This window comes from Danio aesculapii, chromosome 11, assembly GCF_903798145.1.
Source record: "Danio aesculapii chromosome 11, fDanAes4.1, whole genome shotgun sequence".
In the NCBI taxonomy this organism is placed as follows: Eukaryota; Metazoa; Chordata; class Actinopteri; order Cypriniformes; family Danionidae; genus Danio; species Danio aesculapii.
In genome coordinates, this window is record NC_079445.1 from 21436944 (window position 1) to 21541179 (window position 104236).

At 35.8% G+C, this 104236-nt stretch overlaps 2 protein-coding genes across 2 annotated transcripts; one reads left to right on the plus strand and one right to left on the minus strand.

Annotated features, from left to right (window-relative positions):
* The first annotated feature begins 21878 nt into the window (after nucleotides 1–21878).
* Nucleotides 21879–23713, plus strand: il10 (interleukin 10). Its single transcript, XM_056467713.1, has 5 exons — nucleotides 21879–22086; nucleotides 22235–22291; nucleotides 22519–22677; nucleotides 23114–23176; nucleotides 23272–23713. The coding sequence occupies exons 1-5, from the start codon at nucleotides 21919–21921 to the stop codon at nucleotides 23365–23367; spliced, it is 543 nt and encodes a 180-aa protein (XP_056323688.1). The 5' UTR covers nucleotides 21879–21918; the 3' UTR covers nucleotides 23368–23713.
* A 9858-nt stretch (nucleotides 23714–33571) lies between these two features.
* On the minus strand, nucleotides 33572–80468 carry mapkapk2a (MAPK activated protein kinase 2a). Its single transcript, XM_056468157.1, has 10 exons — nucleotides 79802–80468; nucleotides 47818–47957; nucleotides 38794–38858; nucleotides 37727–37806; nucleotides 37517–37643; nucleotides 37350–37425; nucleotides 37086–37210; nucleotides 36866–36951; nucleotides 36683–36763; nucleotides 33572–35440 (listed from the first exon to the last, which is right to left on the minus strand). Exons 1-10 carry the CDS (start codon nucleotides 80024–80026, stop codon nucleotides 35294–35296), a joined length of 1152 nt encoding a protein of 383 aa, XP_056324132.1. The 5' UTR covers nucleotides 80027–80468; the 3' UTR covers nucleotides 33572–35293.
* Nucleotides 80469–104236: the final 23768 nt, after the last annotated feature.

Sequence of the window (104236 nt, forward strand, 5' to 3'; positions counted from 1 at the left end):
CCGGAAGTTGTGCCCGCTGACCCTGTAAGAGCAGCAGAAACCGTGGTAAGGAGAACTGGGAGAAGTACAGCAGGTCAGCACTCTAACTTGCACCACCTTCCACGAGCTGTAGGTATAGGGACTGTGTCCAGTATAGTGAGTAACTCGTTTGGTACATTCTTCCGCCCTTGGAGTTAGACTCTTAGGTCAATTGTATGTTTGGTTCACCGTCGGGGCGACGTTGCAGAAATTGGGGGTGGAATGTGATGTAGTGCAGCTGATATTGATATTGGAGTCAGTCCAAATGTGATGGTGCTGCGCAGCTGATTGACATTGACTTCATTCGTGCTGCGCAGCTGATTGACATTGACATCACTCAATCGGCATGTAGCACCGCCTTTTTAAAGCCTGATTGGTTGTCCCTTGGGATGCGTCACGTCCGACTCTGACGCACTTTGTTTGGGTGTCCGTCTTCGCAGCTACAGGTAGAGGCATTGTGTTCGTTCTGATAATTTTTCATTTGCTTGAATGGGCCAACGTTAAGTTACTTTTGGCATTGTTATAGTGCATTGTGGCTGTGGCATTTTTCTGGGCTGGAGTGGCTGGACGACTGTTCATTGTTGCAGGTATGTGATAGTTTTTAATTGGCTGAGTAATGGGATTTGGCAGTATTTAACCTGCGTTTTTCATGCAGTAGAGATACTAAGTCCTGCACCTCGCTGTATTTGTATACCTGACCAACAAGTGCTCAAAGCATCCGCTTTGTGCACCCATTGGTAAGTGAGGCACTTATGATTAGTGTTATCATTTTAAAGGACCATATTAATGAGTTTTGTTTGTGCCTCTCTTTAGGATTCTCCCTTGTTCTCTCTTGATCCCTTTTCTCTTAATGTCTAAATCACTTTATTAGCCCTTGTTCCTCGCTATTGCCGTGGTTATTGGAGGTCGTCTGGGCGTGTGCTACTGCTGTTATTCCACGCTGCTAATACTAACGCCGGTGTCATTGGCTATCGTACAGACGCCACCAACACAGCTGTTTAAAGGGGACTGCCCATTTTGACCCGTGTGCTGCTTTGTGCTCCCCTTCATTTATTTGTTTGTTTAGGATGTATTGATTTGCGTTAACATTTTTGGTGCTCTGCTTTTTGTTTAGTGAAATTGTTTTTCGTTTAGTTATGCAGAGCATTTATTTGGTTTTTGTTATTTAGATTTCTTTTTTTATTATTATTATTATTATTATTATTATTATTATTTTGAGAGTCAATTGTTTTGATTCAGAGTGTGTGTGTGTATATGAGATGTTGTAATCACAGCTGTAGCTGTCTCAACCAGATCATAGAGTAGGTTTGTTAACCTGATTGACTCCTTTATTGATGTTAGTTATTTTCTGTTTATTTACTTTAATTTTGATTTATTTCAGGAATTGAGGTTTCTCCTCGGTGGATGACTGGTCCTTCCAACTGGTGGTGGTGCTTCTTTCCCGTGTGCTGTGAGACACTGAGTGCTTGATAGTGTAATTCGAGTGCACTGTGGTGTGCGTGTGCTGGGGTAAAGTCAGTCTGCTTGTATCCAGTCAGTGGGAACCTCAATCCTGTGTGTTTTTGATTTTTGTTTATTTATTTTCCTTTTATGAAGGGGGAGTTTTTGATGTGCTTTTTAACAAATGAGTACAACCTTACATTTTCATTAAAATAAATATTTTTGTACTTTTTGTAATTACTCACGCCTCTGTGCCTTTTTGAGGGGAAACGAACCTGTGTGTCTTTTTCTAATAGAGTTATTTCCCTGGGTCACTCCCAGGGTGGCGTAGTCGGTTATTTTGATTCAAAGAGTTCTAACTCGTATCCATACCCTCGTCACATGAAGATCAGTCTTGCCAGGCCAATATGCCAATATCTCCGTACCTTCTGCCACGGCCACCAGAACTTCTGGAACCGATTCCCTGCGTGGGCAGAGTACGCACAAAACTCCCTTCGTCAATCTTCCACAGAATTCACTCCATTCCAGTGAGTACTCAGCTACCAACCACCTCTGTTCACCTGGTCTGATTAACCTTCAGAAGTTCCATCTGTCTATCTGTCCATGTCCGTTGTTTCCAGGAGAGTGAGAGGGTCTGAAGCTCACCAAAACCTCTAGCGTTCAGTAAGGCATCACACCATCCAAGCGAATGTCTGAAGAGACCCAACTCAGACAGAAAGTATAGCTATGGCTACTATAATTTCATCTGCAAACAGCCTTTTAAATCAGGACTGCTCCTAATTGCAACCCAGGTTCATTCTGATTACGTAGCCCTATATACATTTCTGGAGAGAGCAAAATATGTCCCAGGAGCTTTGTTTTTGTTTGTTTGTTTCTTTTGCAGTTTTAACCTACCAGAGGCTGCTGTGTACGTTTTTTCAGATCTCAAATTTCTCTCACGAGTGCCATTCGCACCTGCTGTTGTTTTCGCGTAAATCCACCAGAGGTTGTTGACAACTGACTGATCAACTGATTGACCAACCGACCAATCCCCCCACCCCCTTTCCCTAAACCCAACCAATAGTGTTTTAAAGAGCACCGATTGGCCCGCCTATCCCCTTCCCTAAACCAAACTGCAGTGTTTTAAAAGGCAATGCAGAAAAAGAAATAACCCAGATTTGTACCACTTTTTCAGAAAAGCTGTTCATGCGGAAGTGGTCAGCTAGTAAACTAGAACAGGAACGACATCATACCACCCCATAGCATTTGTTTTAAAGATGAAATGCAGCCATACTTAGCTCTGGCTACATAACTCGCGATCTCCAGAAATGTATATAGGGCTACATTTTCAGAATGAGGCTACATTGCCTAATTGTCTTTGCAAGAGGTTCTACTGCAAGTAAAAATAACACAGGACAACGGATACCCTTGCCATGTATCTTGCCAGGGCCGGTGTCCTGCAGATTTTAGCTCCAACTTGGTTCAACACACCTGCAAGGAGGTTTCTAGAAAGCCTAATAGGAGTGTTATGTTTGATGTTAGTTTTTTTTTTTGTGTATCTATTTTTCTCACCCTCCTCTCCACTTGTTACTCAACCCTTAGGTTTCTTATTGGTTTAGCATCTGTCCATTATCATTCTGACGGTGTCGGTTCCACCAATCTGTGGACAAGCTGCAAGCATTTAAAGCCCTGACAGACCAGTCTGTGGTGTGTGCTCTGCCTCGGCGCACCTTTTGTGCTCTACGCAATCTATGTGTTTTGGCCTGCTTAGGCTGTTTAGTGATTTAGTATCTCAGTTTACTGTAATTCGAGTTTACTTGTTAAACTTTGTTGGCTTTAAGTAAAATGCTTTAACGGTTGTTGTGTGATTCTAAACTGAGCCTATGATGTTTTTGTTAAGTTTGTTTTAGTTTAGACTGACTTTGTTAGATTAGTTTGAGTGTTTTGCCCCTATGTAATTTTGAGTTTTGTAGTTTATTTGGTTTAGTTTGGGTGTCGTGTACACTGAAGATGTCGGTTTTTATTTTTATTGTTTACTTTTGTCGCCTAGTTTAGATTTTAGATTTAAGCATGTTTTGTCATGTCAATTTCTTTGGTTTTGGCTTACACTCATTGTTTTCGTTTAAAGAGAGTAATTGTAAATGTTTATTTCTTTTTTCCATTTATTATTGTTACATATTGTTTAAACCATTGAGTAAAAGAAGCTTAAATAGAGAATTGATTCCTGCCTCATCCTTGATCTGTCGCACACATTGCATCTGTCTCACTTAAATGTTACAGCATCTCACTTAAACATCTTAAACACGTAACAAGTGCTTGATTAGCAAGGTCAGGTCTGTCTAAATTGGGGTTAAAACTAAACTTTGCATGACACTGGCTCTACTGGAGCACCCCTGCTCTACAAGACTTTTGAAATTCAATATTTTGTAATTACTTTTCCTGTGACTCCTTTTAAAGCAACCAAATGCATTTAAAATATCAATCTCCCAGGCTGAGTATTTAAAAAGAATTTCGAAAAGGTACCCCATTCAATCCTGTTGAAGGCTTTTTCTGCATCCTATGACAGGACTGCATGGTCCTTGGCAGGTTGTTTCTTAAGAGTCTACATATGTTATGGGGGGCTTGTATTCCAATCAAAATCATTTTGGTTATTGATAATGAAACAGGGTATGTTTCTTATAGGGACTAATTTAATGCCACATTAAACGACACCTGGTTTATAACCTGATGTTGATATACTGTAAATCTAGCAAACTATTGGAAGATTAAATAACTCCTTGACATAATAAGAGAAGGGAAAAAGCAAGATAACACAAAGATAAATAAATCACCTTGTAGGATAGGAGACATTGTAACATGATGGAAAAAACACATTCATGCGCTGCATTTATATATTTCAACGCTTTCCATTGAGACTGAAATATGAATAATTCCATTCTGATAACGGAACAAGAAACGTGAGACACATAGCTAACTTGCTTTGAATATCATGAATCACTTTCGTAACAGTTTTTTAAAAAAAATAACAATTACTGAAACCAGCTCAGCAGGAAATTTCTTGCTGAGCTATTGACACATATTACACCAAGCAAGCAACACTAGGCAGAACACTACTAATTGACCTGTATTTTATTTATAGTACTCACTCACAGAGAAAGTAACTCAATAGCCAAAATGTAAAAAAGAAAAAAAAAATGCAATATGGTTTTAAATTTCTACAGTTTCGCAAGGTCAAAACTAAAAGTACAGTACAAGAGGTCACTCTTTATCAACTGGCAAAGAACATACGCAATACACTTAATATACTTCCCCTTAAACTTCCCAAGTATAATGAACAAAATTGCCTGCTAAGCACCTGAAGAAACTAAAGATGACCTTTTAAACCCACAGTAGTAACCATTCTCTATGATATTTGTAAATGTGACTTAAACCATGTTTCTAGACATTATAGTGTGACATTAATCCAAATTCCCAAATTATATCATTTAGTACCACAGGGGTAGTATCACAAAAACATGGTTAAAAGAAACTTGCGGTTTTAAATAGAAACCAAACCTGCAGATAAGTCAGCAGTTGAGCCATCCATTGATTTAAATGTTATAATTTAACACATTTAAATGATGCACAAAAGTAATGAGTTTGACAGACAACGCCTGTTATAGCAGAGCAGTTGTTTGAAACCAATTGCAGTGCCAGAATTTTTTATGGTACCATTTACTAAACGTAAAATAATTGCCTCTATTTTGACGGTTTCAAGCTTTCACAACCAATTTGAATGTTATCACTCAATTAAATGGCCGTAATCAGTGGTTATTAGCTGATAAATATCAGCCAGTAGGGGCCTTCTGCACCTACTGGGAAGCTCATAGGGCTGTTATCATCCAATTTAATACAATTTTCTATTAATTGCCCCAACCCTAAACCCAACCATAACAGTAATGTAAAAACAGATCTGAAGTAGTGTCTATTAATATGGACCACAGCCATATCACCCTGCAGCCCAAGCCCAAGGTCACTCACTGAAGCTAAGCAGGGCTGAGCCTGGTGAGTACCTGGATGGGAGACCACATGAGAAAACTAGGTTGCTGTTGAAAGTGGTGTTAGAGAGGCCAGCGGGGGTGCTCAACCTGTGGTCTGTGGGAGTTCTAATGCCCCAGTATAGTAAAGGGGACACTATACTGTAAGTGGACGCCATCTTTCGAATGAGACATTAAACCGAGGTCCTGACTCTCTGTGGTCATTAAGAAAAAAATCCCATGGCACTTCTTGTAAAGACTAGGGGTGTAACCCCGGTGTCCTGGCCAAAGTGCCTCAATCAGCCCTTACGATCATGGCCTCCCAATTATCCCCATCCATCGAATTGGCTCTATCACCGTCTCTCCACTCCACCAATAGCTGGTGTGTGGTGAGCGCACTGGCGTCGTTGTCCTGTGGCTGCCGTCGCATCATCCAAGTAGATGCTGCACACTGGTGGTGATGTGGAGAGACCCCCCCCCCCCCTCATGATTGTAAAGCGCTTTGGGTGTATGGCCCCCATACACAATAAATGTGCTATATAAATACACATTACATTATTATAGCTGATTAACCACGAGAATTACTTATATTATTTATTAAATTTCCCATTTATTGTATTTTATTAACGTCTGCCCCTACCCCAACCCTAAATCCGACCATCACAGTAATGTAAAAACAGATCTGGATCTGAATTCTTCACTATTATAATAGAGGATTAACCATGTGGATGGATGAGCCTACCAGTAGGCACAAAAGGCCCATACTGGCCCATATCTATCAGCTGATAACCACTGATAATGCCCATTCAATCAAGTGATAACATTCGAAGCGGGTGGCTTTCAGCAGCCAATAACTGAACTCTCAAAACACTGAGAGAAATATTGATTGAACCACGTTCATCCTTATGCATGACCCATATCCTCACGTTTCTGACAGGCACCCATCTAAAAAGCTTTATGATTAAAGTTATAATAAAATAATACAGGTGAACACTGGAGTTTAATTTGAGAGATATAAAAGCTAAAATTTGCTTCACAGCTCTAAATCTAGTCTTTTGAAACCCACAATAGCAACCACTTTTATGCTGTTTGCAAATGAGACTAATGTCCTCTCTCTAGACATCATAGCATGACATTATTCCAGAATTCCGAATGATGTTCGATTATACCACATCCTTAAAATGTAATCTCATGCTCCCACGCACACACACAAGTTAGTAAAATGAAACCTGCGGTCATAAACAAAAAGCAAGCCAGCAGTTGAGTCAGCAGTTGAGCGATTTTTATATATTCATTTGAACATATTTACATAATGCACAAAAGTACAGAGTCTCACAATTGTGTTAAGTTTGATACATGTTCAATATATCTTATAGCAGCAGCTTTTCAAAAGCCACATTTTTTATTAAACTTTAGTCTGTGACCAATCACTGCGCCACAATTGTTTATTGTACAAAAATGGGATTAAACTAAATTAACGTAATATGCAAAATTATTGAGAATGTGGTTTAAATGACTTGATTTTTATGGTTTAAGGCTTTTGGCAGCCAATGGTTGACCACCTTTGAAGCATATTTCTCTCCATTACCACTACCATCTTTCATATATATTGGTAAGACTTTATTTTAATGCTCCCTATTGCAATTTTTTTTTTTTACAAAATGTGTTAAAGGGACCATCAAAATAAAGTGATACCTATATATATTATAAACAGTTAGGTCCATAAATATTGGGACATCAACACAATTCTAACATTTTGGCTCTATACACCAGCACAATGGATTTGAAATTAAATGAAGATGTGCTTTAACTGCAGACTGTCAGCTTTAATTTGAGGGCATTTACATCCAAATCAGGTGAACGCTGTAGGAATTCAACAGTTTGCATATGTGCTTCCCACTTGTTAAGGGTCCAAAAGTAATTGGACAAAATAATTACCATACATCAAACTTTCACCTTTTAATACTTTAATCCTCTACCGCACGCAAAAAAAAATATTGACTGTTTTTCTTTTCTTAAAATGGCTAAACTTTAAGTGCTTTAAAAACTAATTTGGAAAAATTTATTTTTTTAAGGTACTTTATGAAATGTTGCCATATGGCAACAACCTCCAACAGTGGATCTAGCTTAGAAATTTGACATTTAAAACTTTCCTTAGAATTAATAATTTAGTTGTTTGAAATGATTTAATTGGTGTTGCAGTATTATAAGCTTTAACACACAGCATATAAATGACACCTTATACATACTTTCAACAACTCATATTACCACAGTTTTCATTCATTCCATTTTTTTTTTTTTTTGCTGAATATTATTAAAAACAAACCTAATATTGTATTATCATCTATACAACATACAGCAGGTATAAATATTTCCTCCAGTAAATATACTAACAAATAAATAACAAGTCTAATATATCCAGATGCATCAGAATAATGTAGCTACTAGCTAACAATATTTATATATTATACTGTATACTATACTACACCTGTCTTATCTGCCTCTGAGCTAACTTACCTGAACTGTCTCTATCAATCGTCCAGTCTGCATCATTCCCATCTCATTCTCACTTTCATCTGCAGGAGGAGCCAGTTCTGTCCTTTTCTTCTTTCACTTCCCATAGAACATGGTGGTCCTCACTAGTACACTGTTCCCTGTATTCATATCTATTCAAAAGTAATACTGCCATTGAAACTAGATTTTATCTATAATGCAAATGCCATTAACACATGACTAATCAACAGTATATTACTAGCATCACTGTTGTTATGGTTAAACGTTAAAACTTAAAAGTTCATAGCTGATCTTGCTAAGCTAACCCATTGCAATATTGCATGTTCCACTATTGCACAGTGTTGCCATTTGGTAACACATACATTTGATCGATTTACAAAAAACTAATTTGATTAAAAAAATTGAGTTGTGAAAATGTCATCATAACTTACTGGAGATTATGTTTCAGGTTTTTTTGTGGAACTGAAATATTTTGATCCTTTGATTTTATTGAAATTTACATTTGCATTCAGCAACTACTCATGATGAACGCCAGTCTGTCAGAAATCGCACTACAGAAAAACACAGCATGTCATGTGACTTAACCAAAGCACATCATTGGCTACATTAGAGCTTCTCTTTCCAACAAAAAATAAAATAATGTTGGTCTTAAAGAAACAGTGGCAGGGAAATGAACATAAGTATCATGTTGCCACATGGTTACACCGTGCAGTAGAGGGTTAAATCTTTTTCAGTCAATTAAAGTCTGGAATGCAAAGACATCACTAGGGTTTCATCCCTGGTGGTGCTCTGCCAGGCCTCAACAGCCACTGTCTTCAGTTCCTGCTTGTTCTCGGGAAATTTTTTTCTTCAGTTTTGTCTTTAGCAATTGAAATGCAAGCTCAATCGGATTCACGTCAGGTCATTGACTTGCCGTTGTATAACATTCCACTTCTTTCCGTTCAAAAACTCTTTGGTTGCTTTTGCAGTATGCTTTGGGTCATTCATTTCAGTTCATTCTATGGTGTTGGTGTACAGAGCCACTAATGTTATTCATTAATTTTCTTGTCGGCTTAGTCCCTTTATTAATCTGGGGTCGCCACAGCGGAATGAACCGCCAACTCATCCAGCATTTTTGTTTTATGCAGCGGATGCCCTTCCAGCTGCAACCCATCACTGGGAAACACATACACACTCATTCACACACACATACAGTACGGACAATTTAACCTACCCAATTAACCTGTACCACATGTCTTTGGACTGTAGGGGAAACCGGAGCACCCGGAGGAAACCCATGCGAACGCAGGGAGAACATGCAAACTCCACACAGAAACGGCAACTGACCCAGCCGAGGCTCGAACCAGCGACTTTCTTGCTGTGAGGCGACAGCACTACCTACTGCACCACTGCGTTGCCTCCACAAATGTTAGAATTCTGTCAAATAATTTTGGGCCCAACTGAAAACAATATATATATATATATATATATATATATATATATATATATATATATATATATATATATATATATATATATATATATATATGCCCATTATGATTTATGCTCATTCCTGTCGGTGTAGTCAATCTGGAAACCCAAATATGCGAATATACCCAGCTCATTTGTTAGTAGTGAAAAATATGTACTGTATCTTTAAGAAACACAATCACAGTAAAGATGATTTCAATAATACATTTTCTTATGCTTTAAAAAAAAGAAAATTCGAACAGCATCTGAAAGATCATTTGAAGTTGAATTTTAAGTAGTCTTATATAGCTCTGAGAGTGTTCCAGACCTGAGGTTCCAGGATAGAAATTGTGGGAAATGAATAGAAATACAATATTTCTTATTTTACTGCTTTTGGTTTATTTAAAAATATCCGTGTTGAGTTCCCAGTACTGGGTTCTAGCTGGAAGAGCATCCACTGTGTAAAACATATGCTGGAATAGTTGACGGTTCATTTCACTGTGGTGACCTTTGAAATAGGGACTAAACCGAAGGAAAATGAAATATCCATGTTGTGCCTTTACACATATGTGTTTGTTTGTTTTTTAAATCCACCTAACACCAAACAGTAATGTTGCTAGTCCTTTTTTTTTTTCGTTTGCACTTTGCAACATTTTGTATTTTGCAGATCAAATCAACCGAGCATACAAAGATTTAAGATTTCATGATGTTGGTCATTGAAAACAAGACATGCACACAGTGTTCCATGCAGCGACAGGAAGGGAGGAGCTTCTATGTAGCAAAACATCCATAGGTACGCTTGCAGCAGATGCATACCGTTTTGTTTTGAAACACAGTCACAGTCATGTGGGTACCGGCACCCACAAAGGCACGAGCCACAAAAGCTTCATCCTATATGCTGGTCGATGTGCCTCATAACAAGCGCTCTCATGTGCGTCATTGCAGAACGCCTATGAGAACAGCGGCTTTGACACCTTAACTAAACACAGTTACACTAATGAAAAAAAATGCTGAAACTGAAACTGCTGCATGATGAGGTGCATCTTACTGTTTGAGAAAAGTATTTCCTCTAAAGACAGGATGTTGCTTTCTGGGTTCGGACAGGAGGTGACCCCAGCAGATAAATGCTAAATTCAATGTGCAATCATTTAGACAATCGTAGATTACACTTAGTCTAAAGAAGATATTTGGACGGTTTCCAGATTTCAGCAGTTAATAACTGACCTCAAATCATCAAAAACATGATGATTGGACTACATTAATTCGCATTGAGTGTATATTTGATGTCTGGGTCATATATAAGTCATGAATTTGTTATAGATGGCTGATGGCATGAAAACTAAATCACACCACCTCACATTTTCTGATCTGTTATGATGATGATACACAACTTTATATCTCCTTTCAACCTGATAATTTGTACGAAATTAACAGATTGTAAAGCTGATATTAAAAATTGGACTAATAAGATTAATAACTTCTTATTACTAAATTCAAATAAAACAGGTCTTACTTATTGGACCCAAAAACCTCACACATAAAAAACTAGAACACTGTCTAACCCTTGATGGATTCTTAGTTCAGTCCTCATCTTCAGTCAAAAATTTGGGGATGATTTTTGATAGCACCCTGTCGTTTGAAGGCCAGATTCCAAGCATCTGTAAAACTGCATTTTTTCATCTAAAAAGCTGCCAAACTTCAACATATGCTATCAATGTCTGATGCGGAAAAGCTTATTCATGCTTTCATGACCTCTCGGTTAGACTATTGTAATACGTTACTAGTTGGTTGCCCTGTTGGCCTGATTAACGAACTTCAGCTAGTTCAAAATGTAGCTGCTTCAGTGCTTTCTAGATCAAAGCATTGGCTCCCTATTAAATATAGTATAAATTAAAACATTTTATTGACTACCTACAAAGCCCTGTACGGCTTAGCTCCCCAGTATTTGAGGGAGCTCCTGGTGTATTACAGCTCCTCATGTCCACTATGCTCAATTAATTCTGGACAATTGATTATTCCCAGAATATCAAAATCAACTGTAGGTGGAAGATGTGTCTCATATCTGGTACCTAAATTCTGAAACAGCCTTCCTAGCACAGTTCGGGAAGCAGACAGACTCTGTCAGTTTAAAACTAGATTAAAGACACATCTCATTGCATTAGCATACACATAAAACGCAAATGCTGATGAAATCCAAATCCTCTAAAAGATTGTTAGTCTGCATTATTTAGGGCAACCGGAGATAGGAACACTTCCCAAAAGACATTATAATTTGAACGCCATCTGCGCTTATGTTAGTTTGTTTTTATTATTCCCGAGGTTTACATAATCCTGGACCAGGCCGTATCCTGAGCAGCTGCTGTGGAGAGCATGAGACTCCATGAGATTCCTGTAAGACCCCAGTGACAGACAAGTCTTTGCATTGATCCTGAAAGGCCAGCCTCTACACCAGCCAGTGACCTCTCCTCCTGCAGCTTCTCCACGATGGACATCCAGCATTCTCTAGCCTCCAGCACCTAGACTGCAGCTTTGCACAAGAAGTTTGGCTGGAGAAATGGTCATGCCCAACTGAGCCTGGTTTCTCTCAAGATTTTTTTCCTTCACTTTCATTAATTGGTGAAGTTTGTTCCTTGCCGCTGTCGTCACTGGCTTGCATGGTTCGACACTTGTGAAGCTGCGCATCGATGGATTTGCTCCTCAGAGTTTGGACTTTCAGCAGTGAATATTAAAACACACTGAACTGAACTAAACTTCAACTCTATAATCTTCTTTGTTAAGCTGCTTTGTACAGCAGATGAACTGAATAAAGATGAATTTAACTGAATTAAAAAACAGAGAGAACATGAGTCCATCTTAAAAGTTTTATGAACAAATGAAAAATAGATAAATATTGGATTTGCATATGAGAGATAGGTGAAAGCCCACTGTAAATTGTGCTCTTCTTGCTGGTGTCATCAATCTGGCAACCCGTGCATGCAAATATTTTGAATTTAGACAGTATTGTAAATTTAAATTGACAGCTGTCGATCCATTACAAATCTTTAACTTCAATGTTGATGACGGTTATAAATACTATAGAGCATTCATACAAATTTTAACCATGGTCGAAGGCAGACTTTTGTAGCGACTATCACCAGAAACCACAATGATTAAACTGATTGCTCCCCAAATGAATTGCTTTTCTGTTACTCACCCTCAGGCCGAGATGTGTGTTTCATTTTATTTCTTCAGCAGAAGATGCATGACTTTCAGATGAAATCGTGGTCCTGCTGATTCATTTAATGCATGGCAATGATTACCATCCCTGTGAGTCAAAACAATACACTGAAGTAAAAGTCTCATGAAGCAAAGTGATCAGTTATTCTTTTATGTTATAATCTTTAAGGACAAGAAGCTAGAACTAAACATTGCATACTTGGACAGTCGCCAATGAGAGAACAAATATCCAATTGTTCACCATTGTTCATGGCAATAATGTATGGTAGATATCAAAAATAAAACTTGAGTTTTTCAGAAACAGTGCACTCAAAATTGCTCAAAATTCAATGCTTGTATACAATATTTTCATCAATAGAAGTAACATGAAAATCTTTGTTGCTTGTATGATCATGGCCAAGTTGAGTGCCTTATGAGCTCTCTATCATTTTTAAACATGTCCAAAAATTTCAGGAGCTGTCGGCTTGATTTTGTGAGGTGTGTGTGGTTGACAATCTATCTAAAGTTGATTAATCAGGAGGATAAACTCAATGAAGCAATTTATGATTGGTCATCTTCATTCATTCATTCATTTTCAGCTTAGTTCCTGATTTATCAGGGGTCACCACAGAGGAATGAACCGCCAACTACTTTTGCATATGTTTAATGCAGCGGATGCTTTTCCAGCTGCAACCCAGTACTGGGAAACACCCAAACACACTCTCATTCACTACGGCCAATTTAGTTCATCCATTTCACTTATAGCGCACGTCTTTTGACTATGGGGGAAACTGGACCACCTGGAGGAAACACCAACTCGCCCAGCTGGGATTCGTCCATGCAACCTTCTTGCCGGGAGGTGACATGGCTACATAGTTCCAATATATGGTGACATTGATCAACCGTTCAGCCATAGGTCATGTTGACATGGTCATTAAATGAGTTAATTGTAGAGTTACCTAGGTTTTATAGATGAAACCAGAGAGAGAGAGAGAGAGAGAGAGTGATTGCTTCAGAATTCATCAGGTCATAAAATTCCGTTCACTGCATCTGACAGATTTTAACATAAACTCACTCGTGCATTTCCATGCATTGTTCTGACCAAAAGAATTCACACCAAGCATGCCTGCCTTTACCTATTTGGACTCATTATCCTGCATGAAAATTGCTGCCTAGGAAGAAACTGCATGTTGCAGAAGGAGCGTCTCATGAACATTAGCATTCACACTGCCATGTATGTGTATATGAGGCCAAACTCCTGATGCAGAAAACACTGCCAAGCTATGACACTTCACATCCACCCAGTGGCGGTCCTAGACCAGAGCAGGGCCCACTTGTATTTTTAGGGGCACACTTTAACACACTTCACAAACTACTTAAACAATTATTTAAAGTCATTTGTTTTTCACTCTGCAGTCTTCATAAACATGCTAATTAAATAAGTTAAACTCAAAATAACCTTTTATATTAACTTATTTGACAAGTAACTTTGTATTGTAGTAGGATAGCACATTTTTACCATTCAAGTACATCAAGGCACATTTCTGCACCTGTAAACTTTAACAGATGCAGTTGAAGTATTTGTTTTACCCTCCCGTAATTTAAAATAATCAATTAAAATAATCAATTAAAAGCTTCACAGTATTTCCTATAAAACAAAAATAATTCTTCTGGAGTCATAATATGTCTTATTTCTTATAGATTGTCTTGAATAAAAGCAGTTTTAATATATTATAAAAACTATTTTAAGATCAGTATTATTAGCCTCCTTAAGAAATGTTACTGTGTATTTTTGATTGTCAACAAACCAGTTATAAAATAACTTGACAAATTATTCCAACTTTCCTAGTTAGCATGACCTAATTAAGTCTTTAAATTACACTTTAATCTGAATACAACTATCTTGCAAAATAACTAGACAAATATTATGCACTCACTGTCACCATGGGAAAGACACAAAAAGAAGTTATTAGAAATGAGTTGAACAGTTATGTTTAAAAATGTGTTGTAAAAAAATCATGTGTTTGAAGACTTATGCTATATAAGTCACTACTGAAAACAAAAATGAATGAAGGCAAAACTAAACAAGTTAAATATTACTTTTACATGAGCATGACTGAAAACTACATTTGATCAGTGTGTTACATCTGTTCTCCGTTTATTTCCGACTGTTTGTATATTCAAAACTGCATTTCCTATTGTAAAACTATTTACTCACTTTCTGATTAATAATAGCCTATGCATAGCCGAGGACTTCCTATATTAAAAGTTTTAAAATCGTTATTGGAAATCGCTATAGTCTAATATAATCAACAGTAAACATTTTGATAGTTGTCCATTTGGGGCCTAACTTCTGACAAATTCTGACTGATGTGCGGAACACCGTCATTAGCTACGTTTCCATCCACCTATTTTTATGCGCATTTTGCAAATGTGCATAAAGAAACAGTTGATGAAAACCCCAAGATGAGCATACATTTTGAAAATGCGCATAAAAAACATATGCGCATAACTGAGTAGGATAAACTTTTTATTCCATAAGAAAAGATGCACATAAACTACGATGGAAACACTTTTATCGAACAAATTACAGTATGCCCATTAAAAAGCCATGTGATTTTGTTATAAAAGATCATGTGATGGGGGCAACGCAGTGGCACAGTAGGTGGTGCTGTCGCCTCACAGCAAGAAGGTCGCTGGTTCGAGCCTCGGCTGGGTCAGTTGGTGTTTCTGTGTGGAGTTTGCATGTTCTCCCTGCGTTCCCGTGGGTTTCCTCCGGATGCTCCGGTTTCCCCCACAGTCCAAAGGCGTGTGGTACAGGTGAATTAGGAAGGCTAAATTGCCCGTAGTGTATGAGTGTGTATGGATGTTTTCCAGAGGTGGATTGCGGCTGGAAGGGCATCCGCTACGTAAAACATATGCTGGATAAGTTGGCGGTTCATTCCACTGTGGCGACCCCGGATTAATAAAGGGACTAAGCCGAAAAGAAAATCAATGAATGAATGAATTAAGATCATGTGATGATAAAAATTGTGTTTGAATGAACAAACCAGCAGGCTAAGCACAATGTAAAACATCTAAAATGTTGTTTTGGTCATTCTAAAATGCCTTAATTGTTTCAGAATTAGTGTTATTATTATTAATTACCTCTAGAATCAAGAGCATCTGTGCTCCGCGTCTCCTTCAAACACCACCACACGTTCACTGCGTGTCAGGATTGCCTTCTGAGGCGCAAGTCATTTATTAAATAAAGAAAAGATTCACGCAGCTTCTCTTACCACAGTAAACTCCGTTTTTACTGTTGATATTTGGTGCCAGTTAATCAGGAAGTGACTATTTTTAATCGTGTTTTATGCGATAATCCAGTTTTGCACATAAAGTTAATTCAGAATTTTGGATGGAAACATAGCTACTGGGAAAAGTCAAGGGAAAGCAGAGAGAGTGAGTGCCCGCGAGAGAGGCCTCAGCCATATCTCCACAGTTTGCCACCAATAGCTGATCTCGCTTCTTCGTGGTGTTTTAGTTGTCACACAAAAATACCTGTCCAAATTTAGAGGGATCAGAGGGGGGCCAAGCTTGTTGACATTGGGGCACCACCGCCCCTAGAACCGCCACTGCATCCACCACCACTTGTCACTGACTTCTTTACTTCACTAAAGTCAACTTTGGATCATTTCTCAGTTCACAGGAAGTGAAGTTCATTTATTAACTAATTTCGAGAGGATCACATGCTTATGATTGACTTACCTTAGTCATCTTCATCTAAAAGAATCCACCCCTTCTCTTCCTCTTTTCCTTGACAGGGCGGCACGGTGGCCCACTGGTTAGCACTGTTGCCTCACAGCAAAAATATCTCTGGCTCAGATCTTTACCCAGCCAGTTGACATTTCTGTGTGGAGTCCATGTTCTCCCCGTGCTCACGCGGGTATGCCCCGGGTTCTCCAGTTTCCTCCCACAATTCAAAGACCTATGTGACATAGGTAAATTGAATGAACCAAATCGGCACCATAGATGAGCTTTTTAATCAACAGCACATCCTCTTGCAAATCTTAATCCCCCATTTGCCTTAACAGTGGGGGAGATCTCGAGATCTATCTGACCTCAAACTCCCCTCTCACCCTGCAAATGGGAGGGAGCCCCGGGCTCGAGGATCTTATGAGCTCAGGGCTCTCTCCTGGGACAGCATGCCAAACATGCTTTATTATCAATCATCAGCTAAGTGTGAACTCTTGAAATGCTCTTTTTTTAAACATCACTCCTGATGAACGTTTGGTCACTGCATTTTAGAATAGCCTTCCAGACTTGATCCACACAGCTTGACTGAGACCAACTAAACACTGGAGAAGTAGCACTGCAACTAATAGCATTGCACCATGCCACATCTTTAAAACTGTGTATTTTTTATGGATACACATGCAGTGCTCAGCTGCTTTTGATCTTGTTTTAAGGTTGAACAGCTAAAGGAATGCTTAGGTCTATTTAACGGAATATAGTCTGATTATTATGCTGCCAATGCTGTTCTGGCTGGATTTTAGACTGTCCTGTTTCATCATGATGCACGATGGCTTGTTACTAATGGAGTATGGAATCAGTTCATAAGCATGGTCTTTATGACAGGATATCACAAGACCCCTTTGACTAAAAATAACGATATTAACGCAATTACCAGACTTTACACAACTTACCACTATTAAAAAGCCATGATCTTTTTAATGAGTCGATATGTGGGGAAGTTTTATTTCAGCTGAATTGGCTCCCAGATAGCAATGACCACAGAAACTTGCTTGACAGAAACTAGCAGAAATCAGGCATGCAATTTGGGACTTTAGAATAGAAATAGAAACGCTAAATTTAACTTATGCAAAGCTTTCACTACTGTGAAATATAAACTGAAAGCAAGGGGTTCAATAATACAACGCTATTTCTGTTTAGTCCATTGTAAATACTGAGAATAACAGCAGTCAATTGAGCAAATGGGACTCAGAACTAGATAATATACTGGAATAAACTTGAAATTGATTGTTTAAAATGAACAGCAAATACCTGGAGACATTCATTAGACTCACAGTATTGTTTGATGTTTAAGAGTTTGAATGTATGCAAATCCAGACAAAAAAAGGACAAAAAACACCTCAATTAATTGTAAATGTTCTCACTACAGGCATTTCGTAATCACAAGTGTGTTTTTAGCTTTCCCATCAAAGCTGATTACCTCTACCCTCAATTCATCACCATTTACCTTATAGGATGACGTGTACTCATGACAAGTAAATGCAGTTGCGCTCGTGTGAAATCGAGAATGAATGCAGTCAGATCTCAGCCAGACACCTTGATCGCGGCTTCGACTTCCCGTTTCTCTTGACTTTGATGTACAAAAGAAAAAGACATTCTTATAAATAATAATAAATAAATATTTGGGGAATCATTTCAACACATTTACCTTGAAACATGAAACATAACCGAAACGTCAGCTGTGACTGTAATCAATCTACTATAGATGAGTCATTCAGCTGTGAATAAAGAGAAGTCCACACAATAAATCCAACATGTTAGACTTGTTTTTTCTCTGAAGAATAATGTTTTATATAATGTAACATTTTGAACTGTCACTCAAACAGTTTGGTTGCCAAAATCTAAAGCACCAAGAAACCAACATGAAAAATAAGTCAATGAACAAAGGATGTTATGGATTTTGACTGATATGAAGGCAAGTAAATTATAAAAGTTCAAAAAGAATCCAATTCCAAACAAATAAGCATATAAATATCTAATACCCTGTCATAGAGCTTTTGGGACACTCAAGACATACATGTATAGGAATGTATTACATATGGCCTACTCTAAACAGTTCTCCATAAGAGAAAAACCACAAAAAACACAGCTGATTTGAAGCAATGGTCAAATTGCTTTTGGTTTCATGTTCTCCATGGATGAAATGTCCTCCGTTACGCTCAACTAACTTTCAGTAATCTTTACCTATCAGTAAGACTTGACAGACCTCAAACATGCCGAAGAGAAAACCACCTTTTTTTTTCTTTTTCTTTTTTGCATCATGGGTTGGGCTTAACATTGATTCATACTCATGCATAGTATGAGGTAGAGACAGAAAAGTTTGCATACATGGCATTATAGTTAAGTCATGGAACAGGTTAACTCACTCATTCTTTCATTACTCAGTTAATGACAGCTAATGAAATTCCGCAATGCTCACTTGTTTCTTATAATAACCAGCTCTGAGGTATATTTAACAAAGGAATTCTGTTGAAAGAGATATTTCCGTCATTATAATTACTGCAATTCTTACATAATATCTATATTTATCACACAAAAAAGCTGCGGCCTTCAGTAGGTTTTGTAGACTGTAATTCATAAGTCTCAAACTGGATTCCTAGAGGGCCGGAGCTCTGCAGTTTTGCTCCAACCCTAATCAAACACAGCTGATCTAACTAATCAAGGTGTTCAAGACTACTAGAGAATATAAAGCAGGTGTGAGTTGGAGGTGGTTGAAGCTAAACTGTGCAGAGCTGCGGCCTTCCAGGAATGAGTTTACGACTATTGCTGTAATTGTTAAAGCTGGCTTTAACTATGGACAAACAGATTCTAATTATTAAAAAATGACTACAATTACAGTAAGAAAGCAATGGCTGAAAACATTCAAAACGGATTTGAGTCCACTGTCTGAGCTGTGTAGAATGTTAAACAAACTACATTCAACTTTAATTGCCAGTCGGCCTGGACATTTTATATAATTAGGTTATACCAAATATATCTTAATATCTGGATAATATTCAATCTACTGATAAATGGGAATCATTGGGAAATCCGTTTCTAAATGTAGTTTCGCTAATTTTGCAACACAGTCTTTGACACATCAAGCTCAAAAATTCATTGTGGCTGCTTGCGTCATTAGCTTAATGTGGCCAGTCTGTGGTGTAGTTGTAAAAGTGTGTCGAACACACTGCCTGGCCAAAAATAAAAAATAAAAGAGGTGCTGTTTGGATTTAAGGAAGCAAAGATAAATATATAAATACACAGTGTTCAGCATAAATGAGTACACTACTCACAAATTTATATTTTAAAGTCATATTTCCTATAGTATGCTGTACACGTATATATTTGTGCATATAAGTTAGCCAATACTGAAGGCAAATCTGGAACTAATCTGACAAAATAACAAAAAATAATGGTGCAAAAATGAGTACACCAAACTTTATATGTTAGGGGAAAATATTAAATACAATTAAAAAAAAAAAAAAGAAGCTAAATCAAGAGGAACTAAAATATTCACATTTAGTTGTATTTATATATTTTTTTTCATTAGAATTTAAATAAATTCTCTTTCTATTTTTAAACATGTTAGATGACCAAACTCTTATTTTGATGAATAGAACTGTTTAATAGAACTGTTTTGTTTACATGCACCATTTACACAGAGCATTGTATGTCAGAAAACGTGTCCTCTGACCATTCTGCACCATTCATTGGGTTCATTTAATGAGCAAAACATGTATCAGGAAAATAGAGTCTATCCAAGTATTGATCTAGCTAGACAATTTTATTTTCACTTTGTTGGCAGTATTAATCAGAACAAGTAGTGGATAAAAGTAATGGATTTTAAGAGGAATTTAAAATGCAGGTAAGGCCATTTATATTATTTAATTTTATAAATACATTTGAATTTTATAAATATTATTCATTCATTCATTTTCTTTTCGGCTTAGTCCCTTTATTAATCAGGGGTCGCCACAGCGGAATGAACCGCCAACTTATCCAGCACATGTTTTACACAGCGGATGCCCTTCCAGCTGCAACCCATCACTGGGAAACACCCATGCACACCCATACACAACAGACAATTTAGCCTTCCCAATTCATCTATACCACATGTCTTTGGACTTGTGGGGGAAACCGGAGCACCCGGAGTAAACCCATGCAAACACAGGGAGAACATGCAAACTTCACACAGAAATGCCAACTGGCCCAGACGGGACTTGAACCAGCAACCTTCTTGCTGTGAGGCGATTGTGCCACCCACTGCGCCACCGTGCTGCCCATAAATAATTATATATTATATATTTTATATGTGTACTGAAACAACTTTACCCAAGAAATGTGCCTGTTTTCACAATAGTTGTGAAAGGTTTTAACGTAAACTCAGTTCAGGAGTAAGGTTAACATGCATTTATTTAGAATCAGTGGGGACTGGAGGTATATGTGAGAGATCCCTGTGGTTTAAAACACCATTTGTTAGCTGTTAAACAGCAACCACACTGGACCCCTAACAGTCATCTCTGGATGCTTGAGTTTATGCATCACCTGTGCAAAGAGGGCTTCCACATCACGTAAAAAAAAAGTTAGATATGAAATGTCTCAGCTAGCTTCTTACAGACAATTCCCGTAACGGCGAGGGGGGGACGGATTAAGTTCCAAGTATCTAAGGTTGATTCAAATCAATTAAAATCATTATTTATAACTTATTTTGACATTTTCCAGAATTCATTCTCAAAGATAAAGTTATATTTGACCTGTTTAGGTAGACAGAATTACATTTTAAAAATTCTACTTTTAAACTTGTTAAAAATAAAAAGTCAGATAAATGATGAACACATAAATGATACAATATATATCGCTGTGTGATAAATATATAACACAAATATATATGTATAATAATAAATCATTTTAAAATGTTTCCTATTCTATTTTTTATCTAGTAATTTCTAAAAAAACTAAAAAATCCTCACTTATTTTGGTACAGATGGTAAAATCACTAAGGACAATATATTGACTGTTAAAACGATAGATGAAATGATAGACAAAATGTTAGAACAGCGGACAGACAGAACAGATAGAACATTAGATAGTAAGACAGTATGTTAGAACAACAGATAATTAGAACAATAGAATTATACAGATAGACAGAACAAAAAATAAATAAAAAATAGTCTCAAAATTAGAATAACCATTAGATAGACAGACATTGGGGATTTGTGGAAATTGCAATTACGAATCTTATAACAATAAAACAAGTTTCTAGAAAATAAAGACATTTCATTGATTTGTCATTAAGTCATTCATCCAAGAAAATATTCTCCTACATCGGTTGTCAAAAAAAAAAAGTATTTATGATGACACAGAATAAGAGACAGATGACTGCCAGTAAATGACTGCCAACCCCTCCCCAACAGGACAGGAAATTTAGCAAAATGGGGTATAAAATAAGGCACCCCAAGGAGTTCATCTGTACATCTCCTCACTTGTTGGCTGAAAATCAAGAAAGGATTAAGAAAAAAAAAAAAGAAATTAAAAAATGATTATCTCTGGAGTCATCCTTTCTGCACTGCTCACGCTTCTACTTTGTGACTGTGCTCACAGCAGAAGAGTCGAATGCAAAACTGACTGTTGCTCATTTGTGGAGGGCTTTCCTGTAAGGCTGAGGGAGCTCCGTTCTGCATACAAAGAAATTCAGAAGTTTTATGTAAGTATACTTTGACTGATCTCCAGCTGGATGAAATGTGAGTTTTGCAACTCCCATTTCTGCTTTTGAGCGTTTATATGTGTGTGTGTGTTGTATTGAAATCTGAGGTTCTTTCTAACGGATTTTTTTGTTGTTTACATTGCCTCAGGAGTCCAACGATGACTTGGAACCATTATTAAATGAAGACATAAAACATAACATAAACGTAAGTGCCACTGATTTACTCCTACAGCACAACACCAGCAGTTATTCGCATTCAAAATTAGCAATAGCAGAACTAATCATAGTGAAACTGGGTAGGTTTTAAGCGAGGCTAAAATCTTGCGTAGCATCTTGCATCTGCACATTGCTACGGCAGTGTCAGAGTGTGACAACTGTGGGTGTCTGAAACAGCAGATAAAAAGGTGAATCTTATGTCTGTATGATCCACAGAGTCCCTATGGATGTCACGTCATGAATGAGATCCTGCATTTCTACTTGGGGACCATTCTGCCAACAGCTCTTCGGAAGAATCCTTTACAGCACTCCAAAACCCCAATCGACTCTATTGGAAATATATTTCAGGAACTCAAGCGGGATATGGTGAAATGCGTAAGTGTTTTGGATTTGAATATCTGATTAAATCTCTTTGATGTGATTGCACTGAGAGAGTAAATCTGTTGACAAACGTAAACCAGCCACAACCCCTAAAACCAAGTGACTGACCACCTAACTAGGCCAGTAGACCAACAAAATCAGCTTAATACTTTCAAGCAGGAAACTCTGCTCAAGACGGTCCATACCTCATGAAAATGATGATGCTAATATGTAGTTATTTTACAAAAAGCGAACTTTAGGCATCTTCAGAATGTCGTAATATAGAGAACATATGTAGAAAGTCTATGTGGCTTTTTTCTTGGCAAGAGCTGTTGGAAATGACCGAAATGCCCAGTTAGCGTTGCGAAATTGTATGGTGAGGCAAAGTAGGTGTCTTTTAACATTGCAAGCTACATGAAATAACACAAACGTCTATCTATGTTTGTTACAGAAGAAGCACTTTTCCTGCCAAAATCCCTTCGAAGTCAACAGCTTAAAGAATTCATATGAAAAGGTAAGTCTGATACATCAACACGAACAAGATGATCATCAGATTTCATTTGAAAGCTATTCCAAAAATTGACAACATCTCTTTTTTTCTTCTTTTAGATGAAGGAAAAGGGGGTTTATAAAGCTATGGGGGAGCTTGATTTGCTCTTCAGGTACATCGAGCAGTATCTGGCCTCAAAGAGGGTTAAGCACTAATAGGATGTTGCTGGGTTGGACAGGGGCCAGTATTACTCTGTCTAAATCTCTGAAAACAGTATTGCATGGATGCAGTAGACAAAGCCAAATGGACTTCATCCACAAATCACTTGCACATCACCTACCCCGTCCGTCCATCCATCACACTACTGTACTGTTAGATGCACTGCAATGACAGCCTCTTCATCTTCAGTTTCTGGAGTTCTGGAAAACATCAATGCTTTAGAAAAGTATTACAAGTAATACAAATTATGTATTATAAGTAATACAAGAAGTATTAGGTCAAATTGACCAGCCATGTTTTGAATTTAAGTTGTATTTTGTCAACTTGAACAACATACTTATTATAAAGTACTAAAATTACTTATGAGATTATAATGTGATTGGGTTTGTATGAATGTTAATATTAATATTTAAGTGTTTTTGTGGGCTTTATTTATTTTGTGTATTTTATAAGCTTAAAAGTTCGATGTTTGTGTATTGTTAATGCTTATATTTAATTTTTATTGAAAGTGTTGTCAATAAATTATTGAGAGTGAAAAAAAGCGCAACAGAAATTTCCTTTTTTGGTTCATGTGGTTTAGCCGTCTTCCTCATGTTGAAATAACTTCATACGGGTCTTACGTTTACCTCCTTGACTATATGCAGACTAAAACTCTAAAATGCCATGTCATTAAAACAGCAGGCTTATCGTTTAACACTATCGCTGACAGGGTGTGTCAAAAATGAGCGGGTAAGGGTTAAACATGACTGTGCTAACCTCAGAACTGACCTAAATAGAGCAGTTACCAGCAGCTTAGCAGTCAACCCTTTACTGTAATTGCAGCGATTCGTGTCTCACCTAATGAGACTAACTATGTAAAAGCTAACACGAGTCGTGGAACTGTACATCTGCATGAGCTACTGAGTAAGCAAAACTGTATGGGAACGAGATGTTAGTTTCAGTTGTGAAAGAACACGCTATGCACGGCTTGGGGTGGTTAACTGGCTGCTGGAGTGTCTGCACAATAATAAGAGTACAGAGTGATACACTTGTGCATTTAGCAACAACTAACAATCATTTGCTGTGTATGAAACCATGCTGGGTTTTGTTATGGAAATTGGTACTGCCATTTAAGGCACCAAAACATTACATCTTCTAAACTAGAACAAATATAAGTGAGATTTGGTGATTAGAAAAAAATTATGTAGTGATTGCAATACTCATTTCCCAATTAGGAAATTACTGAGCAGAAAATAAAAGTGTTTTTTATTAATCAACAACTTGTCTATCATAGGCATCTGGAAGCTTTCAAAGTCCTGATGAAAGCAATTTTAGGTTCAGTTCTACTTCTATAAATCTGCAAAGGCAGCATTTATTTGCATTCATGTGGTACACAAAATAAAATGTAAAAAAATAGGTATAAAATAAGTATTTTTATTTAAAAAAAACAACATTAATCCTTTTGTTAACTTGTGACGTATGGAATACTGTTTCCAGGTTTAAGCCGCTACTCATTTGAACTGAGAAAATATTAATTTATGACCATTTTTCAGTCATGTCACACATTAAAGTGAATTTTATATACAATCAGGGCGTACCGGTACACAACAGTCTCCGGACTTGCTTTATATATATATATATATATATATATATATATATATATATATATATATATATATATATATATATATATATGTATATATATATATATATATATATATATATATATATATATATATATATATATATATATATATATATGCTGAATTAATGTTTGCTGAATTAATATTGCACGAATCGGGCAGGTAAAATAATAACAGAGCAATTCCATGCAAATATCAACATTGTCATTAAAAAATAGTTTTCAGCAAGTAAGTTCTAAGCTTTTTGTGTAGGCTTTTATTTTTCAGTACTCAAACATATTAAAAAATGTCTTTGTCAATGTTTTCAACCAATTATATTTGATTTACCAAAGTCACACAAGTGACAATTTCACATCCGTCACATCCATAATGGAACTTTTTCCTCATAACTGCAAAATTGTAAAACAAAATAAAATCAATAATGTTGGTTCTACAGTGAGGGACTCTTATTCTTTTGATTAGCATTGTTTCTTTTGGGTTGTGCAGTTTAATTCACAGAATTTCTACAAAGTATGTTGTAAACTTTTTCGGTCACATTCATAACGCATGTTTATTTCCCTCATTTAAAATATAAAACATGTTTACAGATTGATATTTTTTCTGATCCCATAACTCTGTGGTTAGTTGTTCTGGAAAATATAAACAGATGTTTCAATATAATGTTGACATATCATTTCTATGTCAATTTATATATTGAGTTTTCACTGCAAATGTGATATCAATAATGCTGGAATTGCTCACTAATAATATAAAAAAAATCATTAAGTTCACCAGTGCAGTTTTTTTCTGTTTGACTGAGTATTTAGTGGTGTAATTGTCTGTTTTATTACTTTATTTCAATTTCTAAAATGTTACTATGCATGGAAACTGGATATTTACTTACAAAGAAAGGGGCTTAATGGGTTGGTTTTACTATTATTATTGACAGGGGACACAGGTATTTCCAGGATGCAAAATAACTTCCAAACTGAAACTTCTGAACCTTTTCCCAGAAGCCGGTGATGTCAATGGTTGACTTTGCTTTCATTCTGCATACAATATGGTTGCGATCTGTAACACGGAAGAACTACAGCTGCTTCATTTCCACACTAAGCAGCCACTAAACCACAGTGTGATCTTGCCATGACCATCACCATCCTCAAACAACTTGGTATCTTGGGCCGCCATTGATTGACAATAAAGAGTGAGTCTTGCTGTAAGCGCTGGGGGCCTGTAGGGATGCAACCATTTGGGCAGAGTACCCATATCTGTTGTGTGACTGTTGAAAAATTTGGTCCTGAAACATCATTAGTCAAATTCTAAGAATCGCTACTTAAGATTTCACTGTTAAGTGCCAAGTCAATTTCAAAGTGAAGTTCACACAGTCACAATTCAGAAAAAAGGAATGGCATGGTGCTTAACAAAAAAAGCAGAAAAATGTCAAAATTCTAAGCAATGTATTGATCTGCCATGAGTGCAAAATTGTGTTTTGTTGGAAAGTATATTTTTTGCACAATTCAATAATCAAACACCACCATCTATTTAACACTTTCAGTTGACTTAAGTCACTTTCCTTACAAAATGCTGATCACAAAATTATGGTAATTTCAAACATGCAAGATAGAAGAGCAACATGTTCTTGCTGAAGTTTCTGTCTGGTAGGATGCAAGTCATTTCCTCTCAGTTGGCCTTATGCCTGCTCGCTGTTACATCTGAGGTATGAGAAAAAAGAAAAAAACACTCCCAGTTCGTTTACCAACAATGAAACTAGATTTAAAACAAAATAGTTTCAAATGCATTTAGTCCAGGCTGATAACGATCAAGACTAATCGCCCACATCCTAACGGTCCTCCTGCGAACTGTGAATGGTGCACACTTTGTATTGAGAAGTGAAATACTAGATGTTATAAATTAAAAGTAAGAACCTGTTGCTAGTGCTAACAAAAGATTTAAAGTACACCTACTATGGATTATAAAGGTCATTGTTTGGTATTAAGGGTCCCCAACAACAGGCTTAAAATATGCATTTATTTTTACCTAATTATTACAACGACTCCCATATGATTTGTTCTGCAATTAATTTTTTCAAACCCCTCCTTTCCGCAAAGTTAATCTGCAGTGTTTGTTCTGATGACCCAGTCTCTTGTGATTGGTTTACTGCATGCAGCGCGTTAGAAATGAAACACCCATTACTGCTTAGCATGAAAGTGTTGAAGCAAGCAGCCATGGTACAGAGTATATGTGTGAGCATAATGCAGAAACATACTGGTAAAGCAGTGCAGTTACACCAGCATATTGCTCTATTCTTAACCACAACTCCAAGTAATAACAATGACAGTCAGTATTAATAAACAGCTGCAAAAGTTGCACACACCTGGCTGGCTGGCTGTGTCTTGCACCAAACGATTCTTCTGGGCACCCCCTCCCGAAAAGTGTTACTGAATGGAAAACCGCTGTTGGCCAGGCTCGACAGCAGGTTCTATAACCCCTATTCAGCCTAACCCACAAGGTAAAACAAAGACACCTACTATCTGTGTGCACGGTGATACAAGATATGTTTCTGCACAACAGGTCACTATCTGTCAGCCCAGGCACGTGGTCCCACAAAGTGGGTGTGGTCGGTGACTTCCTCTCTCTCACAATGTGGCAGGGGGAGCAGAAGATCCTCCTGGTAGTACCAAAATCCAAAATTCCCACCATACAGGAGCTGGCTCATTCCCACCCTATGGTAGGCCACCTGGTGGTCATGAACACCACCCAAAGGATCAGAGACCAATTCCACTGGCCAGGAGTGGAGGCAGATGTTAAGCGGTGCTGCCAGGCCTGCCCCATCTGTCAGACGACCTCGCCACAGTGACCTCCCTCAAGCTCTCTAATAGCTTTACCCATCATTGAGGTGCCCTTCAACTCTTCTCAATGCTTCTCAGGCCCCATCAGTCATATGCAGAAGCCTACCTGGACTATTTAATTTATAACTGAGTCAAGGTGTTGGGATAAACATCTTATTCGCCTGCAGAGGGTGCTAACCCCTGGAAGTTTCACCTAGGACTCGCAGAAGTACCTGGGATATCACATTGGCCTGGGGCTGATCCAGTCACAACAGTCCAAAGTTGAAGCACTTCAAAAGATCCCCGGCCCACCACCAAGTCCCAGGTACTTGCCTTTTTGGGGTTAGTGGGCTACTATAGATGTTTCATCTCTGACTTCTCCATCATAGCCAGTTTGCTGACAGACCTGAGAAAGGGCAGCCGGGGTGATTCCCTGGGGCTCAGCAGCTGGGCACCTGGAGCATGACAATCCTAGATTTTTATTTCACACTTTTTCCTAAACTAACAAACAATCGGTTGTCATCTGAACAAAATGTCCCCTCACGAATTAATAGTGACGACTTCATAAATTCTCAGTGATAATTAGAAGGCTTCTGGACAGATAATACAAATGCTAAACTTTCTGCGCCTTCTTTTAATTCAGTTTCATTAAATACTGCACCAAATCAAAATAGTCTAAAAAAAAGTGCTTCAAAATCACAGGATAGGAGGAGCTAGATAAACGTATCAATGTCTAAATTACCTACATGTATGTTAGAGCCAATTCCAACAAAATTACTGAAAGAGTTGCTACCTGTAGTAGGAGAACCTCTTCTTAACTCTATCAACTCTTCTTTCTCCTTAGGCCACGTTCCAAACCCTTTCAAGCTAGCTGTTATTAAGCCTATTAATAAGAGACCACAATTTGATCCCAGCAACTTAGCTAATTATAGGTCTATTTAAATATTAACCATTTATGTCTAAAATATTAGAAAAAGTTGTTTCTGCACTATTATGCTCCTTTCTATGAAAGTTTTGAAGTGTTTCAGTCCAGTTTCAGGTCTCATCACAGTATGGAGACAATTCTACTGAAAATAACCAATGACTTACTGTACTCATAGCTGCTGGCAGATGTTGCATCTTGCTAATAGTTTTATTTGACCTCAGTGCTGCATTTAACACTAACGATCATGATATCCTCAGAGTTTGCTTAAATTGTACAGGTGTCCAAGGACAGGCTTTATGATGGTTTAAGTTGTACTTAACTAACTGTTACCAGTTTGTAAATTTAAACAGACAGCTTTCACAAATCAGGTCAGTAAAGTATGGGCTGCCCTCAAGGATTAGTTTTAGGCCCTTTGCTGTTTACAATATACATGCTAAGCCTGGAAGACATTATTATAAGACACAGGATCAGCTTGCACTGCTATGCAGATGATACTCAATTACATATTTCAACAACACCCGATGAGACATCTGAACTGTCTACGCTAACTGGGTGTATTAACATGTAAAAGACTGGATAACCAACATTTTCTTTCTTTTAAATTCAGACCACCAGATGTATTACTTATTGGGCCAAAATCCTGTACACAGATCTCATAACTTAACCTGCAATAAGAGGGATACAATGTTGTTATTAGCTCTACTGTAAAAGATCTGAACATTATGTTAGACAGCAACTTAAGTTTTGAAAACCATATCTCCCATGTCACAAAAACAGCCTTTTCTCATCTGAGAAATATTCCTAAGCTAAGAAGCATGCTATCTATCGCAGATGTAAAAAAGCTAGTTAATGCTTTTTTACTTCTAGAATGGATTACTGTAATGCTCTGGTCACTGGTTGCCCAACAAACTTCAGTTAGTGCAAAATGCAGCTGCCATTGTGGCAGACCAGGTCAAGAAAATATGATCATATCACCCCAATATTATCCTCCTTACACTGGCTGCCTGTTAAGTTCTTTATAGATTATAAAATATTGCTTCCTACATATAAAACTTTAAACAGTCAACCTTCTGTCTCGCTACAATCCAACCCACTCTTTAAGATCTTAAAACTCATGGCTTCTGGTAATACCCAGAATAGCAAGGTCCACTAATTGAGGTCAAGCCATCTCATATATGGCTCCTAAACACTGGAATAGCCTTCCTGATAATGTTCAGACATTTAATATATCTTTCTTTCAAATACATTATGAACAGCAGCTATGTTATTTTGTTCCACCTGGGGATATCCAAGACACTGTGGTGTTAAAATTATGCTCTAATTGCACATTAATATACTATAGCTCTCCACCACCAACGTGAACCACTGATAAAGGGAAGGGTGGATCAATGCATTCATGTTGTTTATCACAAATTCTGAATAGTCACTCTAAAGGTTGCAACAGAAATCAAATCCTGGAAAAATTCAAACAATCTTCTATTTTTGTCAACTCTACATTTGTGAGCCGGTGTGATTTCTAGCCTCAATTTTCTGTTCTGACAGGATTATCACCAGTGTGCTCCTCTGCTGCTGTAACTCATCTACTTTACATTTGGAATTATGCCTTCAGAGATGCTCTTTTGCATACCCTGACTGGTTATTTGAGTAACTCTCTCCTTTTTTCTCAGTTCAAACCACTGAATTAACAAGGCATTTTTTCACCTCAGAATTGCAACTCACTGGATATTTTATATTTTTCTCATGTTTCTATTTTTCCCAGTAGATTAGCAGTAACTGAAACACTCACACAACTCAAACTGTCTGAAATCAATGCCACGTTTGAAAAAAAAACACATTCGATATTCTTCCTTCCCTATTTTGAAGTGACTTTCTTCTTGACCAAGAATGTGTCCTAAATCTCCTATATAGTTCCACTATTTCAAGAGAATGCGATTTGTACTGTTTTCCAAAATCACTAAAGCAGCAAGAGAATGCCCATTACCCTGTGAGTTTCCAAAATAAATTTCCACCTGTCCCCACAAGATGGTGCCTACTTCCATCCATTTTCCAAACTGGTCCAATGAAGGTACAGTGTAATATCATACAGGTATTAACTTATTTTTTAGTTAAATTCTTTACTTACAGGCTATAAACGCTAGTTTCCATTAGCACTGGTCAAAAAAACAGTACCTACGCTACTGCATGATATTTATAGACCTTTTCAAAGTTTCAAACCTTTTCAAACACAAAGTTTGTTTGCATGTTCAACCCTGAAGCCTGCATCATCACTGGATCATAAACAACCTATTATATGCCTTGTTAAAGGAGCATGCTAAGTGTGACAATCAAACAGTTAATATGTTGAATAGCTGTGGAGGTGGCTGCTGCATTGCCTGGGGATGAGAAAATTGTGAATAAAAAGGTCCATCAGCTCAACGACCTAGGGCCTCTATGAATTCCTTTATACAAAAAAAAATTACACAAACATTATTTTTTGAAACTTTAAAATGTGATTTCAAAAACTTTGTGAATTAAAGTGAGCAGTCTTCAATTTCTATGCAATAACCAACTTCTATGTTTTGTTTATTTTACTAAAATGATCTGGTGTTTTGAAATTCTTAAAGCAGTTAATAATTTCATAATTATGACGTTCATTTCCAAATAAAACGTATTTGTTATTTTAAAACGTTTGTTTAGAACTATAAATACTGATAACAAATTATATCAAATATTATGTTGAGATATTTTAAACCACATCACCCACCCTAGTTTTCAATTAAATATTTTCAGTTCTACCGAATGAGAGTAGTTTTGCAGTTCTGCTGGAGGTTTGCTAAGACTTAACTGATTGTTGAACAACAAGACCAAATAACGCAAGTCAATTCTGTTCCAAAGAAACAGTCTTGCAGGTTTTAATGATGAGGGTGTGACAAATTTTGCCAACGGTTTCAATTTTCAGTTATTAATTTCATTAAGGGGGACGAAAAGGGGGAGAAGTGGAAGTGCAAACCAGGAAGGGTGATTTCCCTTTGTGACTGGTATACTAAGAACAAGATGATGAATAATTTCTTTTATTTTAGTGTGACTCAGTGGGCTATGTTCACGTTGTCTACGTTTACGGTCACCTACTCATAGTGGCAGGCGTTCATTTCAATTTTCAGCGGTAAACAATATTTTTGAAAGATGAATTATAAATTAATCAGCTTTTTTGTCTTGGCCAACAACCTTTTTAAAAAGCGAGTAACAGAATAAGTGGAAGTAGTTTGTTCAATTGAAGCGACTTAACATTTCCTGCTAAGGGCTATGTTAAAAAAATAGTAACCTACTGTTATCCTATAAGCGTTAGTTTGCTTAAATAGTTTAAATACATTTTACGGACTATTGCTCCATCCGTTGCTGATAAGCAAGCAGTGTCAAGACTAAACACTTAAAAGTGAATAACTTAAAAAATACATAAGGCCCCCCTAATCACCTTAGGCTTGCCAAGGGGTTCAGCTAGCCATTTCAATCGATGCTAGAAGTATACATTGACGACTCACCTGAGTGTCTTGGACTCCCGCGAGTATGGTGAAGGGTAAGGACGAGTTTGGGCGGTAAATAAGCGTCGACCCTTTTCACACTTCTGGGTTTCTCGGCAGCAGAAGTCGACATAGTCGGAACTTTGAGTACAGTGAATGGGAGAGTACAACAAAAAATTTTTTTATGATTATTGCAATCCCATTTTCTGAAATAATAAATTAAAGATGCTTTGATGGTGTTATCAAGTCTTTCAGAGAACGGAAAAAAATTCTGTAAGATTTAACTTTACTGAGCTGATCCATACATGCTGCATTAAAAATACCTCACACAATTTGTAATTTGATGTAATTATATGATACATGCGTGAATACAATCTGTATAAATGTACAAATATTAAAAAATATATTATACTTAAATCCTAAACTTAAGGATTTAAGATCAAATTTAACACATCATAACAGTCTTGTGAAAAGGGTCCATTCAAGCAACTCCAGTTGATTCCAGCTCAAACTTAGTAGCTTATCGATGATTCAGATCTGATTTATTCAGATCTGTTGGACTGATTTAAAACATCCAATTCAAAACATTGGGGGGGGGGGGGGGAAATACCTTTTCATTCTTGCATATAACAGTCTTTTCTTTGTAGTAACGCTGTCAAATATAAAACATGAAATGGTTTTGCAGCATGATTCAAAAGTTTTGATACATTTGCCGAACTAGTAGCTTATCTTCTCTTATGAAATAGTATTTTCTTAAAATAGCAAATAGTTTGAAGCAAATGACCATAGATTAACCATGGCATATTTGTAAAAATTGTTGTACAAATAGTATCTCCGCACACAGAAACATGGTTAAATTTATGCTCATTTAAAGCCATGGTCATTTTTTGCACAGAAATTTGGACAATTTTTTTAACAACTCTACTGTTTTTCACTTCTAAGGAGATAATCTGAGACAAAACGGAGATGAGCTTAGTATATGATAGAAAATTACATAAAAAAAAAAGAGGGGGAAAAAAAGAGATCTGCAGTGTCTGGAAAAAAAATAGCTGAGTTACACTGAAGAGACCATGAAAAGATATTTACTACTTTGTTGTTCAAAAAGGACAAATGGGACTTATATAATCACTAAATAAGCAAAGTGCAGCTTTCTAAAAAGCTTCTAGAGACATTGGCCCCAAGTTTTATCAGAGGCATCGTATAGGCAAGATAGTAAATTACAGAACAAGAATTGTGTATCCTCCCCTTAGACCTTACTTTGCATAGAAAGATGAGAACTCAATTGACCAAACAGTTCACAATAAAAATGACGGTCTAAACAAACACACTCGTTTGAATGAGACAGACAGTTGGGCTTTTTGGTGTTTTAATCCAAAGTTGAAGCAAACCAAGACATAAGTACAGCAGTTAAACATTAAAAACAGGACATACACCTGCCTTTCCCTGTTAGTATTAAATGTGGGAATTCAAGTCTGTTTTTCAACTTGGCTGATACTGTAGTCTTGCTTTGAGAAACAAATGCATGAAGGAAGGGGAAGCTCCTACAAAGTGACAATTACAAAGAATTGCAGACAGAAAGATGCATTGTGTGCAAGGGCACTGAAGTCATTTGGGAGTATACTGACATTGCATGTTCAACATCGTGGGAATTAAAATCATCCTTAAAAAGAGTCAATCGCACAACAAATATGAATATACAGTTTAAAAAAAAAGACTATATAGAAAAAATAAAACAAGACAACCTTTCAGCATACATCCATCAGTGCAGCTAAAATCAGTACATTGGATGCGTAGGATTCCCTGTATCCCCTAAACATTTCCAGAACTCGAAGAATCAAGTCAAAGGGGGCATTTCTTTGTTCCTTTATCAAACACCTGGTACCTATAAGCAGCTCCCATTCAAACACTTACTGCATGGTAGGCATGGAAAACGAACAACACTAACAAATATACACTGGCATTGTGAAGATACAAATGAACAACCATCACCTACACAGAGAGCCCAATTCATCATTCATTTTACACTTAAAAAAATACAAACGGGCTTCGTCTACTGTGGTGGCTATGTCTACTGATTATTTTCCTAGGAATCTGGATATTAAAATGCCAGAGAAAGGGCTAACATTCTTTAAAAATCTCTGATGAAAATCTAGCTGGAAACAAATATGCATAGAATCCATTCAAGGCAAATCATTGTGCACTCAAAACCGTGTGCAATAAGCATATCATCAAGCATGAACTAAGCCAAAACAATTCGCTGGACTGGCTTTCCATGATAAGCCTGATCGAATGCCAATGTGAAATCAGGGTAATATGATTTTTCTTTCTTTTTCTGATGACAGAGTAAGGCTAATTGGATCTAAAGCTCAAAAATGATCTTATATTTTTTACTTGACAGGACCCAGAACAATACTGACAGACAGTAAAGAACAGAGCGCGTCTACATTCAGAGTCATTAAAAAATAGACTTTCATCCAGACACTGTACTGCAGCGTCTATTGGAACTAGACTTTCTTCAAGAGCATTGAAGTGCTGAAAAGCTCATGTAATGAAGAATGAACAGGCAAGCTAGCATTACGCGTAGGCTCCTCAGAACTTGACCACAAGGAAGAAAACCAAACAACCATTCTACTACTGAGAAACTTACTTTACAAGCTGCCCAGTGGCTAAGAATGGGACGTTAAAACAAACAGTGGTAATTGTGTGTGAAACTTATGAACTCATGTACCAATGGCTTATGATTAAAACAAAAGGACAGAAAAAGGAAAAATAAAATGCAAAAGAAGGGTAGCAACTTCTGATTACCCACTGAACACCATGTGAAAAACAGTACGTGAACATTTTAAGGAGCAAATTAGTGGATGTTGGCTGCTTCACAAAATGTACAGTCTTGTATGAGAACTGTACAGCCCCTTTCTTTTGGTAGCACAGTGATGTTTTAATTACAGAGATTGAGTGATTAAAAGGAAATATTAAAAAATAAACTAATTTAAACTCCACTGAGTTATTGCTTTCTTAAACTGAACTTTTTAACACAAAATGTGTGTGTGTGTGCATGTGCGAACGTGTCCTTAGCAAGCAGGAGTCTCGTTTTCAGGAGCTACGGTGGTTTTCTTTCTCCTCTTTATCAGCAGCGGATTGGTCGAGTCTTCAATCCTCTTGATTTTGATTTGCTCATAGTCGACTCTCATTGTCGCCAAGGCACTAGTCATTTCCTCCTGTAGAGCACAGACATGAACATTAAAGAGACATTTATGATGGGTTTCGAAAATAACCGTCCATACAGTGTGTAACACAGCTTTAAGTGAATGAAAACAAAAAAAAAAAAATTGTTTAAATGATTTGATCTTATTTCAAAATTTTTGACGTTTCGTTGTGGTGTCTCATCAAAACATTGCCCTGCCTGCTTGTTGTATGCATAGACCCAGGAAAACTCGAACCCCTCCTTCCTAAAACCAAGGCAGGGAGGGGTTTTGCGCTCAGTTTCACGTTAATTCGGACATACAAAGAGAATATGCGTGGGATTCCGCGTACGCTGCGTTTCATACATCTGAATTTTTTACTGCATACGCACATTTACAGCTTTGTGCGTTCGCAATGTTTTAGCATGAATTCAACGCAAGTCTTCATACATGAGGCCCCAGGTCGTCAGACCAATAACCACATATTAGCGTCCGTGAAAGAAGGCATGGTTTCCACTACATTCATTCCACCACGGCGGGGCGCCATGCCAAAATTGATCCCGCCACGGCTACATTACAGCTTCATTCATTCAAAACATTCAGTCGTGTTTTTTAATAGCAGATTATAATCGCACCAAAACGTATTAAAAGGTAAGTGAATTATAACAGTGCAAACTTTTCTCTAACCGTAGTAGTCATTTGTTTAACTCTTTAAGCTTACATGCTGACTGACAGGTGCGTAATGTGTGAGGCCAGCAAACACAACGTATAGCCGTTTCACTTTACTCCAGGACGCATTAATACCACTCTGTAGGCCTATTGGAGACATTCATAAATATTCCTAGCAAATCTAATAAATGTTGGCGATATACTTATTACATAAACACACTAAATCGCACTTCAGCACTGTTTATTTGAGCGTATATTTGAGGGGGCGTGCATGAAGTTTTCGCAAAGAGATTCGCATGCTTGTAGGCTATTACATAAATGCAATCTCGACTTCTAATACTGCGCACACAACATTTGTCATTGAAAAAACGCCACAGGTAGTTAGTATATCTATGTAAAAAAGACCTGCCACCAAAGCTGGAAAAAATCCTAGAGGAAACACTGGAAGGGTTAGAAAAATTAATCACTGAACAAATAAATGCATAATTTAAAGACAATGAAAGAGTTTTTTTGATCTTGCGTGCTTATCAGCCTCCAATACCCAAACTGTGAGCTTTTATAAAGCATAATAGGGACATTTAAAGTTTTATATACTGAGCGAGACCTCACCTTGACATCTTCCCATGTGTCTTTCTCTTCTTTCAAAACACGGCTGGTGTGTAGGGGTGTCTGTGGAACCTCCATTGATTGCTAAAGAACCATATAAAAATGGTGAGGTAAATATAATGCACAAAGGAATCCCATATGTTTAGACAGCAGAGTGGCCATTAAATAATTTGTTTTGACACTCACGTTGATCCAAGGGTGGTTCATAAACTCTGTTATGGTCATCCTCTGTGTCGGCTCTGTTTTCAGTAATGTTCTGATGAGCTGCTTGGCTATAAATAAGAAGAATGAGTCATTCAAATCTATGATCATTCTTAGAAATGTGCAAAACTTCAATACTTGAGATAACAGCATTCTAGGAACGGATTCTCAAGTTTCTTTCAGAAAACAGGAACTTGACATATACCTTCCTCTGACACTTCCGACCACTCAGGATTTGGAAACTCGTACTGTCCCATTCGGATTCGTTTCTTCATACCAGGGGATATTGCCAATCCATGATTAGAATAGAAAGGAGGGTAACCGCAGAGCCTGGAGGTTAAATAAAGTGAGAATTGAGCTCTATCAGACACACTTTCTACGGTCAGGAGTGAGAAAACCATTTAAACGAACACCCAGACAGAAAAAAAATGATCCAACCAAGCACAAAACACGAGACAAATTCACTTACAGAATATACATGATGACACCCAAAGACCACATGTCACAGGACTTGTCATACTTTTCTGGACCAAGCACCTCTGGGGCTATAACATGGAAAAGATGAAAATACTTAACAATGGAAAAGTTTCATGAGTGGGAACAAATCTAAGTACTGACACATTTTGATATTCTTACCAACATAATAAGGAGTATAGCAGGGTGTGGCCAGAGAGTTGTGTGTTGTGGTCTCCTTTGCAAATCCGAAGTCTGTCAGTTTGAGAAGGGCGTTTGGCCTTTTAGAGGTATATAAAAGGTTCTCTGGCTGCAAAGTGAGTTTTCAGACATAATCAGTTAAGGCAAAATCAGGTGCTATCATTTCAACGGTAGTCATTGTAAAACTCATACCTTGACGTCTCTGTGTGCGATGTTTATCGCGTGTAAATACTGAATGGCCTCTCCTATGCTCTTCATAATATCAGAAGCCTCTGTACAGACAACAAACAAATTGGTAAAAAAAATTATTAATTAATAAATTATTGGCCTAATAATCATTTTGGCATTTCTAAACGTGTATACACACTCATAAGCCTCGCAAAATTATGCCAAGGTCAGACTGCACGATTTTTTTTAAAGTATTTGTGTCATGATGTTTTCCCACTTCATGACTATCTGGGGTAGCGTTCCATCGCTGCTGTGTTTACACTGCAAGAAGGATCGGCGACAGGGGGTTTCACACTGCATGACTTTAAAATAGGAAGAATCGTCGACAACTTTGTCTTGGTCCGCAAACTACATCTCACAACCAAACACACGTGAGAAGTGACATGGGAACAACGCAAGGTCACATAGTATATATTTTGTTATTAACTACATAATGGTAAAGAAACCTTTACTGGGGTAAAATTTAAAAAATATATAATAATAATAATAAAAAAGTACTTATTTTGCTCACCTGGGTTTAAAGGGAATTAGCAATTTGTTCTTTTTCGACCCGGTTGTGGTTTTGCTTAGATAATTCAAACAGACACAGGTGCGCCAGCCAACCTTTTACTAGTTTTTCCTCCATTTCTTGGGTCCAAATAAACTGAAAATCAGCGCTTTTAACTTCTCCCTCAACCTCCCGCTGGCCTGCAGATACCCATACTAGTGGATGCTGCTCTCTGATGACTGTAGGTAATCGCCGAAGTTATTTTCCATCAGAACACATTTCAGATGGCATGATTTATAATCGACAAGCTCCAGATACTTCGCATGCCAAATATCTCACAGGCGTCAGCAACTCATCTGCGATTCTCTCAGATCGCGTCTTTGATGGTTCATACTGTGTGATTACTACTCCCGTGAATGAGAACTGATTTGCCTATGATTTCAGGCATTTGTCTGCGATTTCTCAAAACCTCCCGGCGAGTCAAAAACGGGGCTAAAATCATGCAGTCTGAACTCAGCATTAGGGAATAGAAAACAACAGTAACCTCTCTCAGTGAATGCCTGGTCCCCTCTATCCTGGATCCGACTGAAGAGCTCACCGCCGTCCATACTACAAAACACACACAAAAACAAAACAATCAGCTGGCATCTCACAAAGATTGGATTGCTGGAGATAATTAAATATTTAGCTTATTAACCTGTTGGCTATTAAGAAAAGAAAGAATGACCCAGGTTATCCTTCCAGGGTTTCTGCAGGTTTCACCAAATCAAATTTAAGACATTTTAAGACCTTTTAAAGACCATGAAGAATGAAAATTCAGACTTTTTTTAGGACTAAACGCTTTTTTTTTTTTTAAATGGCCAAGCAGAAAAAAATATGTACTTGCCCTATCAAAAAACTAATTCTTATTAGTTATTACTTATATTTTATATTTATAATATACTTTAAACAATCTGTCAAAACAAGCAGAGAATAGCTGTATACAAAAACTCTTTGAAAACTAAATGTATGCACAACAGACTGTTATCATTTTAGTTATAAATGTAGTTTGGCTAAATGTTTTATTGAGATATATTGTTGGTGATTGGATAAGTGCTGGATCGATTGGGTAGCTTTTACATTCATTCATTTTCCTTTGACTTTCGCCACAGCAGAATACTCTGTGCAGAATACAACTACTCTGACATATGTTTTACGCAGCAGATGCCCGTAAAGGTATAAACAAAGTAAAAAATTAAGACCAGTTTCAAATCATTTAAGACTTACAAGACAATAATTCGGTGAATTTAAGAATTGTGATTTTGAAACTTAAGACATTTTAGGACTTTAAGACTCTGCAGACACCCTGCCTTCTCTGAAATTAAATAAATGCCGAGAGTGGGCAAGGAGAACCAGCTTAACTTCCTGGTTTGTTTGTGTTTGTAATGTAACACTAATAATAATAACAACAATATGAATAATAATAACAACAACAACAATGATAATACTGTAATAATAATAAAACATCTGACAAGTAGCAGCATGCTCACCTCAACTTCAGAGGACTTAAAACAGAAACACAACAAGCAGCTGTGGTAAGTTTTCTCCTAAAAGCAGAGTACTAAAAGTAGATTTCTTATTGCAGTCTGCCAGATATGTACGTGCTGACCCTGCACTGAAAACTGACTAGATCAAACACATCTAAAACCACATAATGGGGGGATCTTTTAACCTTTGTCCCCATGTAAATCACTGTGGTTATCATCATTTCCGATTACACACAAACCACTACAATGTGTGCAAGTCGGGTGAGCTTCATTTCTTGAAAACTTGCCAGTTGCCAGAAATTAGTTCAGTGGGCTTAGACTCATCATCATCAGACAGGAAGACCAGGTAAGAATGAAAAAAAAATGGTTACAGAGTAAAAGCATCTTGCATAGTTAAGACTCTAATGTACTCAAAAGTTTATTTAGCCTACTTAATGTGACATTAGCGCCTCTGTTTATTGCAATAGTTAAGCATATTGCGTGAGGGTGCAAACTACGCACATACAAAAGAATTATGCGGTTCTATCTCCTCAAAGAGCCACGGCATGAGGAGAGTTTCATTTCTACAGTTCACCTAGAACTGCAGTAAGTTTCACGTGAAACCAAACGTCTGACAGAAATAGAAAAAAAAAAAAAAACGCACTACGAGTTTGTCTGAGAAATCCTAACTCACGGTAAAATAGAGGCTATGAACAACCACAACACTGTTTTACCGCTTTCAATCTCGCTAACCCCCATACGTTTTGCATCCCATCGATAGTCTGATATACATGGTAGCTGAATGCTTACAAAAAAAAAGTGTTAAAATGAAGTGTCGATTGTGAAAAGCATGAAGGTTTTTGTAGAAACCAACAAGGCAAATTTGCAAAAACAACTATGTGTAGTTTTTCTTAGAAATGCCATATTTGTAGCTGAACATAAGTGTTGGCATTTTCCACCACAGCACCTCCCATACACTCAGTTTTGATGACCTGTAGATCTTATTTCCTGTGTGCAGAGTAGCTGTTTTTCTTGTAATCCATTCATGATCTTCTGTAGTCTGTATGTTATGATAATATAAGAAGTTACAGATCTACAATGACTACTAGAGCTCGTCTCTGGAGTCTCCTTTCTAGGCAAAGAATAAATGGTTTCTTAAGAAATACTACTACACTTCCCCTGTTGAGTCTCTTGCATCAAAATGATGCATGAAATATTGCATCAATGATGAATCCCCATCACTCCTGATAAAAGAATTTCTTAGACTGTTTATTCATTGTATTGTCAATTTTGTACATATATAAACAGTGTTCCAATTTGCTTGTAAAGAGCCCAAATTGGATAAACTACATTTGAAAAATAATTAAGACTAACACTTTGCTTGACATAGGTATTCATAAGATGGTCATGAAACCTTTATAAATCAAAACATGTCATTAATACGAATATGAATTAGATGTTTGCATGCTTATGACAACAGTTATAACTAGAGCTGGGCGATATGGCAAAAAAAATCACGATAATTTCTCTCATATCGGTCAATATTGATAATTATCACGATAAATGTCAAATCTTTATATCTATCAATTTTACAGGATTTTCTGCATGCCAATCGCTTTGTGCAGCTGATTTAACATTTTGTGAAATGTTTAGCTGTCTGACAATATAAATAAAAAGATAATAAACAAAAAAAAAAACCAATCTTAATTCAGCATTTACGGTTTAAGTTTTCAACAACCAAAGACATTACCTACAAGTTATTGGATATTATTGTTGAACATCAGAAAAAAAAAAACAAGTTTGGTATAGTAAAAGGTGTGAGAGAATTTTCAGTTTTGAATGAACTCTCCTACTTGTACATGTGTAAAGACAAAGTTGAATCTAATCTAATCTAATCAATGCCTCAGTTTGTCACGAGGGCCATGAATGAAATGTTCCTGAATGAAAGTGAAATTGCCGAACTGCAGACAAAGCCGAAATATTCTAAATGAAACAGCTGAAATTTCATGTAACTCTGAAGGAAATGTGGATCGTATGGTGACGCAATAACGTTAATCGAATTATGTGCTATAACATAAGATCAAATAAGATAAAAGATCATGAAAGGAACATTCAAAAAGCAACTAAACACCTTAATCATATTCAGTCTTATTCAGATTAAGGAAATTCATTTGATTACTGATGTCCATGTAAACGTAGTCACTGATACAACAGACATTTTTGTGCTTGGTCTGTTTCCAGGTTTCACATGATGCCATGAATTCAGAGATACTCTTCTGCTGAGATTAGTAGTTATTGTGTTTCTGGTCATTCTCCACTGACCTCCTCAAAGAGCCACCTTTACGTACAGAAATGCCACTCAGTGTAAATTCTCTCTTTCTTGCACTATTCTCTGTAAACCACAGAAATTATGTGCGAGTGTGGGGGAAAGATAAAAAACTAAATAAAAAATTTACAAGGGATGCAAGATATGAAATTTTTTAATCAATAATGATAACAGATAACCAAGTCTTTCTAATGGCAAATTCCGATTATCAATAAGTCCTATTTTTACATTATAAGGTTTATATAAACTTCAGTTTCAGCAGCTCTGGCTAAACTATAGGAAAAAACAATAGAATTGTGATTGGGCCTTAGAACCTTCTAGTGTCGTATATAGACAATAACCCATCGTTCTAACTCACTATCCATCGCATTTGTCCTATCTTCATCAGGGGTTGCCAAAAGTGGAATGATCTGTCTCCACTAATCTGGACGATATATAAAATCTTGAAAAAGCTCTACTTTGAAAGTAATGCTTATCTTCAAAGTTTTTAAAATAAACCATTTTAACTGAAACCTAGCTGCAGGCGAGTGGTGATAAAACATGAACACATTGAGATTTAAGAAAATACTTTGTTTTTCAATTGTAAAGCAGAAGCTTGGTTGTTTATTTTGATGTACAATAAGGCAGTGCATATTTGAAATATACTTGTGGTATTAGCCTGATTGAAACACACCGTATACCCACAGCACATAAATGGTCAACTAGATGCGGCAAAAAATAAATAAATAAATAATAAATAAATATATTTTAATTTTGTTGTTATACATCTTTTCTTCTCAATTGGTAAAAGTTATTTTAAAAAGGCTGTTGAAATAAAAGAAATCCACTATTTCTCTTTTATGCTTTTTAGGAGCCATGTCTGCCCACTGACAGGTAAAGGCTGCTATCTCTCTCTCTAAAGTTGCTTTGATGGCATGACAAAGTACAGCATTTTAGTTATGTATAAAGTGTGTAATATATTAACTTCATTAAATTTATAAAAAATATAGCAAATAACAGAAAAATGAATAAAAATATACATTATTGCTAATAAATGATAAGTAGTAGAATAAAAAGTGTAGATTATTTAAATAAGGCAAATTAGTTGATTGGCTAATTCTAATGGTGTACGATTTTTTTGCAGCCAGTATATTTTGTTCTCTACGAGTTTATAGTAAAGTTTATCGGAGTCGTTTATAAAATGATTAATCAATCATTTAATGTTTCTTTCGCATCTGTGCGCATACAGTCAGCTGCAAAAAGGAAATGCAAAAACACATACAAATAATGGCAACTTTAGAAAGCGAAAGTAAAACCAGAATGCCAGAAATTTTACTGGATTCAGAAACTACGGTCGGACACATTTAGTCACAAAAGGCGCTTCTCTGTGGGTCTGCAGAGCATGTGATGTGCGAGTGTTGACTGTTCTCGCACACACAAAACCAGCAGTAGGAAACGTTCAGAGCGAGAGAAGATTTTCCACTGGTTAATGGATCGCGAATGTTTCTTGGACGATAATAATATTAGGATGATAATATTAGTATTATTCACGTGTCATATACTTGGGGTGGCCGTTGATATACCTGGGAGGCCCGCCCAACTAAAGTCTATTTGTGGGAAGCACTGTAAGGTCATATTCACAGCAAAAATATCTTAAGGGTCGTCAAATTGAGGTGAAAATCTTCAGAAATGCTGGTGGTGGCTGTCAACTAAAAAAAAAAAAAAAGTGCAGGGACAGAGTAAAGAACCAACTGAAGAGGTGTGCCTAATGATGTAGCTAGTAAGTATATAGCCAAGTGCTAACTGACACACAACTATTCTCCAGAAAACTGTCATTTTCAACAAAAGATTTGAAAATTATGAATGTCCCTGAAATCTAAAGATAAAATCCACTCATTAAACACTTTCAACCATCTTAGAACAAAAAAAGTTGAGTAAAAAAAAAAAAAAAATGAATCCTTTCCTAAAAGCCTAGAAGTTCACATAAACTCATATCTGCTGATGAGCAATGGTGACAGGTCTGACTTTACAAAACGATCGGTAAAGAAAATGTTCGAGTCAGCTCATGTGACGCACCAAGGGAAGTCAAATCAAAGAAATGGAAACAGGAAGGTGTGATTTCTGCTCCTCACATCATCATATCTGATACAATCAAGGTGTGCGAATTCAGGTTCAAAGCACATCACTTTGATGTTTTAGTGAAACCACTCTTTTCAACTGGCCAAATCATGTTGAAACTAGACAAGATAGTGACATACATTAACATACAGAAGAGAATACTCAGCATAAAACTAGTGCCAAATAATGCTCTGCCGTGCAAATAGTATGCATTCAGTTCAAGCTCAAGGGAGATATACAGTACATGTGCATATATGCGGTCATTTAGCTTGCTTTGATGTTAGACTGCATCTTACGAGAATCACATTCACTTTCTAGAAATGCTATACTAGAGTATATTGTATACCCTAGTTTAATGGTATATATAACATGTGGTGTAAAAAGTAACTAATTACCAATATTCAAATTACTATTTAAAAAGTGTACTTTCACTTGAATACATTTTAGTGCTGCATCAGTACTTTTGCTATTTTCCTATAACCTACAGTCACTATAATGTTTATTATATTAGTATTTCTATTACCTTTTACATAGCAAACACATAATGAAATGAACATAACTGTATTGTAAACTTCAATATGCTACAAAATGATTTAATCTTTCAAGCAAACAGGGACTCAGACTCATCCAAGAAGCTCCATGTGCAAATCTCATATGTACAAAATCCATCACAATATTACATCTAATTCATAATGCCCACCAAAGGATATTGCCATTAAAAGAATGCTAGTCTTTAGTCTAATGTGTTATCTCTGAAAGATTCAGCAGTTAAAATTTCGATTAAGGGTGCTTTCACACCTGTAGATCGATTGTTTTGTTTCAAAAAGGGGATTAAAATTGTTACAATGTTGCACTTTGTTCTTTATGCGGTTCACTTTCACATGATAACGTTTCTAAACGGACCAAAACAAGACACATGCGAGTAAACTCTTGTCACATTGGTAAGAGTTACGCAGTTTATTTTTCAGAGCTCAGCTGTCATATGTCCTTATTTTTAATTATGACGATAAGCAATAAGACACGAGCGAAAAGTTGCACTTTAATTTAGAATGGTGACACCCACAGACATCATTACCAAATATAAAGTACTTGAAATGAAACATTTACCAATAGGAAGGATGACATTGCACCCTACTCATAATTCTCTTTTCATTTAGCCTTATATGCCTATTAAATATCCATAATACACTGTTATATATCCTGGTTCGCTAGTTTGTTGGATCATACTGGTTTGTCACTACAATCGATCCGCTCCAGAGTTTGTTTCAATCGAGCCAAGACCACCTTATTCAGACGATCTCAGACCGTTGCTTTGTCGTAGATCAGAGCACGATTACTGGATTCACATATGCCAAATGAACCTGGGCAATCGAGACAGGTTCACTGGGCAATCGAGACAGGTTCCGAAACAGATGTCTAGGTGTGAAAGCGCCCTAAAATTTAGCAACCCAAAAGTCTTAAAGCAGAAAATCACGATGGAGGTGTTTGTTTGGCCAATTTTTGTCTGACAAATCAGAGCAATCTGGATTTTTCAGAAAAAGAGTGTTGCTTTTCAGGATTTTTTTGTCAGATGTTTTAACCACAACATTTATGAAAGATTTATAACAGTGATGCAAAGATCGCAGGTGGATTAGATCAAGCATTAATGCAAACAATAACTACTTTCTCTAAAGGATGAATGTGTTTAAAACATTTTTTATATCTGGCAGACAGGCACAGATAGCCAGAATGGCATTTAAAAAAAAAAAAAAGATGGGGGCGAGGGTCATCACAAGAGCAGAAATGGCATGAGCTTCTCCATTCTTAAAAGCATCAGAGTTCTGTGTTCACGCATCCTTCAGAGTTCATTCTTGGTAACCTGGCAAGACTGTCTGTTCTCTGCATTCTAAATGAGAAACAGGCAAACTAGTTTCTATGTGTTGCAATGATGGCACCAGCGATATTCCTATTAAAGTCTAAAGGGTGTAATAATGCCTGTGTGTTTATTTTAATAAAATACAGGCAAATCTGGACAAAGCCAAATTTTATTTTATAAATAAATGTATCATAGAAAAGCCCATCATGGTATCTATTTTCTGTTGTACAATATATTGCACCAAAATAATTGCAATAAATGATATTATTATAATTTTAAGACCATTTGTACGTCACTCATTACATAATGCCAGAATGACAATATAATTGCATCACAATGCAAGTACACTTCCAAAAAACACATATTGCTTTCTTAAGAATATTTTATTCAATTACAGTCAATTGAAAACGCATAGGCCTCCTTTATTAGGGCACAATGAATTCTGGGACTTCAATAGAGTCTGCATCGATGTGTCCTTGATATCAAGAACACATCCAGGAACTTTCACGCGTCCTCCGTTCTTGCAGTCTTAAGTTTTGGAACTGAAAACTTTGGCAATTGAGGATGAAGTTACACGAGAATGCAAGATCGCTGTTGAACGCACATTAAGAAACAGCCAAGAAAATAGTATCACATGACCTCTTTCAAATTATTTCAAAGCATTCTGGGTTTATATGTAAAAATCAAAAACAATGTTAGAGTTGGCAAATTCCACTGAGTGTTACAGTTAATAACAAATCTATAGATAGCTGTGGAAACATGACACTTTCCACTTTCAAAGCAGTACCTGAACTCTAAATCAAACCAGTAGTTTACAATTTAGGTAGTCTATTGCAGACTTAACCAAAACATTATTATTTTGCGTCAAAATACAAGAGCCCGCAATCACGCAACTAGCATTCTGATTGCAGCAGGGACTGTCCCAATGAAGCAACCTGTCTTCTGCTACCTTGCTGGCAAGAAGAGGTTCCAAGTAGTATTCATGTTTGAAGTGTGGGAAAAAAAGCAGCATCTGATTACGCAACTATACATAGCCTATATGAAGGAGAGGTCACCACCCTGGTGTGGTACGTCATCAGACAGGGGACTTTTCAATTCACTCCAACATGAAAGGGGTACATAGGTGTATTCGCGCTTTACCGTAAATAACATCCAAACACCTGCTGGTAAACTATTTACACATATGAGGCACTGAAACCTCAGCAAAACATTACAAATGACTTGAGGGGCTGTGTAAAAGAGTATCTAAATGAATCAAGGTCTTCATGACAATGCAAATCAGGACATACAAACAAAATGCGATCATGATACAAATGTCAAGTCATTATGTTGCTCATAAAACGTCTACTCCAATTGTAATTGGCCAAATGTCAGCAATGAAACAGCAAAATTGATTCAATATCACCTTCCCATAATGATGACATCTTTATATAAAACACTGTGTCTCACATTCTTTAACTCACATTTCTGGTATACTTTAACTTAAATCACTGGCATTTAAACTGGCCACATAGTTTTACATCTAGTTGTACATTACCAAGACGATATGATAAAGTAAATAAAGATGAAACCAGATAATAAAACTGAAAAGAAGTTACCATGGAGCAAAGAATCTAATCTAGGTTTGCTAAAGGTGTAATGTTTTTGAATGGAAGGATCATTCACAGAATTGCAAATTGCTTATAAAATGGAAAGCCGTTTGAAAAAGGAAGTAAACCAATGAACATAAAAAAAAATGGCATTTTGATGTCTGTACTGAAGATACAGAAGGTGATGATGACTCACCACTCCATTACAATAAGAAGGCACTTCCTGTTTTGGTAGAGATTCTCATAGACGTCAATAATTTTGACGATATGGGTACAGGACGAGGCCCGCCAGTGCAGCTCCACCTCTCGTCTAGCTTTTGGGCAGTCGTGAAGCATCTGAAAGACAGGATGAAAAAGCAGCTCAGTAAAGTAGCCATGGCAATGATCATATTCACAGCATTAACGTTTATGGCAAAGCATTTATTAACAGAATAAAATCACAAAAGATCATGAATGAGAAAAAAAAAGGAAATTTAGAGCATTTCTAAAAAAAATTAAATGAAAGGTTTTACATATTTACATTTTTTATTTTTAGACACTCAATACCAATGAAGGGATGGTTCTTCCCAAAAATGAACATTTATTCAATTGATTCACCCTTAAGCGGTTTCAAACGTTTATTTTATAAAGTTTCTTTCTTCTGTTAAACTTAAAAGAAAATATTTAGGCAAAACTGAAATCCAGTAACCAATGACTTCCATAGGAAGTAGGAAGAACAAATACAATGGACACAGGTTTCCAGCTTTGTTCAAAATATGTTCTCTTGTGTTCAACAGACGAAAGAAAATCATGAAGGTTTGGAACAAGTGTAAGGCAAGTAAATGATGACAGAATTTAACTATTCTTTTAAGAAATCAATATTTGGAGAAATTTGACTGTTGATCACAACAAAAAGAAAAGATCCTGATTATTTGTAATTTGGAGAAAATGTTATAGACCTTTATAGAATAAAACAAATACTAACATTCATAAGATACCTTCTAGATCTAGCAAATGCAGGAGAGCAACATTAAGTGGCAGCGGGAAGTGGAAGTGATTTACTGTTTCTAGAGTTTTGCCTCCCTCTATGGGCAACATTGAATCATTGCCATTTTAAATTCTATACTCTTGGGCTGGTGTATGCTTTACAGTTTAGTCTGTGAATCAATGCCTTAAATTGGCATATTTACAGCATTAGTACTTAGCCAAGTAACAAAAACCTGGTCTTATTTTCAATCATAGCACTTGTTTTTATGAATGATTAGTGTATATAAGGGAAGAGATTGGGTGATTTATTTACACAAAAGTCAAAGTATCCAATGACTCTTTCTAATTTGATCAGATTCTACATTGTAAGAAATTAACGGTAATTACAATGTTTAAAAAAACTTTAAACCAGGTTACAGATTTTTACTGTAGGATTTTAAGTAAATTTCCTTAAAAATATGGTTAATAACCAAAAATGGACTTTCCCAGAATACACCTGGACACTTTTGATGTATCTTTATTGACTTTACTATGACTTTCCTCTTTAGTTCGTTTTCTTTTCTCATCAGTGACGTATATTAGAGTTTTTCCTAATGTATAATGTTGATAAATAATGTTTATTGCATTATTTTAATTTTGTGAGTGTTAGCTGTTGTGTGAATGACACTGAGCAGCTTCTATATATTTGCATGTCTGTTTATAAGTTTACGATGAGCTTCAGGTTCATCATACCACTTTCTCACGGACCATCACAGCTGCCATTATTTCACAGATTTTTTAAACAGTGTAGTCTACTATGCTTCAATGAGATTATAGTGATATCAATTAGATGTGAGAGTACCATACACCATGTACTGTACTCTGTTTAATTATACAAATCTTTTCAAATGTGACATGAGTGACATATTATATGCCTTTGGAAGCCATTTCCACATATCCCACTTTTTGGTATTTAACTGAAATCAAATAGGCCATCATTTTGCCCAAACATAAACATTCTGAGAAAATACATAAATGCCCATTCATTATAAGTTTTATAAAGTTGTCCTTTTAAAAATATACTACCATAAATGTTGCAAAATAGAGCCACTTGCATTTAAACAACCAACTTCTATTTCACAACCCTGGAAAACGAAGCAGTTTTATAAGTGGTAAGAGCATTCCGTCTTTGTAAATGTCAAATATAGACTCAAAATCCCTAGAACAGATGGAAATGTCACTGATGGCAGCATCTATGGATTAGCTGTAATAATAAATAACCTTCTTTCAACTTGCTGAAAGAGATATCTGGAGCATAAAGTGAATAGAGCAGTGCAGACTTTTTTTTTTAATAATCTTGATTTTAGGATGTTATGGGGGTTCTAAATATATTAAGACACATTTCCGTCCCAGAGCAAAAGCATGACAGTCCTCTTTGTGTGACATGCTTATTAACCAATAGATTGAGCGGAGCTTCATCGGTTCAAAAATAACAGTTTCAAAAAAATCAGTTCAGGAATAACAGTTCAAAGGTTGCACGAGTCAGAATTTGGCTTAAAATAGGACACAAACAAATGCCCAGTGTATGCCCAAACTTAGTCCCAGAGTGCCAGAGAGGGGAAGGAGCGAAACTAACCAGGACAGGACTGAACATCCCTGGTCTAAAAAATATATATATACAAATTAAATAAAAATGGATGTAGTGGTAAAAAAGCATTTGTTTTAACACTGGCTGAATGCATCCAGCATTTTATTATTTTGCAATGTACTGTGACAAGCGCAGCATAAAACCATATGACCAAAGTCATAGTTGGCTGATTACAAATCAAAATTGTAGTTACCATCAACATTCATTGCATTTGCCTGCATAACTGCTCACTTGTAGTCTGCATAAGATCAGTTTGCCAATTCAACAGTATTTGTGCATTTTTTTAAAAAATTATGTTGAGCAAGTAAGAGAAAGATTCTGAATGGAATCTGAACAACTGATGCTTCCGATCATAGATGATACATTCCGATCACACAAAACACATAATTCACTGAGTATAAAAAGCACATGAATGCTGAAAACTGAAGTGTTAAACATATAATTCATTTAAATCCAGATATGTTCTTCCCTCCTGAAAACACACAAACAGTAGGCCACTATTAAAGGCATGCTGTCCTGCAGCACACAGATATGTATGACAAGCACTGGAAAGAATGCCTTTGGGGGGGGGGGTTCGATGTTAGACGTTCACTCGTGTCCTGATAGCCAGCTTAGAGGTCTCAGGATTCCTCTCTTCACACACAGCCCACATCAACCCTGTGAAATTTCATGTACTCACACCAGCCTACAGGGTCTAAACAGCAGAGATAAATCAGAACTTTTGTGTGCCTCTAGCCAAATATACATGAATGTGATCCAGACCAAACTTCATCAATGTGAAAAGCTGGGTATCACAAATGTAAACAAAGAAAAGCAAAACTGTGACAATGCAGACACATCTAATGTCACCCACATACAGCACAACAGACACCAGCAAGGACAAAGCTCCTCTCTCACCAAAGACCTCAAGGTGGCATTTCACAAATGCACAGCAGAACAAGCGATTTTGTTGTTCCTAGCCTCAACTCGACAAACCTGAATGACTCCACTTTTACTTCAACTACTGTCATTTCAAAAACCATAATAAATGTTTTGACATTTGATGGTATTTTAAGCTACATATAACAAGACCTTTATTTTTTGTAATGGCTACTTAAATATGAAGTCTAGATTCTCGCTATGATAAAGCTTATTTGATGTTTAAAAGGGTGAGACAAAACCTTGCTTTTATTATTATTATTATTATTATTATTATTATTATTATTATTATTATTATTATTATTACTACTACTACTACTATAGAATTTAGGATCACACAATATTTCATTTACTGAAATCATCTTATCTCGATTCCTCATGACTTCTAACTAGGGGTGTAACGGATCGCAGTTGAGCCGTGATTCGTACGAATCAACCCACAATTCGGAATACACAAGACCCTCGAATTAGGCCAATAATTTTGACTCTTTTTAACTTGTAGATTGATTAATGCTAAATTTGTAACGATCACAGAGAGATCACCTCTAAAAAGTTGTGGTAGGTTATTCGGGATGTGGTGGGTTTCTTAGGTTATTAAAGGTGTTTTCTGTTACTACATGTTTAGCCTGCATTAATGCATTCAGTGTAAGCTGCACGATTAATCATTAAAAGATCTGGATCTCAAACCCACTCAATAAATAATAAATGACGTTGATTTGCATAGGTTTATTAATCCTTCGAATTACTGCATTCAAATCTGTGTTTGAAAATCACAGAAATCAAGATAGAGATTCATTCATTGTTTAGTCTTTTGAGTTAGTTATGAAGTAGCAAACAGTCAAATAACATAGAAATACTGGGATAACAGTTTATAGTTTAGATAAAACCACTGATGTTTGAGGTAAAGATTTAAATCACTGTCATATGCATTTAACAACACTCAAAAAGGAAAGTTATAGGCAGCAATTACATTTACAACAAGCCATCAAAAATATGCCACTGAACAATTCATCACAATTAATACATATAGCAATGAAACGAAGTTCTATGAGTGAATAACAGAATCTTTTATTGAATATGAGACTAAAAATCTATATTGGTTGTACAAATTATAACATTAGATTTATACATTTAGCGTTATCAACAACAGTAGAAGTAACTGATTATTTCTTCATTTTTATTTTTAATAAAATTACAGGTTCTAAGTTCTGTTTGTTAAAACCAAAAGTTTCTTGCAGTGCTGTTTTTGTAATAAATGGAAAACAAATTACATTTGTCTCCAGCCCTTTTTGCTCATCCAAAAATGGTCCAATCCGTGACTAAATTAATATTATATTATATTTTATATAACAAAATATTTATATCTACAAAGATTGAAAACATGAGTGCATAAACAATAGGTTTATCTGCACTAAAAATATTATGTTCAAAGTATAATTATATGATATTAATGACATCAATAAACCGACATGAATTTTGGATTAAAATAATGTAGCATCTTGATGATGAAAACAATGATTCACTTATGCTAATTTAAAAGAAAATATGATGGGTGAAGGATACCGTGTGTAGCTCTCCTGTCTAAAAGACTTGTCCTAAGAGAGATTAATAAGAATCCAGTTCCAACCAGAAATCACGACATGTGGCTGTTTTTAATTAACTACAAACCTTGTAACATTTCAGAGAGCCATACACAGACTGTGCTGAGCTTATGCAAGACAAGAAACGGTGCCAGGTTTCTGAAAACACTTTAGGTATTGTATCCAGATCTGAAATAAAGCTCGGTCTGGTAAGGTGAGACATTTCATTGTTCAAGCGACACATGTAATTATACGCGGAGCTGACGAGACTAATTATTGCCATCACTGGTCTATCGCCCACTTTTTGTGAAGACCAAAAAAATGCTTGAAATATCACAAACAACAAAATTTCCCTTAAACGCTACAAGTGAGAGGTGACTTAAGCAGACATAAAAGACGAACAGTCCACTAAAAAATAAGTAACACTGTTTTTAACAGCTACTCCCACTATAACACTATTGATATAAATACAATAACATTGACGCAAGTTGGCTTCTAAAGGCTTGTTAAATCATTTGTGAAGACTACTATTTAACATTGCATTGCCATGGAGTCAAGTTAAAGAGTATGCAAGCCGTGATTGCGCAAATAAAGGAACGGTGGAAGGAAGTGCGTCATAAAGGGTCTGAAGGTGCACTAGGTGCATGTAGCTTGCGTCACAGAAACAGATTTGAAGGGCAGCCACCTGTCCAGACTGAATGCAACTGGAACATCTATATTAGACTCTAGTGACTAAGATATTAAATGTCATTAACAAATCTGGCATGTATCATTTTGAGTGACAGGACGGAAAAGACATATGGCAGGTGGCACGAGCTTTGTTTTGCATATGAAGGGGGATATGAGAGAAGGGGTGGCGTCAAGTGTGGTGTCGTGCGAGGGGGGAGGGTGTTGGTTTTCTCCAATGAAACATGTGGCGGGGCAGAGTGTGCTCCAATTTCACTGCCAAACCCCAAAGCACCCTTGATATCCTGCTAACGTCCTGACAGCAAACAACAACCAGCTTAGACTTCAACATACACAAACACAAATAAACGTGACACCAACAGCGTCACATGGGCACAATGTTTAGAATAAACACACAGAACTCATCATGGTATTTTTATAATTTATAATAGGTTCACTTGTAATCTAAATTACTTTTGCTTTCAAAGTCATTTGAGTTTAGTTCAGCACTGCTTACCAAATATGTTTACATAAAGCGATAGAATTCAGAAAGCACAGGTAATCTATATTCTTCATGCATCTGCTTGTGTGCGTCAACATTTCCAGGTATGTTAGTTCAACAAATACCTGACCTCAGTGTTAACATGTAACATCTTGATGATCAAAATGTATAAACCAGCTAAAATGAAACTTAAAATGTATCATAACTTACAAAGAATTGAACCAAGAATTACTTTTTCAGGCCAATACGATGAAATTTTAATTAAAAGCAATGTAGCTTTGGACCTGATAAGTCAAAATTTTCAGAAATCGAAATAAGAAATAGACAATTTCTCCAAAAAAGAATTAATAATAAAGGAAAAATCATTCAGGTTTGAAACAACTTGAGACAAACATGTTTTAGTAAAAATAATTTCCAATTAATTTAAGTAATGAAATGTATTAAACAAAATACATTTTATAGGAAGCCTACAAATAATGATTTATAGCAGTTAAGATGAAAAACATGGAGAGAAATTGTGGAATTAAAACTCTAAATATATTATTATTAATAATAATAATAATAATAATAATAATAATAATAATAATAATAATAATAATAATAATAATTGTACTGGCCCAATACCCCCATAAGTGGTTCCGTTCTCTCATAAGCTGGAATTGAATAACTTTTGCATAGATTTTGATCAAGACATTTTTCTTTTTTCCTATGATTACTGACATTTGCAGAAACCACCTAAATTAATTACAGCAACCTAGACCACACAGAACCAAATCTGAGTTTACACACCAAAAAAAAAAAAAAAGAAAGAAAAAAAACTCTTTTTTTTTGGAGGGGTTTATTATAACAGACAACATATACAATTGTTTTAAATCACTGTCAAAAATGTTTTACGAAAATTCAAAGAGTTTTCTTGAAAATAATACCAAACTTGGTATTTGGTAAGCTCTTAAATTTGGGCAGGCGAAATCCAGGTGGAAAGGCCAGAATAGCACCTGACTTTAAGAGGTTAAAAGACCATTTTAAGACCATAATGAATGACTTTTCAGACTTACACAAGGCTAAACGTAGTGCTGGGCGATATGGGCAAAAAATCATTTCCCAGTATCTTTAGGAGGAATGACGGTATAGGATATATATCTGATATGTTATACTAAAACTTTATTAAACATTTTTTGAGCAAAATATAATTCAAACACAGGAGTTTCCGTCCCTGTTTACAAATAAACAGCTGCACACTTTCACTTTTAATATGATAGGACAGTAGAGATTTCAGACAGGAAAGCAATGGGAGCAGAGAGAGGGAAAGGATCGGCAAAGAACCTCGAGCCGGTAATCGAACTCAGGTTGCCGTGAGCAAGTCTCTGTTATCGCTCGTTTCCACTGACTGGTACAGTACGGGTCATCTTTATCAGGCTTGCGTTTCCACTGCCAAAGGTACCCTTTTGGTGGGCGTGGTGTATGACAAAGTTTCAGTCGACGTCATTCTCGCTCGAATAAATGTCTACAGTAAAGCTGTACAGGTCACTTACATATCATATGAAAAGCACTTCTCACAAAACAGATGCTTTATACACATAAATACGTGTGTAGAAATCTTTATTACTAACTTTTCTATGAACAAGTTGATTATAACTGCAGATCAATGACAGTGCAAAATAGCCTACTGTAACGTCTGTAATTATATTAAAGAACTAAATAAATGAACATATATAAACTCATACCACCCTATACAGTCTCCGATATGTTACCAACTACAGAAGAACTACAAACAGCAGACATTTCGTCTGTATTTAGGTTAAAAAACAACACAAAATATAGCCCACAGTCAGTGAAAACCTCTTATCTGTGTCTGTAATCTTCAGCAGCACATGCAGCCTCTGTTAGAGAGTAATTCCATCATTCCCAGTTCATAATAGTCCAAAAGTTGAAGATAATAGTTATACATGGCAGTTTGTTGCTGAAAAATAATGTGCTCCTTTTTTCCGGCTTCTTCTTTGCTTTTTCGCGCTTCACTCTCGCGTTTGTCAGTGTCTGACAGGATTGGGTTTCAAAAGCATGTCAATAATCAAGCGCAGGTTATTATCATCATCTCAAGAAGTTTGTTATTTCAGATACAGAAGCATGGAAAACGCAAGGAAGAAAGCGAAACTGCTCGCACGACAGACTGCCTCATAAAAAACTACGAGGCACAGGGTAGATTCTGCTCTACTCCATGGCTTTGTGGCTGTTTGTCAAGTCGACGACAAGGTTTGTTTGAGCCCAGATCGGCCATGGCTCGTTATTATATGTATATATCATTCCGCTGTAATGTCTCGGCTCGTCAGCTGTGTATTTCAAACATGGCGGGTATTTTGTTTTCATTCTGGCTTGTGGCATAAGCGAGTGACGTATCTCTGTAAACCAATAGCGTTCAGCTGCGCGTCTAGCTCCGCCTTTTGGTACCCTTTTTCGTGTTTGGTACCCTTCTGAAAGGGTGCCGAAAAAGTGGTACGGTATGGTTCAGTACACGTTTTGACAGTGGAAACGCCTATAAAAGCATACCAAACCGAACCGTACCACTCAGTGGAAACGGGCCATTATATATCAGCGAACAGAACCACTAGGCCAGAGATGTCAATCTTAATTCCTGATGGGCGGCAGCCCTGCACAGTTTAATTCCAACCCAGCTGATTAATTAAACACAGCTGATCAAACTAATTAAGTCTTTCAGTCTTGTTTGAAACCTACGTGTGTTGAAGCAGGGCTGGAACTAAACTGTACAGGGCTGCGGCCTCCAGGAACTGAGTTTGACATCCCTGCACTAGGCTATTGACGACGACTTAAGACTTTTTAAGACCACACAGACAGCGGGTCTGCACTTTGGTTACATATTTTGCCAATTTATCCAGGTTCTTCAAAATTTATTTATTTCGCACATTGCTGAAAAAGCGACTTTTTTAGGGCAGCTCTGGAGAGGAAGTTCATGTGTTACGTCTATATAATCCAACAACAGATGCTAAAAACAACTCTAGTTGGGTTCCATGATATGTTATTGTCACTAAAACATAATGTAAGCTGGAATCTTCTATTGCATTATGCTGATCAATCACTCACATCTCTGTACTGTTAAGCGTGTACACTATATCCACAATATAATAAACAAGGTCACTTCAAACATCCTAAAATGCTGAGTTAGTTCATCATCACTGTGTTTATACTTCAAACACCTCTGCCACCACAAAGTGCTGCTGTCTAATACCAGCGGATATGCAGGAAAATTATGTCCATCTGTTATCAGTGTTTTTCCTTCACCCGCTCAGTGGGAGAATGGCAGATGTGGCCCATTCACCTTCCTGAGGCCCAGTACAAAAGATCCCCTCCGCATGCACACAAAAGAGCGGGGTGAGGGGTTTCTAGAGGATGGAAGGGAGGGCTGGAGGTGGAGGGCCAGCATCTTCCACCTGCTTCTGTTTAAAGACTGATCACACAACAGCCTGTAAGCTACTTTACTATTAAACAGTCTTTGTGTCCGGCGATGTGTTTGGAGAACGTGTGTGAGAGACATGACAGACTATAGCTCATTGTGATGACTGGCCATCCACATGTCAGAGTAAACATGTTTGTGTCAAAGTGTCTTGATCTGATTAAAGACATCTGCCAGTGACCCCTCTGACTTAACTCAAAAGAAGCTTTGTCTGACATATAATAACAAAGACATCACAATATACCTCCTCTTATTTGTTCAGGACTGTTTACCACACATCATAGATTCATTCTCATCCCATTGCAAAACATGTCCACCAGTTAGTATAATTTATATTATTATTTATGGGTTACCGCTTCCTTTACTTCCTATGACGTACAAGGGATTTACGGGCACACTCTGGTTTGTGCTCTCATGAAAAGCTTCGGAAAGTGAACATCTAGAACTCTCTTCCTTGCTGCCGAAACAACATGTCATCTGGTAACCCACAAAAGCACTTTTGGTCACCGCAGGCAATGAATGACAAATTAACTTGGTAGAACAAGACTCATTCACAAGATTGTTGCAAGGTTTTTAGAGTGGAAACTGTATTTGAATGCGCTAATACTGTAAAAAGGAAAATATCTGAAATATCTGCAAATTTTGAAAAGCAAAATGAAACATTTTATTAGCATTAACTCTTGAAACAAAACGCTTATTCTAAAACTAATGAAGCGTCACAAAAACTCCCATTATAAATCAGTGATAATGTTCAATGAACCCCAGTACATTATATATGCACTGTTATATGAATTCCCTACAGCAGTTTTCCATCACTGAGTCAGTTCTCTCAACAAAACTCTTGCATTTAAACTTGAAAAGTAATATGTGTGCTTAATTGGGATGTGCGATTAATCGAAATGGAATTGCAATTTGAAACGTTGCGATTAGTCACAAAACGGTATCGGTTGTCATGAACTATGCCTCATAACATGAGGAGAAACAATTGAATCACAACATCCAGTTGGAAACCTTGTCAAAATTGTGTGATCTGACCGAGGTTTTATAACTAGACAATTGAATGAGCACACTTTCATTCTGCCCAATCAGAATTGCGCAGGTGAACTACGCCCACAATTTAAAAAAAGAAAACAAAACAAACAGGAAAGAGCTGACAAGTGGGGTTATGGCGTCTGCTGCTTCAGAAGCATTAATAGATAAATTAATAAAGAAAAACAGCGTTTGGGATATGGGAATATTTTGGTTTCAAAGTCACAGACGCCAAACAAAAACAGGTCATTTTTAAGAGCTGTTACAGAATTGTTGCCACAGCTTAAAGATTGAGCTAAAGCATGAATTAAATTAAAATCAGCTTAAAAGCTTGAATTAATTTGTAAATTAAAAAAAAAAAAATGAAAAAACGCAATAATATCGGTAGAAAAAAAATAAAATAAAAAAAAAAATAGAAAATGTAGGACCATAGGTATAGGGCCATAGTTTCCCTGTACTCAATTGGCCAGCAAGCTTGCCTGACCTAAAACTCAGATAATCTGAGGTATTCTGAAGAGGAAGACGCAAGAAACCAGACCCAACACCGCAGAAGAGCTGAAGGCTGCCCTCAGAGCAACTTGGGCTTCTTAACACCTCAGAAGTGCCACAGAATGATCACCTCATACCACATCACATTGCTTAAATCAAGGATCCTCAATCGGTGGGCCGCAAGATAACTTTAAATAAACTTAGTGTTTCTGCATGACCATCAGATACGCTCTGGTGGAGCTGTTCATGGTTTCTGTCAACAATCTCCCAATAATATCCAGCTGCAAACCCAAACCCCCTTCAGATCCTTGTGTTTCAACAGATTTACAGTATTTTTTACACTTTTTTAAAGAATATGAATAGTAGATAATCAGTCAGTCCAGTTCAATGTGACTGCTGGACTTCTGTCATCTGTAGCCCGCTCATGTGTTATTTAAGAGTGTACTCACATTAGGCTATCCGTACCGTGCCTGGGTGCATTTGACACTTATTTCCTGATTTGTTTGACAATTGTGACTGTTCTGGGCGCGTGAAACTGAAGACATGACGTCCGTTTTAAGGCACCATTTCATATGAATTCATTAATCATTCTAACTTTTCAACGAACGCGAACTGTCATGATTTATTAAAGATGCAAACGTCTGGCTGCACGTCAGCTGAACCTTAAACAAACTTCCTAATACCAGCAGCACGATGACTTTCATGAAAATTTGAGTGTCAAAAGTGGTGGGTCTGTTCTGCAAAATATTTGACTGTGTCATCGCATCCTAAATGACTAAAAATAATACAAAACGATATAACTAGGGCAATAACCACTGTCCAGAGCGAGGGTGCTTCTCTTCCTGTTAAAACTGAGCAGTTGCATCATCGGTGACATGAGTATGCTCCAGCTCGGAAGGTAAAATGCATTGTGAGTACAGGTCGTCAGGGGAGAGGGGAAGGGGGACAACCGCACCTGGCACATTCAAGGCACCCGTGCCTAATGAGTACACCCTAAGAATAAGTACTCTGTAATGGTAAAGAATGACTAAAGTAAAGAAATCAGCAGCTACAAATCTGTGTGTGTTTTGAAATAATATTAAAAATATATATTTTGTTATTTAAAAATGCAGTATAAAAATACAAGATTAATAGCATAGGTAAAACATATGTTTGGTTTTTTTGGTTGTTTTTTTAACACTTGTAATAAAAATTACAAGCAGATGGGCCTTCAAATATTGATCGGAAAAGGAGGTGGGTCCCAAAGTGAAAGAGGTTGCAATCCCCTAGCTTAAATCAAAGTCAAAGTGATGTCACCAAAGAGCACACCATTAACTTCCATTTATACTCCTGCAAACACTGGAGATTGGAAACACAAGCATGTGAGAGGAAGTGCACAGTGAATTTAGCTTCGTTTTGTGAGATCTGACCTTCAAAAGCTTGATCAAAAAGACAAAAGTAAACAGCACACTGACTTTCTATGATAGAATACAATCAAATCATTCAAATGTGACATGCTCAATGTCTACTGAGACCACACTTCAAAAAATGTAAATGTATGAATAAATGTACCTTTGCAGTAAAGTAAACTGAATGGCAGTCAACCCACCCATGATTCAAACCAGGACCCACAGTTCATGACAAGCGACCCACATCATTTGCTCATCTTTAACTTGTGGAGAAGAGTGGCGAGAGAAAAAAAAAAGTGTTTTTTTTCTTTTAAAAGGACGCAATGTATGGATCATTTCACGTATCTATACAAAAAAATGAGAAAAAGTACAGGATGTGCTGATGTTAAAGAGAGAGTTATCAAGGCCAAAAAGCTGTGAAAAAAACCCTCAATTCATTACTTGTGCTGGCTGAAGTACATACACAAAGTGCCTCCTCTTTCAGACTGAGTGCAATCCTGAATTCAGTTCTGTTTCCTAGCACTCGAATGGTCACATATGCAAAATTATTCTATAATTTTTGTTTTCAAGCAAACAGTAGATTGTAGATTAAGCGAGAAAAAAAATAAATAAAAAAAGTTGATTACAAACTGAAATGTAATATAATAAGATTTGTGCATTAGATCATCAGTGTCTGTATCATTAATAATTAATCAATCAATAAAACAACAAAAGACAAAAACATTTAGTCATTTTATTTTCAAATTCGGCTGTAAGTTTTCTGCTTTTGCCGTTTTATAGATTTACTATTTTATTATTAATTATACTGTATCCATTCTAAATTTTATTTGAAGTATAACAAAAGCAATAAATTGTGGTTGTTAACCCTTTCACACAAATGATCACACCAGTTTGATCAGGCTTGGGTGGTCCATGAAGCACATGATCACACCGGTGTGAACCGAACATTCACTGCACGTCACTAACCAAAATTCAGATCTGAGGGCGTGCACTGAGGCACAGAAAGAAGTGCCCAGCACTTGTCATAAATCAAAATTTATACATGCTTTCAAACAAAAAAACATTTGTTTTAGGTTTCAGACATTCAAATACACATAAGTACAAGCTGAACATACAATTTAAGGTGTGTAAAACACACGTGGATGTCTATGGAGACCAATAATTAATTTTGATATAACTAGACAATGTGCTTTGTTCACATAAGATACACGGTTTATGTTACTAGAATATTTTTATATTCCTCTCACAGAAACTGTTGCTTACCTTTATGTATTTCAGAAAAAAATCTAAACAAACATGACGTAAATCCAGCAGCTTGGATCTCTCCTGCGGTTGTTGCTAGAAGGGATACAGCTGTGATTGATAGTTAACGAGTATTTATATTATTTATTAAACTACGTATCAATTTATTTGCACCAATACCTTAACCCTAAACACAACCCCATTCACACAGGGCATCACCGTCAACCATTCACTTTGAATGGGTGACGTCAATCATTGCCGAACTAAATTGTAGGTCCTTTGGTGCTGCTTCAGCTGATTTGCTTGCTGCAGAAGTTGGGACTTTCTCAACTTTTCAAGCACGCAAATACACCAGCTCAGGCAGTAGCCGATTGCGGACTAATTTCATTGGCTGATGCTGCTATGACGATCACGTCAGCCCCAAATCAAGACACGCCCACTGTCAAGCGTGGACGCCCAAGCCCCGGGTGAATCGGGCATCACGGTTATGTAAAAATATTATTTGTTGCACAGAGTCTCAAAAATTAAGCTATATTGATGAGAGTATCCTCAGCTGTATCCCATCTAGACTTCACCATGCTGCAGGAGAGGGTGAAGTCTAGATGGGATACAGCTGAAAATACTCGCGTCAATATAGCATAATTTTTGTGACACTGTAATATTTAATCAAATAATATTTTTACATAACCCTGAGGGTTGGGTTTAGTGTTGAGGTAGTGGTAGATGCTAATAAATTAATGCGTAATTTAATAAATAATATAACTACTTCATGCTAATTTCAGATCCCAGCTGTATCCCTTCAAGCAACAACAGAGGTAGCAAATTATATGATCATTTATTAAGCCGTTTAAAAGACAAAATATATGTTCCATCACATATATCAGAATATCAGAAATTTACAATATATCAAGAACATTTGTCAATATTTACAGAAAAATATATACATGGATCATTGGGGCAGGTGGGTCACGTGATAAACTTGACGCGTTACCATGGGAACTTTAGAACGCAATGGATTCCACGTCAATAGTCCACAGAACCTAAGTTCTAACGGTCACAAAAATCTCATGCAGGAGGGTCAACAGGAGTATTTAAAACTCACGCGTGAAAGGTTTAGTTTTTTAGATTAGATTAGATTCAATTTATTGTCATCACACATGTACAAGTACAAGGCAACGAAATGTAGTTTTATAATGATTTGTAGAAGTACTATTACTTGTTTGGTAATTTTAAGCAGTCAAAACTTTTCTTGGATTATGTGTCAACACTATATAGCAAAGCAATACATAGAAGCTAATTTTTATTCAATAAATAAATGGGTAAAGAATTAAAAAATAATAATAATAAAATAAAAATAAATAAATAAAAAAGTCACTTAGGCATGACCCTGCAAGAAAAAAAAACATGCCTGGATGAACCATTCACAATCAGATCAATATCACACATTGATCACATATTTTGTGGCAACTTTAACCAAGATTGGTTGATTAAATGGTTCAAATATCTAACATAGCGAACTACAAAGGGAACAATGTCAATGTGAGAAACAGCTAATGAGGAAGTAATCATACTTTTACAACCAGTTTTAATGAATAGCATGCTTTAATGGGTATACAAGTGTCGCTGTCTTCAAATTGTACAATTCTACCACCAGGTGTCCTTACATGTAAAAGAGTGCATATGTCAGTTAGAAGTTTCACTTCTATAAGTCAAACATCCTGTCCCTACTTCCTTCGGTTGCAAGTCGAGACATCAGATCTCTCTACACTGACCCCTTTTAACTCCCACTTCCCATAAGTGCAATATAAAAAGTAACCAACAGTTGACACTGCTGATGTAATTTCCCTGTGTTATCAGATGACATTTCTGTGTAAATCACCATCACTAAGCCGATGATAATGATGCTTTCAGCAGTCATGTTTCTCTGTTCGGCTAAGCCATTCGTTCTCCCTTTGGGGTTTTCCACCTGTCTCTCACTGGATGAGAGATGGGAAACTCCTTTAGTGGATGTTGTCAATTACCTTCCATCAAAATAGACAGAAAGCAGCACAGGGGACTGCTCAAGTCAAAGCCTAATAAGCTGATTGCATATTTATTAAGCAGAATTGATAGTAGCCACTAGCCAGAGTAAAAGTGTTTTCTACTTATTTTTATTTATTTTTTGCTTTCTTTGCTTGGTCAAGCTGGTCTGGTGACTGCAGGACATGCTGAAATGTTGTGGGTGGAGATGTGAGATCATTCTGATCTAAACAGAAAAACTACAAAACAAAATGTTGCGTCTGGTAGGTGACTAGAAGAAAAAGTAGAATACACAATCAGGCTGCATGCAGGTAACGGTTTCCCTATACCCCAAAACAAGTTCAAACTGTTTTAAAAAATGATAAGGACATTTGGGAATGCTATAAAAACTATATGAATTTACTGTAACTACTATATGAATTTACTGTAACTACTATATGCATTTACAAATACAGTTAAAGTCAGAATTATTAGCCCCCGTTTATTTTTTTTACTATTTTTTTCCCCAATTTCTGTTTAACGGAGAGCAGATTTTTTCAACACATTTCTAAACATCATAGTTTTAATAACTCATTTCTAATAACTGATTTATTTTATCTTTGCCATGATGACAGTAAATAATATTTGATTAGATACTTTTCAAGAAACTTCTATACAGCTTAAAGTGACATTTAAAGGCTTAACTAGCTTAATTAGGTTAACTAGGCAGGTTAGGGTAATTAGGCAAGTTATTGTATAAAGATGGTTTGTTCTGTAGACTATCGAAAAAGAAATTAGCTTAAAGGGGCTTGTAATTTTGACTTTAAAATGGATTTTAAAAAATGAAAAACTGCTTTTATTCTAGCCGAAATAAAACAAATAAGGCTTTCACCAAAAGAAACAATATTATCAGACATACTGTGAAAATTTCCTTGCTCTGTTAAACATCAATTGGGAAATATTTAATAAAGAAAAAAAAATTTAGAGGGGGGCTAATAATTCTGACTTCAACTGTACATAAGCAGCGCGTTCGTAAATAAATTTTAAAAAGCATCAAGCCATACACCAAGTAAAATTAGTTAGTAGATTTAGGAATTAAGCTGTTTTCAAAAAGTTACCTACAGGTGTGGCTTTAGAGTTGGTTTACAAAATAAAAAAAAACAGTCATGATTTCAGAAAGAGGGGAAGTTCACTCATTTGCCAAAGGGATAAGCTTAAACATGCTTCCTTTTTTGTAACAATGTCACATAATTTCATGCACACACCAAATGCAAAAATACCAGGTGTCTCTGTACTTTAAACAAAATCAATGTCATAGGAACACTCAAACACAGTTTAAGCCATAATATGTAAAAGCCCTGCCATGAAGGATGGATAAAACATGTTTATTATACCTCATTCCTAATGGATCATATTTCTTATCAGATATTAAATATAACAAAAATAGGGCTGGAGATGAAATATAATGCAAACATTTTCAATTAACAACATGCATATAAAATCCTTTCTGAAGAACTTGTGAACTTACCTGAGCCACATACCCACAATCTCAGAGAACAATTTAACTTATTAAAATCAATGCATATGGCAACTATAAAATGACAGAAGCCTAAATTAAATCTGCTGCAGTTTATCATTAATATTACTACAACAAGACTCCAGCAGTTAATATTTAAGTTAATTATGCTGATGATGTAGGTTAATAATTTTGTTTTCAGTTAGTCATTTTTGTAAAAAAAAAAAAATCATGTGTGCTTGTCCCATATTTTAACTTGTAAATTCATTTAAAATTAAGCATCATTCCACTTTTCAACTTAACATTCCAGTGCACACAAATGCATACACACTTTGGTGAATGTATGTTTTGTTTTTGGTGGGGGGTGGGTGTCACGTTGTGACAAGACAGAAAATTTCAGATAGAAACATTAACCATGAGCAAGAAACTGCAATTTGGGCCAATTTTAACTCTTCATCCGTTTCCTCTTACAGATGCACACCTGGACAAGTTTTGTGTACATTTGAGATGGTACTGTTGTATATTAGTAATCACATTTAATGAATGAAATCAAATAATCAAACCATTGCTTCTTTTTGCACTCTTACCAGCCTTTTATTTAAAACCATTTTCTTTTGGTTGAGGGTGCTGGCATTTTGAGTGGCATTTACACATCCTGTCAGGTCAAGTGACAATTTGTCACTTAGACATTTCACATTAGGGCTGGACGATAAGGCTTTTTTTTTTTATCCCAATTTTTCACTAATAAAATTTATTTAGGATTTACATCCATTTTTCCCCCAACCAAAAAAAAACTGTAGAGTTGAAGGTTATTAAACTTCATAATTAGGTCAAGACAATCATAATTATATGATATAAAAAAAATGCAAAAATAAAATTATAAATAAATAAAAATTCACTCCAGAACCTTGCTAAATAACCTTTAAAGATCAAATTTAACACTTTCACATATGCATAAAAGTCTTTTAATATTAAAAAAAAAAATCCAATAATAATAATAATAATAAAAAAATGAAACCATTTTATAAAATTACAATGAAAAACTCAGTGATCGTTAAAAAGGGGTCGTTTTCAAGATTGTTTATTTCCTACTTATTTTGTACTGTTTATTTAAACAAACATTTATTCAGGGGTTTCTTCATTCTTATTTTGCGCTATATCAGTTCATTACTCATATAAAGCTAGAGGGTTCAATCTGATAGCTTTCATTTGCATCTGGTAGACTGGTGCACAGGAAACTTTGGGATCTCAGAGAGGAATGTCGCATTTGTTCGAGTGAAAAATCGATTTTATTCAAACAAATCGCCGTTCAGTTAATCGACTTATCACTCAGGCCTATTATTAAGGTTAATAATTAATCAATCAATTGATTGTTAAATTAAATGATGATCAATTATAGGAATTTATGGAAATTCACATCCCTTACTTTAATCTTAATACACAGAAACCAAAAGTTCAAAATTACACCAAAATACTTTCTAGGATTTAAGTCTTACCTTCATTGGTAATTGAATAGGACATGATAAATATAATGTGGTATACAAATATGTAGCCACACACAAAAATGTACATGAATTAAAAATACTTCCAAACCACATACTCATGTGTTTGTGTAATAAAAAAGTAAATATTTGTACTTTGAATAACATGAAAATTAATCTTCCCATATTTCAAATCTTAATCATTTTAATTCAACCTTCATAATAGCCTTTTTTTAAGTTTTTTTAAGTAAGTCTTTTACATTTTTTTTCTTTCAAGTAACGCATTTTATTTAGAATTTATTCCCCATTTTTCCAACAGCACTATAGTAAAATACTCTCCCTGGTCTCATCTTCAACTAACACTCTTAAGCAAACCTGGAGTATGATCTGGGATTTGACATTTCTGAGGACCACTGGAGGGATATTCTTGATTCATTCTATCTGCGCTAGACATGATTTAATAAAATGTAAAGTGGTACAAAGAGCTCATTTTACTAATGCTGTAGTGGCTAAAATATTCCCGAACATAAATTAAGCTTGTAATGGCAAACAATCCCCAGTGGATCATCTTCATATGTTCTAGACTTGCCTGAAGCAAACAGACTTCTTGTCGGACATTTTTAAAACACTCTCGAAGGCCCTTAACACCACCAATAACACATCGACAGCCCTGTTTGGCCTTTCCCCAACTTCTGCTGTATTATATACTGCCCAAAGTGACATTGCATTTAACACTCTGTTAGCTAGGCCTGCTGTTTTTTTTTAAATGGAAACAGGTTTCTCCCCATTAAATGAGGACTGGACTACGGATAGACTGATCCTGATACTTGGATCGGATATCGATTCGATACCGCATATTTTTGCTGGATCGGGTATCGGCCAGCTGGTACTGAACCAAATCATATCTTGCGCTTGCGCTATATTCGGTTTAATTTAAAAGACAACAAAAGCCACGAAGGTAGCCTATTATAAAGCACTAGAAAGTTGTCATGTAGGCTACACCCTAAATGGTATAGGTATATCCTAAATGTTCAGAAGCCATTGTACAGTTTAATGTGAAGCACAGATGAATATTCAAGTGGTTAAATACATGTTGAGTTCAGCGATTCCTGCCGCTGCGCCTGTCAATCATTCTTCGTTCATTCACAATTCAAACTGCGTGTCGTGTTCATGATAACACGAAAAACTTTCTCCAAGACTATTTGTTCCTGTTAGTTTAAGTAATCAGTTGAGAAATGCATTTAGTTTTGCATTAAATTGGTTCATTTTGACCTGCAACATGGAGATCATTGCTGTTTCTAAATCATGCGCTGTGTCTGTTAGATCAGCAGATCGCATTCACAACACTGGAGTAGAGAGGGTTAGGCTATTACCTGCTCTTCACACACAAAGTAGGCCTACCTGAAACTTTAAATGAGAAGAGGCTCAATAATACATTGGACAGATCCTCAGTGCACTGATTTCTCCCCTTTGTGCTGCTGGTTTTAGAAGTGTCCGTATACAGGAGGGCTGCACGCTGTGTCTCAGTGATGCAAGCGCTTCATTCAGACACCGGCTGCGCAGACGTGACATGCGCCACTCCGTAAGTTTATTCTTATAATAAGTTTGTCCTCTTATTCTTCCGACTGAGTTTATTCTTCCGAGGGGAATACTTTAAGTGATGCGAAAAGTTTGTAAATCCTGGCTCACTGTGGTTTAAGTAGTTGATTAAATTATTAAAAGTGAAACTGACGGATGCATATGAATTGTAATTAACAGAAATTTATTCAGCCTAATATAGGCTACTCTGAAACTGTGAATATTTCTCTGTCATTTTATATGTATTAACATTTTATTTAGCAGACCTGTTTGTCAGTTTGTGTGCTGAAGCAAAAGCGGACCTTGTTTTGAACTTCACCTCAAATAATCTTGTTTGTTTTGTAGGAAACTGACCAATAAAAACAGATTAAAATAACCAACAAATTATACCAAACAAAATTAGTTTCAAAAAGAATTTTTCAGACAAAAAAAGAATAATTTCAGACATGATTTTAGTTTCTCTGTCTCACTCGCGGAAAGTTTAGGCGAGGGAATGTTGATTAAGTAAAGCTCGCCTCAGACGGTTTAGTTTAGTCTGCGTCAAACCTGCAGGAAAATATCAAGCTTTGCTAAAAGGCTGGTTATTTTACCATCGATTAGGGTCAATAGTTGTAGCCTATTACAGATTTCAAAGAATAATCTTAATATTAAAAAGGAAACATAAGCTGGACCACAACAGATCATATCAATGTCATAATGAATGCTCAAATAATGTAGTATATAGCAATCATCATGTTTAGTTAGATTGTGCCGTCTGTCGTATACAGTAGGCCTATAGGTCTGTTATTTTTTACTGAAGAAGATATATTATTGGAGTTTCAGCAGAACTATATAAACTGTATTACGTTAATAATAATTAAAAAAGAAAACAGCACAGTATCGGACCAGATCTGTATCGATTGATACTCAGAATTTTGGTATTGAGATCGGATCCCTAGATTGGACACAGTATGTGTTCACCATGAAAAAACTAGACATTCATCTAAAAAAAAAAAAAAAAAAAAAATTCAATGAGGAAATGTATAACCTGGAGCCCTATATTGGCTACTACTGACAACTGTGTGGTAGATTTTACAGGAGTTATCTCTTTTCAGCCGTTTTTTCCATGTGTTTTTCTGGTCTTAGTGGATGGTGTGGAAATAGGGGTTTCTTATATTTTATTTATATTACACTTATTCTTTTTCTGTTACCATCATAATCTTGCAACTTGAGATACCTTTTGTAACATCAACCAAAATTCAATAAAAAAAAAAAAAAAAAGTGCACTAACTAGATTGTTCTGCCCTCACCCCGGTGTCTCTCTTCCCAAAGTTAGACAGACAGATAAACTCTTTCCAACACGTGAGATTGTGGAAGAATGCTGCTTTATTCCATGCCACATTGAGTATGTTGAAACAGAGTGAAACTATGTAAAAAGATGTCCATAAAATGAGCTATAGTTATCTATGTACATAACAATAATATCTGAGATAGAATATAAATACAAACAGATAATAAACTTACAGACAATGCTTCTACAGATGATCACAGGATGGGTGGATTTTAAGTGACTTCTTGTAAGGTGTTCTTTTTTAAATGAGGCAATTAACTGATTCAAACTGTCAGAATGTTTCTATGGCAACAACAATTTAAAAGCAGCTAAATCACTAGGCATTAATTTATGGATTCTAAATACTAATATTTAGTAGATGATCCAGCACACTACCCGCCTGACATCTAAAAGATGTCATTACTATTGTCCACTTAGTTGAATATCTGACGGCAACAGAAGGATTGTGTCAGAGATGGGCCGTAGGTAGACCTTTGATATTCCATCTTTTATTCTCTTCACCTCAACCTTCCTGACTCTTCCATCGTTTCCAGGGAAGCTATTAAGGACAATGCCCATGGGCCAATCACTTCTCTTGGCTTGATTGTCCTTGAGTAGAACTATGTCTCCTTGCGGAAGGTTACGTTCTTCTTTTTGCCACTTTCTATGTTTTTGTAGTGTGGTTATTACTGCTGAGATCAACTCATAAAATGCACAAAGTTGAAGGGCTGCACCTAGAACTTCCTACCTTTAGTATCGTTCTCATTCTGTTTTATCTAATAAAACAACAAGAATGATTCTTTCCTACTCCCTGTAACATACGAGGAAGACTGCCTGTTTACAATCGCAAATCATGAACAAGCAGAAAGCTTCTTTAAAAGGTGACACAGAAGGAAAGATGATTATACCTAGCTGATTGTCAAGATGACTTCAAACCATTATTCTCAAACACCAGTTTCCTCATTCTTATGTAAATCCTCAGAGTATAAAATCCCAGTGAAAAACAATGTTTTAATATTAGTTACGTCTCTCCGTCTGCCTGTTGTGCTGAGTATAATTATAACTCAGTCTATATTTCATCCACAACTCCTAATTGTTATGGACAGATCCTAACACAAACTTCTTCTTCCAATTTAGTTGAAACTAGAAGGGCTGGACGACATGGCCAGCAATTTATTTATGCATTTATTTATAAATATACATTTTAAATTTTCCCCCACTCCTTAAGATTCCACAGTGTTGAAGGTTAACTTATATCATTAGCTTAAGCCTATGCTATTTACAGGATATTAAAACACTAAAGAAAAAAAGGGTGGGGGGGGGACTTTTTCATGAATTTATTTGCCTTTTAATTTGTAGCTATATCCATTTGTATAAATTACTTACACTAGATTAATGGGTTAAACTTTATTTACTTTATTTGCATTGGGCTGCACATCTGGTAGACTGGTGAACTGAGCGAGCTGTCACAGTGTGGCAATTTTTGCTTGCTGCCATGTTGTTTGCATGTTTCTTTGACAAATGCATGAGGAAGTATGGAAGCGCACAAGAGAGTGTCTCGTGTAAAAAAAAAAAAAAAAAAAAAATTCTCATTCAAATAAATCGACCTGCAGTACACATTCGAGTTAATAAAATATATTTGACTAATAGCTACTCGGCATTCAGAATACTCTATTATTATGTTTGGAGATTAAATTCTATCCAGTACTTGTGGTTTGCAGATCATCTTAGGGAAACAAATTTTAGACGCAGATTTCATGAGGGTGACTAATATGACTTCTTTAAGAGAGTGTAAAAGACAAACCACTGAGTTATGCACAACTACAAATCCTATTTGTATTAAATAAATAAATAAATGAAAAAAACTTTGGGGGTGGGAGAATTATGGGCACGGGCAAGCTATAAAAGACTTCACTGGCCTAAAACTGTCGAAAGCTGACCTGATTGTGGTCATAGCACCGGAAACAACTAGAAGCTAGATAGAATAAATAGTAAACCACTGAATGCTGAACATTACAACTGTGACAGTGTGGGTAATGAAACTGAAAGTACCAAAAAAAAAATCTATCAACTAAGCTGGCAAAGTATTTTGGCAGTGCAATGTACGATAACTTAAACGTCCTTTCATTTTGATATTTCAAATAAACAATCCGGCCGTCATCAGTTTTATAGGTAATATTCAGAGCATGTTGATGTAATAGAGAAACTTTGCCATGGACCATTGGTTTCAAGGCGCCCTCTGAAAACAGCCGATTCTCAAGTGTGGTGTAATATTACTCTGCCTGGTGTAGCCATGGTATAGCAGCAGGGTTTCTGGACCATTACGCCAGAATTAGAGTTTAGTTCCAACTAAAATTGGCCTAGAAAAAAGTATGTTTTCATTTTCAGTCAGTTTTATTACACCATGTAACTAATGAAGAAAAAACTCGATCTTTAAACAGGACAACAAAATTAACAAAATGCTAATGGTCAAATACGATTCAGTTTACTAAAGTGACCCTACCAGAAGAAACTAGCTGAATTGTTTAAGTCAACTGTTTAACTATTGAGACTTGCAAAATGAATGTTTCTTTAAAGTGATAGTTAACACAAAATTTAAAAGTGATTGGCTATGACTGTAATCAGCTCACCACACTTTACCGCTGTTTTACCGATGACCTTTACGACTAGGCATAGGACGATAACCATTTTCAAGGTAAACCGCCAAAATTTTCTGTAATACTGTTCCTAAGGTATATGTACTATTTTTAATTTATATTTTTATTTTATTTTTTATGGCAACTGTATATCCAGCAGAAAAGAGATCCAAAAACGCCGTTTTAAATTGCAAAGTAATCTGTGTTTTTGAAACAAATGAAGACAGCAGATGACATTTATTTATTTTAATTATTTAGCTTGCCATGTTTACTGCTCCAAAATGTTATAAATCTTGAAAAAATAAAAAATATTTTTTTCAAAGGAGAAAAGTTGTTGTTTATTACCCAGACATTTAAAAAGAGCATATTTTAGAGCAGTGAGCACATACCGTCAGAATCTACTGGCCCATGCCTATTTACGACCAATCACAGTCATTTCTGTTGAGAATGTGAACATAATGTTTAAGAACATGTTCAACAGCGCTTGTATGTTAGAGGAAAATGGACATTTTTTAACATTTCAATACTGAACAGTAACAAAATGCAGCATTGTGACAACACTTTTCCATAGAAAGGAAAAAAAATAGTTACAGGTTTTTAACCTTTCTTCAAAACATCCTATGTTGTGTTCAACAGAAAAAAAAGAGATTCAAAAGTTTTAAAACGAGTAAAGTGAGTAAATGATGAGAGTTTAAATTTTTGCATATATTTTTTGCTATCACTTTAAAAAGAGTTGCACTGCATACTATTAAATTAATTCTACTCCATAAAGACAACATAAAAATTCCATACATCAATGATCTGATTAGAAATGCTTTGTAGACATCATAACACAACAATAAAATTAAGTTTTTGGTCACTGATTAAAACAGTCAACATCTCTTGTATGTACTGTAATGCTTATGATACTGATTTTTAAAAATTCACCGACTGACCAGAACCACAAAAAACGGAACTGGAACATTTTTGTTATAAATGTGAGATCAAAAACTGGATTTACATACAAACTCTACTGCAACAACTTTAAACTACAAAGTTTATGAAGAAAATGTTAACAGAGGTCAGAGAAGCTGACAATAGATGATGATCTTGACAGGATTTTACCAACACAGGCCTGTAGTTCTATACAAGCCACTTGCTGTAAGAGAATGAATTTGTATTTTTAACCAGCTTGCACATCATTGTAAGTTGGTGTCATTAAGTTAAAGTGCAGTATAGAGCTGTAAGATTCTGGCTAAAATGAGAATCACAATTTTCTCACAATTCTGTAGATGTAAAATAAAGGTTAATACGAGTAGGCTATTATTATTATTATTTCTTAAGGCCTATGGACCTGAATAGACTTCATGTTCTGTTTGTTAATGCACACTAAATTGATGCATCAGAACTATTCATAATTCTAAAGTTGAATTATTATGTTTGAGACATATGCTTGTCATTTGTCATTGACAACACTATTAGATCATTTAATTCACTGGTAAAATGAAACATTTGTCATTGTCAGATTCCCTCTTGCATTAAATTCAACATTATATAGGCTAGACTACTTGTACTGACACTTAAACAATTATTCTCACCCACAATGCTCTGTGTTCGCTACGAAAGAAAAAACATATCAAATGCTTGTCATAATCATAACTCTTAAAATGCGATGTAATCATTTAAATGTGCGCACACAGGTTTCTCTTTCACTGCTGAGAGTGGCTCATTGCTGCAGTCATTTTGAGAGAAAAAAAAACATACATGGAAATCACTTCCTATGTGGCTCCCAAACGATTGCTTTGTGCAACAAACTGAACGTTATTTACAACTATATAACCTGTTATTCACAGCCTAGGTTCAGTTCACTAAAGTAGACATCATTTGCAGGCAATCGCACATCCTCTCGGTAGTAAACAAACAGTGCGTCAGCTCACGCGTGATTTCACAGCCGTGACTACATTACATTACGACAGAAATTACTTTTTTTTTTTGGTGAACTATACCTTACAAATACAGTATTTGACACTTTTAATGCCATTTGGATGACAGTAACACCAGTTGATGTCCATGTTGCAGTAAAGCCTTTTCTCTTCTATCCTGACCTTCAAAAATATAATTAAATTAAAATCGTGTGCTCGTTTAATTAAAATCTTTTTTCGATTAATCGTGCAGCTCTAGTGCAGTAGTTGCTTCTTTTTAAAAATCACAAAGGATTCAGCGTGTGATAAAGCAAATAAACATAAAGCAAAAAATTTGCTCACACTCATTTCTGTTTTCTAGTTTCTAAAAAAAATAAATAAACAAAAAAAAATTTTGGAAACTGGTACAGAATCTGCCAATTTGGTAGTTTAAAAAATAATAAATCAGAATTGGTCATGCATGGAAAACCATGATCAGTGCATCATTTTGATTTTGAAATGAAACCTAAGAGAGAGAATTAGATGAGAGGTGCTTCCAACTTGTAAGAGACCAATATGCTCATACTTTTTGCTTAAAAGTAAATGAAAACAGGGAAAATGTGGCTATTACATAGACCTTTAAACAGCGGATTCCAATAAAGCAAAAAGCTTTAAAAATATTTCAGCACTGCCACAATTAGACTTTTATTATTTATTTTATTTAATACAATTAAGCAGTTCAATGTCTTTTTTTTCTTCCTGACCTCCACAGACTGAATGGATGAAATGAATTCGAGAACATTTAGTTACAGAATGTGAGACCCCAGAGAAACACCTACCAATAGAATCATAAACCTAAACCTATAATAGTACAAAGGTGTTTACCATCCATAGGGATTTTTTCCAGAAAATAATTGCAAGCTCTTATTACTAATGTGGACAGAGGCAAAAAGCCACAAACAAACACCTAAGAACAGACACCATGTGGCAATTAATCAGTATTCAGTAACTTAATCAGCAAAATATACTTAGAATTGTCTCCTACGTTTAATGTATGGATCGGAGTAAATATGGCTTAATCAAATAAAAAGGATTTAAGACCAAATCTGCAAAAAAAAAGTGGTGAAGTGGGGTGTTTCTCTTTGAAAAATCATAGAATTCCATGTCAGTCTGTTTGCATGGGATGTTTGTACATTGAATGTTGAATGCACAGAATTGATTATCAATAATCAATCAAAAGGGCATGTCCTATGATTTTCTTTTTAGATGTTTTTTATTATTTATTATGTGGTTTCTTTCTCCCCAACAGACCTTTGGAAAAAAAAATTTGCATTTATAGTTTGCAGACTTGGCAGCTCCTTCACAAGTTCAAACCTGCTCATTCATGAATTAAACATCACAGTAAAGTCCTGCATGAATCTTCAAAGATAATTATTTCTTGGCTTGAAAACAAGACTCTCCTTTGCTTCCTCGTGCATCCAGTTACACAAAGCAACAAGCAATCAACGCATAATTCCCAGGTAGTAAGAAATCAGGAAATGTATTCATTTCCAGGTATGACAAGATGTCAGAAAAAACAAGTCAATTTCCCCAAAATGTACTCTAGGAAATTCACCAGAAAAAGAATTATGCTTAGCTGTGGGATGGACCGCTCTTCAGGTCAAACTGATTTGACTAACAAGCAGGTTATTTAAGGCCCCATCTACATAGAGATACGTTTAGTAGGAGTGTAACTGTACATGTTTTTATCCAGTGCAAACACAGGGACCCTGAAGCATTTCAAAGTTGCATTGATCAGCTGGTTTGTCTTTGAGCTGACATACGAGCGATTCGCTGATGGATCGACTTATGCATCCCTTGTGTCCCTGTATCCGTGTTTGCACTTGGTGAACAGTGGTGAACTGATGACCTTCACGGACAATCCCAGTGATTTTAGTGTTTAAGAACGTGCTCAACAGTGCTCAGATGTCATTGGTAAATGGACTTTTTATTTTAAACTGAAATTCATTCTCATGACAACACTATAATGCAATTATAAAATTCTGTCTCATCTCGCAAGTCAATCTCTAGTTTGAAAAAGTCAGGAAAGTGAGTGAGTCCAGCTTTGTTTGGGTGGAAGTATCGAGTGACAAAAGAGGGAAGGGTTTGCATGAGAGGGGAGTTTCATTACGTGCACATGCTGATTTTCACACCGGCAACACAAACAGTGACGCATGGGAGATAGATAGTGATTCGGATAGCACAGACACAGACGATCAACCCCAACTGGAACCATTTCCAGATTTGAAAAGACCTCGGGTAAAAAAAAATTTTCCTTACAAACATATTTTTGTAGCATGTTAGCAGACCACTGTAATCCAACTGCTTGGATCCACACGCGAGCTGTGCTCTCATTGCGGGGAAATGGAAACAAAACTTTTGTTTCATCACATTTAAAAATGGAACACAGAAGACCCGTCTACAAAACAATTCTTCTACTAGTTTGAATTACAGTTGGCAACACAACGTGGTGTCTCTCTGAACACTGTAACAGGTAAAAAGAGTCTTTAAGCTATATCATGCATATTACTGAAGTTGCATCTCGTTCACCATAGAATGTGCTGATTGGTTCGAACCAATTTTTTCTCATGAATTAATGAACAGATATGCTGAAAACTCAATGACGTCACTCTGTACCGCCTGGTACAGACAGCCAATCTCGACACTGGAATTTACACAATGATCAACGCAAAAACAACAAATTTTCACTTGTTACTGAAATAGAAGTCCTAATAGAGGTTTTAGCAATGTGGGGCATATATACAACTGTCAACATCTCAAAAAATGTGTTTTGGTGTTTTGTGACCCTTTAATACACAAATCACTGAATTATAAAATTTAGTTTTTCATTATTGTGTTTATTTTGTACTTTTGCATCACAAGAAGCTCTTAAGTTCTCTAGCTGACTGTGACAAAACACTTGTGCCTGTTAAATATTCCTGTTGTACCGAAGCTGTATGATGACGCTTTAAAGATCTGGCTAAGTGTGGATGTAGCCCCATGACTAATTTTTTCTCCAGACACACAGATCGAACGCTGTTTTTCAATGGGTGAATATTTGTATCCCTATCAGAGATCATTAATGGACTCTCCACACAGCAGATTAGTCATTATCTCGCTTCACAGTCCCCCAGTCTTTTTCTGCCTCCCACAGACATGCAATGCACCTCTGAAGCTAAAAACAGCCAAGCCGTGTGTCAGTGATGAATGTGAAGCTAAGCCAGATCCGTCACCGGAGCGCAGAGAGATCCAGAACGATGAGAGTAAAGCAAGCCAGAGTGCTGACATCATCAGTGGAAGATCAGCAGGGCTTTCCTTCAACAGATAATCGCACCATGCAACCAAACTGAAGCAAAACAGCAAATACTAAATCTTACAGTATTACCCTTCATAAAAATCTGTCTAAATGATCAGAGCAACATTTTAAGGAAGCAGCAAAATAACTTACAAGTTCACTGTAGACCCCTATGATTCTAGGGACATCTCAACTACATAAATGTTACCTTGGTGAAAGAACACCTCTGCATTTCTGCTGTCGGTAGTAAGTGAGTGGGAAGATGCCAACCACAGAAGTGGATTATCTTGATCTGTGAAACATTTTTGCCCTTAGGCTTTTTGATTGCCTTTTAAATTCAACAATATCTGCCAGATCCATGTTCGCAGCATTATTAAAGTACAAAATAATTTCAATTCAACTACAGTAGAGGGAGTAGACAATTACTCCAACAACATTTACATGAGACTACTTTTAAGATGGAAGCTGCATTTTAATAATTTCATTTATTTATTACAAGTTTATTTCAACATGATATGAGGTTGGGGGAAGAAATTACTTAGATTTGTTGTACAACAAGTATCTAGATATGGTTCAACTATGGGACAAAATTTACAGAAAACAACCATGATTAGAAAATATGCACAAAGTGACAAAAGAAAATCTGTCAAAAAAAACTAGCATAAAACTACTCATTTTTGACTTAATGACTTATTTTCAATCCTATGCCAGTCAAGCTATGGATCTAAATAAATAAATAAATATAAATAAATAAATAAATAAATATATATATTTTTTTTTTTGACGTGTACATTGCGATATCAATGCAGAAATGATATATTGTGCAGCCCTAATGGACATATGTATACATGTATGTATATGTATGTATGTATGTATGTATGTATATGTATATATATATATATATATATATATATATATATATATATATATATATATATATATATATATATATATATATATTCACACAAATGTATGCATGTGTTTATTAGGGCTGCACAATATAAAATTTCTGCATCAATATCGCAATATACACATCAACAATATTTGCATCGTAGCATTTGCAAAGTCCAGTCGTAATTATAGTTTATCAGGAACAATAGTTTATAGTTTATCAGGAACAATAGTTTGTCGTTGCTAAGTATATCCATAATGTAGTGAAAGTTTGTCATTTGGATGTTTTCAGATCTGTGATTTATTATTAAGCTTTTCCAGAGAGCTCACAAGCAAAAGAAAATTGTAACACTTGTAACTTTAGATTACAAGGATTATTTATTTTTATTTATTAAATGAAGACTATCTAAATAAGTTGTGTGTCTAAATACTACACAATTTGACAGAAAACAAGAAAAATAGCCCTGCTGGTTTCATTTGCATCTTTGCTCTTTTGTTTTTATGCATATAATTTAATTATGTGTTATGCAGAATTATCCTAATTAGCCTAAAAATATGATTAAAAAAAACGGTATTCATCTGGTGAAACTGTTTTTAATCGCAAAATATACTGCAGAAAAACAAAATATTGTTCAATATCGTGCATTTGTGTGTGTGTATATACATATAGTGGCTTTTTCTCATTTAGGATCACGACTGTGCATACAGAGTTTACACACTGATGTATTGTATGGAACATAAAAAAGAAGAAATAAAAGCTTTTTTTAAATGATCAATTGCTCAGCTGGCATTTCTCATCTTTTAAATTTCTCTCTATGCATCTGGCAGATACATCAGGAGTAATTTCCTGTCTGTCATCCGTCAACGGATTTGTCTCAGTTCATGTATGTAGACATTTTGCCTTGAAAGGAGGCAGTGATGTTAACATTAAATTAATTTAAGTGTCCATCCAAGCACTACAGTCACATTGAATCAGCACTGAAATCATGGCTACTTAAAATGAAATCAAAATAATATCTTATGAGTCCAGGCAAATGTCAGTATAATGTCACTCTAAAAAGTGATAGGTAAATTACAAATACCATTACATTTCTAATAATACACAAAAATAAAAATCTAATTAACTACAAGCAAACGGTCACAACCATTCCACAATCACCTGACCAAAACAAGACTCACCTTCCTGTTTTGCGTAACTGCTAGTGGATTTGCGTCAGTCTAAAGAAAACACTCCTCCTAAAGGAGGTGAGACATGATCTTATGTCATCCTCTGCCCTGTCCTCAAAGCCATTCTGACCAATGCTGTCATTAATATCAAAGGCCTGGTGGAACAGAAACCTGCCACCTGGTTCTTAATAAAACAGATGGCTGTCCAATTTCCATTGTGCTCCTACTATGAATGATTAACTCACTCCCAAATCACTGTGTGTACCCTAGAAGAACACCTGCAGAAAGCTTACCTTATTACTTTTAAATCATTTAAAGAGATAACGCTGAAACACGCTACAAATGAAAATAAATAAAATACTGGCTGAATGAATGAATGTGAAGCCGGTGTTTTTAAAGAGCCAGAAAACGATGCTTACGTTTGTTTTTAGTTACTGTATATGAACACAGAACTAGTTTGACCTTAAATGTTTATTCATAAAGTACAAAAGTAGATTCGTGAACGTCTCATTCTTACCTTTAAAGCAAATTTCTCTCCACTCCTCTTGTAAAATATCTCCAGCACCCTGCCATTGATGCCAAGTCCCAGCACCTGATTAGTGATCTTGTAGTCGTCGGTAATGGCATTTTTCTTGATCTGAAGTGATCCTTTTCCCAGCATAAACTGAGGTGGGTTTTGCTGTTGTTGCTGCTGCTGCTGTTGGTTCGGAAACTTCGGCGGACTGTTGGCGTTAGTTAACATCTCCCACCTCTTTTCTTCTCGTACTTTAAACAACTAGCTACTTCTCCCGAACTTTAGTCTTTCTTTGGCAACACCCAAGGCCAAGATTTGCCTTAGTGAGCTCGGCTCCAGGCACATAAACCAGTTTAAAAGCGATAAAACTAAGACAAACGTCCTGACGCGCCGTTATTTCGGTTTCTTGGTGACTAGCTAAGCTAGCTAATATCCATGTCGAGGGTCAATCCACTGATTCGGGGTTCAGGCAGTTAAAAAGGCGACTTACATGAAGTCACTTCAAGGTTAAACGTCGTCGAAGTGACTCCGGCTATTCGAAAGAGCCGCCGGGCGAATTAAAAACACAAATGTTGAGTTGAATAGCCGAGAATAGCATGCGCTAAAACACCAGTCCTCTGAGAGACGCGCACTGCCCCTTCACGACTTTCGGCCAGCGTCTTGCTGCTCTGACGTCACGTCGGGGATCGGAATGCCTGCGCTCTTAAAGGAGCCGCGGCCTACTAAAAATGGACCAGTTTTAAGTGTGAAATGGGGGCTATATGCACAGCTTGTGTTTTTCAGTCAACGATAAACTTCCGGTAAAAGGTTAATACAACTATTTTAAACTTTATAAGGTTCCTTTTACAGCATCGTAACGTAATTAAAATACAATCAGTTAAATTAACTTAAGCATTAACTTTTAATTAATAATAATTGAAATGATTAATTTTTAATGAATTTATAGTTGTTCAAGCATAAAACAAGATGATAGATCGTGTAAAGTTTCAATTTAAAATGTAAAGTTAAGGGAATGTCTGACAAAAAGGTAGTTTAATAAAGACTTCTGTTTACTGTGGGCTTAATTGTGCATGATCACTTACCACCCATTTAACACATTTTTGCATGTATAATATTGCCATTTATGCACTTTAAGCTAAAATATGACTTTACATGTTCTTTTCCTTCTCTGAGCATGCAAACAGAACAGTAGATGTTTTGTTTCGCACTTAAAAAATTATAATAAATCAAAACAATTAATAAAGTAATAAAAACAACATTAAATCAAGCATATCTTATGGTGCAAAAGTAAATTCACATGATTTTACTTTAACAAGGAATGAATGCAGACTTCTGGAAAGGGGGAGACATATGACACAATAACTACTTTACCTCAATTATTGTTTTTTTTTTTTCATAATTGTCGTGGAGGCCAAAGTCGAAACAATTTTTTATTAATTGCACATCCATGGTTACTATTATAGTGAACTTGTAGCAAACTTGACTTCACATGACTGACATTTTTCTTTGAAATGTAGCTGCTTATGTTCATGTCTCACCTGAGTCTTGTGCAATAAGTCTGAGAGGAAATTTTCGACAAAGCGTTATTTTATTTTGGAGGCGATTAAATTATTGGTGGGGACATTTTAATAATCTGTGCTAATTCTACACCCTTGAAAATTTTAACGCAGTGCTTCTTGCCTGGTCTAAGACCCACTTTATATTGTATATTTATCAGACAGTGAAGATCACTTATTTTTAAAGAAATCAGACCTTAAACGTGGTGATTTGTAATGGAAGGACCGTTCACCGGAAGCAGTCGCGCTGGCTGACTGAAAATTAAAAGTCCGTGTGCATATACCCCACTGTAGGTATATACACAGCTATTATAAATAAATAAATAAATAAATAAGGCCATTTGAAAATTTGCAGTTTCCTGGATTTATAAGATATAGGTTTAACTAAAGGCTAATATTTATTTTATAATTTTCAGATGTGTAAAACCATTTTTATGTATTACCATGTTTATTTATTTATTTATTTTCAAAAAAAATTTAATGTGTCCTAAAAAATGAAGTTTTCATTTGTTGTGTTTATAAATTCTGGGATATTCCATTAAAAATTCATAGAAATCCAAAATATGGATTTCTAAACTTCTAAAGTTATATAAAATAATATAAAGATGTCTAAAAAATCACATCTTTGCTCTTTTATTTAAAAAGGCTCTAAATAACAATATTTTTATTTGAGACTTGGGACAAATGTCATCTGTATCTTACAAAAACATATACATTTTACTCAAACGTGTAAGTATAGTAATTTTGAGTTTTATTTTATTTAATTTTTTGCATAAAATATAAAAGGTGGCATGTTTTCTACATTCAAATTCCTTCAACATTTCCGTCGCCTTTTGGACTTGCAGGCTTTGCGAGTTTGTATTATTGCTTGATGGATTTTTATTTCTTATGTATCAACAGATGTCGCTGTTGTGTGAAAACCATTTTAGTGAGAGAAATACATCTAGCCACAAGATGGCGCAGTCTGCAAGCGTTTCAAAAGACGTTTTCTCAGACAGTCTTTTATGAAACAGCAAAATAGATATCAGCTTAAAATATTTAACTTAAAACAAAACTAAAATTTCGGATAATTCCATAATAACATTATAATTAATTATAATATTAGTCTACATTTTTCAAATAAATATATGCCTTACAGGTGAGTCAATTCAGTCATGATCCCGAAAGACGCAAGATGGCGCTTTAGAAAAATTCACCCTTTGAATACAACAGATTTTAAGATATTTCAACACCCTTGTTTTTGTATTATGAAATAGCCAAAAGCACAGAACAGATTTATATATTGTATTTTGCCGAAGGACCTGAATCGTTAACAAATAGCTTTAATAGTCAGCTGGTGTTGTTGAGAAATGACTCAAAATCCTCCTTATGCCATTTCTGGGACTGTGTTGTGCACGAGCTTATTCACAACCAAAGAAAAATCAACAAATAAGTCAATATATATATATATTTTATTAATAATAATAAAATAAGACATGCAAACAATCCAAAATTGTGAACATTTCTGTTTTAATATGACTTTGTGGCACTTTTTTAACTGCAGGCTAACTTGTATGTTGTTAAAGTGTGAATAAACATTTGTCTTAATTGCAAAGGATCAAAAGTCAAACAGTGAAGAATAGATTAGCTGATATAAACATGATCCACAAGGAATGTACTGGTGATTATCAAAGCACACACATTATATAACACATTGTGCTGGGTGGAGATGGGTGTTATGGTGGCAAATATTTAATCAAGCTTTACTGAAAATACAACTTCCATTTTCACATACTCACGCCTTAACACTTTAAGGGGCCCTGTGGCTGTTATCAGCATGTCAGCAATATTTCACACGTGCAGGGCCGTTCTCTGATAGCGGTGGTGACCTTAAAAGAGCACAACACTGAGCAGAGCTACAGCATTTCCAAGAATGGACGGAGAGACAGAAAAAACACCTGACTTAAAATAATAGTTCACCCAAAAAAGTCAAAATAAATTTACTGGCTATTTACTCACCCTTAAGTGGTTATAAACCTTTATGAGTTTGATTCTTCTATTGAACACTGAATAGGATATTTTGATGAAAGCTGGAAACCAGTAACAAATGACTTCCAAAGTAGGATACACAAATACTATAGAGGTCAATGGTTACAGGTTTCCAGCTTTCTTCAAAATATCTTCCTTTGTGTTATATCAGAGATTTCCAAAATAGGGCCTGCGGGCCGAAGTTGATCCAACCTTGATTTGGCCCACCGTCCCATCTGAAAAGAATGATGGGGAGGTGGTTGGGGTGAATGCCTTTGACAGAGACGTCATTTCAAATGGAACCTTTTGTTTCTTTGTTTAATCGATGAGCTACAAAAAACTGAAATGAAATGATTCAATTAAATGTTGTAAATGAATCAGACTTTTAAAATGTAAATACTGTCACTTGACAGATAGAGGAGAGTAGAAGTAATCTGCGAGTAAATCAAGGTGAGGGCAGCTTGACTAGTGTATTCAGCATTGAACTCCATTGTGTTATAAACGAGATTTGTTTATGTTTTTACAGTAATAAGTTTATTATAAAATGTTAAAAACGATACTTAATTCATATGATTTAAAGCAACATTTTCTGCTTTTTAAAAAATATTATCGAATAAATTAGCTAATTCCCCTTGGCAAATTTATTGTAATACAGTTTGCTATATATTCAGCCCACAGCCCTTAATCAAGTTAGGTTTTTGACCCTTTATAGAAAAAAAAAATGTGCACACCTGTGTTATATTATAAAGAAGCTCAATTGTACAAGTGAAGGGTGAGTAAATGATGACAGAATCTTTTTTTTTTTTGAGTGAACTATACCTTTAATAATTGTTCAAACTTAATTGCGTGTGGTGTCTGTGCATGTGTTTGTGTGCCTCTATTTTGTGTGGGTAACTGTAATAGTGTTAATGTTTGGCTGTTGGGACACTATTTTTATTTAGTTTTTTTGTTTTGTTTTCCTCATAGATAAAAAACAGCTTTTAAATAACACACAATTAAGTGTTTGGAAATGTAAAACTTCAGAATGTTTTAAATGAAAGTTGTGTTTGGGGATGGCACCGGGGTAAGTGGACATAATATACAGTTTAAAAATGTCTGTCTGTGCATTGGTACAACCCATTGGAACCTATTTTTTTCCCCTTCTACTTTGTCAATTGGTGAATTTTTTTTTTCCTCGCCACTGTCACCACTGGCTTGGTTGGATCGGGACTTGTGGAGCTGCACTTCGGTGGATTTGCTCTTCAGTGTTTGAACTTTCAGCAGTGAAACTTAAACCACACTGAACTAAACTTAACTAAACTTCAACTCTGAAATCTGGACTTTATTAGAACTATGTTAAGCTGCTTTGTCACAATCTACATTGTGGAAAGCACTATAAATAAACATGAATTGAATTGAATTGAATTGAATTGAATTGAATTGAATTGAATTGAATTGAATTGAATTGGAAGCATAATATTTTCAATATCTATCTATCTATCTATCTATCTATCTATCTATCTATCTATCTATCTATCTATCTATCTATCTATCTATCTATCTATCTATCTATCTATCTATCTATCTATCTATCTATCTATCTATCTATCTATCTATCTATCTATCTATCTATCTATCTATCCATATCTACCATCCTAATCTCCATCAATCCATCCTTCTCCAGGTCCAACTATTTATAAATCCATCCACCCATCAAATCATTAGCCAAGTACATCCATAGCCTACATGTACATCCATTCTGTCCGTCTGTCTGTCTATCTATCATGCATCCATACATCTATTAAGCTGCCGATTTCAATCCATATCTACCAAACTATGTCCATCAATTTATCCATCTCTCTACAGTTCTATCTATCTATCTATCTATCTATCTATCTATCTATCTATCTATCTATCTATCTATCTATCTATCTATCTATCTATCTATCTATCTATCTATCTATCTATCTATCTATCTATCTATCTATCTATCTATCTATCTATCTATCTATCTATCTATCTATCTATCTATCTATGTCTATCCATTCCTATAACTATCCATAACATTATCTGCCAAGCTATTTCTCCATCAATCCAACCCTCTACAGGTCCAACTATTTATCCATCCATCTACCAAACCATTTGCTAAGTGCATCCACATCCATAGCCTATAGCTATTCTTTCATTCATTCGGTCTGTCTGTCTGTCTATCTATTCATCATGCATCCATTCAGCTATTGAGCTGTTCATTACTCCACGTATCTGTCCATTCAGCCTGATTTCTATCCATATCTAGCAAACTTTGTCTATGAATCCATCCATCCCTCTACAGTTCTATCTATCTTTCTATCTATCTATCTATCTATCTATCTATCTATCTATCTATCTATCTATCTATCTATCTATCTATCTATCTATCTATCTATCTATCTATCTATCTATCTATCTATCTATCTATCTATCTATCTATCTATCTATCTATCTATCTATATCTGTCTGTCTGTCTATCCGTCCGTCCATCCGTCTGTGTCTATCGTTTGTTGTTGTTATAGAGTTAGATGCAAATGAAAATACTGTTTATTTACTGTTTATACACCACATATTGTTAGTTATTGTAATATGCATGTTATTGCATGTTAGTGCACAATTAAGGTTATGCATTTTGATTTATTATGCAGGTGTCCATTACTAATAGCTTTAAAGGTCAATGTTATTATTTCTCCTTGCAGACCAGCCTATTACTCCCATTCCCAAATGCCAAAAACACCATGTCCAAATCTACATTGAGCTTATTAAATTCTCTACACTATTCTATTTATTTGTTTACTAACTAACAAATGACAGCAATAATTCTCTTGTCTGCCCTTTTCACATGTTCAGGGAGTTCTGCAGTCTGCATAGAGCATATGAGCCAAGTCACATCTATGGAGTCTATTTATGGCAACGCGCTTCCAGTCGCTCTTGCTTCCCAAAAGCTAAAAACAACCAAGCCCCGTGGAGAACGTTATATTGAGAGAAGGATTTAATTTCACACGTAGTCTGTTGAAAGCAGACTTGGCTTGGTTGGGTGGACAGATGTGTGTGTGAACCCACTGCACTCAACCAATTCAACCAGTGTTTACCATATGTCATCCACCTCCTGTTAATGGCACAAAGCACAATATGACTTGTGCACACACAGATAAAACTGCCATGTTTTATTTTATGTGCAAAGAAACAAGAAATTGCCTTTGAAAGAGGTATATGATTACACAAGCTACACCAATAAGAGCCCAGTTAGCATGTCTTTCCCCTCCCGTCAGTCTAGAAATCAGTTCGACGTGTTCTAGTTTATCCAGAGACTGTGGAATTTAGGTGCTGTAGCTTAAGAGACAGTGCTATTCTAACATTAAGGTCAAACATATAATTAGATACACTCATAGGAATGCTAGAAATACCACCGTCATAAAACGTTACACCATTAGCCAGCAATAAAATGGATTAAAAAACGATGTAAAATGTACATGATCTACATAGAGCTTGTAACTAAAGTGAAATATTTCTATGTTGAATAACCAGCTCATTAAGAGTTCAAGAAGCGAGATTGTTATCATAGATTATTCTTTTTATTTAGGTATATTTATAGTGTATTTAAAGGAACCACAATCTTTATTAGTTAATTTTTTTTCTGTTGAACACACAGTGTTCAGCAACATATGAGTACACCCCTCACAAATCTATCTTTTAAATTCATATTTTTAACAGGAAGCTGTACAATAATATATTTGTGCATATACATTAGCTTTGTTATTACTGAAGCCAAATCTGGAGCTAATCTAACAAATTAACTTATGCAAATGGCTAAAAAAGTAGTACACCTAAATGTATATGTTATAGAAAAATATTAAATACAAATTTTAAAATGAGGAAAAATAAAGAGATGCAAAGAAATTGATGATTTAGTTGAAATTTTGTAGGTTGTAATTTATTTTGCTTTAATTTAATTGTATTATCTTTCAGTTTCTAAATATATTTGGTGACTAAAATATTATTTTAATAAATATGTCTGTTTAATAAATCTGTTTTGTTTAAATACACCAAAATACATTGCCTATATTCACTGAAAAATGGATAAAAATATTATACTATGGATTAAAAATACTATGGAAGGAACTACCAATATCTTATTTTGTGTTTAAAAGAAGAAGAAAAAACACAAAGAGAAGAAAAAAAGAACTACAAGATTAATTTTTGGGTTAAAAACAGTCTTCTGGAAGGTCATTTCGAAGTAATTTTGAGTTGAAAACAAATAATAATGTCACATTATGAGATGAGAATGTTGAAACGCTAAAATGTGAATTGTTGCCTTCTAATAGCAAGAACTAACAAATTTTGTGGTGAAATAAAATCCATATAAAATCAATTTTATTTTAGAACTCTAATGCAGAGAATGCATTTCTTTGTTTATTTCTTTATATGTAACAAAGTAAGCCATTAAAAAGATAGTTCAGCCTTAAAATTCATTCATTTTCTTTTCGGCCTAGTCCTCTACATACAGACAATTTTAGCTTACCCAATTCACCTATACCATATGTTTTTGGACTTGTGGGTGAAAGCGGAGCACACGGAGGAAACCCACACCAACACGGGGAAAACATGCAAACTCCACACAGAATTGCCAACTGACCCAGCCGAGGCTCGAACCAGCGACCTTCTTGCTGTGAGGCGATTGTGCTACACACTGCATTACCGTGAGGCCTCACCCCAAAATTAAAAAACAAAAAAAATTACAAATATCATCTTTTGGGTTCAATATAGGACATTTTTTTAAAAACAGGTTTTAAAAAAGTAAAGTAAAAGATGACCGAATTTTCATATGTGTGTGAACTATCTCTTTAAAAATTAGTTATTCTATTAAATGTAGCTCTATTATACTGCATTTATTAAAAATGCTAAATCATAGTTTATAAATCAATACAAACTTAAAAGTCCAAAACACACTCACACACTACTAAACAGACTAACAGGGAACCTGTACTGGTCTAGAAAATGGCTGGGTGCTGTTCTGGTTGGTCACATGATTGTGTGTGGAATTCCCCCTGTTCTGCTGAAAGCCACATAGTCTTAAGACAGACAGAATAAAAGCATTGTTGAGCTTGTGTTCATGTCTTTCCGTCATGCCTCAGGTCAAATCAAAAAATGATTGAAGAGTATGAGATAAAGGAAAAAGGGCAAAGGAGAGGACACCATGATAATAGTCTACATCAAAAAATATATATAATATAATAAAGTAATAGAAAATCTAATATAAAACAGCAGTTATTTTCTTCGGATAATCTTTTGAAATAATTTAAAATACAATTATAGAATCCTTTATTTAATTTAGTTAAATTAGTTTTTGTCTTAAACAGAAGTTAAGGGCAATTTCTGAGGCCCATTGACTAATAAAGTACAGTCGTAATAACTAAGAAAATGTCAAAAGTAAAATCGATAAAAATGTCAAGTGAAAAATTCTTCAGAACAATTAAGCTAAACTATACTGCTGTCTTGACTGAAGTCAAATGTGAAAATAAATGATGTGTCAAAAATTAAAAAATAAGAAAATAATAATAAAAATAATGCAAATTTGTATTATTGTTATTAGCTTTTAATAGTTTACTTTGTTACATACAAAGAAATAAACAAATAATGGCATTCTCTGCATTAGAGTTACAAAATAAAATATAAAATACAATGTGTTATTTTAGTTCCATACGGATTTTATTTCACCACAATGTTAGTTCTTGCTATTAGAATGCAACAACTCACATTTTAGCTTTCCTACATTCTCATCTCATATAATGTATTATTTATTTTCAACTCAAAATTTCTTTAAAATTACCTTCCAGAGGGCTGTTTTAGAACATTTAAAGGATAGGTAACCCAAAAACTAATCTTGTGGTTCTTTTTTTTCTCTCTTTCTTTGGGTTTTTAGTTCTTCTTTTGAACACAAAATTTGTATTATTATTATTGTTATAAATATTTTATTATTTTTTATTATTTACTTTAGCAATAGTGAGCCTTATAACCTTTCACATATTTATGTAGAGCTTAGGAATGCTGTAGCCAATAAGAGTCATTTCAAATAGTCACTTCAATTTTGGGGGGCCTCAAGAATAAATTCTTTTATCATAATCATAGTGTTTAAATTATTTAAGTTTATTAATGTCAAGTCATTACTCATTCATTCATTCATTTACCTTTGGCTTAGTCCCTTTATTTTATCAGGGGTCGCCACAGCGGAATGAACCTCCAACTTATCCAGCATATGTTTTACACAGCGGATGCCCTTCCAGCTGCAACCCAGTACTGGGAAACACCCATACACTTTCGCATTCACACACTTCGGCCTATTTAGTTTATTCAATTCAGCTATACTGCATGTCTTTGGGCTCTGAGAAGAAACCGGAGCACCCGAAGGAAACCCACGTGAACATGGGAAGAAATGCCAAGTGACCAAGCCGAGACTCGATTCAGCGACCTTCTTGTTGTGAGACGACAGTGCTGACCACTGAGATACCGTGCCGTGAGTCTTTACTCATAAACTTAAAAAAAAAAAACAACTTTAGAGTCTTGACATGGAAAAATCTGTTACAGAATAATATTAATATCATGTCCTTAAACTGTGCAAATCATTTTTGGTTTGTTTTAAATAAGTAGATAAAGAATAAAGTTGTGCATAAAATATGCATATCAATTCTCAGTCTGAGGTACAGTTCACATTGCAAGTTCATAACAATGATCACTGTGAGATATAAAACTTCTTCAGCACATGATTCAATTTAATTTCATCCATTCAACCATTCTCCAACCAACTTGTCTGCTACACAATGCACTGACTGAACTGAAAGCTAAACAATCAGTTCCTTTGTGCTTGAGTTTTTGAAATCGTCCCACATTGATTTTGTTGGTGTACAATGAAGGGTTCTCATGGAATGCCAGAAAGACCTGATAGGTTAGTAGGGCACCATAGTGTCCGTGTGGACGCTCTCCAAACTTGCACGTTTGAGTCACGTGTAAATGCCTGTCATCTCCCTCTTGTGCCAATTCCATAAACAACAAAGGGCCTGATGGTGGAAATTTGTTAGCCTACTTCTGGGTGCCAGGTCCCTTGGTTCTCACTCATCTAGAAAAACTGGCCCACTTTACACTTCACTTCTCAGTCACTGGAGCAAACCGATGACAAGGCTAAGATGCTCCAGTTGTCCTGTACAACTGATTTGGGATTGTTTTTCCAAATGGGCCTCAGATAAACTTTCAGGCAAGTCTGCGTCTCTGTAGTTCCAGACCCAGTAACCCACTACTCTAGATGGGAGCCGGCCAGGTTGGCAAAGACTACAGGTTGACAGAATAGCAATTAAACCTGTTATTTTATCAGTGCAAAGAACAATAGTCAATGAACTATATATTAAAAATATCTAGGATTGTACATATATTTGTATGCTGTTCACAATGCATTTTATTTCAAAGAAGATTTACCAAAATTTCCAGTAAGACCAAAGGAAATTATGAGAAATGCTTTTATGCAGTGGGTGACACGGTGGCTCAGTGGTTAGCACTGTCACCTCACAACAAGAAGGTCGCTGGTTTGAGTCCCGTCTGGGTTAGTTGGCATTTTTGTGTAGAATTTGCATGTTCTCCCGTGTTCACGTGGGTTTCCTCCGGGTGCTCCGGTTTCCCCCACAGCCCAAAGACATGCGCTATAGGTTAATTAAATAAACTAAATTGGCCGTAGTGTATGAGTTGGAATGAGTGTGTATGGATGTTTCCCAGTACTAGGTTGCAGCTGTAAGGGCATCCGCTGTGTAAAACATATGCTGGATAAGTTGGCGGTTCATTCCACTGTGGGGGACTAAGTAGGGGGATAAAGGGACTAAGCTGAAGGAAAATGAATGAATGAATGAATAAATGAATGTTTTATGTAGTGTAGCACAGAGTAAACTTTAAACACATTTAATTAATTCAAATGTATTTATTTATTCTTAAGTAGTTATATCATTAGTTGGTAAGAAACAACTGCCTTTGGGTTAAAGTAATTGTAATATTCACTCAATTAATTTATTTTAAAATATATATAAGAAGTTATGTTCTTAACACCATTCTTAACATGGTGTTAGGCATGAGTCGTTGAATCATCTGTAGATCTTACAGTTTTTCTCAGTGGCTTTGGTGCATTTCTCACAACACTATTTACATTTGCACAAGAGTTAATGCATTTCTCAAAACAATTAGTACAAACTGCAAAACCTAGTTGATAATTTGCAAAAGCGTGTCACTTGCTCAAAATAGATAGCTCAATCCTCAAAAGCAAGTATTCATGTCAATGAAAGTGTCAGTGTCATCAAGAGGAAAAGTCCTGAAACCATTGTTTATGAACAAGATAGTCAAATGGCTTTGTCGTGTTTTCATTATGACAGTTTACTTTGTTCATTTTTCCAATGCAAAAAAGTAGGATTTTGGTGACACTTCCTGAAAATGCTCAAGACAGCACTATATATTTGCACAGCCATTTGAAAACTACAGTAAAGTTAGACATCACTGCATTTAGTGAGGTATCTGAGTAAAAGATACTGAATATGTATGTTTCACATTTTTACTTCATATGCTCTTTACAATTCTAATTTATTCACAGCATTGTGCAAAAGAATAAACACACCCTTATTTACAACAAACATAAACTTCCTTTGGGTAGAGCTGTGCACAACTGTAAAAAATATTGCAGTACACATTGGAACTGAACCTACAACAGACATAGGTCTGTAAACCATTCATGTTACTGTAAAATTTAGAAGACATTTTCAGGAAATAAAAAGATTAACATTTTTTAATAAAATTAACATTTGACAGATTTTGTCAACTAGTTCAACATTTTTGTCTATAACGACTCAAGCAATGAAAGAGTCAGCATTCACAAGTTTAGTTCATTTTGACTGGCATGACATAAGCAAATGATAATGTTATAAAACAGCAGAGAGTTGTATAAAAGCAATTGATGCACGTCCAAAAGTATTTGCAATTTGTTGGAAGGAATGAGAAACTGCTACTATGGTGTGCACTACTGACTAATAGTTCTGAGAAATGCATTAACTGTTGTGCAAATGTAAATAGTGTTGTGAGAAATGCACCACAGCGACGGAGGAAAACTTTAATCAGAATTTTAGCTCTACAGTTTAACAAAGTGACTTTTATTGACATTTTAGAAGTTTAAAATAATAGTTTGTATAAAATGTTATATATATATATATATATATATATATATATATATATATATATATATATATATATATATATATATATATATATATATATATGTGTGTGTGTGTGTGCGTGTGCGTGTGCGTGTGGGTGTGTAAAAGATATATAAGAGATCTGTAAAAGAACAAAAAACAGGTACTGGCTCATTAAACTTTTTTGTTTTGGTGCTGTAATTGCAACGCTATCTCATGGTAATTCGTAAGTTTTTGATTTAGTGGCGTCCAATTTAATACGATTTGCTTATCTCCAAATGACGTTTGGATTTAAAGGTGGGGTTGGGTGCCCAGCTCCTTTTAAAATTAGTAAGTTATCGTACGACTGAACTTGAACTAATTTGTACGAATTAACCAATAAACTGACAAAGCATAAAATAGCTGAGATCAGGCGGGTGATTGCCAAACCAGACAGTTTCAAGCTACTAAAATTGCTTTTGAATAAATGTTTATCTTTCTAATGTAAAGCAGTCAGAGAAGAGATTAAGGTCCCATAATCCAAATATTCAAAAGTGTCAATAAAAGAAAAGGTCATTGAATTAGACAAACTAAGGGAAACTAGGGCTGGGCGATATGGTAAAAATGCAATCTCGAAAATTATTTCCCATATTGAACGCTAACGATATTTCGATATAAGTTGTTAATGCTGAGACCCTTTAAATGAGTACACCAACAATGCCTGTAGCCACGAAAATTAGAGGGTCCATTAAATTGCATAACATATTATCGGTCAAGAAATTTTTGATGGCCGAAAATTCAGTACATCTCTAATATTAACACACTTTTAGATTCCCATTGTTGCACATTTCTGCGGTGTGATTGGCTCTTAGATCAATATAGAGTAAAAAAAATATCAAGAGCTTATTTTTTTTGACATAAATTTTAATGCGATTCCATATAATATTACTTATCGGACCAGCCCAACTGATATTTAACAGATATTTTAGAAACAAAACATCTGTTAATTGATGTTACAGTAGATCTACTGTGGTTTTGTTTGAAACTATTTTAGCTGGCAGAGCAATCAGACAATAAAACAAGAAGAAAACATTGAGGTTATAAAAAAATAAGAAAGGGCATCCACTGCTTAAAACATGTGCTGGATAAGTTGGCGGTTCATTCTGCTGTGGAGACCCCAGATTAATAAAGGGACTAAGCCAAAAAGAAAATGAATGAATGAACAATAAGAAAAATATAGATCTAATTAAATAACATTCCAGTGTTGTTGTTTTGTAGCAATCGAGAAAGGTGACATTTTTGTTTTCTGACCTATTGGCAGATTGTCCGATCTATGAGGCACACGCTGACGTACAACAGATCCACACACCTGCTGTCGACTCTCTATTTCTATACCCCAGCTGATCTCTGATCAGTTCTGGGCAGCAGCAGTAAGGAAATGTGAGCCACTTGCTTCATCTTACAGATCTATCGGTTCATGCCTGTGCTTCATGGGCACAGACGCCAAATCCGCCTAAACCTTCTGATCCTGCATTTAGATTACAAGAGCCACTTGTGCGCAAGATTACTCCTGAAACACAAGTCACCCCGATAATGCTGCAATGCTTGTGGACAATCTTTGCAACTTCAGTCAAGATAAAAGTATTTGCTTTTTGACAGTTTTAGCCCACTCAAAGTCTATCAAAGTACCACAGCCAAACTGAGGGTTTCCTCTTCCCCATTCTGCTCCTGTGCCTCATGCTTTGATGCACTCTCACTGAATCCCTTATTTATTTCCTTACATTGACCGGGTCAGTTTAAATCCAATGACTCGCTAATCCCTGACCTGTCTTGATCTCAGTCACGTTTCAACACTTGACACTCCAGCATGCACCAACACTGCCTACTGCCCTAGATAAAATATACAGCAGCTCTCTCCATATGATCAACTCTGGAGTCAGTCACACAAACATCGGCCACTTTATTAGGTATACCTATGAGGATTTGAAGAGATAAGGGGGATATTGAGAACAGCACAAAGTCTTAAGCAATGCTAAATTGTTCTTAATTATTGTACTAATCAGATCATGTATTATGAATGTATTATACACACCACCTTTTTGAAATGTAGTTTTGAATAGGGGCTATTCTGAATATTGCTTCATTTTCTGGACTTTGAATATTCCGTGACCTTTGCCATCTATGGAGGATGAGGGAGCTCTCTGATTACATCCAAAATATCTTAATTTGTGTTTCGAAGATGATCAAAGGTCTAAGGTGATTGAAATAACAAATTGACTGACAGGTCTTAATATTTCAGAAACTGCTCATTTACTGGGATTTTAAATGAATCGAGATCTATGACCATGTCTAAATACTTAATTGCTATTTTTTTTAAAATGCAGTGCTCCAAGATATGCGAGTGTATAACAGTCGCACACATCCATCAAACAATGGAAAAATAAGATATTGTCTCATCTTGTGAGTCAGTCTGTGAGTAAGTGAATGCATTCTCTACTCACAAACACACACTTAGAGTCCTATCCTACACCCGGCGCAATAAGACGCAAGACGTGTTTGGCGCGATTTGTTGCTACTTTTAGATCAGCGCAACTCTAATTTTCAGTTTTGCACCACGTTGTTTAAATAGTAAATCCATTTGTGCCACTTTGTGAACTCATGAGTGTGCCAGTCTAGAAAGACGGTGTGTTAAAGAGCGTTGTTGGCGCGTTGCTATTTTGAGGAACTAAAATAGATCTAAAGGATTAAAGGATTAAAATGTAACAAAAAATATTATTTTCTACATAAATTTAAAAACCACAGCCTCCATGCCTTCTTCACCTCGGGCGGCTTTTTTTTAGTTTATTCATGACAATTAGCATTTGTATAATGTTGTTATTATTATTGTAATGTTAGAAAATAATGTTAGTATTATTTATTATATGCATATTTATTTTTTGTTTTAATAAAAACAAGTTTAGACATGTCCACCTGTCGGGTTTTGGAGACGTATGCATCACTACATGGGGCACAGAATCAGGACATGTGTTTGGACATAACTCAGTTGTTTACCCACACTTTATTATTGATGCTCATTTATTCGTTTGCTGGAAATTAGAACTGAATTTAGAAATATTTTTGAAACAAATCTTTGCGCTTAACAAACTAAATTAAATGTGTAGGCAAATGGATGTATTCAGTGGAGTATGCACAACACTGTTTCCTTATCCATGAAAGTAAAGAAGTAAAATAAAGAGTAAACGTAAAGTAAAGAGAAAGTAAAGAGGCCGAATAGAGGAGGCTCATTCTTTATCCTTGGTTTGTTAAACTGTTTTCTCACTAGTGAAGCTTATAGTTTTTTCACTTACAAAGTCCGCCATGTAAATGGCAAATGCACCATGGCGCAATGCAACTGACTCTTAAAGGGAATGGGAGATGAGACTCTGATTGGTTTAATACACATTGTGCTCAAAACACCCCGTAACTCAATAAGAGAAAAAGCACAACCCTGTTAGACCATGCGCAGGGGCGCAGAGTGTATTTTCCATACTTAAAATAGCAAAAGTGGATTCAGACATGCTCTTAATTATTTTGTGTCATGCGCTTTAGACTTTGTGCCTAGATTGTTAAAATAGATCCCATAATATTGAACAGTTGTTGTCCTCTGCACCCACTGTTGTGGATGGATATAGTGCTAGCGTTTTCAGTAAAAGAGATGTCATTTTTCAGAATCTTAAATTTAATACACAATTGTTGTTTTTCAGTTGATTTAAGAGAGGTCTGAGCTTAATCTTTAAAAGTTTAATACACATTTCTCTAATAATAAAGATTTATTTGTCATTATTTTGTTTAACATTTTATTTTATTTATTTTTATTTAACATTATTTATTTGTTTATTTTGTACATTTGCATTAAATGATTCTCTTCACTTCTTTAGCTAATTGTGACAAAACAGTTCTGCCTGTTCAAAACAATGAGAAAAAGCAAGTACTGGAAATTTGTTAATCCTGTTGTACCCATTACACCCCTAATATATGTGTATATATATATATATATATATATATATATATATATATATATATATATATATATATATATATATATATATATATTGAGAGAGAGAGAGAGAGGAGAGAGAGAGAGAGAGAGAGAGAGAGAGAGAGAGAGAGAGAGAGAACGGATAAAGTAGGATAAAGACTGTAGCATACTTTAGATTTACTGCAGTAAACTGTGCTGAATTGTAGTATGATATACACAATTGTAGAACACATAGTACACTATAGAGTAATTAGTTTTACTATAGTTGTTCTATAGTTGTTTCAACTAAATAATTTCCACAACAGATTATTTCAAGTTCTTCACTATAGTATACAGTAGTTCAAAAACACTGTAGTATTTACTATTCGTATTCTACAAAATAACTTATATTTAATTGAACATATTTAGCATTTTAATGCATTTTTAATGCCTTCCGCCTCAGCTACATTGAGCACTCCTTGGCATGCTGTCCGTCCTTCAGACACACTGGGATGGGCGCTATACCACAGCCTCTTCTCATGCATACACAATGGCCATCTTGGGGTATTTGAACCAAAGGCCATCTGAGGTGTTTCCTTATCATTCTTGCATGAAGAGTAACCTCTCTCAAAACTAATCCCTCTCCACATCGTCCAGAGGAGAGAGTTATAAATAAACCGCCATGCCTCAGACATCAGCATAAGTATCACATTCTAATATTGCTGCAAATACAAGCCTCATGTTTCAGTGTAGATTTCACTGCCTAATAGGATTAAATGAATAACCCCTAGCAAGGCCTCTTGGCCAATTAGACTTCAACGCAAATAGTTTGCACAGATGTCTCCTGTAGAGAGCGGACACAATGCAAAACAGTCAAGTCACCTTGAACTATAGAATGCACTGGTACACCTTAAATATTGGTGAACAATGGAAATGTTATTGCATGCCTGTATCAGTAGAAGTCTCACACAGGGATAGTTCACCCATATATGAAAAATCTGTCATTGTTTAGGCACTTGTCACAAATATGTTCGAGTTTCATTTTCTGTCAGAAATCTGTAGCCAGACTTCCATAGTATTTGCTTATGCTACTCTGGAAGTCTGTTACAGGTTTTGATAATTCATCAAAACTATTTCTTTTGTGATTCAATAGAAAAAGAAACGAATAAAGGAACCACCGGAGGAAGAGTAAATAGGGAGTACATTGTCACATTGAGTGAACTAACCCTATAACTTCCTCTAAGGGTAGCACCACTTTGTTTAATTTGAATAACAAGACAATAAAGGTGTGTTAGCACAATGGCTAACAAAAGTGGCTTGATTTGATGATTTGAGGCATGTAATAAAAATGCTCTCAACTCATTAATAAGGATAATTTCTAAACTTTGGTGCATAAAGATGACAAAAAGAGAGGCAAACTGCATCATTCACAAGATACCCAGCAAGCATTTGTTGTTCTTAAAACATGTCTATGTGTCTAATAGTCTTGGCTAAAACAAGGCTAAATTTGGGCTGTCAGTGAAAATCTAATAGACTTCTAAGAATAGGCCAAGACTAGTCGTCAAATAGACAGGAATGAATGACTACACATATAAAGTCTGTCTAATCTCTTTATTTGATGACTAGTTTTGAGCTATTCTTATATGTCTATTAAATTTTCACTGACAGCCCAAGTTTAGCCTTGTTTTAGCCAAGCTGTCTACATTTAGATGTCTATTAGACATCTTTTAAACCCAAAATGTTTTGTTGGGTAGCTAAAAACGTGCATCATTTGCACAAATTTTTCCCAGCTATTATAAAGCAGAGTGACATTTACTTGTGCTAACTGAAGGTCTGAATTATTTAGAGATCTCAGTATTGTTTTACTCCATCCAGACTTGCACATTAATTGTATGCATACTTTTATTGGAGAACAACTTGAATTGAAAAATGAGAAAGAGGTTATTTACAGGCAATGAGAGAGGTTATTTCAGCCTGATCTCACGAGAAAACGTAAGTATTTTACGTTTTGTAAGTTTAATGTCAGGCTAATTCCTACGAATTTGTACAAGTTCAGTCATACGAAATTGTACGATTTTAAAAAGGAGGCGTGGCACCTAACCCCACCCCTAAACCCAACCGCCATTGGGGGATGAGCAAATCGTACGAAAATGTACGAATTAGATTGTACGAATTCATACGAATTAGCCACTAAATCAAAAAGTTATGAATTGCCGTGAGATTGTGTTGGGTTATTTAGGGTTTGTACAGTCATGGAAAACCTTGAAGTGCCAGAGGTATTAAAATCTGTGTTTTTCAAGCAGGGGAAATTCATGGAAAACAACATGTCACATAAATGATCAGCCAATTAAATGACTGTAACTAAATGCATTTAGATGTGTAGACATTCTGCTGAAGTTAAAATGCAGCATCAGAACGGTTAGTTCACACAAAAATGAAAATAATGTTATTAGTTACTTACCCTCAGGTTCTTTCAATTCCCTGACACCTTCATTCATCTTCAGAATACAAATTGAGAAGTTTAAATTGGAGAGCTCTCTCATCCTCAAGACAGGAACAGTTCTCAAAACATTCAATGTGAATTCAGTGGTTCAACTGTATCCATACAAAACTCCAAGAACCATTTTGTGTTACAACAACTATAAAAGGACTTTATTTGTCTTTATCTTCTCTGCCATGGCAGGTCAGGGTGTGTGTTTACTATGGGCAATACAACAAATTACCTTTAGAGTCAGCATGCAACACACAAGCGCCATATTGACCGTAGTAAATGCAGACCTTATTCTGATGCGTAAGACACTGGCAAACGAAGTCAATTTTACAATTTTTGGCACACAAAATGTACACAAAATGTAATTACATGACGTTTTGACAGTGTTTTTAGTTCTTCATATGTCTTCTTCACTGAAGACATATTTTGGGTCTCGTGACCTTTGTTGTCTATGGAGGGTAAGAGAGCTCTCAGATCTAAAATATCTTAATTTGTGTTCTGAATGAAGGTCTTAGGGGTTTTTAATGAAAAAGGGGGAGTATTTATGACAGAATTTAAAATTTTGGCTAAACCCTTTAAGTTTTTTTATCTTAAAACCAACATTAAAGTTATAAGCTCGCAAAGGTTTCACAAAGAACCCAAACATCCATCTAAACTTTCCATCCACGAAAGGTTTTTCAAAGTAGGAAAAAAATTAATCCACTTACAGTATCTTGCAATCCAGAATTAAATGTGCTGTCAAAGTTTTTGACTCTTCTAAAGGATAAAAATACCATGTTTGCAGATGTTTAAGGAAAATGCTCAATGAACATTTATGTTTTTCTGGAAAACAATGCTGAAGTCAGAATGTGCGTTAATTGTCTGAATAAACCATTGGGCTATTTGCACCAGACGCAACTTGACAGAAATTTAAATACAGCCATTTTGATGGTCCATTTGAGTATCAGTAGACTGTCTGCTTATTATCTGCTGATGCTTCTCCTTCAACAGACATTTAACTGACTATAAGAAACTTTGCAAATGCATATCAACTTACACTAACCCTAACCCCAACCTAACAGTCTACTTATAATCTAATGAGAATTACTTGGTATATAGATGCAGTGCAAGTTAAATTCAACAAATGGACCATCAAAATAAAATGCGACCAATTATTTTAATGTATTCTAAATGTGGGTCAAGACAGGTCAAACTTGCATGGCCCACATATAAATTTATTGCATCTTGGTCAAATACTGCATTCACTCAAAAAATGTTCTTACTTGTTCAAACTACTTATTTAAAATGAGCTGAAACAACACAATTCTTGAGATTTCATTGAAACAACTTAATTTTTTTGTTTAATCCACATGAATTTGTTAAAAGTGTTAAGTTAGCTTAATCGATTTGTGTTCAGACAACATGAATGAATTGTGTGGAACCCTAAATTTTCTTAGTGTTTTACATCTGGCCCAAATCTTGTGTGCCGCCTTAAAGACGGTGCCACCTCTGCCAAACCCGAGCCATGTTTGGCCCACATGCTGTATGCCAGTGCCGGATGAATGCCTGTCGTGCCAGCTTTATGCCAAATCTGGGCCAGAATTCTTTGCTATAGTAAGCTAGAATGTTTGTGATAACAACACATTAAAATTAAGAAATGATTATGGGAAGATACTAATATCCAATATCGCTAACCATAACGAACAGTTTTGCATGGTTTAAAATGGAAGTGAAAGAGACCGGATGTCTCGACACATTTAAGTTATAATGCCCTGTTCTTATATGAATAATAAAAGTGGACGGCACCACTGTAAAACAACTCTTTCTGAATGACAGATTTACAGTTTGTTGTTTGTTTGGCCTTCAATCTGTTAGTGACGGGTGTTTAATCCCCGATCAAGTGTCTTGCTAATTGCTGTGGATCTGGCGGAGCGGATGAGCTGGACTCCCTCACTTACCTTGACCCCACTGCTGTCTTGTTTCCTTTTATACTGATCCATGACCAGCTCAACTGACCCACATAATTATCTAAATCTAGTCTGCTATATGCTATAAAACTGACCTTGGGCCAGTGGAAAAGGAGACTTGTGAACAGTTTCCTGTCATGAGCAGACGGATATAGGGCCCTTCAAGGCCTTGCTTTTTGAGCCCAGTCCTGCTGACACGGGAAAGCACTCAGTGGTCAGCGTGGCTGCACAACAATGACCAACAGCTGCTCCACACAGAGAGCCTGGCCTTCCTTCACCATTTGCTCATATGCAGCGAACAAAGGCACTGTTTACACCTGGTATCACAATGTGTTTTTGTCATTCAGATCACCAGTAGAGGAAGGAGACATTTCCTGGTGTTTAAATCTTTCACTTTTAGCCAGTTTTTTAGGTTGGGTTTAGTTGGAGTGTCATGAAAGTGTGCATAACCCACATAGCAAAATATCTCTGGCCCAGTTTTGGCCCACAAAATCAGCTTTTGCTTGGCCCACATGCCGGAGTGAATTACGGTACAAACATGGACCATATCTGGGCCAAGTCTTAGCCAAGTTAATAACCCTTGACTAAGCCTGAACTGGGCCAGATTTGTTGGTGTGTCACAGCTGCGATGAAATTGATAACCCATGAATTTTTAAGCGTGCTATGGGCCTGCTTTTTCTCGAAGCGATCTGATTGGTGGAATTTTTGTTTTTTATTTGAAAATAATAAAAATGTATTTTAAATGTGGGTCAAGATAAGCCAAACTTCCATGGCCCGCATATCAATTATTAACATCTGGGCCAATACTACATTTTACATCCGGCCCAAATAATGTGTGCTGCCTTAAAGACGGTGCCACTTCTGCCAAATCAGGGCCATGTTTGGCCCACATGTTGTATGCCAGTGCCGCATGAATGCCTGCTGTGCCAGATTTATGTCAAATCTGGGCCAGAATTCTTTGCTACCTGGGAATATTTTGGTATAATCATAAGTGTTCTCAGAAATGATTATAAGATTGACTTTAAAACATAATTGTCAATTTTTTCCATTGATGTAGGGATATACACAACAATATTTGGCTGAGATACAACATATTCAAAATCTGCAATCTGAGGGTTCAAGAAAATTGAGAAATTTACTGAGAAATACTGAGAAATTTGCCTTTAATTTTGTGTAAATAAAGTGCTTAACAAGTTTTGATGTATTTACATTAGAACATTAGCAAAATATCTTAATGGAACATGATTTTTATTAATATTCCAATGACTTAAAAAGAAATAAAATTATAAATATAAAATAAATATTTATAATCTCTTCAACTTAAGACTTTAATACGTTTTGTGCTCCAGGATCACATAATATAATTCATAACATTAATGAATGAAGCATGCTTTTGAGGTCTAAAACATAACAAAACAGTATTTTCTTTTACATTTTTTATTATTGTATATTTTATAATTCATTTATTATCAGGTAGAAAGACTTATTTACTTGTTTTATTTGTATGTGTAGTAAGGCTGCATTGATTACTTTTTAAATGTTGTTGTTGTCACGTTCATTTATTTCATGACATAGAGTTAATTTTCTATCTAAAACCAATTATGGGGGCAACGCAGTGGCGCAGTAGGTAGTGCTGTCACCTCACAGCAAGAAGGTCGCTGGTTCGAGCCTCGGCTGGGTCAGTTGGCGTTTCTGTGTGGAGTTTGTATGTTCTCCCTGCATTCGTGTGGGTTTCCTCCAGGTGCTCCAGTTTCCCTCACAGTCCAAAGACATGGGGTACAGGTGAATTGGGTAGGCTAAATTGTCCATAGTGAATGAGTGTGTGTGGATGTTTCCCAGAGATGGGTTCCAGCTGGAAGGGCATCCACTGCATATAACACATGCTGGATGAGTTGGTGGTTCATTCTGCTGTGGCGACCCCAGATTAATAAAAGGACTAAGCCGACAAGAAAATGAATGAATGAAAACCAATTATTCAAAATGTAACAGTTCATTAGTATTCTTTTTGTATGTTGATATCTCTCTTCACCTAGTGTATTCATCTGTCACTTTCAACAGGTTTTTGATGGGAGGGTCTAGGTGTTTGTATGGGCATTTTCTTATATTTCGATCAAATATTTAAAAACAAATACACAATTTATACAGACAATGTGAAAGTGAAGGAAGACAATTCAAATGGATATATACACACAGTTGAAGTCATAATTATTAGAATATGCAGAATACTAAAATAAAAGCAGTTTTTAATTTTTTAAAAAACATTTGAAGGTCAAAATTATTAGCCGCTTTAAGCAATTTTTTTGATTGTCTACAAAACAAACCATCTTTATACAATAACTTGCCCAATTACCCTAACCTGCCTAGTTAACCTAGTTAAGTCTTTAAATTTCACTTTAAGCTGTATAGAAGTGTCTTGAAAATTATCTAGTCAAATATTATTCACTGTCATCATGGCATAATCAAATAATAAAATAAATCAGCTATTAGAGATGAGTAATTAAAACTATTATGTTTAGAAATGTGTTAAAAAAATATTTTCTCCATTAAACAGAAATTGGGTAAAAAAAATAAACAGGGGGGTTAATAATTCTTACTTCAACTGTATATATATATATATATATATATATATATATATCTTACTAACACTTTGAACTCTTACCAGCAGTAGTGTATCTACTATAAAGACTATAAATAAGTATAGTTGATGACTTTAGTCATAAAACTCTTTTTATAGCCACAAAGGTCTCATTATTGGCTTAAAAAATGCAATGACAGCAAACCTGAACTCATACATGCTGAATATAAAGTTAAATTACTAAAACTTATCAGTTTTATTCCCACCTGTCCACAGTGTTGACCTCTAAAAGAATCTGCTGAATCAGACAATGATACCAACACAGATCTGAATAATTCTATGTCAGATAAAGAAGAACAAGCAGCACTCCTGTGTATTTGTGAATTACAAGGAAGACAACATCTTCAGGCAGAATCAATAGTTACCTGTTCTCTTGTCCAGGATGTTTTTTTTTTCTCTTTTGGTTTTTGACGTGGCACCCTCCCAGCTGAAACCTGACACTGGCTACAAATAACTTGTTTACTTAGCAACAGTGATGCTTAGCAACAAGCTTCCTGTGAAATGAGACAATGTCCATGCACAATATGTTCTGTCCGCGAGTCAGCTTGACCCTTTATTGCACATCAAATAATAAGGCCTGCACAATAAAAAAGGCACAAGCTC

What these genes read in the sequence shown, in the direction of transcription:
- il10 (XM_056467713.1), top strand. Translation starts at nt 21,919, where the DNA reads ATGATTATCTCTGGAGTCATCCTTTCTGCACTGCTCACGCTTCTACTT. An exon ending in AGCGGGATATGGTGAAATGC is followed by an intron (nt 22,678 to 23,113) that starts GTAAGTGTTTTG and finishes TGTTTGTTACAG; the next exon opens with AAGAAGCACTTTTCCTGCCA. An exon ending in TAAAGAATTCATATGAAAAG is followed by an intron (nt 23,177 to 23,271) that starts GTAAGTCTGATA and finishes TTCTTCTTTTAG; the next exon opens with ATGAAGGAAAAGGGGGTTTA.
- mapkapk2a (XM_056468157.1), bottom strand. Translation starts at nt 80,026, where the DNA reads ATGTTAACTAACGCCAACAGTCCGCCGAAGTTTCCGAACCAACAGCAG. An exon ending in GAGAGAAATTTGCTTTAAAG is followed by an intron (nt 47,958 to 79,801) that starts GTAAGAATGAGA and finishes CCTGTCTTTCAG; the next exon opens with ATGCTTCACGACTGCCCAAA. An exon ending in CCAGGCATTCACTGAGAGAG is followed by an intron (nt 37,807 to 38,793) that starts GTTACTGTTGTT and finishes TTGTCTGTACAG; the next exon opens with AGGCTTCTGATATTATGAAG.